This window comes from Electrophorus electricus, chromosome 15, assembly GCF_041902795.1.
Source record: "Electrophorus electricus isolate QZ-2024a chromosome 15, ASM4190279v1, whole genome shotgun sequence".
NCBI lineage: Eukaryota > Metazoa > Chordata > Actinopteri > Gymnotiformes > Gymnotidae > Electrophorus > Electrophorus electricus.
Window position 1 is genome coordinate 4,966,868 of NC_137511.1, and position 139,463 is coordinate 5,106,330.

Here is a 139,463-nt window from a genome sequence, read left to right on the forward strand (position 1 = left end):
GTCTCAAGCAATTTTACATGTACTTGCTTATCCGCAAGGGCTTTCTAGATTCACTTGATCTCTCATTGGTCTGTTTTTTGGCAAATGTATAAAAATGTAATCTGTTTTACATATCTTAGTTAAGGCAGTAATGTATTTAATTAGTCAAATCTATGCAAAATCCAGTAATACATTAAAATGAGCATTTTTGAAAGTGTTGAGAAATGGCCAGCACCGTAATCTACACAGGTTCTAGAACACACTTTGTGAATTAAGCTGCAAAGCATCTGCCCAGAACAAACTCATTTAATTAGCGTCACCTATGTGTAGCCATGATCATGGCATGAAGAGGAAAAAAAAGAAAGAAAAAATAGATAGATAGATAGATAGATAGATAGATAGATAGATAAGATAGATAGAACAGTAGTCTATTGAATATGTTAATCTACAGTAGCAGTGCCATGACTGAAATATACCAGATCTTATGCAAATATATCAGAGCCTATGTAAATTACAGTTACTGATGCTTTGCTGCTTAAGGTGTTGAGAACTTCAGTGGTGTTTCTGCATAATCTTTTACTATACGTACTGCCTTATTATTTCTAAAAAATAAAACTGTGCATTTGAATGACCACCTTTTTATGGTAAGTATTCCCCAATAGCTCTTTGTTTGCTTAGTTTTTCTCATCCTTCTTCTCCTCTTCATCAGTGGGGTAAGAATGCCAGGTGAGGCGCTCCTCATAAAACGAAATGACGACTTGTGGACACTTTACATTCGCCTCCTTGGCTGGTACCAGATCTGCCTCGTCAGAGTTCTTCCTGTGGATAGAGAGAAGAAGAAGAAGAAGAAGAAGAAGAAGAAGAAGAAAAAGAAGAAAAAAAGCCATTAACCACTGAACTGTTGTTTCAAAGTTACCTCTCTTGAGATAACTAGATTTCTGAGTGATACTGCACAGGGACTGGATGCTCTAATCCAGCACCTGAATTAAACCAGTTTAGAAACAGGCATCCAGTTCCATACACACCATTTCATGAGGAACATGAGTTCTCCGCTCGAGTCTGTAGCACCAATAATCCTCTCAGGATCCAACCCGCGAGCAAAGCCTCTGAGTTTCTCTGGCTAAATTAGATGAATGGCAAGTAAAACATGGTTTAGCCCACGAAGGCGACTTAGCCTCTGAGTATGTCAAAAAAACGTCCCTACCGAGGTAAAGGAAACGGGATGAGGGACCTCTCCGTCCTGCAGAATCCTTACCTCATCCTTGCGTTTTTTCGGCTGGCTCTCCTTCCCGTCTCCCTCTGTGTCAGCCCGTCGCTTGCCACTGGACTCGTTAGCTGTCCTCTGTGACTGCAAGTACTCTGCAATGAGATCTGGGCAGTCGAGGTTTTCTTCGGGTTCCCAGGTGTTGTCTTCACTGGGGACACATTTACACAGAATGCATATCAACCATCACTGCAAACCGCTCCAACTGTGTAAAACGCATGAACTAGGAATTGTTTCTTTTTTTTTTTACGCTATTGCAAACACCGAATTCCTGACTCAAGGAAAATCACATTCATGATGAACAACCGTTTGGTACACTTACTCAGAGAAGCCCTTCCACTTGAGAAGATATTCGACTTTTCCCTTCACAACCCGTCGGTCCAGCACTTTCTCCACAACATATTCCTCCTCCTCCTCCTCCACCAGCTCCTCCACTTTCTTTTTATTTTGTTTCTTCCCACCTGTTGACTGCTTGCTTTCATTCTGAGGGGGAGGCGCTGTGAGCCGAGGACAGGGACGGTTAGCGCGATAGTGTACACTGTCAGAACTGTCCTCTGCATGCTGCAATCAAAAATAATAGACTTGTTTAAAACAAAAAAAGTACAAAGTCTGATAGACGAAATAAAATACCAAACCTTCTGTCACTGCAGGAGCATCGACTGGTGTCTCTGATATTTGGCTCATATTCCAAAAATATCTTCACACCTGGAAATAAGGAAGAATTTTCAGTTCAGAAACAATGCAGAGGTACTAATCTCCAGTCCTGGGCCATAATCCTGCAGTTTAGTGTTTTACCACACTAACACATGACTGAGTTCATTGTTGAAATACCAGGCCCTCCTTCAGTTGATTTGGGTACGCTCAAGCAAGGTAAAGCCTAAAATCTGCAGTGGCGTGGCCCTCTAGTTGCATAATTTGACACTCTGGATATAGACAATTATTGATCACTAATCATGGTCCATCATCTGGGGGTCCATCATCTTACATCGCTCAGTTCCAAGGAAAATCTAACAAAACTGATGCCCCTAAAGATCTCATGGACACAATGCCGACTGAGGGGACTAAATAAAATATGGACTACCTCGGACCCTTCGGGGTCACAGAGATTTACCTGTAAACTCAAAACTGTTTTCATTAGCTAACTGAGTGAGCAGCAGACTGTAGAGACAGCCTCACTATAATTCTAAAACGTGCATCTTGAATCTCGCTAACACTGCACATTAATTCAAAACATCATATGCTAAGTACATAGACCATATACTTAAACGGGCTCTACAGAATACTATGTTTGAATAATCGTTGTAGGCCTGTTTCACGTGTTATAAATAAGAAGAATAAGAGGATCGCGAAACGGTACTTTTCGCTGGAATTCTGTGCATCTTCCGCCATGTTGATTTTCTGATACAATGTAACGTTTAATAAATCTCGGACCGGATGAATCCAGTATGCTTCACACGCTGTGGCTGCGCCGAGGGAGGTTACGCCTCAACTCAATTTGAGGTGAAATTGACAGGTAACGTTCAAACCAAGAGCAATAGCCTATGCAAACCGCATCAGTAGGACGCATAAAAAGCATAAAACACTTACTTGTAGCTACTTCGCCTGACAAAAGACTCTGCAGTAAACCCTAAGAACATATACCCAGATCGAAATTAAATGCACACCTGCATTTAAGCGTGAAAGCCCCACTGTACTAAATGCCGACTTTCGGGTTAGAATGGGGATCAATTACAACAACAACATGGTAGGCTCTTCAGCAGCACTGCGTCTTAGCGCAGGCGTTCTGTGCTTCTGCTATCAATCAGTACGGCGAGCTAGCTAATTTAACCAGCTGTCATTGCGCGGCAGTCCGCCATCCCGTGATGTACTATGATAATATATATATATAGATATATAGATATAGATATATATATATATATATAGCTGCATATAAGATCTTCGTCCGCTTGGGGTATCGTTTGCTTTTTCCTAATTCAAGAACGGGACAAATATTTTGTCACTAAACAAACGTGGGTTGCTTTCTCCAGCCTCCATCGGTTGGTGGCAGTAATGAGGTTAAGTGTGAATGCCCACCAATAGTGAAAACTCAGGAAGTAGACGTAGTCCACCAGGTTTGTTTACTCCTCTGGTACCTTGGCTTGCCAGGTGAAGCCGTCAAGTATCAAGCTATTTTTTCAGATGCGTGTCTGATTTTATTGCTGTAACAAATGACACCCATTTTTTTATGATTCAAAGAACTACACGTAAGTAATTTATGGTTTGCAGTGACCGGGAAACGACTGAAATCACCCAGCTAGCAGTTTTTAGCTACATTACTAGCTAACCAAGCTAAGTTCACTAGCTGGGCTAACGTTGGACATCGCCCTGTAAAGAAGCTGGTTAACTAAGATAGCTAGCAAGCACGTATTTTTAGATTAGGAATATAGGTTTAATTGGAATAGTAAATATTGGGTTATTTCGTACGAATATAGCTAGCATGTTGAAAATGAGTATGAGATTTAGCAAGCTAGCTAGCTAAGTGCGTAAGCGTGGTTAACGATGTTTAGCAATCCGTTTCCCCACCGTTTTTCTAGATGAAGTCAGCGTATTTGCGCTAGGTTAACTAGCTATCTCACGTTCTTAGGCTGTCCGTGATGACTCGGGATTTTGTGCTTGGAGATGAACTTCCCAACTGGGTAGGCGCAAAAGAGTTTCATCAAAAGTATGAGCCTAAGGAGGTCATTGGAAGGTGTGTATTCTCGTTGGTGCTATAAAGCTCATTCATTGTTTTATATAGATTCTGCATGTTATACATTAGAATTTTCCAATCACTACATTTAACATTTATTGCTGAAGTACACTGGATCTACTAGCTCGATGCATTTAATTTGATGTCTGTCTTTATGGAGATATTCGATTCGCTCATGTAGAATATTTGTGTAGGGGTGTAAGCAGCGTGGTACGCAGATGCGTACACAAATACACGGGACAGGAATTGGCGGTGAAGGTAATTGAGATTACCGCAGAAAAAATGACTGCCCAACAATTAGAGGAGGTGAAGAGCTCAACACTGAAGGAGATCCATGTTCTCAATATGGTGAAAGAGCATCCGTCAATTAGTGAGTCATGATGCTTTCACATTTAACCTTCTGCCTTGGAAGTGGTGGTGGTGGTCGTGGTATTACTCAAAACAAATCGTTTTTACTCTGCTTTCAGTCACGCTTATTGATTCCTACGAGTCAGCAACCTTCATCTTTTTAGTATTTGACCTGTAAGTAATGCTTAACATCTTTTCATGGGTTCTGTGGTTATGGAACACAATAAGATATCCCATGTAATACTACTACATGGACATTTTCACTATGTTTTCCTTGCTCTGTATGAAAATGTAATATCATAGTTTTATAGTGTTTATTCTTTTGTTCACGCCAGCATGAAAAGAGGTGAGCTGTTTGATTACCTAACAGAAAAGGTCACACTCAGTGAAAAGCAGACCAGGTGAATATGCATATCCAAGTTTGGCCATTAATGTTTTTCAGTAGTTTAAATCTGTTAAATTCTCAAACACAAGTGACTGTAAATCATCTATCCAACACAAGTCGCTGTGTTGTTAGTGTGATACTAAATCTGAATATTGTACTTTGAATTTCTCATTTTCAGGAGTATGATGCGTGCTCTTCTGGAGGCTGTCCAGTATCTCCATTCCCTCAACATTGTACACCGGGACCTCAAACCTGAAAACATTCTTCTGGATGACCAAGGACACATCAAACTATCAGACTTTGGTTTCTCAGTGCAGTTGCAGCCTGGAGAAAAGCTGAGAGGTGAGTGTTCGTTGAGATGTAATGATATAATGTAATGTTCCCTTAAATAAAATTACATGCAAATATATCATCTTTTGTGGTAGAATTGTGCGGAACTCCAGGATATCTTGCACCAGAGATTCTTAAATGTTCAATGGATGAAACACTTGATGGATATGGGAAAGAGGTTGACCTGTAAGTCCCAATTAGAATTTATCAGATAATTTTATTTTTATTAGGTCCTAAAGAGTAACACGCTAGTTAACAAGCAGATGATTAAAAGTGTTATGCTTCCCTTGTAATCAAAATTTTATCAAATAATTTTTAGAAATGTCTTTTGATAGCACTATGTTTTCTTTAAAGTAATGCTCGTTTTCGCATGCTAACTCCAGTTTTCTCCCAGATGGGCTTGTGGTGTAATTCTGTTCACACTTCTTGCGGGGTCCCCGCCCTTCTGGCACCGTAAACAACTACTGATGCTAAGAATGATCATGGAAGGTCGTTATCAGTTCAGCTCACCAGAATGGGATGACCGGTCTCATACTATCAAAGACTTGGTAAAACTCTTTGTTTACAGTGATCACAGACTAGTATACAGTGTTCATGTACCTTCTCATATTAGGTGTTGAATAAAAGCACACATTCTGTTATTAGCACAGTCTTATAATAGTCCTCTGTCATTTGGGGCTTGTATATGTGCACCCTGTATTTGGAATGTGCTACAACTACGGTAGCTCAGACTCTGTTTTATCGGAATTAGCTAGCATTATTTAACTAGGTCTGCAAGTAAATACCTAATACAACAAGTTAACACTACTTCACACTGCAGCCCGAAGGACGTATGAATCGTGTATCTTTGGTCACTCAATTTTAAAGTTCAATATCCATTTTCAATGTGCTACTTTCTTTTCGCTTGGCAACCACTGAGAGTGTGGGGTAAGGGAGCAGTATCAGTTTCAATGGACATGATCCATTCTGGTTAGTTGGTGACTTTTGGCAATGTTGCTGTACAGAAAATCTAAGAATGAAAAGGAAATCCATGTGAGAACATAATTTGAGTGTGCGCACATATTAGGCAAATATAGGAGTCAAACAGCATTATACAAAGTATCACAGATGGAAAGTACAACTCTTGCATTGTATTGTAGTTTTGTGTAACTTGTCAAGGACATAGATTTGGATAGGAAATTGAGTCTGGTGATGGTGGTATGGGTGGAAGAGTTGTACAATTTTGAAGGGTTCTTTTAAGTCTGTGCTTCATAATATGTGGCATTTATACTGGTTTGAACAATAGTCTTATAATGAAAATGGTTGTTGACTACTGTGCAAATTTTTATGTACTTTCTTTCGCATGATCCTAAGTAAAACTTATCCTTTACATCATTTTCCAATTAATAAATAGAAAGTGAAAGTAATAATAGGCTGACAGCCAACTTAGTCCAGTTATTACAACTATACTAGGTTAAAGTGATTTGCTAATGGTTCATATGGATTTGTAAGGCAAGTAACAGCAGTCTAGAAAAAGAAAATGAAGACCTCCACAACAACAAAAGTATCAAATTGTGCTTTGTTTGAACATCTTACAGGATATAAAGCATATTTACTTGCATCACAGTTGGTGATGTACTTATAGACAAGTATGGGTTGCAGAACAAAGTTCCAATTTGCACATCAATGATGATTATGATGTTTAAATAAATGTTAAATCTTTGAGATTTTCAACTAACACATTGTGTATTTTGTAAAAGTTTCTCTTTCCTTTAAGTTTTAGTTATTTTAAATTTGCTGTTGCACTACTAGATCTCAAGGCTTTTAGTGGTGGATCCCTCTGCTCGTCTCACAGCGGAGGAAGCCCTAGCACACCCTTTCTTCCGCCAGTACCAAAAGGAGGACGTGTGCCTCTTCAGCTCCAAGAAGACATTCAGGGTGGGTGCCCAGAAAAAGACACATCACCACACAAAGCTGCAAAACGTATATCTGAGTCAAACTACGCTTTCTCTACATTTACAAACTACATTTGGCAAGCAAAAAAATACTCTTTAGGGCTTATCCAAGCTTTAAGTGGGATTCATTGTATGAAAGGTTCGTGCTCATATAAGGCATTACTGAATTGCATAATACTGACCACTTTACCATGGCTTGTTTTATTCCCCAGGTTTTAATCTTGACTGTGTTGGCCTGTATCCGCATGCAGTGTCGCTACCACCGAGCCAGGCCTCTGACACGAGAGCTGCTGGCGCGAGACCCTTACTCATTACGACCTGTGCGCAAACTGATTGATGGCTGTGCATTCCGCATATATGGACACTGGGTAAAGAAAGGAGAACAGCAGAATCGGGCTGCTCTTTTCCAGAACAGTACCAAAATCATTCTTCTGGATCTTGAGGACCTAGAGAGCTAGAGTCATTTTTGTGTTTGTGTGTGTATGTGTACATGTTTGTGTGTAAAAATATTGCACATTTGTATGTTTTAACAATATAGTTTTTTTTTTTCTTTTTCAAGTTGATACAATTCAGGGACTGCTCATCCATTCAAAAATGCACAAAACAGAATTTAACTATTTATTCAAGATCACTGTGATATTAACTGGTGCCTTGTTCATTGTTACATGCAAATCATCTGACCTCACATTTACCTTTTTATTTTTTCTTGACCAATGTTGTTAAATTTGTGAATTAATCATTACTTCCCTAATACTGTTACATGCATTTTGGTTAATTTTATCACATTAAGTGTCCTTTTGATTTTTACAATGTAGATTTCTAGAGATTTCCTTACAGAAAAATTTGTAAGTAGACAATATGAATATGAAGTTATATTTATAGTGTGAAACTACATCCTACAGTTGATGTAGTTTCTGTTTCTTAAAACAATAACTTTGCAATTAAACTATGCAGTTTGATTTTAATCTGTTTTAATATCTAACTAATTCTTCCTTTTCATCTGTGTTAACCATACAGCATATTTCTATTACCGAGTACTGTAGTGATTTGTTCTGAATTTTAGGAAAAAGTAAATATAGCTTATATTATTGTGTATGTGTACTTTTGTCTGTTATTAGTGTCTGTGTTTTAATTTGGACTTGTTCTTTTCAGTATCCTTTGAGATAACAAAGGCCATTGTTTGAGAGATACCAACATTGTCACGTACTCATGGTTACTACTGAGAAAACTGGTATTGTAGAGCTTTGAGATAATGATCTGGTTCACAGTAACCAAAACATTTCAGAAGACTCATAATGGAGAATAATTGTGTTAGGTAAAACATGGGTGCATTTTTAATACACGATTCTTACAGGTCTTTTATAGCAAAAGGAATAGAATGGATACATTTTATTGTAAAATCAGTTTTAAATTAAGTGTCCTGAGAGTATAGGGTGTGTGTGTTGATATCTCTCTCTCTCTCTCTCTCTTTTATATTTATTGATTTTTTATATATATATATATATATATATTTATATTTATTTATATATATATATATTTATATATTTATTTATATATATTTTTATATATATTTATTTATATATATATATTTATATATATATTTATATATATATATATTTATATATTTATATATATATATATATATATTTATTTTTATATATATATTTTTTATATATATATATTTATTTATATATATATTTTATATATATATATATATATATATATATATATATATATATATATATATATATTTATATATATGACAGAGAAAGATAAAATCTCTCTCTCTCTGTTATGCACAAAGGCCTTTGGTCACTTCTTAGGTTGAATGCTGGTCTGCAGTGCATTAAATGCAGTGGTAAGCTGATCATTACTCCTGCAACTGTTTTTCCAGCTGAGCAGACAAGCACATCACTTCCTCCTTTACTTCTTTTTGTACGATTGATCTGAGCTCTGCCTTTGGTGATGGACCTAATGGAGAAATGGGATCTGTTTATTAGACTTAAATGACCACATTTATGAATAAAACATTACTAAAATAAACATCAAAGAATTGTACATGTATAGGCTAGGATTCTTTTAATAAACTCATGTTTATTAAGATACCTATAACTAAGCCAAAAAAATTTGAATTGGGCAATTTAGGGCTAATAACCATGTAACAAGGTGATTTGAAACAGGTGGACAACTGTGCTGTAGTATAAAAGGAGTCTCCAAGAAAGGCCTAGTTCTTAAAGAGCAAACATGGGCTGAGGCTTGCCAATTTGCCAACAAATAGATCAGTGAATAACCAGCACTTTAATAACAATGCTCCCAAAAAGACAAACTTGCAGGATTTTAGACATATCGCCCTCTGCAGTACACAATACAATTAAAAGGTCCAAGGAGTCTGCTCAAATCTTGTGCATAAAGGTCAAGGCCAAAAACAACATGAATGTTTGTGATTGCAGATCTCAAATGCCTTCACAATCACCTTGCATCTGTAATGGATCTTAGGGCATGGGTTCAAGGATACTTTAGTAAACCATTTGCTGATGAATCCACAGATGAAAGTTAAAGCTGGCGTGAAGTGTGAGATTGGTTATTGCTTGTAGGCATAGGTAAAAATCTACAGGTCTCAGTGTATTACATTAACTACACTGAGGCTGGACATGGTGTTGTACCCTGAAAGTAAACAGATATTATGGCCAGAAAATTAGGAGTAGCTGTGAAGGAGTAATCAGAACAGAGGAGTGGCTGAGGTTGTCATGTCACTGTGTAAAGTGGTAGATCCAGATGTAACAAATGTTGTGGAGCAAGCATAACGCTGCCAGTTTTAGTCACTGGGGAGGCCAGGATGGATCTGTTGTGTTGGAGAATACTTGCTATTGTAACAAGTAAAATCCATGTGGAACTGGTGGCACTGAGCACATTAACAGTGCCACATTAACGGGGCTGGGTATGGCCTTAGTTGCCATGAAGGCCATCATGGATTTTACAGGTTGTGTTTGCTAGTGGCGTTGTGTTTACAGAGATCTGGCTTGGTTTAAAAGTGACCTTTGAGGTGAGTGACGCTGGGATGCCAGACCCCACTGTTGAGCCTTCTGGAGGTGTCGTGGTCTTAAATCAACAAAACACCGACAAAAAGAGATGCCTACCTTATGAGCCCTGAGAGGAGCTCACGATCACTGGATTGAAGAATATGAATCTCTAGTGGTGTTCTAATGGCATAGGATATTTTACATATTATCCTGTGTATATGTACAATGCAAAGAAGAAACCATGAACAAGTGCACTGTACAGTTGCACCACACCAATCTCTGAACCCGTTCTATTCTGAGGTGGACAGTAGCACAGCGGAAGTACATTTTGTGGTCTGACAAATAATTTTTGGAAAATACAGCCATCAGATTTTCTGGGTCAAAGAAGATTTGGACCATGCAAGCTGTTATCAGCCAAGTTTCAAAAAGGGGTGTGCCGTGTCAATGGCATGGGGAACTTGGATAACTGTGAAGACACAATTAATGCAGAGAAACATGTGCTGCCATCCAGACACGGTCTTTTTTTATTTTCCAGCAGGACTTCACCAAACCACATTCTAACTGGATTACCTCGTTTACATGCACCCTCTGTGTCTGTAGTCAACGTTTCTGTGGAAACTACGCCTTGCTCATTTCTTCTCTCTGCATCCTTTTTTGTTCCATTATCTGCATCAAATCCATTCAGTTCCAAATTCAAAGTTCATGTTTAAGGGAATAAAAGGATAATATTGGTGTCTGATGATGTGTTAAATACTGAGTTACTGTACCAGAGCTGGCAAGTTCTTCTGTATCAGTACTCTCAGGCATTCCAGTATAAGTCAAAGATAAGTCCATATACATCTTGACAAAGTAAAAGGAAAAGTAATAAAGACAATTACACAAAAAGAAGTTATTATGTAATTATAATTAATTATGTAGCGCTTCAGCATGTCTTATATAATATACACGCAGCAGAGGAATGTAATCATACCTGAGGTGTAAATATGTACTTGTATAACATATAGTGTCTCATATATGTGTTGATAAAGTATTTTGTAATGTCTGTCACTTGTTCCAAACTGAAAAGACTGATGCTGAAGGGAGGTCTCTGGAGAACAAAACAGCATGTATTTTAGCAACAACAAAAAAACTTTACCTATAAATATACACATAAAAGTGTATAAGTATACACAGACATGGGCTTAAGTTATTTTTTAGATATATGAGTAATTCTGATACATACTCTGACAGAATGACAAAGGAGAAGCTCTGTGAAGTAGGAGAAACACTGGTCCATGTTGTTAAGGGGAGTTTCTGGCATGTTGGAAAGAAATAGTGGTGTCATGGAAACTTGGATCAAGGACTTTAATAAAATTAGGATTTAGCATATTTTTACCAAGAAGTTCTATAATAAAAGTACTGTTATCCAGTAACCACAAAAGATTTATTTAATGCTTTATATTCATTACTTCAGCAATAGAGAATGGTGGATTTTGGATCATATAAAACAGATTTTAAGTTTAAGGTTACTAATTCAAATTAATTTATTAACATTACCTATGTTGACCTGATGCACACTCTTTACAATGGAGAGAAGAACTGAGGTTTGCTCTCTGTTATAATGTCTCTTCCTGCAGAACAGCACTATATTTGTGTATAACTCAAGTAAAATTCCCAGTCGTGGCTCAGGCACATCAATGTTCAGTGCATGAAATAGAATTCTAAAGAGAATAAACAACAAACATTTTTATGAATTGCATTCTTTGGCATCTGTATAGGCCATCTTAAAGGATTTCATCAATGATAACCTTTCAATGTCTGTTATAGACTCTGTTTGGTCAATTTCCTCCATATCACTGTAACTCAAGTTTGCCCTGCAAGTCCATAACAATAAACAACAACAACAATAAACAACAACAATAAAATTATTTGAATTCAGGTGCAAGCTGAAATAAATGAAATTTACATACCACAACAAAATCCTGACTTTCAGGGGATCTGAATCCTACAACAAAACATTTACAATTAATTTTACATCCTAAACACAGGCATGGCTTTTTTTCTTTAAAAAAAAAAAAGAATAAATCTTTTTCCTGTAATCAACCGTATAACTGTCTTTAGGGACTTTAACTGAAACATGTATGCAAGAAACACTCCATTTGAAATCTCACGTTTTACCCGACGTTCAGTATTAGAAATGTGGTTTAAAACGTGGTCAACAGATGGGAACGGCTATAGGATAACAATTGCAACACGTTGCACTGATTAAATCGCACCTTATTTAATTTGTGGCGAACATAAAACAATTGGTACCAGTGCCCCCGATGTCTTTTTGCTATCAAATGTCATACAATGTCATATAATAAACATGAGATTAGAATGTACTCATATATCTTACCTGATTCTCAGTCTTCATTTGTCTAGGCTAGTTGAGTTTACAACGATTTTACTAGAAGCGTTTTATTTTCATATAGCTAGCTAGCTAATTACCTTTGAAATGGTGTAACAGAACTAACCTAAGACTCCTAGCTTTACTTAACTGTTTAGCTAGTTATGTTGGCGTGTGTCCTAGCAACGACGGTGTCTCCTTTGATCTTGTAGAGAACAGCAAACGTATTAATTCCAACTAGCTAGCTAGTAATTGACCACACAGTACGATTTTGTGACGTTTGCAGCATTAATTAAAATAGTTAGGATTTGAAGTTTGAAATAAAAGCACTTATAATGAGAACATTTTTAAATCAAAGGGCATGCGTCCATTTTCATTGGGACCTTTATTGTGAATATAATTAGCTGGCTACCTAGTTATGTTCTTTGTAGCAATTTTCACACTTATTCACGTTTCCTATCTTTGCGGTTAGCAAAGGTTTGTCGCTATATTCAGATATTTTAACGTATATTTTTAGTTTCTCTGTTGAATGAATTCATTTGTTTTTCAAATCAGGCACACGGAGTTAACTGCAATAATTTAAATTTAGCTTTTTTTTTTTTTCATTCAAGTGAAACCATCCGTGTTTACTATTGGGTTGCCTAGCTAGCTAGACAGCTAGCTAGCTAGCTAACCTAGACAGCTAGCTAGCTATATTACCAGCAGACTTCCTATATTTGGAGTTAGCACAGCCCTTTAGCTAACTAGCTAGCATTAGCAATTGCTTGCCAACTGTTGCTTAGAGCTAGCTAGCTACCAGTGTTTAGGATTATGCCAAGGTAACGTACATTGTTGATGTACAGCCAGACATAGATACACTAGTCAATATCATATTTCGACAGCAGTTTTTATGTTGAGATAAGGTAGGCCTTCTGACAAGCTGGCTAGCAACCATAGCATTAGCCCAGTATAAGAAATGAATCTAGTCCTAGCGTTATGTATATCTGTTTAGGTTGACTTTTGCGTGCTTTGCTACGGTTACTCAGAAATCTATAGATTTCCTAGTAATAAATTAAAAACCATATGAATCGCAAATGTATGTAGAAAAGACATTTCACTTATTTGGCTTCTGACTACTGTACCACTGTGAAGTGATGAGATTAAATAACGCAAATGTTCCAGAACACCTTGCAACATACAGTTTTTAAATATATCTGTGTTTGTCTGTACAAATTAAGAGAACCATGTCTGGCATGGGAGGTAAGCGTGCCTCTGGAGGAGACAGTCCTCCTGGCCCACCCGAAAAGAAAGTAAAAAAAGAAGAGAAGACTACGACCACTCTTATTGAACCCATTCGTATAGGAGGAGTTTCTTCCACAGTACGTTCCTGTCATTACCGTTTTAGAGATTGCTTTCCGTGTGATACTGTAGGTGGTGTTCTCAGAATTGACCTAAATGTTTACATTTTGAATTGTGTTGTTTTGCAGGAGGAGATGGACATGAAGGTCCTTCAGTTTAAGAACAAGAAGTTGTTTGAGCGCCTTGAACAGAGGCAAGCAATTGAAGATGAGTTGAGAGAAAAAATTGAGAAGCTGGAAAAAAGGCAGGCGACCGATGACACAACACTTCTCATTGTGAACCGTTACTGGACACAGGTACTGCGCAAAAAAAGAAATGGGGTGAGGAGTGCTATATTACTTTAAGCCATGGTAAAAATATGAAACATCTTCTTTAACACTTTCTTTATACAGCTGGAGGAAAACGTTCAAGAATTACTGCAATCTGTTGAACCTGAGGTCTCACCAGCACCCATGGAGACCCCCCCTAGCCCTCCTACCTCTGGCCATGATCCTCCTGTAGCTCCCTCGCCTGCCCCTGACATTCCTGCCCCTTTGGCAGTTCCAGCAGAAGGAGAGGATGGCCTTCCTCAGCCTCCACCTCCGGCAGATGAGGAGGAGGATGAGCAGCAGCAGCAGCAGGCTGAACACCTCCAGGAGCAGGAGCGCTCACAGGAAGAGCAGCAGGGGCAGGCGGATGCTGCGGTGGGGCCTCCCAACGAGCCGTTACAGGACGGAATCCCTGGTACACAGATTTTCTTTATTGTCCTCGCCTTCCATGAAACTCCACTGAGAACTCAGAAAATACAATGAAAATAGAAGGGTTTGTTTTTTCATTGTAGCCTTTTTTCATATTTATAGCTGTTCCCCCATCACCTGTTTTCTGTTTGTAGCCCCTCCCCCTCCTCCCCCTCTGAGCGAGAGCGCAAAGGCCTTCCTCTCCACTCTGGATAACAGCAGCGAGGAGGAGCTCAGTTTGCAGCTGCAAGACAGGATGCAGTTCAGCAAAGGGGCAGTAGCTTGTATGGTCTGCATTTTCGACCGCCTGCACAGTTCCATTGACAATCTGTGCACTCGAGTACAAGTAGCAGGTACCAGTTCAGTTACTGCAGTATGAGAACTTTTACCTTTGGTTTATGACAATCCAAAGCTAATGTTTGACAGACTCGGTGTCAGCCAAAATACAAACCTTGTTCACTGAGAGAACTTGGTGATCTCCTGAAGTGTTAACATATCCCATTCACTTTGCTAAGATGAGACTGGCTTTATTGCTAAACCCTAGGAGCTCTTGAAAATACAGTTTTTAAGCTTTGTAGCAGGGCTTCAGAAAATATTAGGAATATGGTTCAGTAGCCACATAAAGCCACATAAAAAAAAAAAAGTATTTTATTTTTACTTAGTAGCATTGTTATTTTAATAGTTTATCATTAACTTTTAATTTTGAAACTGAAATACAAGGTGATACGTTAGCTGTCAGTATTATTAATATTATTGATGTTATATAAGACTGAGGATACTAGAGTTCTAGGGGTTCATGTAAATTATGTTCTTATTTGCAGCAATACCAAGCTTACCTTTAAATACCTTTTTGAGACGAAAAAAAAAAGTCTCATTAACCCATTTCGCATAAGAAACTGCAATGTGGTATATGATTAATTTTAGATGAAATGCACAATACAGGTGATTCGTTTATTAATGCTAAAAAGTGTTGTCTTTGCTTCTCTCTTAGTATGTGAGAATGATGGTCAACAAGAAATGATGTCCATGAATCGCACGCTACTAGAGGAGAATAATAGGCTGCAAGACCTTGCCTCCTCCCTGCAAGGAAGACACCACAAAACGTCACTGGAGGTACTCATTATTCGCATCAGTGCTTGGTTCTGTACTGATTGAAATAATGGCTTTTAATGAAGTTTTAAAACGTTTCAAGTGTATTTAAGGCTGCTTCCTCCTGCTGTTGTCACTACAGTATAATGAACTGGTTGACAAAGTGACAAGCTCTGAAACAAAGGTGTCTGAGATGGAGACTGCTGTGGAGGACCTGCAGTGGGACATAGAGAAGCTCCGCAACAGAGAGCAGAAGCTCAATAAGCACCTAGCAGAGGCTCTTGAGCAGGTCAGCTGTTTGACCTCATTTGCACTAAATCAGATACAGCCCTTTGATGTCTTCTGTGTAACTGAATTTTTTAAAAGGGATTGCAAATTTGTACACATTAATTGCTTATAAAACTAAAACCTGCATATTCATGCTGGCTTGTGAGTGATGATGCATGTTATCTGAGATGTGCAAAAATCTTTAATGCATGTGGAAGATATTAACTTTTGAATGGGCCTTTTTGCATATCAGCTGAACTCAGGCTACCACGCTTCTGGTAGCTCTGGTGGCCTGCCTGGTGGTCAGATCACTCTCAACATACAAAAGGTAATGCCAGACTTTGGTATTGTAATGATTTAAAGGTGCCATCAAATTGCTGGAAGTATTCATTTCAGAAACAGGCTTTTTTTAAAAAATGCTTTTTTTGTGCGGTTGACAGTTTGAGTTGCTGAATGCAGAGCTGGAGCAGAACCAGGAGCTGGCCAACAGCCGCATGGCAGAGCTGGAGAAACTGCAACAGGAGCTGCAGGAGGCTGTGCGTGAGGGTGAGAACTTAAAGGTACTGCACTCCACCGAGCGGAGCAAATGTCATCTTCATCCAGTGCTAGTGCTTCGGAAGTGTTAAGTCTGTCATTCCCTCAGCATTGCATTGCTTTAGGTCATGGACACAATATTGATATTTTGCATTAATTTCTCGTCATTGCAACTTACATTTAAATATTTTTAAAATGCATTAAATAGCAAGTGACATTGACATTAAAAAAATTGTAGCATTATTTAGACCAAAATGTTTTACTTTGAAAGCATACACTTTGAAAGTATACACTTAACACTTATCCAGCAGATGTGGAACATTTAAAAAAATAAAATAAAATAAAAATTAAAATTATGATTTGTTGTCATTTTCGTTTGCGTGACATTGTCTTCTGCAATATTAATTTTTCAGAAGTCACTATTTGCAATAGGCAAACAGTATTCACTACAAGAGCTGTATAAAGAAAGTGTTAAATTGCTTACATTTGTGTTTTGTAAGATGAACATTCGGAACATTCCGGAAGAGGTGGTGAAGGAGACCCCAGAGTACAAGTGCCTCCAGTCACAGTTCTCTCTGCTTTACAACGAGTCTCTGGGAGTGAAGACCCAGCTCGACGAGGCCCGTGCCCTGCTGCTCACTGCAAAGAACGCTCACCTGCGCCAAATTGAACACATGGAGGTGAGCACCAAGATGCCATGCAGCACCTGCATATTCCACCAACTTTTGAAAGTCTTGGTGCAGTACAGTTCAATATATGAGCACAAGAGCTTTAAACATCTGTCAGGAGTGTTGTTGCAGTATATAGAAATATTCACTTAATTCAGTAAACAACTCTCTTGATTTATGATGGCAATATTAGCAGTTTTGAAGGCTTGAAATCTTAGTTTTTACATTGTATGTCCCTTAATCTCAGTAAAGGGGAAATGTGATTTTTCTTCTCTTTCATCTGTATTGAAGAGTGACGAGCTGTCTCTTCAGAAGAAATTACGAACTGAGGTCATCCAGTTAGAGGACACATTAGCCCAGGTGCGCAAAGAATATGAGATGCTGCGGATCGAGTTTGAACAGAACCTTGCAGCCAATGAGCAAGCAGGTAACCCTTATCTTACAGTCTTTATTTGTTTTGATCAAGTTTGCATTGTGAGGAATATGTGCATGGGTTGTTGGTACATTTCAAAGCAGTAAATTTCCCCAGGTTTTGCTCCTTTACTGTAACCACTGAGTAAGTGTGTGGGTGATGTACACCGTCATCACTTTTCAGATTGTTCAGTATTTTGGCAGGAGTTCAATGCTTACCAAGCAATCGATAGTGAAACCTGTTTGCCGTTATCAGTCCTAACATCTCACACACTTTTGTCTCTTCTACAGGCCCAATAAACAGAGAAATGAGGCATTTAATTAGCAGCCTTCAGAACCATAACCACCAACTCAAAGGAGATGTGCAGAGATATAAAAGGAAGCTGCGTGAAACTCAGATGGAAATCAACAAGGTTTGGTTTATATCTTTATCCCTTGATGTCTGTGAAGTAATTTGTTTACTAAGGTTTGATTTTTGTAGAATATATTTTTCTTCGTTTTATTTATTTTAAGCATGCAGGAATACAGGTTTGAATTCAAAGAGATTTATTACTTGGTTATACATACTAGAGATCTGGTTTGCATGCAGACACTGTGCTTAGTTGTCTTTTTTTTTCTGTTTTTCAGGTGTGGTTTTGTTTTGTTTTTTTTCCCCTGTCTTATGTGACTGTAGTGTGCTGAACTCACTGTAGTGTGTAAACTATCTGCTGTTAAACAGAGCGTTGCCTTTCAGCTGAAGTGCCAGAGCGGTGATGCTGGCAGTGTGCTGATGCTGGAGGAGAGTGTGAGCGATGGAGGACCGGATGTGAAGAAGGAGGAGGATGACGAACAAGAAGAGGAAGAGGAAAGGAGGCGGGAGTTGGAGAGACAGCGAGCCCGGGAACGCGAGCGGGAGACAGAGAGAGAGAGGGAGAGGGAGCGAGAGCGAGAGAGGCAGCGCAGTGAGGAGCTGAAGAGGAAGGACTCTGACACTCTGAAGATGCTCAGGACAGAGCTCAAGTATGCCTCTGCTTTTACACAGTAGGATTTGAAGTGGCACCCTATAAACTCCATAAACAACCAGTGCATTCATGGCCAAAAGTTTTGAGACTGAGAAATTTTGGTTTTCGCAAAGTTTACTTCCTCAGCTTTTTTTTTTTAGGTCCTTTTGTCAGATGTTTATATGGTATAGTGAAGTACAATTATCAGCATTTCATAAGGGTGTTTTTTACTTTTTGTTGACCAAATACATCCAGTTTAAACAGACTTAATACTTAGTGCTGACCCTTCTTTTTTTAAGACTTCTGCAATTCACCTTGGCATGCTGGATATCAGCTTCTGGGCAAAACCTTGACTGATGGCAACCCATTCTTGCCTAATCACTGCTTGGAGTTGATCACAGTTTCTGTGTTTTTGTTTGTTCACCCTCTTTTTGAGGATTGACCACAAGTTCTCAATGGGATTGAGGTCTGAGGAGTTTCCTGGCCAAAACGTCAATGTTTTGTTCACCAAGCTATTTGGTTATCACTTTTGCCTTGTGACATGGTGCTCTGCGTCATGCTGTAAAAAGCATTGTTCATCACCAAATTGCTCCTGGATCGTTGAGAGAAGTTGCTATTGGAGGAGGTTTTGATACCATTCCTTATTCATGGCAGTGTTCTTAGGCAATATTTTGAGCAAACTCATTCCCTTGGATGAGAAGCAACCCCACACATTAATGGTCTCAGGATGCCTCATTGTTGGCATGACACAGGACTCATGGTAGTGCTCACCTTTTTTTCCCCCTGGGCAATCATTTGTCCAGATGTCCAAAACAGTCTGAAGGGGGAATCATAGGGGAAATAACTTTACCCTATGCCTCTGCAGTCCAGTCCCTATACTTCCTGCCGAATGTCAATCTGTACTTGATGTTTTTCTTGGAGAGAAGTGGCTTTTTTGCTGCCCTTCTTAACCTCAAGCCATCCTCCAAAAGCCTCGACTCACTGTGCGTGCAGATGCATTCACACCTGCCTTCTGCCATTCCTGAGCAAGCTCTGCACTGGTAGTGACCCAATTCTGTAGCTGCATCCTCTTTAGGAGATGGTCCTGGTGCTTTCTTGACTTTTTTGGGCACCCTGAAGCCGCCTTCAAGAACTTCAAGGCGAGAGGTTCAATTGCAGTGATGATTTGATAAATGGCTGAATTAAATCAGCTGCCTTGTCCTCATTAATACTTTCTCCTGAGCTAACGAGAAGATCACTGAAATTATGTTGGCAGGCCATTTTGTGTCAGGGCTGAAATGCAGTAATTTTTGTGATTGTTAATTTTCATGGCAAGGAATAACTTTGCAATTAATTGCAATTCATCTGATCACTCTTTGCAGTCTAGAGTTAATGCAAATTGTCACCATAAAACTGAAGCAGCAAACTTTGTGAAAACCCAAGTTTGTGCTAGTCTCAAAACCTTTAGCCATGACTGTACAGTACATTTTAAATATGAATCAAACTAAGCTTGCTTCACAATAAAAGGAGGAGCATTTTGTCATAACCAAGAAGGTACATATGTGAAGTTTATTACTGGGTCCCCATTAAATGCCATTGAACAAATGCTTTCAATTCTGTAGACTGAAACGAAATGTCTCTATCAATAAGGAAAGCTCAGGAATCTCAGAAGGAGATGAAGTTGCTGCTGGACATGTACAAGTCTGCTCCGAAAGAGCAGAGGGATAAAGTGCAGCTTATGGCAGCTGAGAGGAAGTCCAAAGCCGAGGTCTGTGTGCCTCTCGAAATCTCACGGTCTTCTTTCATTACTGTTTTCATACATGCAAGCAGGTTCTGACGTCTTTGCTGTGCTCTTGCAGGTAGATGAACTTAGGCAGAGGGTGCGTGAGCTGGAGGAGAGAGAAAGGAAGGAGAGCAAGAAACTAGCTGACGAAGATGCACTGAGGAAGCTTCGGGTGGCGGAGGAGACCATTGAACATCTGCAGAAGAAGCTCACTGCCACCAAGCAGGTATGCTAGACTACCATTTATATACTTTGTTAACTGATTTTCTGCCAGTATAAAAGAACCTGGGTAGAATGTGACAGCTGTGTGTGTGTTCAGGAAGAGGAAGCCCTGCTGAGTGAGATGGATGTGACAGGCCAGGCATTTGAGGACATGCAGGAGCAGAACAGCCGACTGATGCAGCAGCTGAGGGAAAAGGACGATGCCAACTTCAAGCTGATGAGCGAGAGGATCAAATCCAACCAGATCTACAAGCTGTTGCGAGAGGAGAAAGAGGAGCTGGCTGACCAGGTGCTGACCTTCAAAACACAGGTACGCCAAGACCCTAGAGGTTCTTCTACAAGGACTTGCAGGCACCCACCAATGAAAGCCAAGTCCAGAGTTTGCGTGATGTGCCTGGAGCGTGCAGCGCTGACGCTTTTGCATTAGCAGTGGGGGCTAACTTTCCAAGCTGCCCATATTCCTTCCTCTCCAGGTTGATGCTCAGCTACTGGTGGTGCAGAAGCTGGAGGAGAAGGAGGGTGTGCTGCAGAGCTCGCTGGCCACCTTGGAGAAAGAGTTAGCACTACGCACACAAGCTCTTGAACTCAACAAGCGCAAAGTAAGGGCAAGGTCATACAGCTCTGAGCTTCTTTTTTTTTTTCCCCCTTGAGGTTTGTTTGTTCGTTTGTTGTTAGAGGGTTATCCTGAACTGTGCAGGACAAAAACAGTGTGAAATACAGCAGGGCCTGCGTTCCCCCTTCTCTTGGGTACAGGCAGTGGAGGCAGCTCAGCTGGCTGAAGACCTGAAGGTGCAGCTGGAACACACACAGACCAAGTTAAGAGAGATCCAGGCCTCTGTGCTGGAAAACCGGACAGCACGTGAAAGGGAGAGTGGCAATCTTAAACGTGCCCAGGTACAGAGCATACATACAGCTAATGCACGTTTTTAAAAAATGTAAAAATTATCTAGTATTTGGGAATCCCTGTAATGCATTGTATGCTGCACACCTTTTAGGAGGACTTGTCTAGGCTACGCCGAAAGCTGGAGAAACAGAAGAAGGTGGAGGTGTATAGTGATGCTGATGAGATCTTGCAAGAAGAAATCAATCAGTATAAGGTACAGGAAATACAAGATATGTAGATGCTGGACTGAATAGTGTTTCCTAAAAATGATTAATCCTTTATTTGCAATTATTTATACTTTTAATAAGAATACACTTGCTTTGTTCCTAACTATATTTTCATCTGCAGGCTAAACTGCGCTGCCCCTGTTGCAATACCCGGGACAAGGAGACTGTGCTAACTAAGTGTTTCCATGTCTTCTGCTACGAGTGCTTGAAGACACGCTATGACACACGCCAGAGGAAGTGTCCTAAGTGCAATGCTGCTTTCGGAGCCAACGACTTCCATCGCATCTATATCACTTGAGCCCAGGATGGGATCATTAACATAATGAGCAGAAAAAAGATAGAGAAAGAACGGGGAAGTGGATTTAAGGCCTAAGAGTACACATGCTGTGGCATGTCATTCTGCCCAAAAAGGATTTTTCTTGTACATCTGTAATCACTTGGTGCTAGTGACCAAATGGACAGTGACGTTGCAAGTTGAAAGTCTGAAGTGAGTGATGATTACAGCCAATAGGACACAACCTGCGCATGTTTATAAATGATGTTTCCAAGCCTATGGGTTGTTTTACAATTTGTCTTTTCAGTGTTCTGTAACTTAAAATGTGATGTTTTTTACCTTGCATTTGCTTTAGAAAATGTTGAAATTTAGAACAGTGCACTTCACCATAGCCCCTTAAATATAATTTCCAGTACCATCAAAAATGTGTTGCAGATGTTCTAACAAGTTAATAGAATATGTGCATCTGCAAAACACTGCAGTGTTTGTTTTTGTTGTGGTAGTGATGGGTCTTATTTCAGTTGAGTAGTGTAGTAACTAGTAGTATGATCCAGCAGAATTCTGCTGTAATGTGCTACTTCTAGGGCTCTTCAAAGTACGTACCAAACATTTTGGACAAATTAAATCAGCATAATTCAGACAACCATCAGTAGAAACTACAAGAAAATTTCAAGAAAATAAAAAAAAAATAGGGATTGCAATGACAGAGGGTATAGAGTTCTCTAGAGGGAGTTGTCTAAAGAGTCATCACAGAGATTCAGCATTTAAATTTCAGCCCACTTGGCTGACATAAAAAGGACATTTATTTTAGTTTTGAGTCCTTTATGACAGAAATCAGGGAATTTGTGATTATCAGTAAATACAGCTGTAATTACTGATCCTGTCTAAACAGGTTTGGAAAATAGACACCATAGCTCTTAACGCTTATGCCTTCGAAATGAAGTAAGTCTCAGCAATGTGTCTTTACTATCAGCCCTTTCAGTGCTAACAACTGAAATTGCATTCTGTTCTCATTTATGTCTTGTAAACATAAATAAGTAAACACATGTTACCAAGTACCGACTCACAAATTTGCCAAGCAGTTCTTAGATGGCATCAGAATATGGGAGGATTGTGGCACTCTGGGCCCAATTGAGAGGAGATGGTCCTTGGTTTGCATTGAATCCTAAACCCACAGATACTGACATTCAGTGTATATAGCTTAATGACTTGCATGAAACAATTATTTTTATCAAGATGAAATACTAAAATAAGTTTTTCCCTCCTTGTTGGAGGCTGGAGTTGAAGTAAATCTGTTCAAATGTTTTTGCGCCATTTATAGACGACAGTTTTGTCTAACGATGTTTTTAAAGGAACAAACTTCGTGACATTGATATTGACCTGAATACAGTAGCGTAACTGTCAGCGTCTATCGTAAAATGGTTATGGTATTGAAACACGTATACCTTTAATGTCACTGTCCGTACTGTAGGGCAACACAGAAAATCCCTGTTGAATTGATGTGATACGTGAAATTGACACACACACTATCCATATTATTAGGTACATCTGTCTCATATGTGAATTTAATAGGTACGACTGTGGGCATTGTGGTGTTGAATATTTCTTTGGCACCTCTGTTTTTTCACGTGGCGACATTACTGCTGGAATAAGAGAGATCTATCCCAAAACGTCTAGCCACACGGCGGTTCTGTGGTCAGAAACTGACCCCCGATAAGGAGAAGAGGATACGACATTGCAAACTGCACATGGTAGTGATGAACTATAAAACCTCCCAGAACACGTAAAAGCGAAGTGTTTCTAATGACAGGTCTGTTAAATGTAGTGTTCATCTTGAACTCAAGTCTTTATTTCAGCACAATGTATTGCGGCATTTTGCTGTAAACAATTTAGAGTTTCTTCTGTAACTTGTTAAGCAAATTTAAAGTCATGTGACTATTTGCAATGCAAATAACCTTAGAGATGAACGGCGGGGGGAGGGGGGGGGATGCTGCTGTTAATGCTAAGATGGTATGCATTTTAGTTCACTGTTGATGAAATTTTAAAGAAAATGTTTTTTATTCAGTTACTGTGTACGTTTTCCTCATCCCGTTGTCGCGTCATTCGAGTTAATAATTGTACCACACTCTCCTCGAAAGGCCGTGTTTGCCAAACACTGGACTTTTGTTTGCGCTCTTGGACAAGCTACAGCGAATTACGTCGTTGGGTGTGGTGACTTTTACGAGCGCTCTTTCCTCAAAGTCGTTTCATGGGATACTGGTCTTTCAGTTTGCTCTCTTAAAGACTCCAGGCTTCTCAAAGTGACTAAAAGTTGCGTTCAGTTCTTCTAAATAAAATAATGTTTGGATATTTCTTTACAACAAACACAACCACGATATAATTCTGAATTACATCAGCAGTGACTGGTTGCACTTTCGCATAAATACAAAGGCCAATACTGACTGCATATGTATCGGATGCCCTGCGAAGAGTTCCTCTCCAGAACACTGTTTCGCAGCATAAAGAGAATCTGTACAGTACATAGGAAATGACTCATGGGCGCTGAACCCAGCGCGTGGGTGTGGACGCAGTTAAAACAGCAGACTTGGGGTGAGTCATTCACATGCTCACTTTGCCATGCTAGAAGCCAGTTACTTTATTTTACCAAACTGGAATTTTACTATAGCCCACTAGGTTAAATGGATGTACACACTCTTTTTCGTGCCCTTTGTTTGGTTCTTGTGGCGGGAACGCATTTACGTGGAATAAAAGCGGAAAAAGGTAAGAATATTCTTTGAATTTTTTCAGAATTTTGCGAATGTAATCAAGGTCGTCCATAATGTAGTTTGCAATTAGTTGTATTTGCAAGATGTAAATATTAAATAACCTTATTACTTAAACCTATACTTAATACACATTTTACAGATTGTACAGAATACACATCGCAATCGTTGAACATGGTTTAACAGTTAATGGGAGTTAACGGTAACTTTGCACGGATTCGCTTCCTTTACTAGTTTGAGTTCCCACCGGTTCCGCATTCCGATGTCCTTATTTCACTCCCTCGCACAGCATGAGTTGCATTGCAATCCCTGGAGCCCCAGAGCTTTCGCCATAGAGAGGGTTTGCTGTTGTGAAGCTCTGGAACATGCTGGGTGAAACAAATGAACGGAGGATGATTAGATGGGATGTTTTCTTGAATATATTTGATGTGTTTCTATGTTTGAAGTGTTTTAGGCAGCGATTTCGTTTGTTTATGCAAAAGCTTTCGTCAGTATAGGAGAATTGCTTCAAGCATTATGATTTGTGAACTCGGGGGAAAAAAGGTGTTTATAGGCTCGTTTATATTTGCTGGTTACAGATTAGAGTTAATACTGGATGACTGTTTCAGAGGCACAATTTCAACAAAACAGGTCTAGTACAGATTATTGCTTTATATTGTCTAATAACAGATCTACACATAAATATAAATCTGGATCTGCTCAATACACATGATATAGCACAAAATATAAATACAGCGCATGCAGACTTAGTATATGTGACAGTGTAACTAAAACCCTGTAGAGATTAGTACCTTCTATTTTACCAATTGCCTCACAAAGAAATAAATCAATGTTAGTCTAAAGGTAAGTTCACTAATGATTGCATCAGTGAAATGGTAGAAATGCATCTTTGCAACGACTGTCACAGTAAATCAATGTAGGCTAGGAAATCACCTGTTTCATTCTTACCTCAAAACTTGCAGGTCAGGTTCAAGGATATGACTTTAAAGTATTAATTTAACTCATTCCTGTCACAGCTGATCTCCCACATAAACAGAATCTTTGAAAGGGCAAACAAATGTACAGGGCCTTATGTTTATATATTTATCTGTCAAATTACAATAGTCAGAAACTATACTTCATGCTGTAGAATATTGTTGTATCGTCTAGCTTCCTCTTCATTTCAGAGAGATAACAGTGAATCTTGTGGTATGTGTTTGACCACAGACTTTCATATTTCTGCAGCTTCTGCGTCAGCTGTGTATGAGTGAGGAAAAATTCAAATACTGTTTCTCACAACTATTGGATTCTCATGAAATCACTTCTCCCAGTGCCTGGTGCCCATGATGGTTTTCTGTAAGCCCTCAGTGGCTACATGACAGTCTGGTTACGCTCAGATGTTCGTTCAGTCGAATCGCTGCTTACGCACTCAGAGCATGAGTAATAGCATTTCCCCACAAGCGCGCCACATCACTTGAACGGAATTTCCCAACTCATTTCATATGAATTAGAGACAAAAGAAGTTCCCTGGCTTGCATTGTTTTTCAACTCAAGTTTGACTGTCAGCAAACACCACCTGTTCCTATCAGGTTGATTTTGCACACCCAAATAATGATAAACCAGGCCACATTAACTCCTGTTTGTTTTACTCTCACAGATCCTGCCTGTAAAAAATTTGAGTTTTTGAACAGCGATATTGATGAATGTATACCTTGCTCTATATGCCTACAGTATCCCAAAACTCCATCATGTGAAACATGTGAGTTACAGATATTTACATAATTAAACCATATGCAGATTAGCAAAATAAGGTTTTAGTCAATTCACATTAACTAATGTGAGAGAATTTTAATACTAAACTGCACATAGTATAGAACACTTGGGTGTATTGCACTTTGTATACAGATTATTGCCCAAGTAGAATAGAATAAGTAGAATATTTCTTCAGATGAATGTTTTATGAATGGATAGTACTGAAATGGCTTAAAGCACATGCAAAGATCAGTAGTGCTTTGACACTTGCAGTAACCAAAAAAACAAAACCGTGGCGTTCCTCCAGTAACACTGTTGTGTGTTCAACAGGTCCACATATTGAACCTCGGGATTCCTGGAGGGTGGCAGCCATTACCAGTTTTTCAGTGCTGGCAGCTGTGGTCGTTTTTGGGGCTTTGCTTATAGGAGTGCTAGTGCATCAGTGCAGATCCAGAAGAACCTTACGTGGTGAGAAACAAAATAACCAGACAAAACTACATATTTTTTTTGTTTGAATTGCAAATGTCACTAAAATATGGCTAAAAGAAGAAAAAAATAAACATTTCTGCTGGTTTTTACTTGTTGATTTTATGCTAACCTTTGTATGGGAAGATCTCAGAACTAATCAAAACTCTGATGCCCATAATTTAGAGCCAATAGAGGAAACTACAGGACCTCTTTATCCAGTATAAGCACATCATTTAAGTAGGTATTCATTCTGTTTAACATGCCATTTACATCTCACTTGGCCCTCATAATAATTTTATTATCCACAATGTCATCAAAATACAAAACATTTTAATTATTAGCAGTATTAATGTTGATTTTATAAACACTACTAAAAACTCTGCCTTTGCCTCTTTTCAGGAAAAGCTTAAGGAATACATCATAAAAAGACAGTACATCAAAGTGAGCTGTTCATTCAGCGAACCAGTGATACACTGGCTATAGTGTTAAGTAGCATGTGACACTCCTAATTTATCATATTGGTAAATTAAACATAGCGGTGATTAATGCACCCCAGAATATGCAGATGTACTGTCACCGTGATCTCAGAAACCACACTGAGACATTGTCATTCACTGTGCAAAAGGTATGAGAAAATTGGAGGTGCCGAGTACAATCCTCTACACCTCTACACAGCAGCTGGATGCCTTATGATGGACAAATGGATTTGTTCTGACCTCTGTGTTGACTTTATATGGTGACCTATATTGATAGGCATTATCTTTTAAAGTGTTAAGGTCCTTGCTTTGGTTTTTATACTGCCTTTTAAAAAAATATTTGTGACACCTATACACTTAAAATGCCCATTTATCCCCAACCTGTTTTTTTTTTTAAATAATGCAGATTTCCAGTAAAAACTTAACTTGCCGGGACTGTAGCGTAGGAGTAAGGGCTGTACCTCACACAGCAGTATATTTTGTACAATACCTATTTACCTCTGCATTAGATTTATTCTGACGTATGGCCTACTGAATGTATTGTATAATCAATGTTTTTTATAGGTCAATGATCTGTTTTATATTTGAAATGTAGTCATTATGTAAATGAATGTTCTGAGACCGACAGGCTATGTAGCCTGTCTGTGGCGTTAGTTGCAGGAAAGGTGGCACCTATGTGGATACCAGTGGGATCCTCAAAAGCTGCTAATAGCCTGTGAAACAGTCGTGTATGTAGCCAGCAAACCACCGTGAATCCACTTGTCTCAGTTATTCTCCATTTCTTGTCTGAAATGTTGCCTCTAAATTATGTGAGAAATTAAAATGGTTTACACAGCTCCAAAATGTAGGCTAGTTCACTGAAATCACATCAGCCTTCACCAGTTAACTTTTTTGTTACAAATGAGACCTACTCATCTTTCTTCTGACATTTAGCAAAGATTAAAAACAAAGTTAACAAATGTGCAATATTACATATGCATAAAGGTTTTATATCCAGTGGTCCCTGTTAAGAGTAATGGGTGAAGTCAATATTATATAACACCATATCTTTGTCCCTTATCAACTATTTGTTTTGGTGTTGGACTGCATTTGTAAGCAATAAACTGAGACGACTGTCATGGAATGATTTTAAGTATATAACTTGCAAAAGAATTTTGTAGGACTCATACACGTTTTAAATTATCATGTACTATAAATAAATTATCTTGAGTACAACACCCATATGGTTAAGATACAATCTGATCAAAAGAAGAAAACACAGTTGACTAATTCTTAATTTACATGTCTAAGAATGCCTGCCTCTACCTCCATGATTAGTAAGTAAAAACAATTGCTGTTCACTGGTACAGAGATATGACAAACTAGGCAGTCAAAAACATTTACACTGTGTTTATTCAGTTCCAGGAAGTGAGGGCATGAACATCTACAAATAAACAGTATCTGCTTAGTCCCCTACTTGAGAAAGAGAAACATCGATTATAAGAACAAAAATAAATATTCTGTATTTTAAGATATATGCAACTGATTACAGAGAATCTCGAAGATTCAGAAGTCAGTGGAGTTTCATGTGAAATGCACTTAATCCATGAAGGTCTGCAACTCCTTAAATAATCAGTAAGCACTGAAATATAGGCATAAATGGAAACTACTACTAAGTTTATTCTAAGTAGGGCAATGATATGAAATGGCACATAAATCCAACCTAGCATCATATCCAAACACTGATGCCTCCCATGATGCTGTGTGTGCATCAGTCAAAAACATATGGTGTAATTATTTATTTCTACTGATTAAGGTGTGAAACCTGAGCAATTATAAAACTACTGAAAAGTATTCCAGGTGTTACTGCCAATGATAGAGCCCGACCGATCATGGATTTCTGGGTCCAGTACCAACACAGTCTCTAAGGTTACACATTCCTGTTCATTAGCTAACCATTGTCTTACTCAGCAGTCATTTTGGGAAGAACATACACACAAGATTAAATAAAAGTAATATACAAGAGAATACATTAATTTAAACACTGAGAAAATAAAAGTCAAACTTATTACTTGGCTACTTCAAATACAACACTTGAAATGCTTTAGGAGGAGGCATTTTTAAATGTATTGTATCTTATCTACAATACCTAGGTAATTTACTGTTAAACATCTAATACCATGCATAAGCTTTACCACATCAGAAGGGTGATAATGAAGACAGTTTTTCAAATATTTTACATGTAAATTTTAGGGTATAAATAGGCTTTTAAATAAATAAATATCTTTTCTATTGATAGGCCTCAGGGAACTGCTATTAACTCCACTATTGCTGTTTAACAGCATTAATAGTGTCATCCATGATGAAAGTGAAGGACTTAACATGTAAAATTTAATCAATGAGACACTGATGACGTGAATATAGAGCAAATATTTATGAGGAGTAGTACAATGACCTTAAAACACGGAAGCACAATTCATGGAAAGACGCAGGAGGTCCTTCTCATCCACTTTCGTTTGGTTTCATCCAAATAATCGGTCGGACTCTACTGTTAGAGGCAGCACTGGAGTAAAATATCTACGTAAATATACTCTCACCCGTCTTCAATTTGAGACCTAACGTAGTACCATACAATTCTTTAGTTTTTGTGCACTCTGTGAGAAGACTAAAAAAAGAAACATTCAAATCTAAAATGGTCTCTGACAGGCACCATCACTTATTCTAAAGTTTCTACAGTATCACTGTCCCTACCAGAGGTAGTATCGCGTCAATGCCAGTCTTAAGTGTCCGTTAAAGAAAAATATTTTAAAATACAACAGTACAGGAGGCAACTCTTGCCAAGATCAGCATCTGGATTCGACACCATCTTGACAAATACAGCAGAAGAACCTGATGTTTTACGATTATTGGCATTGGGCCTTGGGTGGGGGAAGAGTTTCATAACAGAAGTATTATTTGATATCTTCCCTTGGAAAACCAAGATTGGAACATGGGTCTTATGGATCTGGCCTCAGAGAAAAGGGTCCACATCTAGTCCCATGAAGGCATTTGGGTCCATGTTGAAGGACTCAAAGGACTGCTGGGTGTTCTGGTGCATCTTCTGGTGGTGCCGCAGATTGGACTTGCTAGAGAAACGCTTGTCACAGAGAAGGCAGGAGAAGGGCTTCTCTTTGGTGTGGATGCGCCTGTGGCAGATGAGCTGGGTGGATACCCGGAAGGCCTTACCGCATTCCAAACACTGGTAGCGCTTTGGCTCAGTGTGAATACGCCGGTGGTTCTTCAGCGCCATCAGGTTGGTGAACTCTTTCTGGCACACGGAGCAGAAGAAGGAGCCCGTTTTGTGGCTGTTCTTGTGATTCAGCAGGGATCCGGCGTGTCGGTAAGTACGTCCACAGTGCTCGCACACGTGGCTCTTTTCCTCTTTTCCAAATGCCTCACCACTCTCATGCGGTTCAGGGAAGCCACCCTGCATTTGGCTGAAAGCTGGGTCCATCTTGTGAAGATCCTGAAGCCCGATCTGTTGGTCCAGTCCAGAATCCCAATCCAAATCCTGTGGCATCTGCCTACCCTGCTGTTGATGTGACTGTCCCTGCATGTTATGGTGGACCTCCTGGTGCTGCTGAAAGCTGGTCTGGTTGGGGAAGTTCTGCTGACACAGGCTGCAGTAATAAGGGAGTCCCTTGCTGTGCACCTCCATGTGACTCTGCAAATGTGCAAACTCACAAAAGGTCTTCCCACAATCTGGGCAGCAGTGGCGGGCCATCTGGGAATGGCTCTGGAGTTCAAGAGGGTCAGTGAACGTTTTGAGGCAGAGAGTACAATGGAGAAGGTCAGCAGAATGAGTCTTCTTATGGTTGAGAAGAGAGCCAGCATGTCTGTAGGAGCGTCCACACTGATCACACCTGGAAACAAGAGGAGACTGAGAACTACTTGCAAAACAAACAACAAACAGATACAGCCAATTAAATAATGTAGCAAAAGTATTTCATATTCAGATGCAAGAGATTGGCTGATTATCATTCATGGTCATGCAAGATTAGCAGGGTTGTCAGATCATGGCTGATCTTGCATAAAAATAACATTTGTGGATTAAAGCAAAACCTTCACTCTAGCATGAAAACTGATAATTTACTCACGTATAACACTTGTCCCCTCCATCTTGATTGGCAGCAGATGTTGACGTGCCATTTCTGTAACAGCGATGTCTCTTGAGTCCAGATTTTCCCTGGAAGCTCTTACCACATGTTTGACAGCTATAATGGGTGACTCCCCTGGCATGGATCTTCTGGTGGTTGTAAAGGATACTTGAGAGTCGGAAAGCCTTACCGCATGTCGGACAAACATATTTCTTCTTTTGTGTGTGGATACGAGTATGATTACGCAGCGCCATGGGATTAGAAAAAGGCTTGGCACAGAATGAGCAGGTGAAATGGCCAGTTTTGTGTGTGTTCTTATGATTCAGCAGACTGCCTGCATGACGGTAGCTTCGTCCACAAATATTACACTTGAAAGGTCGTTCCTCTTTTACTACACGTGCATTACCACTGCCATTATGATCAGCACCTACCAGAGCAGAGTGAGGACCAGGCTCTTTGCTACAAGGGTGATCTGCAAGTTGGTCTGCCGTCGGAAATACCAAGCAGCAACCCTTGCATGTTAAATCCTTTGCTCGTCTGCGACTCCTACCCTTTCCTCTCACTGCTGCTGCACTCTTGCGGTTGTGTGAACAAGTGTGGTTCAGTAGCTGTTTCTTTCCTCTGAATGCTTTCCCACAGTCCTGGCAGCAGTGCTTTTTCACAGAGAAATGAATACGCAAATGATTCTTCATTGCTAGTTGGTTCGAATAGGTATTGTTGCACACGGCACAATAATATTCGCCCATCTTGTGCGAGTTTTTGTGGTTGACCAGACTTCCAGCATGCCGATAGCTTCGCCCACACTGGTCACAGACAAAAGGCCGTGGGTCATTAGGATCCCCTGCCTGCCCATCCTTTTTCAGCCTGGACTGTTCACTACTAGGAGTTTCTTTTTGCTTGCGGCGTCGGCTGCTTCTTTTTCTATTGCCATTGGTTGTCTGCATTCCACTCACTGAGACACTGCCACTCATCTGCATGAGGGTCTGAATCTGTTTGTTGAGTTCCTCAATCTTGGCCTTGTTTTCCTGATGAACTCTCTGATGGTTCAACAGTTGCTTGTGGATTTTGAAAGCTTTCCCACATTCTGTACAACTGTGCCTAATGGAGAAAAGAGAATATAGGAGAACTGAGTTAGTAAAAGTACTACGGAGAAAATAAATTCTGAATGATAAACAGTAAACAACTGGGCATGCTACAACAGTAAGAGAAATATTTGAAATAATTGAATTGAAGCCTTTGCTAATTTTTCACTTACTTTTTAACATCGAAGTGTGTTCTCTGGTGGTTTTTAAGGGCCAGTAAGTTGTAAAAGCGCTTCTGGCAAACAAAGCAGCGGAACACCCCTGTTTTGTGTGACTTCTTGTGATTTAGAAGCGAGCCAGCATGTCTGTACGAGCGTCCGCATTGGTCGCATCTGTACTGCCTATCTCCACTGTCTGGACACTCCCAGGTTCTCCCATATGCAGGTTCTTGCCCAAGAGCATTGCCAAGATCTGGCTTTATATCACACTGTTCAATCTTTTCAGTGCCTTTTCCAGTGCAGTTGTGGATCTCAAGGTAATGAACACTTGTACAGGCTACACCACACTTCCCACAGATAATGCTCTCAGTTTCTTCTTTTGGTTTGAGCTCATTCTTGTTCTGGGTGACATACTGTTCTGCTTGCTCAACCACTGTACTGCCATGCAGAAGCTGATGGGCAAGTAGGTCCTGTTTCTTTGTGAAACTTTCTCCACAAGTGCTACAGATTATCAGACTACAATCACCTTGCTGGATGTCACCTGGTTCATCATCTTTCTCTGCCTCAAGGGAGGACATAGAGGAGGGTCCAGACGTTGATGGCGTGCCATGGGTTTGTGTGTGTCCACGGAGGTGGCTCCTCAGAGCACGCATACTTGTGTAGTGGTTCCCACACACTGAGCACTGATACATTTCTCCATCGTCCTCCTCATCACCATCTTCACAGTGACCATTATCTTCATCATCACTCATCATCTCACAATGCATAGTGTCATGAAAGTTCTGCTCTGTAAAATACCCCTCAGCTGTACTACCATTGTGTCCCTCAAAACTAATGCCCTCCCCTGGATCTTCCAAAGGTTGTTCATGATTTGAAGCCTTGAATTCCATGTGGTCATCTGAACCATTGGTCATCGACTGATACGGCTGATTCAAGAGAGGACACACATGTGACTTGATCCCTGCAATATCAGTAAATGTCTTTCCACAGTCTGCACACATGTGCCTCTCCATGAGGGCTTCACCCTGAGGTAAGTGCATATGTCTGTCCTCAGAGAAGGAACTGTGAAACTGCTCTTGGCATTCTGTGTCCTCCAGCTCATTGATATTTTCTTCATCGGAATTCATGCATGCAGATTCTCCCAGATCCTGAGGGAGATCTAGAATATCACTTACATCATCATCTTCATGACATGAAAAACCTCTGTGCTGATTTTCATGTGTTAGTGGTTCTGAGGAAAGCCAATCCCCTTCAGCACTGGGGGTTACCAAGGAAGGCCTGCCTTTATGAATGCGAAGGTGGCTGCGCAAGGCAGCCAGATGTGGGTAGTTCTTGCGGCAAATAGAACACTGGAAAATTCCTGTCTGGTGGGAGCGCTTGTGGTTAATGAGACTACCTGCATGTCTGTAGCTCTTACCACAAATCTGGCATTTAAAACGACGGTCAGAGCTTCCTGCTTCATCCTGTTTAATATCATCTGTAGCTTGCTCTGATGGTTCAGGGTTGAGGTTTTCTGATGGCAGGGCTAGATGCTCTCCCTGAGTATCTAAAAGAGTTGGGTCATCACCTATGGGATGAGGTACATATATATGACCATTTTCCATTGGCCCCTGGGTTTGGTCATAAACAGCTTTATCGAGTAATGGAGGCAATGGTGGAGTGTCACTGGAGGATGGATATGGATTAGACTCAGGAGACTGAGTAATATCATGATTATATGAAAAATTATGGTCCTCTGATATGCTAGCAGGGAGCTCAAAGGACACAGAAGATGAGTTATGCAACATAACATGATTCTGAAACTCATCATCATTAGGAAACACTACTTGACAAAGATGACAAAAAAAGACACTTGTGGCCCCGTTCTGCAAAACATCTGATGTCTGTTCTGATTTAGAGTCTGTGTATGAAGCTTTAGGGGTCACTGTGGTAACTGTGCTAGACCGGCCTCGGGTTTTACTGTGAATTCGTTGGTGACTGTTAAGGGCAGCAAGATTGTTAAACTGTTTGAAACAGACTGGACACTCAAATATTCCCATTTGATGAGTTTTCTTATGATTTATCAGGCTTCCATGATGTCTATAGGTCTTCTCACACATATCACATTTAAACGGTCGGTCTCCGTTATCACCACTGGCTGCGGTGTCAGTTTCAGTGATAGAGCCTGGAATAAGCTCTGACATCAGGCCATTGCTAAAACTGTTTTCAGGGGAAACATCCAACTCCATACCCGAGGGCAGATCTGACATCATGCTGAAATCCTGCTCATCTACTTGCGGCACTTGGTCATTTTCACAAATGCTTCCAAGCTGATCTTGTGGAAAGTCACTGCTCCTGGTCCTTCCCCGAAACTCTCTATTTCGATGGACCTTTTGATGAGTAGCCAGCTGAGTTCCCAGGCGAAAGGCTTTGCCACACTCTATACAGGAATATTTCTTTCGTGATGTGTGAATACGCAAATGACTTTTGAGAGCCAATGCATTAGAAAGCTTACGGGTGCATATGTGACACTGAAAGGATCCGACCTCGTGCGTCTTCTTGTGATTAGCCAAACTGCCAGCATGCCTGTATCCCCGTCCACATTCATCACATTTAAATCTCCGATCATCCTCTGACTGATGATAAGTGTCTGTATGCTCCAAAAGACTTGGCATGTTTGAACATACTATACCACAATGCTTGCATAAAAAGCCTTTGGTCCTGCCTGGCTCCTGCATAGCCATAACAGTATAATACAATTATATAAAATATTAATAAGAGCCAGTTCGAGCATGGGAAAGGGGGCACCTTTTTTCAAAGGTGAGGTCCTTGTCCTCACTTTCATCAAAGAGGTGTTGTAAGTAAAGTCCATATACAAAGGCAGCATTTACAAAAAAATAAATGAAAACATTCCCTTCCATGCCATTGAAAATCTGACAAATGAGTTCATAAGAGCACAAGTATTGGTTTGATGCTGTAGGAGAGAAACAGAGAGAGCGCGAGATTAAAAGTTTGTACAGTACCACTTGGTTTGAGGGCATGCAAACAATGTTTCAGACCTATAAAATCAGTCATGGCATTAGGCTGACTAATGGGTTAACAATGGATTACATGCGTTTCCACTTGTGGGCGTGCTCGTTCGATTTTAGGGAAATACTTATTTAACAAATAGTTTAACGTTTTAAAAAAAAATTCTATACCAGAGACCGCTGATGATGTGAGCCACGTGGAAATGAAATTTCGGATGAAAACAAGAACTAATATTAAAGCGAGAAATAAAAGCTCAGCAATGCGACTGAACAAATGGTTCTTACCAAGATTTAACATAGCTTGTTAGCTAGCAAACCTACCATTTTATATAAAACAAAATGTAGCATTCGTGTACATCAACAAACATTTTGTATGATCCCGAGGCATGCTGCTATTTTCCAGTTAGATGTATGATTTAATGATCGAAGGCAAATTAGAGTAAGATGACTAGCTACCAGGCTAACACAATGGACGTCTATTTACACAGTAAACAATCCCCTTGCATGCTAGCTAGTTAGCTAGATAAACATAACCTTGTCAGTAAGACGGCAAACATTATATAATCTACTTTGCATCCAATTGTGATTTAAAAGAATTCATTATATTGCAGAGATAAAAACAAAACTGAACGTGAATATAAACTTAAACCGTTAAGCGGTTAAGGCAGCACCCACACGAATAAGCTAGCTAGCTAAGCGAATTCCGCTAGCTAGTTAGCTATCTGTTTAGCTACCCAGCTAGCTAGCATTTCAAGCCCAGCAAGGGAGGCTTGCAAAATCGCCACAATACTGTCTATAACCGCTGAATAAACAGTAATAAAGAGTACATACTTATGATGTTGCACAATCTTTCCGATATTTTGTTATGTGGAGTTGTGTTATAGCCATTTGATGTTTGATTCAGGGCGGGTATACACGTCCCCGTTCTCACCAATTGTCTTTTTCCATTCCACACCAACATACCATTTCCTGCTGTTGTTACTTAGAAACAGGAAATGTGCAGCAATGAAAAAAGGTCCGATGGTGGGTTTTTTAAATGTTTACAAGAATTTAATCCATCAGTTGCTATACTTACTGGATGTGTAGTTAAAAATCAGAACGAAACTCATTTGCAGTTCAATATCGCGAAGTTGTACACAAATATATTATTGGCAACACTACGGTTTAACGTCCAATACTTTGTTTATACTGCCAACGACAACTGTGTACATAGCCTAGCTAGCATGGCTAGCCGAATTATCTAGCCGTAGTTCTCCTCCCACAACACAATTTCCATAATCTAGCCAACTAAGGTAGCTGGTGAGGTTAGGCTAGATGCCTCCGTCTTCTATGCACTTACCATGAAGCCATTACTGCCGAGTGTTTGTTGGCAGTAAACGGGTATTATCTCGGTGCAGAGATAGCCCGAAATATATAGCGGTGCAGAGATAGCTAGCTTCATGTCGACTCGAACCGGAGAAAAATACTTTCGTCATGGTCCTAAAGCCGTCCGCGCATTAAAACGTCTCTGGCCGGAATTCATTTGAAAAACAGATCGTGCTCTCCAGACAGGAAATACGGCTTCAAGGTCTTAGCATTCCAGTTACTGGTAAGAAGCGAGCACTCAAAGTTGCAACAACTTTAGTCACACAACGGACAGAGACACAGTGAGACTATGTGCCACTAGCTAAATAGCCTCGCTTGTTCAGCGGTCCTAAAGCCAGCCATTTTGTGTTTTGTTGGCTGGTAATGTTGCAGTTGCATGCAGGTTAAAATGGCTATTTATTTAATCGGTTATTAGCCGTTGCATTACCTTGTTAAGACTGATCTACGTAGTCATTTAAGAAGTGTTTAATCGCAATACAACTAAATGTTAAAGTCTATATATTAGCTAGATAACTTCCTTTTTAACGAGTGCTTTGCCTAATTGTCCCTGAGGTCCTAATGCCGGCCATTTTGTGTTGTCTCGTGTTCTTTTTACATTTTCCCGTCACTTTATTCAATTAAGATAACCGGTGTTTTTGGTTTAAAACAAGAATAAGCAGTCTCTGCTAAAAGGAAAAAAAAAAAGGATACAAACTCATCAACCATATGACATTCAAAGACCTGTAACCCACTCTTATTAATTTACAGAAGAATGATGGCTTCTTCACAGCCAGGCAGCCCATCTACAGTAGAGCAGGATGTCCCTCCACCTCCTGAGACTGAGCCCACTGAAGAGAAGGAGGACAAGAATCAGCAGCTGACCACGAGAAGAGGCAAAGGGAGACCAGCAAAATCTCAGCACACTTTTAAGTGCTCAGCCTGTCCGGAAGCGTTTTTCAGCCCCACAAGTCTACGGAGTCATAAGCTCTTAGCTCATGGTAAGGACAAACAGCCATACACTTGTGGCCAGTGTAATAAGGCTTTCTCCAGCCGTGCCCAGCTCTCTAAACATCAACGATCCCATTCTGGTCAACGTCCATTTCAATGCTCACAGTGTCATAAAGCATACAAAACACCAACAGAACTCAGAAACCACAGCCGTTCCCACACCGGAGAGAAACCCTTTGTCTGTACAGAGTGTGGCAAGGCGTTCATGCAGGCCATTTGTCTACGCATTCACATGACCCAGCACAGTGGTGAGAGGCCTCATTCATGCCCTCACTGCTCTAAGAGCTATCCTACTCTGTCAAAACTGAAAGTTCATCAGCGCTCACATACAGGGGAGAAGCCATACTTCTGCACCGAATGCGGGAAGAGTTTTGCGGACCCCTCTGTGTACCGCAAGCATCGGCGGAATCACCAGGGCCACCGTCCTTATTCCTGCGGTCAATGCGGCAAGACATACACAGAGCTCAAAGACCTGAAGAACCATGAGCGCTCGCATACAGGAGAGAAGCCATACCTCTGCTCAGACTGCGGCAAGGCCTTCTCGCGTTCGTCCTCCCTGGCGTGCCACTTGCGCATTCACTCCCAGAGCAAGCCCTACCAATGTGAGCAGTGTGGAAAAGGCTTCACTCAGCTCTCCTCCTACCAGTCCCATCTGCGTACACACTCCGGTGAGAAGCCCTTTCTCTGTCCACAGTGCGGCAAGATGTTCTCAGACCCTTCCAGCTTCCGCCGGCACCAGAGGGCACATCAGGGCTTCAAGCCCTACCCCTGCGACAAGTGCACCAAGAGATTTCGGCAGCCGGCTGACCTGGCCGTGCACCAGCGCGTGCATTCGGGCCAGAGGCCGTACAAGTGCCAGAACTGCGACAAAGCCTTCGTGGCATCGTGGGACTTGCGCCGGCACATGCTGGTGCACACCGGGCTGCGGCCGTTTTCTTGCACGGAATGCGGCAAGTCGTTCGCAGAGCGCTCGAGCCTCAACAAGCACCGGAGGGTGCACTCTGGAGAACGCCCCTTCAAGTGCCAGATGTGCTCCAAGTCGTTTGTTGTGTCGTCCAGCCTGCGCAAGCATGAGAGGACGCACCTGGCAGAGAGGCCCCCGCAGCAGCCAGTGCCTGAGTCTGCGCAGGGCTTCTCTCTCAGCACTGGCCCGCAGTTTAGCACATGGGAGGAGGTGCAGACCCACGCCGGGCTTCACAGCGTCTCTCCCCCACCAAATCCCACTGTCATGCCCCTCCCCTTTGGCCCCTACGTTTGCGTGACCTGCCAGGCCGAGTTTACGCAGCCGTCGGCTCTGCAAGCTCACGAGAAGATGCACCCCAAGCCACGGCCCCATGTCTGCGATGGCTGCGGCAAAGGTTTCCTGAACAAAGCCGGACTGCGGAAACACCAGCGCATCCATTCCACCAGCCGGCCACACTGCTGCACGGTCTGTGGCAAGGCTTTCCTTTTCGCTGCTTACCTTCGGAAGCATTTGCGCACCCACCGTGACGGCGAGGCCTCGTCCCTGCCACAGACGGACACGGCGCACACACAGCCCCTGCCTTCTCCGCCAGGTGCGTCCTCCCCAGCTGACTCGGAGCCTGCTACTATATCCCTGACTGTGCCTGTCACTGTGCCGGTGTCTGCCTTCCAGACCATGGCAGCCCATGTGTACATAGACAAGGAAGAGGAGCTGTGAAATTGTTGCATGTTGGCCTTGATCTTTCGACCACTGTTTACAGTCAGGATCCATTGTTAAGGATGCAGTTCTGTACAAAAATGCAACAGGCAGTTGAAATGATTTCTTTCATTACACAAACTGTATGGAATTTTTTTTTTTTTACTGTTGCTTCTCCTTTGAATTTAAAGCCCAGTGATTTGGTGAAAAAAATAAATAAATCCAAATTTCATATGATTTCTTATGGTTTTTAATCTGAAATCTCATTGTTTTAGAGGTTGCTGCTATCGTCTTCTTTACCCACTGTGCCCACTTCGTATGCTGTGTTACAAGTATTTCACATCAAGTTGATGATCATTTAGTTAATACTGGGTTGTACCCCATCCTGCACATGCCAGTTCACCCTTGCCTGGTCAATCGTCACTATGCTGTGGCCATTCTGTACTCAATAAAGTTACATAATGAATGAGTTCAGCCTTGTTTCCTTTTCCCCATTTCTGAATGTGTAAGGTTTTTAAAGTATTCACTTCAAGCCTAATATGCCTTAAATTAGATTACTTTGCCAAGTAAAAAAAACTTAATAGAGGACCATACGAACATATGAAAATATCTTAATCTTATCTAAAAAGTGGGACAAAAATTGAATGTAGCAGTTTGCGTAACACAAATTTTGATGATGTAGATGTTTAGCATGCTATATAACAAGTGGCTCAGAATAGCAGCATTGTAATAGTTGCTGCAACAGAGAAGACAGCATCCTTGCTCCTGCCTGACATATTCTGTTGGTAAGTTACCTAGTGAATGAGAATGTTATGTATTAATACTTTAAAAGATTTTATTTAAAAAAAAATGTAGTAAACCACATTTTTGAATGTATAAATGCAGCTTTGTATTATACAACAGGAGAGCGTCCATCTAAGAGGAATGGCAGCAATAGTTACTGGGCTTATCCCAATCCTCCGCACTGCAGTGGACACCACCACCACCTACAAAGGGCGCACAGTGTGGTTTGGCTTCCTCTGCATTCGCCTTGTGACCCTTTTTTTGGCTCAAATGCCCTGGTTCAAGCTCGAGTCGGATTTCAGCTGCAATGTCACCACTGACGGCTTGTGTACCAGAGCTTGCTTTAACTGGCACTTTGACAAGCCTTCTGTAATGGCTTGGAACTTCCTCTTTGTCCTGCTCCTCCTCTCTGTTCTCCTAATGGAAATGTTAACGGCCCACTTACGCTCCATTTTTCAGAAGAAGAGTGCCAGGGAGAAAAGTGGGGGGGAGGCAGAATCCCAGGAAGAACCAACAGGTGCGAGTGGGTTTACCACCAACTCAGCAGGGTTGGCCCTAGACATGCACAGAAGCAGAAAAACTGTGATATTTTACCTCTTCAGCGTGGTGCTCCGGATTACTGTGGAGATTTGGTTTGTGTATGTTTTGCTTTATTGGAACCTGCCTAAATTGTCCCCAACCATGTTCCTGTGTAACGTGACTGGGTGTCCAAAGCAGCGATGTGTGGTGAGGGCGGCAGCGGAAAAGTGCATGTCTATCTATGCTCTCTTGTCCATTTCTGCCCTGGTCATCATCATCAGTAGTGCATTCTGTGTCTACTTCATTGCCCACTACTTCTGTAACTTCTGTACCCAGAGCTCTTAGAATGCGCAACTCTGAGGTCTTGCTAGGGTGCCTCTAGAGCACATGAACAAGTTCTGTTCTGTTCTTTTTGCTAGAATAATCATTTCATTTCAGTGTTACCATTGTATAAATGGTGTACTTGAGAAAAGAACATGTTTTTGACATGCCACTTGTCAAAATGTGTAATTGTCATGCATTGTAAAATTTGCAAATATTCTAGTGAAAACCGTTACAGTGTGATAAGTTTTGCCTTGCGCTAACCATGGTGTTTCTGACCCAGGCACTTCTGTGTTTTGTGGTTAAGGTGTAAAGGCTTTCTTTCTCTCTTTCTCTCTCTCTCTCTCTCTCTCTCTCTCTCTCTCTCTCTCTCTCTCTCTCTCTCTCTGTGTGTGTGTCTGTGCATGTAAAATAAACACTACACAGAGCCATTGTTCTTTTCCTGTATATGCATATTATTTAATTTTGTTCCACTTTGCAATTCCATTACACTAAATAATTTTGTTAAATTTGTTAGATCACAAACTATAATGCTATCATTGTACCTAATCCTACATTATAATTATTCATTTGACAAGGCAGACACTGTTAGAAAACAGAAGGGAAGTTGGGCTAGCTAGGAAGGAGAAGTGTCTAGTGCAGTCTTTCTCACAAAGTTAATTTACTGAACCAGTTCATAAGTGATTAAGCTAATATGAATTAATTACTCTTCAAAGAATCCCTTCAGTTGCAGTTGTCTTTTCTGCAACACGTTTGTTGCACCTGGTCAATTGTAGGTGTTTGACATTCATTGTCGTTGGCACATTTGCGCACTTCACCATCTGAAATACAAATTACAAGATTGGAAATCTTACATTTGAAGAATTAGCATTATTCTATTTATATAATGATAGATTTGATCATTTACAACTAAAAAATACTCAAAACTATTATATTTTGGTCAACCTACATGCTGATCCTTGCAGTATGATTTTGATGCAGTTATTGTAGCCCGTAGGGCATTCTTTCTCAAAAATCTCGGTGCAGTTGGGGTGTTCCTTGTTAATGCTTTGGCAGTAGTTACACTTCAAGCCCTGGGCAACTGCCATGACCATAGTTTTAAGAATTATTTTCATAAACATTTCTTCCTGCTGCAAAAACATGACTAACATTTTGAAGGAAATTCTTTCTGATTTAGCTAAATCAAATAATTATATATTTTAGAAAAGTAAAATGTCATATTGTTTCACATGGCAGTTTATTTGAAATAAGTGGTAAAGAATACTTTAAAACATCTGGTATAGAAAAATGCTAAAACCATTGGTGAACTCACCACAGAGGACAGCTGCAAACACAAGGAGTAACACTTGGGGTCCCATCCTTCTGGTATAAAAACAGATATATATTGCAACATATCTAAGTTATTATAATAAGTCTAGCTACCAGGTATAAAATATGTAATGAATAAAATCCTATTTAGAAAATCTTAAACGAGCACCTCACCTCCTCAAACCAGTCAGTTTCATTTGAGTATTTGAAAACACTCTTAGCATGTGTATATATACTAGCCCATGACACCTGATAACTGGTGTGCTGCAAATGTTCTCAACAATCCCTGTCTACTCACAGGGATCACATAACCTCTATGTCCTTTCTGATTTCCACACTGCACATTTCCACACTGGAAAAAAAAAAAAAAAAAAAAAAAAAAAAAAAAATAAATATATATATAATATATAATAAATTAAATACATTGTAGAATTAAACTATATAATTATTATAACAATATATTACATCATTACATTTACATTTATGGCATTTAGCAGACGCTCTTATCCAGAGCGACTTACAAAAGTGCTTTGTCATTTACTCATAGAGTATATCCAAGTACAGTATAGTAGGTTAGAATTAAACATACCAATGAACTAGAATACTGTAGAATACAGGGATGAATGCTGATACCTCATTAAAAGATAACACCTTTATTCAAACATGATAAAACAATAAAAAAAAAATCACTACAGGATTGAGGTCACCCTTTGTGTTCATATAACAATGAAGAGGCATTATGCTGGTGAAATATAATAAATGGGTCACTCTATCTTGTTCCAGCCAGGGGATAAACAGCACAGACATGAAGATATGAAACAGAAGTCTCTGGCATGCATTTTAAAACAGCCAGCCAAAAGAACTTTTGAGAAGATCAAATACTGGGGAATTTCAAACATGATAACAACAGAGAAAACATATTTAAAGATATTATTTATTTACATCAAAAAGAATGTCACCATATGATAATACAAAAATGTGTGTACAGTGATGTACAGAAATTAAAAATGATGATGAATTACAAAATGAGCATTAACTACATTAAAGTCTTTTAGCTGATCTTTTGCACTCCATTGAAGGTTAGCGGTAGAGAGTCATGATGTAATCCCTGGACCCCCGTTTATACAGAAACATCGAAAGGATCGTACCACATATCTATAGAGAAAGGGGACAGTATTAATTTCAGGATGTATTAACAAAACATTTCACTGTTTATATATAGGTAATGTACTCAGATAAACATTCGTGAACACAATGTTTAGCACAAAATGTCTACTACACCACATCATAAGCAATATACCTTGCCAATACTCCACACTGAAATCTCTGTTAAGATTAGGAAAATATCATAATGTAAATTAGAGAAAGCATCCTAATGTATAAACACATTTATGTAATTCAGAGTAAACAAAACACATGCATTGGTAACCAAACCATGGTAACTAATTTTTAATTAAATGTAAAATGAATCAGTCTATAAATAATCACTATTGTCATATAATGATGTTAATGCTACAGTTGCATATTAATTATCACAGCAGTGTATTTATTAATAAGAGGCTGTACAGTTTCCTAAACTTGGAAGTTGCTCTTCCATGCACCATAATATTACTGCTTTAGGATAAATAACACAGCATCACTTCACACCACTAAAGGCAAACAGAGACCTGGAGAGCTGAACCTGGCTGCCATGCGACTTTCTCAGGGGGCAACAGCGGCAGTTGTTATTTAGACAACAGAATGTCACAAGACACACCCACTGAAGAAACTGACACATACAAAGCACATGTGACATTACAAACACAGCATATCTTACAAGAACTAAGTGCACTGATGCTACATATATTTTAATGACGAGACATGGTTTGTGCTATTTGCAATAATTTAATACTTCAAGAGGAAGAAAATGTCTCACCTCCACCACAGCTATGGCAAGAGTCACACCAATAATGATCAAAAAGTGCTCATCCAGCCAATTTGTAATAATGTTTTGACATCCCTGGTGAGGAGAATAAAAACATGAACGAGACCAAAAAAGAAACAAGGCAAAACTGGCTTGTCTTTAGGAAGTAGTTTTATTAGTGATTGCATTTTGCTTGCACCCAGTGTGCCTGCCTGTAGGACTTTGTCACAGCAAGTAGCTTTCAGTGTTGCACAGACCATTGCAGAAAAGAAAAGGCATTTTGACTCCTCAGACACTGCCATTAGCAATTAGGAAATACAATAAAAACGGTTCAAAGATCTGCAAGACATTTTCCTTAGAGCCTTATAATGACCACGGAAGCAGGGCATAACAGTGGTGTTATACTATACCTGATTATAATGGGCACACGTGAAGTTTGATGGGGGATGCGGCCCACAGGGACATGGGTCTGAGAAATGGCTATGATCGGTATTATTAGCTGTGGCATTCGTTTGGTACCAACAGGAGCAGTCGGGTTTAGTATGGCCCCAGTCATCTATTCCATGCCAGCCACAGCACTGAGCCTAAGTATATAAAACATCAGGAGATGTGACTGTTAAACACACATCAAAGGCTCTAAGCAGGAGCTAATATTACGTACATGCTATTCAGGTCATTTAGTTAAAGTTTACTGAACTGCATGGCACGAATGTACAGTGATTTCTTTTGGTTGCCTCATGATTTATTGTAAATATACATTTCTAAGAATTGAGTTGGGTCTCACCTCATGTTGAATGACCTGAAAGCTCCTTTCAAAATCTTGTAGAGATGAATCATTCTTCCCAAACGTCTTAATAAGTTGAACAACATGGTCTTCTAGAACTTCTTTAAACTCAAAGAAATTGAAAATGGACTTTTTTGAATCTTTTATCTAAAGCAGAGGCAACATTTTTATTTTACATTGTAAGTAAAATATTATAATCTTTTACCAAGCAGGGATCAGATATTACATTGAGTGTAAGGGTCCCCCCTCCCCCCCCCCACACACACAAAAAAAGAAGCATCAGTAACTGGGTGTAACCTCTGGTTGTGCTTGACTTACTGAACTCCACTGTGTAAAGAGCAAAACCGCACAGACTATCTGAGCAGTGAAGAGTAGGATAAGCAGGAAGAGGTACTGCAAGTAAACAAGTGGTGGTTCAGCACAGACATCTCTCATCAATATTTAATACCAACATTAAAAGAAGTGAGATTAACATTTTATATGATTTCATTTCAAGTAAAAAGTAACAGTTTTTTTTATAACTCACAAATCCCAGCATGCATTTGACCCCCTTCAGAGCACCCATACTTCCAAAGAAGCCCAATAACACAACGACAGAACCACCGGTGATCAGCATATAAGAGAAGAGCGGCAGGGATATGTAGTGTGGGTCAGGTACTGTGGAAACGGTCATTGCATTATTGCATTGTATTTAGCACATGAATAAGGTTATGTTAATTATGTAAATCATATTCACAAGGGTACACAAGGTTGCATGCCACTCTGACAGCAAATGACATATAAAACAGAATAATCCTAGTTCGGGTTTTAAAAGAACTGTCAGTGGAAATTAAATAAATGCATATGAAGAAAAAATGCATCTGATGTATATTGACAGATTTCATCTAAATAACATGACCTAAAAAATGTATTCATCTCATTTATCATTTAAGAGAGAAGTTAGAATTCTAATACTTACATAGAAAATTTGTCTTAGACAATTTTATCCATAATCCAAGGGACAACAAGGTGGACCCTAAAAACTACGATCAGATGTTTAAAATGTTATATTTATTATGTTTATTGTCTCATTTCAGATAAACTCTGTGGCATATTTTTTTCCATAGACAACTTACAAGAAAGATTATGTTGAAGAGAAACAGGAAGTATTTGGTGATGCTGAGACAGAATTCAGATGCCATATCTGCAATAAAAAATGTTATTAGTCATTAGTGATGCACTGATCAACAACCTATTACCTTCTTAATCAAAATGTAAATAATTTTGTAATTGCTGAACATGTGGCAAATGTGTTTTTCAAATGTGTTAAAATAACAGGAAGTTGGTTTCAGAGTCAAGATGATGGTAAGGCTCACTGCTTTCTAGAATGTTCATCATTCATTTGCATTCTTGTGAGTCTGTTTTTGGCTGATGTAATGTATGTTAGAAGAACTTCAAAATGGCCCACACCCAACTTTGGCCTGAAAACAACAAAGAACAAAGAATATCTATTCCCTCACCTGGAGCTGTCTCACATTACACTGGCCAGGCTGAGGAAATGGAGACTATTACAGTCATACCATTAACTATTGATATTCCTGACACCATGTGAGCCATTAAGCTTGTGGTGTATTGCACTATATTACATTTGACACATTCAGTTCTGAATACACCCCGCATGCTTTGCTATAGCTAGATCACCCATTTACTCTCTATCTCTTTCTTTCTCCTTGTCTTTCTCTGTATTTCATTTTGTGGCAAATCAACCATGTAGATCATAGATGTAGTAAGTTATTAGTCACTAATTTTAATCTGATGGGTTCATATCCTTACTAATAGAATTTTCAAGATTCATTTTAAGAGCTTGATTCTGATCACTTGCCAAACAGAGGCTCCACAGCTTTTTACTATAAAATAAATATCTAGGACTTACCTTCTGTGTAAAATTTCTGAGTCACAACGATAACACGACGTCTGTGTGAAATGTGTCAACCTTGCCTGAAAGCCTTTGCATAAAATTCTACATCTTAGAGCTGCCTCCTAGTTCCATGCTGCATGCAAAACACCAGTGCTGTACTGTGCAGCGGGCGAAGCGCTTACTTTAAACACCTTCCATAAATAATATATCACCTTATGCCATTTTGGAAGACAGACTGTATAGAATGTAACCAACTGTCACCTATTCAAGTGTATTGTTGTTAAATGAAGAAGAAAAAAAAGTCAAAATCACCACCCCCCACCAAAAACCCCCAAACAAGCAAGCAAATAAAGAAACAAACAGATTATCTAATAAAGCAACACTTTATTAGCTCAGCAAAGATTAGCTCTAGTTGAAAGTGCTCTGTTAGTTCTGGCAGTGTTACACACTCTGCAACTACATTTTTCCTCCTTCAGCTTTACATGTGTCCTGAAACCTGGCTGTAAGTGGCCTAGTTCAAACATGGGTTTGTATGGTGTGGAAAAACATCCGTCTATCTGTCCTAATCAAACATTAGTATCATTGTTCATCAAACATCCGCTTGTCATGATGTAGAGAAAACACGGTTTGTAATGCAGGATCAGTGCCATTTGACGTCAAACATCAAAATTATGTGTCATCAGACCATGATGTGGGAAAACACATTATGATTATGTGGGAAAAGCTCACTTGTTACACACACCCCTCTCTTTACTATTTGTAATTTATTTTTTCTTTTACTCATGAATAAATGTTTATTACTCATCATGTAACTATCGTTACATATGAGAACATTTTGCACAGTACCGTTAACATGAGAGCAACCTTGAAGCACACGCCATGTTTAGAAAATGAATTAGCATTGATATTTGTAAAGAGTTATCCACTATATCTGGTTTCTCCGATGGGTACTTGAGCTCCATTTCAAACTTATAATAAAAGCATAATAATAGCAAAGTGAGGAGGATCAGAAAAATATGAGTACACAAAAAGGTAAAAATAGTGGATGAAAAAAATGAAAGGATATGAAGGAATATGAGTTAGAGGTGATCTCCTAAGAGGTCAAACTACTCTGCTGTCATAAGCAGAGAAATTTGGTAGAGATTGAAGATGTCATTCTGTCAGCAGTGAAAAAAGGCCTGACAAGCTCCCTACTGCAGCTCCTTTCCTGTCCTGCCGTATCTCAGTGCTGTGTAATTAGTGGTCAGTAATTAGGTGGAGTGTTTTAGGGCCTCTCTGTTAATGGACTGTAGGAGGTAGTAGGTACATTAATTATACCTGGGGCAAGGTGCAGCCATTAGGTAGAGGGGAGCATCATGGAATGAAATGGATCTCAGTTAGGCCGCATGGGAACAACTGAGAGAAAGTGAGCTGTAAGTTATTTAACAATGGGTGGGTGGGAACAAAGTCTGCACTGTCTAAATACTCCTGCTTCTATGAAATACACAGGAAGTTCCTATATCAAATGTATCCATCCATCCATCCATCCATCCATCCATCCATCCATCATCACTGATTTCTTGAAGGGCACTACTGACTAAAATATCATGAGATTTGTATTTTAATGTGCTTTTGAATTTATTTATTTTTTCATAGAATTCACAGATGGGTTTTACTATATGTTAACTGTAAGACCAGTCCCATTGTGTATTCTTCTGTCTACCTTATCTTGCTCCCCCCCCACCTCTCTCTCCCCCCCTCTCTCTCTCTTCCCCCCCTCTCTCCCCCCTCTCTCCCCCCCTCTCTCCCCCCTTCTCTCTCTCTCTCCCCCTCTCTCTCCCTCTCTCTCTCTCCCCCCTCTCTCCCTCCCACTCTCTCCCCCCTCTCTCCCTCTCTCTCTCTCCCCCCTCTCTCCCCCTTCTCTCTCTCTCTCTCCCCCCTTCTCTCTCTCTCCCCCTCTCTCTCCCTCTCTCTCTCTCTCCCCCCCCCCTCTCTCTCTCTCCCCCCTCTCTCCCTCCCACTCTCTCCCCCCCTCTCCCCCCCTCTCTCCCCCCCCCCTCTCTCTCTCTGTGTATGTATGATTAATTTTGTTGCATCACTCCCCTGCCACCCTCACTCCCCTGTCTCTGTAATAACACCATCAATTATGATAAACGAAATTCATGCTAATGGAGTTTCATTATGTTAATACGGCGCATATCCCTGGGTATATAAAAGACAGTCATCCACTCCCCCAGATTCATACATGCAAAAACACAAACACATCACATGTTCTGCCAAGATTTGTTTACTTCATTCTAAATGACATATTAAGAGGAATAAATTATACAGTACCAAGAATAGGTTAAGTCTTACGTGCCCTAAGGATTGTTTTGTTCTGATATTTTTGCTGATTGGAAATAGAGCTCTCTCTTGTACGGTAGGCATTGTATCTTTTTTTTTTTTTAAACTTTACTTTTTTAAAGATTTACTTATTTTGATAGGTATTGTGATTACTTATTTTGATTTCTGTACAAATGAATGATGTCCATGTTGGTGTCATTGCTGGCAGTGCAGGGTAATACATGTCTGTTGAATTATAACAGGACAACAGCTGTTGTAAATTATGTAGTAAAGACCTTAATGTGTTTTGAGATTTCAGGTCTTCTACATCTTTCTAAAGTGCTTATACTTGAATTATGATGGTAATTCTGATTCATTTTCTTACTTTACTCATAGACCTGAATATTAAAGTTTCATGTCATGACTTCATTGTTTAAAAGCCTAATGCTAGCTTCTATTTTATCTTGGGATCATCCTTGTAATTCATGATGTTTATCTGAGTGAATTTATCTGTACTGTGTTTCATTAGATTGGAGTTGGATCACTCAGTAATGAAATAATGAAATCATATCAATAAAGAAAATGTTCAGAGAAGTAAAATGAGCTGAATTCAGTCCGATAAAAGACCTCCTCTTACTCATCTCATCTTACTGCAGCATTCAGTCCTATATTTCTCTCCGGCAGATGTCGATGAGCTGTATCCTACTTTGTGTCTGTCTGTGTGTCCTGTCCGCTCAGCTAAGGACGCATGGCATGGCCCTTACGGTAGAATTTAACCTCCTTAAACCTTTTTTCTTTAAGAACCACTACAGATTAAACATACTGTACAAATATTGATCCGACATAGGTGTATGCCTACTGCTTTATTATTTTTAGGGTCCAGAGAAAAGAGGATGGACACTGAACAGTGCAGGATACCTACTGGGTCCCTGTAAGTGATCTCAGAATGTGTTATGCAGATATGTGCTGTGCAAACTAGTGCCTCATTGATCTGTATCACCATTTCTAGATGCACACAGAACTCTCATGGTAAGACATGGAGCTGCACAGGACAAGCGGAGCAGCTGGGAAGAGCAGGATATGCACTCCAGCCTCTCCACACATCAGCCTTCACACAGTGAGTGTCTGTCATTCTATAAACTCTCCTTACTACAAGCTTTCTGTCAAACATTTTTAAGTTTAATTTTTTTTTACATTTTTTTGGCTATTGACATGTTTAAAAGAAAATTTGTTAATATTTGGTTCAATGATTGCTAAATACAACAAGCAATTATGCAGTTAAATATGATTAGTTGTTTCACTAAGATCTTTTGACTCTCACAGATGAATCGTATCTTCAGTCACTGCTGGAACTACTCATGTACCTACGCATAAAAGGTTAACTGCATAGCCTTTCAAAATCTTCTGTTGTAAACCTTTATGTCATAAAAGGGTTGTCCCATTACATGTATTTATTTATTTATTTATTTATTTGTCTGCTTGTCTGTCTGTCTGTTTCAGAGAATGGAATGACTGAAGACTTTAACAGTTCTATATTCAATGATGACATAACACAGTAATGGAAATGACTACCATTAACTTTTTGCACCAAACCAGAACTTCAGTCGTTATGTCACAAAGTTTGATTCCTACTTCATGTTATACAGAAATGCACAAAAGGGATTTATTACATGTTTTGGACATTATTGTACTGCTCATGTTTTTCAGACAGTTCAAACTGTATGCAAATGTGAACCGTTGGTTTTCTGCTAAATTATTTCCCCACACTGGTGGCAAATAAATCTCCGGAGAGAGAGAGTCACTGATTGTTTCTTTATCAAAATGAAATGATAAGAGTAGCAGCTGGAAGTTGTTAATGGACTCTCATTACTGATAATCACTTCGTGTCTTAAGTTTCCCTTAGAGCATTAGAATGATTGAAGTGTATCAGAAGCCGTTGCATTGAATCAAAATAAATTCCCACTTCTATTCTGACACTACATGGTGCATTCTGACATGTGAATAAAAAGAAAAAACAATGAAGATCAGATGATTTACAATTGACCTGCATTCAGTAGATAATATATGAGGAAAGTTAAGATTGTATGATCATAAATCTTTTAATATTCTTTTGATTTGTAAAGAGGAAGTGTAAAAGTTGTTTCTTACTAAAAAGAGGAAGAATGTCTGCATACTTCACCGTTCAAGCATTACATTTTAGACTTAGTAAATCATAATGACTTAAACATCTGCATAAATAATTGTTCCACTGGCAAGTATGGAATTGTTAGCTAGGTTTAATAGATGTTAAAACATATACATGGTTTATAAATATAGATAAAGCCTAAACTAACTGGACCCTCCCCTTTTCATGAAAGACAAGGTTTTGTAAGTGATACGCTTGTTCTAAGATTTGAGTCTATGAGCAGTTTAAGTGGAAACATTTAGTTAGAATATTTATTTATTTGATCTTTATAAACCAGATGTTTTACATTCCATGCTTTTGTCTTACATAATATATATTTTTGTACAAATGCACACACACACACACACACACACACACACACACACACACACACACACACACACACACATATATATATATATATTCACAAATGAAATATCCAGAGAGTACATAAGGAAAGAGATCACTGAAAACAAAACTATCCACAGTACAACACAAATTAATATGACTTAACACTAACCTCAGAGGACAACAGTAATACAACTGTACAAATTCACAGATTACAGTATACAATCCACAATGCATAACTATAGACAGATTATACATATTAGTGCACAGATCAGGTAAAACACTAAACTGCATCTTCAGAACTCTGACTTCTGAAGAATCTTACGAGCGCCTTTGGCCACTTGGTGTCAGTATGTTCCCAGATGAACTACAATGAAGAGAACTCAAAAAACACTGGCTTCTTCTTCTTTGTTGTTGTTGAAGCCTGCCTTATGATATATGTGGGCAATATCATTGACAGCCTTTTATATAAAGGTCTGAATGATATACTTTGCAGTTTTCACATACTTTTTCCTCACCACCAAACTTGCCTGTTGTTATCCTTTAATAATCATAGAAGTAAGAAGCATCATGCTAGATCCTATATATTCATAGTCCCTTCTTGTATTTTCACTAACATATCCATATGAAATGAGAGTTGTGAAATGATCTGTCACACATCTGTCCACTGTAGAAGTTCTCTAATGCCAAGAGGGATAACTTCAAGGATCTCTCTGACTTTTGTATTATTTATTATGTCTGCTCTCTCTGTTAGAATTTTGTATCATTTATTGTGTCCACTCTCTCTGTTAGAATTTTGTATTATTTATTGTATGTGCTTTCTTTTCAAAGTCCCGCACAGTATTTTCTGTAAGATGGATGTGATATATTTCATTTTGCATATATCAAGGATACATACTGGCCTGAAAAAAACAAAAAACAAAAACACACTCCTGCAGATTACAGACTGCAAAAAACAATGATTGCCTAAACATCAGTTTGCTGACCATGGCCAACAACTTTGCATTTTTACATAATATGTGTCTGCAAGGGACTGTATCTTAAAGCAATCTATACATAGTTTTCCGTATCTTCTATACACTAACAAATATTGTGAAAAGAGTAAATCATTGTCAAATGCAAAACCAGACATTAATTGTTCAACACATACATTGGGAAAATGCATGGAATTCGAAGGTGCCAAATATTGTTTTTATCAGCTTTTAATACTGCAGATTTAACTGTATATATTTAATTGATTATGGATTTTGATGCTGATAGCTATAACTACTTTTGCCTGGTGCCTAGGTCATGTGGAGACACTGTTACTGCAAATTATCCTAAAGTTCTCCAAAAAGTGTACATATTTTTGCGTATGTCCTTACGTATGCCTTATATACTTCAGTACAATCTCAGCTTTAAAGTTGATGGAACCTGGAAGAGTCTTTTTTGCTTCTGTCATTACTCAATAGTCATAGTTAAAATGCCCATTTTATGTAATGTTTTCTCCTGCCTATTTGAATGTTTTAAATGAGTTGCACTGTTTTATACTTTACCTAGCTGCTCCGAGAAATATGCTCTGTTTGAGATTATCTTTAATGCCATATGTTTTGTTTCAGTCATATACTGTGGAAAACATGTCTAAAAGAGTCTCATTGGATTCCTTGCCGTGTGTCAAATGTCTGCTTTAAAGCTTTTTAGTTTTGCCAATTTGATTTATAACTGAGCCGTTCCTTTAAACAGCCCTAAACTCTTTTATGTTTTTTGTCCAGGATTTTGGACCATGAGATTTTGATCAATTATTTCTAAGGAATGACAAATGACATTTTTTGACATTTTTTTTTCAAGGTGTTCAGTATTCATGAATTTTGTGTGGTTGTGTGGTGAAAAAGCTGGTCTGACATTTACATCCACAGACTGATCCCCTTCAAAAGATTCTGCAGACAACTGTGAAAGAAATCATGTGATAGACTTATGTTGTAAAGCTACACAGTGATGTTATGAAGTAGCACACTAATATGACTGCAAATGTCTGTAAAATACCAAATAGTATCCTCATACCTGCAAAAATAAATAAATAAAAACAAACATAGCCAAATTAATAAGATAATAAATACAGTACAAGCAATATTCCAGGATAATTCTTTTTATCTAATGCAATTACGTCTTACATGTTCCCCACATGTCATAATTATGACTGTGGGCTATTGATCGTGGTCATATGTAAGCATGATATAATGAATAAAGTGAGAACATTAATGGCTTGGTACTGCAACAGAGGCCAGTTAGATGACACACAGCTGACCATCTGTGGCACTACTCAGCAGGAATTGTGTCACTTTAATGCCACAGCCACAGAGCATATGAAAGAGTCTCGTTCACTGCTGAAATCAGATGACTTTTCTGACATACACTGTGATTCTTTAGAAGGTGCCAATAGGCACACTGTGACTCATCTGCTCATGTCACTAACAGATGCATGTACAAAGGAGATTAGAATTAATATTATTGGTTTTTACACAAGCAGAAAAAGCCCAAAGGTGATCTGTGTGGTGAGTATGCACACACACGCACGCATGCAGGCACACACACACACACACACACACATGCAAACAGAAAATGTGAGTCACATCTGCCTTAAACCCAGAGATCCATTTCTCAGAATCATCCTGGTAGGATTAACTCAATTAAAACTATTCAGATTAATTAATCTCTACTTTACAACTAATTTAACAGTTAGTCTAGCATGAAGTAGAAAAAAAGGCAACCATTATTTATCATTATGGAAAACAATTTCATATATGGACTTGCAAATAAAGCAGAGAAAGGAAGAACGATAACAGACACCTGATCATGAATGCATGCACACACCCACACATTGTCATGACAGACAACTGGATGTCACACATTGTAAGTACTTTTGAAGCCTTATCCTAGAGATAGCCCTAACTTTGACCCGTGTAATAAAAAATAAAAGTATTTAATTGGCCATGAAAACGTACCCAGCCTAACACAGTTAGACACTAATTAAATGGTTTAGGTACCATGTGAAAGTGTATGCATCAGAAATGAAATATGCCTGATATAGACTGGAATGCCACAGGAAGATGGCATCACTCAAGTGCGAGATAAGATCTGTTTTCTGTGGTAGCTATGGCAACGGGCTATTTCTTTCCAGTAGTTATTTTTGCCAAAGGGAATTTGTAGAAGCAGTCGATTGGAAGAATTTAATGTTGTGGATGAATCACTGTTTTCAGTCATGCCTTTCTCTTTGTTTCCTTTTTCAAAAGTTAGTTCTTTCAAAGTTAGGTTTTTTTTTTTCAAAGATTAGACATAGACGCATATGCACTGTTCTGGGTTAATCTCTGTCTGTTCACTGAATCATGGCATTTTTTCTGCATCAAATTTACATGAGATTACCACTTGCGGTTATGCTTTAAGTAGGATCACTGAGTACTGGGCATTTAATGTACATGATGAATGTACAATGAATGTACAATAAGTATTCCTCATCTGAGACTGAATAACGTTTATGCCTATTAATTCTATATAATTATGTATAATTTAATTTATTCAAGTAGATCACATTTATATAACTTTCATTTTAAAGTAAAGAATCTACCATTCCACTTGATTGACTGATTTACAGCATTAAGCAAATGTTCATCTCTAACGTGACTTACCAAAGTGTTGTGTGTCCTTAGAAAATTTACCCTTACACTCAAATTATTGTTTTGGACCTTGAAAAAACATGTAATCCTGTGGATTATTTCAAAACAATTGACACTTAGGAACCTAAAGAGCACCACAACTCAACAGACTCTACTCTCTGACCTTCTGTAGCTCACAACTGGTGGTCTGTGTTTTTGTAAGTACATTTGTACTAACTCTATGATATTTCACAGTATTAGCAATTTCCTTATTGGTCAATTTGGACAATTAAGCAAACTCTTTACTTACTCCACTGTGTTTTAAACAGAGGCATTATTTAATGTGGGATTGAAATTTTCTGAATATTATGAATTTATCTGAAGTGAAACTTTTAAAACAGAAATACAAAAAGCTGTGCTTCAAGTTATTTAAAAACTTTTAAACTCATTTTTAATACAGATCTCTGTGCATTCATGAATCCAGAAATTACATTTTCACTTTGTATATGTGCTGAGGCCACAACAAAAGTTATTTCTCAGTTTTCTGCTGTTGTGCAATACAGGCCACTGAACGTTGTAACAGGATATACTAGGTAACACATCACGTGTAATCTGTTATTATAATCTGATGATATATTGGAAGATAGATCATAACTAAAAACTGGCGCTGTTTGAATGCCTTGCTGAAGTGGTGTTGCGATAGAGTTTTGAAGGACTATAGAACGCTGCTGCTCTGAATATTCCTAAAAAACGGCTGTCCAAGGATAAATGACCTTATCACACACACACGAGGGCTCAAGGTGGCCGGGCTAACCGATCGTATAAAAAGGACCCCTCGGTTGCTATGCACGTGCGAGTAGACGCTATGAACTCTGTTTAGAAGCTTTATGAAGACTTTGATATTTTCTTTTCTCTTTAGCTTTGTCTTTTTTTCTACTTAACGAATTATGTAAAGGTTACCAGAACTAGACCTTCCTACTAGAATCTGAGGACCTGTAGATATATGCACCTGGAGACGCGAATGTACATTTGAGTCATTTAAACTTAGCAACAATCGACGTCTCCTCAGTATTGATTTTGCGATTTGTATCCTTTCTTTATCAAATGCTGCAGACATGGAGTTGTATACATCTTCAGTTAACGGAGTGTTATACGCCGAAGATACTGAAATAATCGCAACTAGGGATCCCTTTTCCGCTCCCCTAGAGTCTATAGCGCCGTGGAGCTTCACATTTCTTGCTTGTTTGATGTTCGTAGTGACTTCTCTATCACTGGCAGAAAACTTCATCGTCATGCTAGTAACTTACAAATTTAAACAGTTAAGGCAGCCATTAAATTACATTATAGTTAATTTATCTGTTGCTGATTTTCTAGTATCGTTAATCGGAGGTACCATAAGTTTTATAACTAACTCACGTGGCTACTTCTTCTTGGGTAAATGGGCTTGCGTACTGGAAGGATTTGCTGTTACTTTTTTCGGTGAGTTTTTAGTACACCGTTATGTTATTAAAATAACATCTGCACTTACAGCACTTTAACTGAATTCAAAGAGAAAAAGAAAAGCAAGAGAAAATGCAGATCAGAGAAAACTGCCCTACTTTGAGGTCTGAAAAAACAGGGAAGGTTGTTGCAAGATTTATTAGTATAGTCATTGGTCAGTATGGACAACATTTTTGCAAACTCACTTGCTTTTTGTAACAACGAATTTTGTTGTGCAGTATAACATGTCGATTCTTGCCTTTTAGGAATTGTCGCTCTTTGGTCTTTGGCAATCCTGGCATTTGAGCGTTTCTTTGTGATCTGTCGCCCACTGAAAAATGTCCGTTTGGGAGGGAAGCAAGCAGCGCTGGGTCTTCTATTCGTCTGGGCGTTCTCCTTCATCTGGACCGTCCCTCCAGTGTTTGGCTGGAGCAGCTACACTGTCAGCAAGATCGGTACCACCTGTGAACCAAACTGGTGAGTTCAAAGCTGTCAGCTTTTCAGGTCACTTTTTAATTCTCTCACTCTCCCTTTCTTTTTTATTGTTCTTTTATTATTCTCTTATTACACTGAAGACATTATTTGGTAACCTCTGTGAATAGTTTACTGACTACGTTAATACTGATATAAAAGATTTGTAGTATTAAGAGTGAGGAATGGGAACTTCAATGCTTCTCAGAATGTAAGATGATAATAGATATGAGTCAACACAAGCGTTTTCTTCTTTCTACTTAAGGATGCCAACCAGAGCCAGTTTACCTGGCTCAGAGCTCAAGGTGCCCACCAGGTGATGAAGTAGTACTAAGGAGAGCAACAGACTCATATACAAATGTTTTTATCTGTGCTGCTTTTAAAAAAAAATGAAATAAATATCAGTGCTGCATGTCCTTGGTGAGCAGGTACAAACTGAGCATGTAATTTTGAAATATTCTGCGCTATAATGAAGGTTAGGTATGCAGGAGCCCATTGCTCAGGCGTCTCATCTGGACCATGAGGAACATGAAGCTCAGTGGAAAAGCTGTCACTGCTAATCAATATCATAGGTCCTGATGACTAATCATTACTGTTGTGACATGTTGATAATCTCTTTAGGTCTTTAGAATGCAGGGACTTTCCCTTAGGGCCTTGAAAAAGGCAAGTCATTGGTTGGCACACAGAATTTGGATACGATTTTCTGAACCTTTGTACAACAGTTGACTTTAACATGCTGTACCTAAGGGCCTAGTTGTAAGTCTTTGTTGTTTCTCTTAAGGTACTCAACAGCCTACAGGGACCATACTTACATCATCACCTTCTTTGTCACCTGCTTCATCCTTCCTCTTGGAATAATTATTGTATCTTATGGTAAACTCATGAAGAAACTGAGAAAGGTGGGTTCTTTTCAGCGTACTAGATGTTCAGTTTTTGGCAACATTAGTAAGAGTATACACTTGCCATGCATACATAATCACGTGTTATCCTCTCCCAGGTGTCCAACGCTCATGGGAGATTGGGTAACGCTCGGAAGCCCGACCGAACAGTGGCTCGGATGGTCATTGTGATGATCATTGCGTATATGGTTGGCTGGACGCCTTACGCTGCGTTCTCCATCACCGTTACAGCCTGTCCCACCATCCACATTGACCCTTGCCTTGCAGCTGCTCCAGCCTTCTTCTCCAAGACTGCAGCTGTGTACAACCCTATCATTTACGTGTTCATGAACAAACAGGTATACCTGTGCTGTCAGGTTTACTGTCTGGCATTTCTAATTGCCCTCTTTTTATGTTTGCCTTTCTTTCTTAAAGCCTACGTTTAAAGGTCACATATTTGTATTGTCACAGTTAGGGCTGCACATGTTATTTTTATTGCAATACTGGCTGCTACAGTAGGCTGCAATATACAATTGTGTGATCTGAGTAATCACTAAATGTTTTAAAGGTGTGCTTTCCTGATCTTGGATGTTCCCATTGAATACTCTTTGGGTCATTTAAGAAAGACAGTAGCATGATGTGACAAACATCAGTTATTTTGATCAAAATAATTTAGGCCAATGTTTCACCAACTGAATCTTATTAATATGTCTTTTAGCTACACAAACTACTTATATCTGGCAAACTAGCAGCTGGCAGCCATAATTGAGGGTGTTCAGCTTTTGTGTAGCTCAACAAGGGACCAAACATGGTATGGTGCATTCTAGAAACTTTGTGTAGTTGAAGGTCTGATGAAGATGAAGAATCCCTCTGTAGCTCTTCCCAGACATGGTTTATGCTCAGGTAAACTGTGTGGCTTTTGTTGTCTTACGCTGTCCTAATATTTATTGCATTCAAGTTCTTGAACGACTTACAAAAATGCTTTGTCTCCATGGAAGTAAACTTTATGGTAATACATTAGGATATCAATAGGATAGAACTCTGTTAAAAAAAAAAAAAAACACACCAGGAAAAAAATAATTCTCAGTGATTAATCCAACGGACACTAGTGTACAAAAGAGTCTTAAGGCATGTCTTCATGTGACAATGCCCCTATGACAGTATCCCTCATAGACTGCAGTGGCTTTGCATGTGGCTTTTGTTTGCATTGTTTTCTGTTACACGTGTTTCTGTTTTGGTTCGTTGCCATGCCTCACTCAGGCATGTGGCCTCACATGCAGCACTGCCTATGTGTCATTATGATATTATGTTGTCTACAGGCCCTTTTTGTTTGTATGACCATTGTCAGCCATTATCAATGTTACATTGGCTTTCTTTTGTTCCAGTTAGTGCACTTTTATATTTGATTTCATTTTCATTCATTTCATTTAGCTCTTCAGTTGGAGATTCACATTTGCTTCCTTATTTTTTCTGCTGTTCTGTGCCCATGACACTTCTCCATATCTGTCCTTGTTTTGTCTTGTTCTGCTTAATTATGGATGTCCTCTTTGAGTATATTCATGCTTTTAATATCACTTTTTTATGTGTGGGTAGAAGCCTTAGCAGAAGCATAATACTGTACATAGCAGCAGCTTTGACTATAGATATGGATCTGCACTTGATTTATCTTTTAAAAATGCATTCTGTTCCCAATGACCCTCATTTTAGAAGGTGCAGTCTGTATGTGATGTGGAGGAAGTATTGGAGACCCTGTCTGAGGATGGAGTCCTAAGTACCCTCAGCGACTATGTCCCGGGGGGCCAAAGCTGTGCCTCTGGATTTGCTGGGCCTTGGAAACTGTGATTCTCCTCAGAAGTGGCCTGGTTAATGCTCAGCTCTTCCAACAGCTTAGTTCAGGCCACAGTGTCACTAGAATTTCCAGAGTTGTTAACACAAGCACAATGGTCACTGGAAGGGCCCACCACAGGGATTTTATAACGAGGGCCTATTGAGAAAAGTCTGAACTTTTGACTGTCCTAAAAAAAATGAAGAGGCATGAGACTTGAGAAGAGGCATATGGCTACTTGTAAGTTATTATATTATTTATAACAGAATGGTTTTAAAAGGATTGGTATGCATAAGAAACCATGTTATGTGTCAAGCAATCTGTTTGAAGAAGGAAAAAATGAAAATGACTAAACAAGCACTGAAAATATAGACTTATACTAAATGTATTTTTTATGCTTCCTTATCAAATTTAGTTGGTTGATACTACAATACATATACAAACCACGTTTTAAACCACGTTTTATATATTTGAAGGTATATTTTACTCATGAACTCTTTCCTTTTTAATTAGAGTCTTATAGCACACATAGCCTGCCTCATGGCCTTTCCTTAGTGAGCTTCAATGCCAGACTTGTGGAAATGTACAATATTTTCCTAAGACGACTTTGCTACTTACATACGTGTCGATGAAATCTTTGAATAAAACGATCAAAGAGGGTTGTTTTGATTGACATTTGCTGTGAGTGCATACATGTGCGTGTGTCCCATGGTGGCTTCACAGCAAAGGAGCGTTTTCCGAATGAAGTCTTAGCAGTGTTTGGCTCATCATGCACTCTCTGTCTCATCTTTTTCCTCAGTTCAGGAAGTGCCTGATTCAGATGTTCAAAGGCGGCAGTACCACCATGGACATGACCCACTTAAACCAGACATCAGGCAAAGGGGTCCTCACAGGCACAGCGGAGAGCCACTTCGGAGAGATGTCCTGCATCGCTGCCCATGTCCCCATGGCCCTGTGCAGCCTGGAGAAGACTAAAGAGGATGATGAGGAAGAAGAGCTGGACCAGAAAGAGAATGGAGGCAAAATGCAACTGCCTCTGTCAGAGACCCGAGTGTGTCCCCTGTAGAGCACCACAGCCGTCAGAGAAATGGCTCTTTCATGGAGCGCCCCAAAATATCCTTAGCTATGCTCTGTGGCCTTCAAGTGTGGATCATCCAGTACGGAACCTTAATGCAGGCTTGATTCTTAAAGGAGGAGTGCATTTGTGCCATACTGCGATATAAGTTACATACTACTATGTTTCTCTTTACTGTTCCACATTCCCACCTGCTGTATATTTCTGCTGAATATGGGAATAAGTGTTTGTCTTACTCTCAAGCATTTTCCTGCACAACTGCACTGTGATATTTTGAGGGGAAGATAAAGAATCTTGCTGCATACTGTAAATGTTATATTGCTAGTCTGGTTTTTGGCATTGTGAAACAGTGTCCATGAATGTAATTAACTGCACTTGTGTGGTTTTTCCTAACGTGAGGTATGAGAGGCTTCACTGTACCCAACTTTCCCTTTGTACACTGGTGATATTTTTGATGTCTTATTGCGCGAGATCTGCCGCATGCATTTTAATCACATATATGTTTCCATGTAAGTGCAATCAAGCAGTACTATCATGTGAAGATTCAACGCGACTGTTTATTTCCCTTGTACATAAAGCATATTGAAAAGTGGCCAGACATTTTAAAGAGATTTCAAATTACCACGCACATCTGCAATATGTTATAATATAAGAGAAAGCATATGTCAGGGATTCATTCTTGATATTCTCATTGTTATTTTTTTTTTAATTCTAAAATGTGGATAATACATTTTGGAAATTAAAATTTAAATGTAGTCTTCTATAAAACTGGATTTACCTTATAAATATGATTATGCAGGTGAGATTTACTATAGCAACCAGTCTTGGAAATGAGCTGGTTATGGATATATAATAAATATGGATTTATTGCATGACAGTAAGTGTTCTTCAGATTATTTTTACTTTTACATTGGTATAATTTGAATGAAATGTTCATAGTAAAATTTTAAAATACATTTGCCTGGATTTCAAAATGATTTTAGGGCTGACTGGACTACTTATCTTATTAGTACTAGTACTTCTATTAAATAACATACTTTCCACCACTGACAACAGAAATGTTTCATGTTATGTGCAAAGCCACACTATCTAACTGGCTCATAAATGTCTCATGTGTTGTCTATGTTAAATAATGACAGGATTACCATGTGCGTCCTTAGTGCACTGTACAGCTCATTATAAATACGTAAGTCATAATGGTGTCATAAATTATTAATAAAGTATTATTTTCCATATTGTGGTTTCATCTAGAGTTATTGTGTTTACTCACCTTGGGTTTAGAATAAAAATTGTTCAGCTATTCTTAGTTATTTTTTTTAAAAAGTGGTCTCATTTGTTTTGATTGTTTTGGGATCAAATTATCATAAAAATCATAAAAAGATCAGTTTTTGATTATCTTATGCTGACAAGCACACACACACACACACACACACACACACACACACACACTTAATTACTAAACACGAGCACCTGTGCCTTGTTTGTTATCTCCCTTATTTAAAGCCCACAGGTACTCTCCTCCAGCCCAGTAAAGCGCCTAGAAGACGTGCTGATTCTCGTCTACTCATTCTCGTCACTGCGCCACGAGACTTTAATGCCAGTGTTGATTTGCTTTTTCCTGAACCAAACACCCAGCCCAAGGGACACACCCACTGTTATTCACACACACACACACACACAAACAGACCACATCTATCATGTTCCTAATCACCCAATCCATTATTGATCATAAGAAGCTTTGATTTGTTTATCATTTGCTTTTCTCATCGCCCGTGTTGACACACCTGGAGTGTTCTCTTGGCTAGCTCATCCGCTGTGTTTGCTGCCTCGCCTACAGTGTCTACACTCCATGAGCCTTTTTCTGCCAGCTCTTTTTCTTTGCTTTTTTGCTTCTCATTTACTTTTTGCCAGCTTCGCTGCTGTGCTTATTTTGTTCTGTTATGGAGAATAAAGAACCTCCCTTTTCACACTTGCGTCTCGCTACCTCCAAGTCTCGCTACCGCCATCAAACATTTCTATCTTTGGGTAGAAGCCAACAAGCAGAAAGGAAGAACTTGAGATGAGACAAATGGGGGCAAATACATTGAAAACATTCAATCTAATGTAAAGCAGTGTGAGGTTTTGGATTTGGATTTTGTATTTAAAAACATAGCTCCAAGAAAAGCATAAACAATGTGACATGAACATATCAAACTACTTACATATTACATGAAACAACAAATGCCTTACAAATTCAAAGTCCACGAACTGCCCTGGAGACTTTAGAGCTGTCCTGGTCCTGCTTGCTTTAGGTACTCCTGTGTCATGTGACCACTCCACTCTGTCATGTCAGATGTCTTAGATGTCTTCATGTCCTTCACAACCATCAAACATCACTGCTAGGGGTGGAGCAGCAGGCAAAATGGGCTTGGTGATGGGAGATATTGTGTGAAAATGTATATGTATAAGATATTGTATAAGACCTCAGTCTATAGTACTGAACAACCTGCTCTCACGTATCACAGCACCATGGATTGAAGCAGTGCCATGGATTGATACAAACAGTTCTGGATGACCACATGAATTCATGATTTGCACAACCTGTGAACTGGGAAATCAGTTTATTGTGGTTCTCAGCAGGAGCCACACTAAGCACCTATGCCAGTGTGTTCCAAACCAGTCCACAGGGCCTCCAAACAGTCCACATTTATTCTCCCCGGGCTCCCAATACCATGTTCCAGGTATTCCCTGTTCTTGTATGCTTGGTCCAGTTGTGTTGGGAGCTGGGATAGAGCAAAAGAAAAGGACTTTCTGGAACCACAGGAGCATATAAACATATATTACATTTAGCAACTCTACAGCTAGCTCATACAGACCATGCTTTAAGATGCACAGGCTGTGACCTGTCCATAGGTGATGGTTCTATGTCACAGGAGACCCCTTGTCTGGCAAGCTTTGCACTGCTCACACAATTGTTCCTGAACATTGCAGGCCAGTAGGAGCTTTGTCTCACTCACTCCTCACACACTCAGATGAGAAATGCGCTGAGGCTGGATCAGTGTGTGCCTACAGCAGAACTTCTGAGATAAGAGGGGACAAAAATTGATCTAGTTGGTGTCAAATGAGGGAAGGGGCAACCGACACAACAGTCTGTCAACCAGCATTTATGAGAGTGAGCAATGTTTCTTTTCACTGATGTAAAAAGTGCCTGACAAGAATATATTACTACATATATAAATTCCTCTTTATTCTGTGGTATAAAGGCACCAACAACCTGTGTAAATTTTTGATTAGTTTGTTTAAGGCTAGAACAGGATCAGAGGACAGAATATTCTCCAGATCAGTAGGGCCTCACCACCATCCATCTGTTCAGAAGGCATATTTCCCCCTGAGCTGATTGGTACAGCATGTTTTGAAAGGCTGTTACGAAAATGCCTCTGATTGGAGCATAAACCAACAAAGGCAGAGGGAACTGAGGGATTTGACAAGTTGTGACGTTTTCTGTGCTCCTTGGACCAGACTGTAGATCCTGAAGATCCTGTGCGACCACACGGCCCAAAGATACCACACGTTCGCGTGTAAGGTAACACTTTTTGTGGGTTTAGTTACAGCCCTGCTGACTAGATCCTTGAGAACACCTTTCCTACGTTCCAAATTTATGCTCAAATATTCCAATTAAACTCAACATATTGTCAAGGCACACTCTACAAATGGACCAGTGAAGACCCCTGGGAACCATTTACTTCATTCTGTGAAATGTAGCTGGAGACTTCTGCGTGGCTCACTAGCATAGAACACCACTGAGTGAAACAATTAGCCATAGTGAAGACAATTTTCTCTCTGTCCTCCTCAGCCATTTCCTCCTGTCAGTAACCTTTTCAAACATCTACACTTTTGTTTTTCACTAGTGTGTAAATTATGAAGTCAAAGTTTGTTGTGATCACAATGGTGAAAGGGTGATTCATAGCTGGACCTGAATGGACACTATGAGGCTGAGTAGTCATTCAGCTGTATCTTATTCAATACTTAATCGCTATTCTTGTTAAAAAGTGCTCAAACTATTGATATTATAGGGGTTCAGGTTTAATTCAATCCAACAAGTAGCATCGTATGTTTTCATTACATATTTAAAGTTTGCCTAGATTAATCAAAGAGTTGTCACATCCTTATATGTACATTATGCAAAGCTTTAAAGCTTCAAATTCAAAGATAAAATGCAAAATGAAAAAGAGCAAAAATGAAATTTCAGAATACAGTTACAAATTTTAAGAAATATTTTGTTTACTTTGCCATATATCACAAAAAGCATCAGTGGGCCTATATAAATAGTGCTTTGTTGGTGTAATCATTCCACAAACGTGAATAGTTTCTGACCAGGGGCAAAAATGCTTGTGTTAATGCTATATGAAATATTGAAACCCTTATGCAATAAGCTACTGTTTGTAGAGCTTTGTGTGAATCAGCATCCCTAAAGGGCCTGAAAATGTATAGTATTAGTAAACTGTGCAATTACTGTAAATCATTTTCTCCTTGTGATTTAACAGAATAAGGACTGTGAAAAAATGAGAGATGGGATTTCAGCACCTCGGTCGGGGACAGCGACTGTCATGCTATGACACCGCTAGGTTGGTTTAAAGCTGCTGTGATCAGTTTTCTAGTTCTTGCTACCCTCCACCAGACTCCGAGGACTCCACCTACTCCATCCAATCACAAGCCCTCAATCAAAAGCTTTCTACAAAGCCCCTTTGTTTAGCCTCTCTGTGCTGCGTGCACAAGCAAAATAATTGACAGAGAGAGATGACCACCTCCTTGATTAATGCAGACAGACCGTATGAAATTTGTAGTTACTTGTTACAGAGCCAAACACAGAGTCACAGAGACATGTTTTACCCAGAGCAAGTGTAGTAATAATAGCTATCTGCAGTAGAGAGAATTTAACTGAAGTGTTCTTTAAGAAACACAGCATGTCACGGTAGCTTTAAGGACTTCAAGGTTGAAGGCCATGATAAGCCATGCCCATTCCAAGCCCCTGACGAAGTGAGTTTTAGGGAGACTGGGGAGAGGCTCCAGAGAGACCTCTGGAGATGTGTACCTTTCAGTTCTATTTCACACATTCCTGGGATGACCTCGCTGCTGCACACTTGGCCTGACTCCCTTGGGCACTGCAGGCCATTTCAGGCAGCTTCCATGCATGCACATCTTTCCTTCTCCAGCCCCACTGCCTCCTCACTCCTCTCACTTCCACACACTGGTCTTCTCACATTTGCTAAGTGCAAGTATGAAAAAAGAAAAGAAAAACATCAAAAACAGCCTCAAAGGCCTACAGGTTATTACATTTCTGTTTAACTGCTTTTTGTTAAACTTGATGTTTGTATATAACACCTACAATGGGGGGTTTTAAGTAAACATCTAATTTAAAACACTCTCTTCTTACATTGTATCAGATTTTCAAAAAAATATCAAACACACCAAACTCTTTATTCACTTCAACACCTCTACATTTTCTAGTCTTGCATTTTCCTCAGCGGTCAACCTTTGCAGAACACTATGTTGTACACAGGAGGGATCCAGAAAACAAGTGACCTTTATTTTGGAAAAGATCAGAACTTATTGTAAGACATATGAGTCCTTTCTCTTTATCTGTTTGTTCAAATTACTTTAATTCACCATTTAATTTTATTTTAAATAGTTCAGTAGGTACCTCTGGATGCTCCCTTGCCTATAGTTTTGAATTGTGTTCATTTTATGTTTCTTGGAACATTAAACACCTTTTTGCTTTTCTTTTGTTTTTCAAGGTGTTGCAGTAGCAATAGTGATACCACCTGACCCATGATGGAAGTATCATTGTGTTACTGGCAGTTCCGATCCAAAAACATGATGGTTCAACAAAGACATAAAGTTGAATGACCTGAAGATTAACTGTGCTCTGTGTTTGTGACAGGATTAGGCACCTGGCAAACCACCTCTGATGTAAAGTCATTTTCAGCACAAACATAACTCAAAATCTTCACTGAAACACTGCCACGACAAAACTATAATCTACTGTATCAGTGATATTGCTTCGATAGGGTTCATTTTGGACAGAGAGCGCAGTCCAATCCCGCACGTTGGAGCCCATTAGACCTCTGGTATCCAGTCTGCTCCACATGACCTTCTATCTGTGTGCACTGAGTAATGGTTGGAGAATGATGGTTGTCAGGAAGAAAAGGAATGTTGGTGTAGCTTGGAAAAACCATCGACACTGTAGCCACACTGTGGGCCCGCTGAAGGCAGGAGCATTCTGCACACCAGAGATCTGTGGTTTGTATTCTGAAACTGACTAGGCTAATGACTGTCCATTGTGTAGAGCTACACATTAAATTATTCGAAAATATAAAATTGTATACGTATATATTTCTATTCTTAATTTTCTAATATTAATTCAAGATGATATATTGTTTTATTCATTGTACTAGTAAATGGCAAATGTTCTGGATGAGTGAGTGAATGAAGCATAAACTTAGCAATGAGCCCAGACATGCAAACTGTTACAGGCATACATCTCAAAGCGATTATCAGTCATTTGTGGGCTCCAGATGAAATCAGCACATAAATCATTTTTTGCTGTTTTAAATTGTGCAGCACAGTAGTTATGTAGGCTCTCTGGAGTACTAATATAAACTTCACCAAACATATAAACAAACAAACAAACACACATGTAGGGAGGTGGTGCGTACGTAGGGGTCATGCAAATCAAATATCTGATGATAGTCTTCCAGTTTACTGTATGCTTTGGATGTTTCAGCAGACCTAAAGTAATGAAATGCACTAGTACTGAGCTATCAACTTCCACCAGACTAATGAAGTGACTTTGAGGTGTTAACTTTGATCGTCTCTCTGTTTGTTCTCTTTCATCTCTGCTGTTTGTATTAACTTTCAAATACCTCAAACACATCACCATATTACAGATGGCATGGCATGTCAGGGTGTTTGCTGAAATGTTAACCTTTCTTATAGATGGCCACATTTTGAGACTTCATTTGGTTTTATTTACCTATTTATTCATCCCTGGGGGGTAGAAGATCTCTAGAAGACTAAAATGTCATAGAATTGCATAAAATAATCAGGAATAAAATTTGTTTATTTTTAATCAGAAAGTAATAGATTTTAAAATAGAGTATCCAGATAAGATCCGCATAGAAATAAAACAAATTATTGCACAAGCTGGGAATAAAAACAAACAAAAATAAAAATGCATATCTGTGATATTTAGATTTAACACATCCATTGTTTTGCAACTTCAAGCACATTCAGCTTGCACCATGTCATGGAGCATTTCAGTTTTATGACATTTTGCTTTTTCCTTTCCATTCGCCTGACAGAGATCTGATTCGGCAGACTTCAGAAGTGAGTGGTGCCGCAAACAAAAGTTGTTATAGGGTGAGCACACGGCCCATTCTGGGATCATTTAAGTACTGAGCAATATCTTGGCTGTTTGCATCACACCCATGAGACTGTGGATAACACTTCCTTTCCTAGTGGGCACAGATTGATAAAGCAGCAGCACTAACTCTGCTCAAAAACATTTCTAGGTCTCTCCTTCACCTCTCTAGGGCTCTAGAGAAAAATGTCCCAAACAGCACTTCTACACCATACTGCTCTGACACTGCTGTCTTATTCATGCTGATGACACCCTCAATGCCTCAGACGTGTGTGCCGCCAAACTTTGACAAAGCTCATAAAATGTAATAATATTTTCAGTAGACAGTTATGCATTTTTTTTTTAAAATAAAGGAGCATAGAGAATGGCAACACAGTTTGTCTTCTAAACAGATATAAGCACAGTCAATTTTGTAGAAGATTTAACATGCACCTGTCTCTCAGCTTTTATCTGATTCGGCTGAGAAAAAAGCCACCATAATATTGGCTTGAGATACACATTCAGTGGAAGATCTCCATCAATTATTTCTCATCCTTTCCATTCCTTAATGTCCACGCTTCACAACAGTCGAGTGCACTAAAGTTAGCTTAATTTGACAATGTTCAGAACTCTTTGAGATGAAGGTTCTCAGATGCTGCCCAGTGCTGTCCCCTGCTGTACCTGGATGTGGGCGGAGCAGTGGTGCGCCCTGAAGCCATCATTTTCTCATTACTGCATGTAAGCATATTGAATGTTAATAAGATGTTTCTTAGACACATCTTGCTTTCAAGAGGTCAGTAGTAAAGTATTTACAACATGATCCTCTGAAAGAATGATCAAGTTCTTAAAACTATATTCCTTTATATGCTTATTTTTACTATTCCCCTCTCTACAGAAAGTAGCCAACAGACTTTTTACATATATATGTATCTACAAGCCTTTCTCTCGCTCTCGTTTTTATATATATACATATATATAAAACACACACACACACACACACATATATATATATATATATATATATATATATATATATATATATATACCACAAGAGGGCAGTGTTTCACCACATTGCCTGTTTTGTCACAATAGGTGACTCTGTTTGGTGGGCATGACATGTAGCTATACAGGTTCTATGATTCTCCCCCCCCCCCAGAAAAGTGCTTCCATTGTGTCCTTGGAAAATTCTGCATGTAGAACTCCCAGGGGACAGCCCTTCTCACCAAACCCCCCTAGTAAGATTAGAACCCTTGATCATTATGACTCTAACCAGAGTTGATGACTGTGTTCCACATTATCCACCAGCTCTGCTCCCAGAACATGAGGTGCTGATGTAACCGATATCTCTCCTTGTGATGCTTCTACGTTCATCCATTACACTGAACATTCTGACTCTTGTATCCATGTGACTCCTCTGGTGTAATGAGACATGAAATCAAAGCAGTGCCTTCCCACAGAGAATACGCCTGCTCGATACCTAACCATCTAAAGAGTCAGCACCAGTTAAGACTCTTGCACTTTTTCTGCTGAAAATGCAGGATACATAATGAGGCCACTGCTAAGTATTTTTATCTCTGGCAAAAAAATGAATTACCCAGCTGCAGCTATAATTAATAATGTAGTGATTAGAAGGCTCTTGCGTGGAGTCAGGAGTGAATTTTACAAACTCCTCGAATAAACCGGATTTCATTCTAAGAGAGTTTCATCTGTATAAATGGAGAGAAAAAGTATGGCGTGGCTGTATAAATGTTAATGTGTGACAGAGAGGTAAAGAGCGTGGGTGAGAAGCGGAGGTGTGAGAGAATGTTCTAGAGTTGGAAGTTATAAAGCCTTAGGGATAGAAATGCCTCCCTAGCTCCTTAGGGGATCCTTGCTCCTGCTCTCTGAATCCATAGCTGTCTAGCTTAGCTCAAAACTAATAAAAGGAATTGGTCTTTACATAGCTAGATCCTGTTAGTTTGGTGTTTCAACAAAACAACAACAATAACACCAGGAACAGCAGGAATAGTTCATATGAGGAACCCTATTCTCAGGCACTGTGCAGTGTAGAGTTATAGCATGACAATCATACAAAACCAGGAAACTTACTGAAAGATGGATGAAGTCATGATGTTCCAAGAGAAAGGCTTGTACTGGGTCCAGCTATGTTCATAAAAAATCTGCCTTGGCTACAAGTGTGATCTTTTCTGTTTGTTTGATTGTTTGTTTGAATTGTTTAGAATTCATACTGCAGGATCACTTTTTTTTTTCCCGAAACAGATTGGTTCCTTTTAACATGAATCGAAGTATAAAGCAAAGTTGCAGCATGAATTTTTAAAACATTGCTAAAAATAGTCAGTTCTTTAAGCTTTGTTGCAGACCACTGTGGAGGTTAATAGGATTTACAGGACGTAGAGGATTGTAAGAGGACAGGGGCATTGTACCAGTGATGAATAGCATCAGCACACCAGGCTCCTGCTTATCCAGCTGCTAGCCAACTTCCACAAGGGAAAAAACACTGGTCAGCACCTCAGTAACGCATGTGAATTCCACTGTGTTCCGATGGTTTAAGCATTAATACCTTGACAAAGCTGTTTTCAAGGGTAGTGTGGAATCATTCAGGCACAGATGGGATCACTAGGGAAGCCCATCTAGGCCCAGAGGCCCTTTCCCACCAATCTCATTTATTTGCCTCCTTTTTATGAACCAGGCTGCCAAAATATGAATGTTTATTGCTCACTAAATCACAGCAAAACTTTTGGTCCCAGGAACATTGAAACAGATTTAAACAAATCACATTTCCATTTACTGTACAACATACTGGAAAAAAGACAACTAGTTCGTTCCATTTTGAATTTATCTCACATGGACATTTTCTGTGGAATTGCAGTGCGTAAAGAAAAACTAGGACAGCAAACTTTCAGTCAAACAATACCCTGCATCTCTGTGAACCACTGCAAGATCAAAACGTGTAGCAAACTAGAAAAAAGATGATCCTTAGAGAATAAGACTGAAAATGAGAAGTGCCCGTGTCCTTGGGCGTGTGCATGTCTGCTACCCTGCACCAAGCACACAGAGAGATCTAAGAAATGTAATCATTGCCAAGTGTGCCTGGTGTACAGAAGAACCCCTCTCGGGGAGATGAGGCCCTCCCCTGCCTCTCTGCATTTGGCAGTTAAAAGCAAGCAGGCTCATAGACAAAAGGTAGTGATGTGTGGTCATGCTATGAACAATTGTATTAAGCTAGCTATTCATTGTTGCATGATAAAATACACAATTCCCTGCTCTATTGCCTTTTTGCTGTACTTGTGTGTGCACGTGTCTGTGTATTTGTGTGTGTGTGTGTGTGTCTGTGTCTGTGTGTGTGTGTGTGTGTGTGTGTGTGTGTGTGTGTGTGACTGAGAGCTTCAGATCAGAATTGCACATAGTAACAAGGGCAAGATGTCACAAAGACACATCCAAAAGCTGGAACGCACATAAATACTAGGAATACTCTGGTGACAGAAACACATCATAGAACCCCGACCTCCACCACCCCTCGTCTCTGCTCTTGGAGACTCTGGGGATGGCTAGATGCAAGCAGAAGAAATGCACCTTCTGTAAAGAGTGTGAGACCCCACAGTGCTGGTGATAGTGAATCCAGGGGCTGGGAGCCATAGGTCTAAGCAAAAGACATGACTCAATGGGTGGAACAAAAAACGGTGTGAGAAGCCAAAAAACGGTGTGTTTTCCACTTAACGATTTTGATTAATGAGGATTGCATTTGGGCCAAAGCCTCCCTCTTCTGCCAGACTGAGGCTCTTGGTGGAGACAGCTGGCCTTTGGTCTCCCTGTTGACCCTCTCCAGGGGATGAGAGCCAAAGCCCAAACACCCTTGCTGCATTGGAAACACTCGTCAGCTGAGAGTTCTTTTTTTTATATAATATTATGTATCCATTTACCTTCACTGACTGACAAAACTTACAAACATTTTCTGAATTCCTAATATACCAAGCTGATATAATGGAACCTTATTTTTAGTCACATATTTTTAGATAAATAAATCTGTTTACGGAATGAAATCAGGCAGATCAGATGAGTGTCAAAGCATGTAATTGTGTTAATGCCCTAATTAGACATTTCTTTATGGGGAGGATCGTTTCATTAACAAGCCTTTACTCTCAGGAGCGCCAGCTTGTCTGCAGCAGTAAGAGGTGGAGAACATGACTGCTTGTGTACGCCCTATGGATATTTTCACCTTGGGGGCAAAACACAGGAAGCTTGAGCTCTTCATCTGACAGCAGTGTGCTGCAAAATCGTCACTCCAGAACAGAAGTGCACAAGTGCACAAGACTCCAGCATGGCTGAAGAAAACCTTAACCTGCAGCAGGCACGCACATGAGGAGGGACTGGAGACTCTACAGGTGAGGCACATTCAGGGCCTAACTACCTAATAGAATGTGTACTTAATACAATTTTGAGTGTGTACTGTATGGCCCCGACACCATTGCATCTGCGGATCCGTTCAGTAAATGGAAAGACACAATACATAACTGTGTACGAACCATTTCATAAACATCTGAATGTCACTCATATTTTTGAGCAAGCCAGTGGCCAGTTTGTCAGGCAGTGACAGATTTATGTAAACTCCTGCTCAGCGTTGAGTTTCCATTATTGACAGGGCAGCACATTTAGAGATTAGTTCAGAAAGCTGGGAGTATTAAGTCTTTGATATCCTTAATGCTTTAATATGTCTATACATGCCATAAGGGCCTAGACTGAATGGCAGAATATCCCTCGTGCTATTTAAGCTTGTCTTAAAATCACGTCATCTTGCAGAGCAGGAGCCATGTCAGCATGAGGTGGACATGAGTTAGATGAAAGATGCTGTATATGACACTGAAAACAGAGAACAAGACACCATTGGACCAGATCAAATGTCTGCAATTTAGTAAATGTTCATTAAATTGAACATAACCACAAATGAGAGAATCTATTGCCATTTTCCCCACTATCGGTTCTGTACATACTGTTGGCCTATGTTTCAGGACAGTTATGTGGTTTAGTTAAGGGTTTTAGGCACAAGCTGAGAGACTTCACTCTAAACTTTGCCACTAATGAGGCCTGCAAGTATAATTTGTCCCTATAGTGACAGTATGACATGCTATATTGCCCATCTGATTCATGGAACTCTTATTTAGACTAATATGAGGCAGTGCACAGAGGGAAAATAAAATCAAATACAGAGAAAATTGGAGAGTGCTTTTTCACCAAGTGAACCAATCATGTGATTTATGTTATTGCATTTATCATGTAATTTTCCTGCATAGGAGTGAAAATAGTTTCTTGAATTAGGGGCAATTAGGAACTCACTGAAGCAGGACATGTGACTCTGTAGTAACTCGATTACTACATTAGTATTAGTATTAGTAATTAATAACTCTTACTACTGTAGTAACTCTAAAGGCACAGGCTTTTCCTCTGACTTCATAGTTTATAAACAATGATGCATAGAGTCTGATGGAAAAATCCATTCATGAAAGATAACTCACAGTATGAGAAGTCTAGCAGATTTTAAAAGGAAAACTGTCAGAGGTTATTGAATAACTCCTTATTGAACATGTGAACTATCGAGGTGCACTGTACAACTATCACAGTGTTAGTTGTAAGGATCACTATACAGATTAAATCAAACTGAAATCAGATGTTGTACACACATTCTACCTATATTTTAAAATACTCTACCTCAAAAAAAAAAAAAAAAGCCTGCAGAAACCTGGTTTGTGGGCTGGTGCAGGGATTGGAATATGGTTTGATAAATGCAGTATAAGGCAGCTCACTGGGAACTGGTGTGTGGGAGAGCCTCTCCGTGGTGTTTGTTTACTAAATAATATTTAGTAGGAATGTCTGTGTCTATTTGACTCTCTTGTACTAAGTGCTGCTTACATGTGGAGCGGGATACATTTCTCCTTGTTAATTTGTTCCACTTTCATCCCAGAATGACCAAATGAGGAGAAACACTATTAAATGTCTCTCCTGACAGGATATCACATCTATATCACTTTGTTTCAGATTGTAAATGCCAGTGTGCGTGGTACTTTTTGTCAACAGCTGACAGGTTGCATTGTTCTATATGATTTGCTATACAGTATATGGCTAATTGTGGCAGGCTACAGTAATGCATGCTGTCCTCATCTGGCACTGCAGAAGCAGAGGACAGTGCAAAGAGCACAGAGAGCTAAGGGCTCTTCTGCCAGTACGTAGTAATGTACCAGACTCCCATAAACAACCCCACCCAAGCCCAGTAATGTACCAGACTCCCATAAACAACCCCACCCAAGCCCAGTAATGTACCAGACTCCCATAAACAACCCCACCCAAGCCCAGTAATGTACCAGACTCCCATAAACAACCCCACCCAAGCCCAGTAATGTACCAGACTCCCATAAACAACCCCACCCAAGCCCAGTAATGTACCAGACTCCCATAAACAACCCCACCCAAGCCCAGTAATGTACCAGACTCCCATAAACAACCCCACCCAAGCCCAGTAATGTACCAGACTCCCATAAACAACCCCACCCAAGCCCAGTAATGTACCAGACTCCCATAAACAACCCCACCCAAGCCCAGTAATGTACCAGACTCCCATAAACAACCCCACCCAAGCCCAGTAATGTACCAGACTCCCATAAACAACCCCACCCAAGCCCAGTAATGTACCAGACTCCCATAAACAACCCCACCCAAGCCCAGTAATGTACCAGACTCCCATAAACAACCCCACCCAAGCCCAGTAATGTACCAGACTCCCATAAACAACCCCACCCAAGCCCAGTAATGTACCAGACTCCCATAAACAACCCCACCCAAGCCCACGCTCATGCTGGCTCGGGGGTCTCCTTGGGAGCGCTTGCCTGTCACATGCTTACGTAAGTGTGGATCTTGTTTTCCTGTAAGCATGGCTATGGGTGACTGGAAGCGGGATCATGTGGTGATCTGCCTCTCTGGCCGCTCCACACAGCAGCCTTCAGCCACAAATGTCCCGCTTCTGTTCTGCCGCCGATCCCCCCCCTCCGCTTTCATTTTCTGGCCCAGCAAATGTGAACTCGTAGAAATCAGACATAGCTGATTTTTTCCCCTAACATCTCAATGTGTGGGACCTTTCATCAATCCCAAGACTTCATAATTCAGTGATGCTGATGCAAGGACACTGATGGAAAAATCCGCTCACAGATGACAGCTCTCAGTTAGAGCATTCTAGCGGATTTTAATAGGAAACGTGTCAGTGGGTAGCAATAAACTCTGCCCAGTGTAGTGGGGGAACAGCTACAGAGACACGGCTAATGCCTTCCCCAGCCTACAGCGCATGTTCCACATTCTCCCTATGGTGGAGAGTGTGAGTGGGTGTCACTGGAGTGCAGAGCTTATGACAGATTGCTTTGGAAACGTTGTGCGCGCCTACACTGTGAGAGACTGGCCTTACCTGGTTGATATGATGGCAGTGTAGGAGAGAGCTGTAGGTGTTGATTCAGAAGTGCTCATCTACCTGGGATGAGTTTTGAATCCTCTCTCTCTCTCCCCCTCTCGATCTCTGTCTGTCTGTCTGTCTGTCTGTCTCTCTCTCTCTCTCTCTCTCTCTCTCTCTCTCTCTCTCTCTCTCTCTCTCTCTGACAGGTCTCAGCTTGGGCTGGTTAATAATTCATAGAGTCGTTGCCTCATTTTCTGTTTGTTACAGTACAATAACGCTGTTGAAAAGATTTTTAAACTTCACCTGGTTCGCCATGCCTCATCTACTTTCCTGTTTAAAGTGCTAGTCCTTAAGTTCTCCTTAAGCCAGAAAGTTTGTCTCCAGTGTCTTTGTTCTTTTCATAACAACAGTGAAAACTATTTTTTTTCACATTAAACATATCATAATTGACTTAACTTCGTGCAGTAGCATTTAAATTTAGAAACTGGTCTTCGCACCATTGTAAATTATTCAAAGAAACTCTGCAATCCAAGTGCAATCAGTAACTTCTACTCACACAAAATGTCTGGGATTTGGGATTTGCTATAATTAAATTCAGTCACTGAAGTACAAAGTCTCACCAGGATGTATCCTTTCCCATCTGATCAGAGGTAGAATTGGGAGGATTTAAAATGACCAAGAGCGACTGAATTGGCTTTCATATGAACAAAGTCACAATAAAAACAAACCCATCCCTTATCTGAACCTTAATCATTCCTGAATTTTCATACAAATTGGCCAGTGCAAATTTGTACATAACTCCATATTATCTCTGCTCCACATTCAAATTCTTTTCATTAAATTGCCAATTATCCTAATGAATATACCCGATAATTACAGCTAAAATAGGCTGCAGTTCGATAGCAGACTTCATGGGAAGGAGGCACCTAAATGAAACATTTAAATGCATGCTTCATTATGTTAATTGTGCAGTATTCTCTTCCTTCTTTCCTCCTTTAGAACCAGGGACTGTGCTGTTCATTTCTAGGAGATAAGGGATCTGCTAGAAAATGGGCACTTCTGACTTCAGCTTATTATATACAACATATTTTCATATCAAAGACCAGTGGTGGTTTGAATATTCTCATCATGACACTTCAAAAAATAAATAAATACATAAAATCCAGAAATAAAGAAATCTTACTGTTGCATTTATATCAGTTACATCAGTATGTATAACATACCACAACTGCACATTCAGACAAATTAGAAGAGTGAATGTAATTGAATCACCTTTTCTGTAGAGAGCTACACAAAACATAATGAGAAAACAAGCTTCTACTTCTCGAAAACAAACACAAAGTACAGTCCAATTAAATTCTTAATTTTGGTTTTCCTATAAAGTAAAATTTTTACTATAAAGTCAATATAAATTAGATTCTAAATTCTGTTTGGTGCCAAATGGTGTCTTAATTTGCAATATGACGATATGTCAATAAAAAGCAAGCAACTGTGAACTAATTAAAGGAATGCGTGCAGTGCTTATTATGCTTCACTGGGTTAAATCTTCCATTGCTTTATTTGCTTGTCTCTTGTGTCTCATGTTCAATGATGAACTGACCCCCCGATGGGTTCCTTTTGTCTGAACAACCTCTGATTGGAGGCTGAGCTGGTGCACTGAAGGATCTGGGCCAAATGTTAACAGTTTGAGGGGGATCACTGCAGTAAAGCTTAGCTGCTTGTGTTTGCGTGAGCAGGAAGAGAGTATTTGGAAAGTGAAATATGAGGAATATGACTGCACATGCATTTTTTTTTTTTGTCATCTTTAAGCTGGTGCAGGAAACTCCTTTTTGAGTAAATGTTCGGTCTGGTTGATGCTTTGCTGCTGAGCTACCTAACCTAGACTGCATTTGTGATCAGATGAATGTTAATTGTTTGCATGCATTTGTTCTGATTATCTGATGACATCTGTATTTGGTCTGATATCTGATATATTTGTATTTACCAGATATTTGTGATCAAAGTGACATATCTTAAACAACTGCAGGAACTGCTCCGGTGGAGGAAACTGAATCTACATCCCTTGTGTAGGAGCACAACTGACCTAATGCCCAACTATGTTGTTAGCAAGTCACAGGCTTGTTCTCTTGACCAAACCAATATCCTCTGTTCAAGATCAAGAACTTCATATGTTACATGTTTACCAAGTCGCAAAGGCTACACCTATAACCAGTTTTATGGTTTGGTTCTTCTTTTAGCATTAAATCCCTAGATATGGTTCTTTTGTGTAAAATCAATTACATTTATTTTTAGATGAAAATGCGCCCCAGTTCCCCATTATGCGTTATTCACACGGTCTGTACTGTGGAAAGCAGTCTTAATAATGTATGTTTTACTGAAACACTTGTATATCTTTTGCCTGTTAAATTTCAGACTAATATTTTACACGAAAAGGAAAATTGCAAGACGTGCTACACCATACATAAGAGCGAAGCCATATCCAGATCTGTCGTGCAGCCCCTACGCTGAATGTGTAGGATTAATGTTTTCTTCTGATGACCTAAAACAGCTCTCAGATGCATCATCTCCAATTTTCTTTACCAAGTCAACATACTGGTAGTTCCCGAGAGAGAAAACACGAAGCGTTTCTGTTTGAAAGCACTTTAAATGCTTGGTAAACTCGCATTTATTTCATTGTACTGGAATAAAGATCGTTCTCGCCCTACGTCAGTCAGCAGCTGTTTGAGGCTTGTCTAGGACTGATGCGTTCTCAATCCGTGCGCAAAGCTCACGAATTCTTCACCGAGTTTACGAGACACGCAACCAGTAGTTACTGGCTGTGCATCTGTACAACAGAGTTTTTTTCAAGGAAAACAACGGAAATTGTTGTTGTAATTAATACTAGATACTGAACCAACAACGCAGTCATTATATTTAGATGAATGATTCCGTCTTCTCGGCAGCTGGGTTCAGTATAGACATGCAAACGGGTAAACGGCTGTAAAATGTAAGTAGTAATTATGTTTTGCACTTGATAATATTGATAATATGATGTATGTAGCCCATGGCATGTAAGTTTCCCGCTTCTATAAACACTTCGCTACAACGAACGGACGACAGGCTATTCTGCAGACGCCCGCTGGATTCTTTTTAAAATCGATTGATTTATTTTTATCCGGTCTTGCATTGGCCGATACTGTGTGCGTCTGAGGTGTAATAAAATGTTTACGCAATTGATCTGTGGATACTAAAGGGAATGCGTAATATTTTTGGTTTACTGTAGCGCAGCCCGTAGCCTGTACATATCTCGTACTTTATGTAACACATAAAACCGCAGAGACGAGAGCGCCTTTACTTTTATTTCTTTTTCATGCATGCATATTTCATGTTTACGCCGTATATAGGCATAAGTTGTTAGAATGAAAGCTATTTTGATGTCCTCGAGTGATTCGCCAAAAGGCGGGAAAGACAACAGGTGTAGGAGCGAGAGCTTCAGTAAACCGTACAAAGTGCTGCCGATGACGGGGTGTGGAAGGCGTCATTTAGATGATAGGCTTAATGTGTTCTTGTGTCTTACTCTGGGTGTTTGCTGTCACTATGACTCAAATGCTAACGATGAACGCTTTTAATGTTTATGGAAAATTGCAAGCAAACACAAACAAAAATATTTTAATCATTTTTGCGCTTGCCCTATAGGCCATCCCGTTTTTCTATAGAAGCACGTGTTCTGTCTTCCTGTCAACAATATGGGGAAACTTTTAAGACAAATTTCTATCTTCTAGTATGAATTTAAGATGTGAGTGTACTGTGGAGTTTTCAAATGTAAATAATTAAGATGCGCTATTCAGTTTGTTTAAAATAGAGTTTTGAAGGTAAGCTTACATAGTACAGAGAGGCTCCCACCTGAGTGATAGCGTCAGGCGGTAACGTGGGTGACAATGTGATATTTGCCTTTCTTTTCTTCGCATGTTTAAATGGAGAGGTGACCCCAAACCTTCATGTTGACCTTCCTACAGCCTTTCTCTCATTCTTTCTTAACTGCCTCATACAGTTGTTGCTGTTTACCTTGCAAAAAGTTATTTTTTGAGCCACTGGAACTTAAAAATCCAGACATAAGGGCCAATAGATCATATACCAATGCTTTAGGTATGCATTATTCCCCCTTTTCTCTCAGAGTTGAGGCCATTGATGTTGCATCAAAGAGATATATGAGTAGTGTGGTTTAAAAAGCTCTTTGCAGCATTTGCTCAAGTGGTAGTAGATGGTTTGTAGATCATGTTTTGAATTGTATAAGGCAAAGAGAAGCCATTTCAATTTAAAGAGTTCAAATCTGATAAGCATTTTACTGGAATGATTAATTTAATAAATTCTGAGGGCATGAGGAACATATTTTGATGCTTGCCATAGGATGTAACCTTAAGGTAATTGGATACAGTGCTAGAGAGAGACTTATGAACCTTAGGCATTCATTCTAACCTAGATTCTCAGTGTCTGTATTGCCAGTCTTGTGAAGGCAACTGTATGCTGCAAAGAGGAAACCTCCACTAAACAAAACACAAAGGCTAATTTATTTAGAGACAAACGATGCAATGTTGAAACAGGTTGACTAACTGAATATGAAAGCTGGAGACAATGAACAAGGTAGTTTAAATGTGTGTGTGTGGCCAGTGCCAGGTGGCTGAGCTGTGTAACTCAGCAAGTCAGGGAGGCCTGCGATGGTTCATGAGAGTAGCAATGTGCTCTGCCCTGCCCTCGGGTCAGCTCCTCTGTCTGCTGCCTTGCAGATGTCAAACGTCACTGTTAATGAGAGACACCTCTGTTTCTGGTCCAGAGGATGCTGGCCTGTCATTACGTCATGTTAGTGGGACCTTGGAACGGGGCAAACAGTAGACGTTTGGACCAGGGCAGATGATGCTTGTTCCAGCACAAGGAGAACAAATCAGGGAAGACAATCACACAGCTGTGTTTATTTTAAGATAAGCATAATCACTCTCTCCAGGGATGTGTCAGCCTTAAAGGAATTACCCTTCAGCATAATTATTGGATTTGTAGGTTTTATTTAACATCAGAGGCTTCTATATGCACAGTAGTACGCATTTTTGTAGGTCAGAATTATATTCCCATGGTGCTTGATGTCACTGAAATCTCTATCTGCACATGCACAGATGCACACAAATGTGATGTGCAATGGCAAGGTTTGCTCTGCCCATTTGTTATGTGTTTGGTGATTCTTGATCAGACCACTGCTGTCTCCTGCAAACTCCATGATGTACAAAGCCTGGTGGGTACACAGAGCCTGTAGCCTAAAATAATAAATAATGAAATAATCAAATCAAAAGCTCCAAACTTGGAGATGAGACAGTCATTGTGGGATGACTCAGTGAGCAGGCAGCTTTGACAATGCTCTTAGGCATTTGGGAAAAGCATCCTGGCTTCATGGAGCTTGTGTGTGCCAGTGTGTGTGTGCACAAAGAAAGCCAAGTGTGGCTGACTTGGGAAGGTGTACAACAGAAAGAAACATTTGTTATCCATGTGTCCATGAGTTTCAGATAGTGGTAGATGGTCTTGTCCCCAAAGTATGTGAAGTTTAGGGCAGCACTGTTGCTTGGTGGTTAACACGTTTGCTTCTCAGCACTACGGTCTTGGATTGGAGCCCCTATCTGGGTGGAGTTTGCATGTTCTCCCTGTGTCTCTGAGGGTTACCCATGGGGGTCTCCGGTTTCCTCCTGCATTCCAAAAACATGGAGGATAGGTTGATTGGATATTCTAAATTGTTCTGTATGAATGTGACCTGTGAATGTGTGCATGTATGTCCAGTGTTGGTTGGTGCTCTGTCCTGGTCTTAACCTCCTCCCTCTGCACCTGGTGCAGTCCCCCAGGGGGCTGTGTGGTTTCGTCTGAGAATGTAAATAATACATACATACATATATATATATATATATATATATATATATATATATATATATATATATATATATATATAAAATGTGTATATAAATGTAAATAATAATAATAATTTGGAGCGTCTTAGACACCATGACTTATGGTGCAGGTCTTTTCACTTTGTCATTTAATCCAGATCCAACTTGAGCAATGCCCATCACTGGATGCGAAGATGCCAATAAAGTGATTTTGGTGCATAGTCTAGCCCTATGTGGGCTGTCTGTTGTCTGGCACACAGCTGCACATATATTATCCTGGTGCTGTGGACTGAGCAGAGAATTGAAGAAAAAACCCGGCACCTTAGTTTAAAATAGCAACCGTGGACATGTAGGGAAATGTCTATGTGAGGAAATTCAGGGTTCATCAAGGTTTATATTGTTCACTGCCATGTTATTTTTGTTGGTGTCAGGTACCAGTCATAAGTCTTCCCCCCTTTTCTGTCTTAGTCAAAGCAGTGAGTTGAAAATCCTACAGGTACATCTTCATTCAGCTGAGACAAAGAAGAAATGCTTCACTGAGATGCTCACCAGAGGCTGTGCCTTGGGAGTCCGATATCCAATATAAACGGTCCCCCTTCCCCTACACCATGTCCAATGAAAGACATGCTAGAACTATGGCTGTCAGCAGTAGCCCATTAAAGAAATCCACTTAAATACATACATGTCGCCGTAACAGGTCATGTGACATGTTATATTTTACATTTTGTATGAAGTATCTCTATTTCGTATGTAAGTATCTCTGTTGTATGAAGTTCCTCTCAGTATACTCATTCTCTTATGCGTTGCTCTTGCAGATTATGTATGGGCAATAGACATGAGGCATAGCTATATCGATTGGGTTACACTCAGTATTAAATAATGGGTTGCAATTAGAAATAATGGGTTGCAATTAAAAAATAATGCTGTATAAAATAAATACATCGGGAAAATAAATCAGCACTCTGTAAATTTTGCTTTCAGGGACAATGTTCATTTTTACAAGTGACTCATTAAGTTTTCAGATTAAACTGGTTAAACAGGCAGCTACAGGAAGGTCATTATTGGTATGTTTCTATAAGGTTATTCAAATGTTATTTGATAAAAAAATAAAATAAGATATGTACTTCCGCAGTCTTAGTGCTTAGATGATTTATGATAACAATTTCCCCTGCTACGCTGTTTCCTAGGACCAGTCATTAGGCAATATGATGTATAAAACACAGCCTCTAGTGGCACTAAGATCAACTGGTTAAATGCCTTTCTATAAGAGTCCTACTAAATGCCCCCTGCCTCCTTATCACTGCACATTATGAGTCACTGCCCAACCTGAAGAGCCATTTCTTTTGCCTTTTCTTTCTGCCCCTAGATAGACGCCCGAGACTCCAGCAGCCATGTCTTCATGCAGCCCCCCAAGTGCCCTGGTCTTCATTCTCATCATTAGTAGGTAAGTGGCTCTGAAAGCCCTTTCGGACCACCACTGTTTCATCGTGCACTTATCTCACAAAGAACATAGCTTATGACAATTTAATTAACATAAGTTGTTAATCAGTTTATTTTTGCATTGTCTTTATCGGCTAAAAGGTATTTTCTAAGCCTCCTTGGGTTCATGTGTCTCTCTTACATGTATGTGTGTTTTTTTTTTAAATTATTTTTAACACAATGGGTTAGCAGATTTAAACACTGCACTTGACTGTGCTAACAGAAAACCTGAAACTGAAACGAAACCCATGGTGACATATTGCCAAGGAGAGGGTGTAATTTAGTTTTTCCTGCCTTGTCAGTAAGTGAAAGCACAGCTGCCTTAAATCTCCATTCACAAAGGATTATGTGGGCCTGATAAACGGTGTCGTGATGGTTGGATGGAATTACAGCTAATCCGTGAGTACTTTTTTGGGGAGCGTGAAGGGCTGTGCCACAGTGCAAACATGTGCGTGGGCACAGTTGAAAAACTGCCCTCATATAGAGTCCCTTCTTATCTCTGCCTGGTCAGTCTTATCCTCCCATGTAAAGCTACATTAACCAACGCCCCAACACTAGTATAGATACCCCGGCATTGCTAGGTACACTGATTTATTGGTTGGCCTTGCGATTTGTGTGACTTATCAGGGCTTCTTGAGGTGGCTTTTTGATGGTAGACTAAACACAAGTGGACCTGGACCTTCTACTTTGACCAGGGAAGCTCTGTAGCTTGCTCTGTGCTCCGTGTGTTTTATGGATTACCAGTCTTCTCTTGAAATCAAAGATCAAAGCAGGTTCGAGGGGGAAACAGCGGTTCCAGTCTGCCTCGCCATCTGTGGACCTGTGTTCCCTTCCCTCGTCTCCTGCAAGTCGGAGAGTCAAGACGACCAGAACGCTCCAGTGAACATGCACAGAGAACCTGCCGCCCTTTACTCACAGACATGGCCAGTCTAGCCCAGGGTAAAAGACTTCATTTATACCAGGGAAGGAGGGACCTTTTAAAAAGGTGAACATTTATTGAGTAAAGAGGCATGTACAGTTCAGTGTGCACTAGTGTTTCTCAAGGGCCATGCATTAGTACTTTGGTATGTAGTGACATCAAATAGGTTTCTTGTTACTGGATCGATATTCTAAGCAATAGTTGATAGATTCTGCCCTCTTATTATTTGACTCCAAGTGTTTCAGATTCATTTCAGCAGCTGTCTGATGTAATTCACGTGTTTCATGTGGTTTCCTTTGGGAGTCAAAAAGCTGCATAAGCCCAAGAAACAGTTTGTGTGATGAATATTTTTCCAAATCTCAGGAGATGTTAAATAGTACATTGTGCTTTATTTTTAAAAATTATATTTAATTTTTAAACAGCAGTAGAGTGTGGAGGCACATTTTTGTAACAAAAAGTCTTGTATGTATGAGATCATCTGAGGGTTTTTCAAAAGCAACTGGAGACTGCACAAATCACCTCGCAGACTAACCGAAGTCTGAAGGTCACTGTTCTTATTAAAGATCATATGTGCATGCTTAGACATGCCACAGAAAATGTTTGCATTGTTTTGATAAATCAGCAGGAATTATCACAGTAAATGAAGTTTCCTCTGAGCAAAATCCTCAAAATGTCTGATAAGTCAGAGAGCAGAACTTTTATAGTGCAGGATAGGGAGTGGGTGCAGTAGAACCAAGCTTTTCCCAGAACATTTTATTTATTCATCATAAGCAGTTTTCCATCTTTAAATTATAGAGAGAAAACGCCATAGCAAGCTTACATCATATTGTCACAAAACTTGCCATTTATAAGGATTTAGGGTTTAGTCTCGGCCATTGCTGGCTGTACTTTTAAGTGCCATGTTCTAACCTACCATTCTTGGTCAGGATGTCTGATAAGTGATATATTCTGCATTCATATCTGTGCAGGACAGAGTTGGCTACCATTTTGAGACTCAAAGACAGCAGTATATTGAGAGACATGTTTCTTTGGTCTCAGTGGGGTTTGGCTGAGAGGAGGCTGTCTCAGATGGAAAGACGGGAAATGGGGGAGAGAGGGGATTGGGGGTGGTGGTGAATAATTTGAGCTGGAAATGTAGCTGGTCTGGTTTAGAGTTGAGCTGCCTGTAGGCAACCAGAGGACTTAGCCCACAAAGACAGCTCACACACATACACACACACACACACACACACACACACACACACACACACACCACACACACACGTCAGTTAGTCTAAACACCAGAGACATAGAGTTATGCTGTCTGAAAGTCAAGGAGTATGGGATAAGGAATGAGAGATGTGTGAGCCTTGAATTCTCAAAGCTTACTGTCTGAATGATTCTCGGTATGTTGGAACCTTGAGTTCTGTTCAGTTTGACTCTGGAGATTATGAGCTGGAAAAAAGTCCCACCCCTTTCACTCGTTTACATACTTTCTGCCTAATGAGTCTCCGATGAGATCCATACACTGTAACTCCCTGCAGATGTAACTTTTTTTTAAGTCCACAAAATTATTTTGCAATTATCACGGATAGATGCTGATCCATCAGGGGAAGACATGGGCAATGAATAAGAAACACATAACTTAGTTTGTCATTTCCATTCAAATAGATGAACTGTTAGTATGGCCAAGAGCAAGATGGCGCTGACTCAGAGTGTGTGAATGGGTGACACTGCTCATGCAGATGTTTGTCAGGTAGCAGGTAGCAACCACCACCTTTAACTAGCATTCTTGTCAGCTCAGATCATAAACAAATTATCCAAGATTCACTCACTCATACAACAGGTCAGGTTTTTTGTATGCCTTTTTCAGCCTATATAATAAACTGAATAATTAAAAAAGAAAATTGTAAAGAATTGTAAAAATGTTTTGATTAAAAGGCAAATATGCAACTTGTGGTTATGTCCATCAACTATTCGCATGTATCTGAGCTTAGACAGGAGAGCCACTGCTCTGTGAGACGGATTATTGAACCCCATTATCATCTGGGGTAAAGGCACTGGGCTTTTTCTTTTTCAACACAGGTTTGGTGAGAAAACACTAAAATAGAATTAAAACTGTAAATCTCATAATACATCCAAATGAAGTCAGCACTAACCTCCATAATCATATTGTAATTATTAAATAATATATTTTTAGATTGCAGTTGTAGAATTACCCCTGAAAACAAGGTTAATGCATAATTTATACAGCACATCTCTACCCAGAAGTTTTGCTAAATATAACAATTGTAAAATAATGTTGAAAACTTTAAGTGATGAAGAAAGGTAACAATGTGCATTGCAGAACGTCTGTATGGACTATGTCCCATGGCAGTATCATAATAATAATAAAGACAATCATGCAATAAGTGGGGGTGAATCATATACGTGGGATAGAGATCACAAATACCTGGAAACAGGTAACATAATAAGAAGGGAAAGCAGCACCAATTAACTGATTATGTTTTTAGAACCCATGGTGCCTAGATTTCTCTGTAAAGAAGCAATAGAAGAAAGAACTTTGTTGGCAGATCTTGTGAAATAGTGAAATGGACTCTTTAATCCACAGACACTGATGCACAGAAGTTTGGCGCACCTACAGTTTAAAAAGTAAATGAGAAAATAATTGCAATATTCTACAAAGTTAAGAGAATACTTGTGATCAGTGTTGCTTTTGTCCATACTTGTGGCTGTGGCCAAAACTTATGTTGCGAAGGAGTAATTTTGTAGTGGCTGCAGAGTTCATTATTAATCTTATTGTCTTTACTCAACTAATTACAATATTTTATCATAAGAATAATTGTGTGGCTCTGGAGCATGGTTGTTTATTTTGTCTCATTCAAAGAGAGAGAAAGAATGACAGAGAGAGAGAGAGAGAGAGAGAGAGAGAGAGAGAGAGAGAGAGAGAGAGAGAAACATTCTAGGCCAGAGGAGATACAGCAGAGCTGTTGGGGAGAGCCAGAGCTGAATAGTGGATGCTGCAGTTGATTGGCCATTGTGATATTTCCCATGCAAAAGAGGCCATCAGAAGGCCCCTACAGACAAGTGAATGCCTTGTTCTTTTCTTTTTAAGGCAAAGTCATTTCTTGTGTAAGTGCTTTTTGCATGTAGTGTTATTCTCTGGAGCACCAGTCGCTTTAAAGTGGAATCGCATCCAAAGCTAGCAGACTGACTACACTGAACTCCACTGGAAAGAGTTCAGCCCCAGACACACAGAACTAAAGCACGCATGGTTCAAAATACACTTACATAAAGAAGAAATATTTTTTGGAAATAATACAATATGTGTCAGTTCAAGGCAGACTTATGACCACTCGCATGTTCATGTCTAATTGCTCAGCAAGGAGAGAAAATGCAGTAATGAGTATGTTCTATATTCTGTTTATAGGATCTTGGAGAGCCCAGTCTCCTGTGCTGAAGAGGTCCTTCCTCCTACAATTCAGAACCTGATGAAGGGATACAACAAGTACCTGAGGCCTTTATTCGGCAGTATGCAAGCCAGCCTCTTACATTTATACCTCATGATCAAGTAACAAGTTCATCTATAAATTCCAAGGCTGTTAAAGTGTGTTTCAGCAATAACTGCTGAAGCAGACAGAATTTGGTTTGCTCTGTAGATGTTTTGCAGGCAGGGGACAATGTAGTACCTTCTAGTAAAGCATGTACACTAGAGCACACATGCACACTTCAGCCTGATGCTATTTCTGCTTCTCTGGGTCTGTCTCTCCTGCAGATGGGCCTGTTACGGTCGGCATGAGTTTGGACATCGCCAGCATAGACACTATATCAGAGATCAACATGGTGAGATATGAACAATTTGACAACTTATAAAAGATGCCACTCACCTTAAGAGTAAATATTATATTTACTGTAGAGCTGTATGTGCCTCAGTGTATGTTACTGCTTTAAGAAAGGACATTCATTTAGGTACATCTACCCAGCAGCATGTTTACTTCGCTTGGCCATCACAACAGTTTAAACTCACCCTGGATTGAACAAGATGTGCTGTGCTGGAATGCTGTAATATACAGAAATGATTACATTGCACTGTATCTGCAAAATAGATTGCTGCAAACTGCCCTTTTCAACTCAACCTAAACATGTTCTGTGGGCTGAGATCTGGTGGCTGTGCAGACTGCTGCAGCAGTGGAAACTCACTATTGTGTTCCTACAGTTGTTTCACGAGGACACGTAACCTTTGACATGATGCATCATCATGCTGGTGGCGTCTATCCCAGTGGCTGCATTATAAGGCATTAACCTGGTCAGCAACAATATGCCATGCTCAGTTATACTATGATTCTAGCACAACACATCCGGCATCTGTATATTCTTCAGTGGATATCACGGGACCTAATTTGTGGCAGGGAGACATTCCCCACACCATCAAGCTACTTTTTCCATTCCCCAGTAGTCCACATTTTACACTCCTGTGCACAATAAAAATGTCCTTTGATCTTGGTCAGTGACAACAGCTGCACCTGACATGGTTTTCAGTGGTTAAGTGATACATTAAATGGTGAAATTTGATTTGCCTGTTTGTTGCTCAACTTAATTTATATTAATTTGCAGGACAACCAGTCACTAGCAGGTCTTGGTTTTCACATTGTTTCACAAATTGTTCACATTGTTTCACAAATTCAGAAAGATGGCCATTTTGGAGATGCTAGAACTGACGCACCTAGCCCTGACTATCATGCCACACTAATAGGCACTAATGTCACTCATTCTCCCCATTCCATTCTTCAGCTAACCGATGGTAGAGAAGTGGTTTTGAGCATGTTTATTTGTGTGTGTGTGTGTGTGTGTGCGGTCCTCTAGGACTACACGGCCACTATCTTCCTGCGTCAGCGCTGGACAGATGAGCGCCTGTGCTTTGAAGGCAACAAGAGTCTGAGTTTGGACGGCAGGCTGGTCGAGCTGCTCTGGGTCCCTGACACGTTCATCGTGGACTCCAAGAAGTCCTTTCTGCATGACATCACTGTGGAAAACAGACTAATCAGGATCTTCCCCAATGGGACCGTGCTCTATGCCCTGAGGTTCTTAAATGTCTCTCACCATGTCTAAGCGAGGCTGTCGCCCTCTTGTTGGGAAAAAATGTGAGCTGAGGCCTGGAGTAAGGAAGCAAGGAAGCGGGTAGCAGGGATAAGAAAGGAAGAGAAGGATTTACTGAAAGGAATTGAAGGATAGAGTGCCAGTGGAAGTGAGAAGTGGGAATAAAAGCAGTGAGGCAGGTGAGGCAGGGCCAGTGAGGCAGGATGAGAAGGACAGGGATGAGGACAGGGCAGGGTGTGCTACACAGAGATTGTTTACGCAGCCAGCACATGGCATGCAGGATTAAGCTGGAAAATCCCATTAAACAGGACGGAATTTCATTATCTGATTGCCAGAGTAGCAGAAATTGTGTGTTTGTCTGTCGCTCGCTCTCATTGTCTCACTTTTTCTGCATTTCTCAGTGTATCTTTTCTTTTTGTCCTCTTCTGACCTATCCTCTATGCAGAATCACCACCACTGTGGCCTGCAGTATGGACCTGACCAAGTACCCCATGGACAAACAAACTTGTACACTTCAGCTGGAGAGCTGTAAGCCCCAAAAACGGAATGTTCACTGAAACACACTGGCCCAACTGGTTTTGGGAAGAATAAAAAGAAAATATTTGCTTAGCTTTATTTAACATTTTTGATGGAGAACCTCATATATTCTTGAGACCAGGATTTCACTTACTCTCTGCAGGAAATTCTTTTATCAGTTCAGAGCTTATTCACTACCAGTATGATAGAGTGGTGATATTATATGGCCCTGGGCTTCTCATAGACTTCCTTTGAACTGGGACTAGCAGAACAGATTGCAGTTGTGTGTATGGGCTCCAGATTGGAATGGACTCTCTGCTTTCCCTCCGACTGCCACTGAGAACCAATGATGGCACGATACTGCGTTGCCTTGCATTAAGCATACAGGCTTGATAAGGCTAATTTCCCTAAACTGGTGACATTTAATTCGTGTCACTATTTATAAGCATAGCCCCATTAACATCACATAAACTGAAAGAATTTCATCACGATGCAGAATTTTACCCATATGCACGCAGTCACACGTACACACATACACACACACACACACACACACACACACACACACACATACAGGCAAGCAGTTACTGTAATCACATTAACACACTAGCATGCATTCATTTTCAACAGGGGCTTATTCTCCATCCTCCGCCTCTGTGCTCTGGAGGCATGTGCTTAACACTTGTCAGAATTCTGCAGATTCGATACAAAGCAATACCACTGACCACGCACTGAACACAAACACACACATCACCACAGGCTCCAAAACTCCCAACCCCAATTCGACACCGGCCATGCTACGCTGTTTCATGCTACCCCTATGCGACTCTGCTCACCTTTTAGAGGGCTCAGTGGTTTAACAGCAGCCAGTGCAACATGATATATGCTAAAGAGATAAATACAGAGCAGCACTCCAAAAACATCAAGCATGCCAACATTGCTTCCCTCTTCACGCGTCAATTATGTATGCGTTTCTTCCTGTACAATATGCTCTGGCCTGGGGGGTTTTCACATGTTTTATAGGCAGAATTCAGGAAAAAGCATTTCTTTACTGCCAGACCATTAGTGTTAGGAGAGTCCATGCGATTAGGAGACATACCTGCAGTGCCATGCATGAGTGTACAGTGCCCTCTTGCGGTGGACCAACGTGACGGGCATGCCGACTGTGTCTTACTGCTGTCAGTGAAGTTAGTGTTTATACAATAATATTGAGTTATGGGTGTGTCTAACCTATAAAAGGTGCATCAATGTTGACTGATTTCATTCAGTGGTAAATTCACAATGCCATTATCCATAGCAGGGCGCACGGAGTCTCTCAGCACAGGAATGATGAGTTGATAATGACTTTCTAATTGATGCTGTGCTTCTTTTTCCCCATAGGGGGTTATAATGTGAAGGATGTGGTGTTTTATTGGACTCGTGGGAACCAGTCCGTTAGCGGACTTGATACTCTACAGTTGGCCCAGTACACCCTAGAGGATTACTACACCTCAGAGTCAGAAGCCGTCTACGAGACTGGTATGTCTCCACACACATGCGTCCCTATCCCATAGAGTGCACGTGTGTACGCACAGGTACGTGCACACACCAACTAACTGATTGTGCCACGTGTTTGTAGGTAACTACCCAAAGCTGATCTTCCATTTCCAGCTGAGGCGTAGTATCCTTTACTTCATTTTGGAGACATACGTGCCATCCAGTGCCCTGGTGGTTCTGTCCTGGGTCTCTTTTTGGATCAGCCAGTCCTCAGTCCCTGCTCGCATCTGCATAGGTATATACAGAAAAACCCACCATGTGCTTTTTACTAAACCAGTCCGGCTATTTCCACGTCTGTGTTACTACGCATGCTTTGCTCGGTCATTCCATTCAGGTTTACAAGTTTGTGCTACATTTCTTTTTGTACACTAAAGGGATTTGTCTGGGGCTGCTTTGTTCCTGAAAGATCCTCTATGTTCTGGCCATGTGTGTCTTTCTGAAGGGGTGACCACAGTGCTGACTATGACCACTCTGATGATGGGGGCACGCACCTCTCTGCCCAATGCTAATTGCTTCATCAAAGCCATCGACGTCTACCTGGGCATCTGTTTCAGCTTCATCTTCGGTGCTCTCATAGAGTATGCTGTGGCCCATTTCTGCACCCTGCACCAGCCAAATGCTGCCAACGCATACATGGTAAGCCCTAATCTTTATCAACAACAAATCCAATGCTACTCCCTTTCATCTGTGTACATACTTTTTTTTTCTGTGCAATGCAAAGCATTTTTTGTACTTGCAGCATTATCATCTTGGCCATCATTACAAAAGCTGACATTTCTGGTAACAGTTTCACTGCCATCATCTTGATCACCATCTTCCTCTTCATCATCATCATCACCATCATTCCAGAGGATGATGCACAGTAGTGGCCTCTGTAAGTGCAGCCTTAACTCTGCTGATAAAGCCACTTTTCTTTCTGTTTGAAAAACGTCCTCGACTCAAGTGCACTGAGCTCTCTTCTGTCTCTCTCTTGCCATGCTGTCCAGTACGGACAGGAGATGCAGGACCGCGAGGACGAAATGAACGGTATCGTCACGTCTATCGGCAGCCAGGCCCTGCGGGTGCGAAGGCGGGAGGAGATGCTGTCCCGTGCCGGCAGCACCGGCAGCTCCGCCCCCAGAAAAGAGGAGAAGCCGTCGTCCCCGCCCCGGAGCACCTGCGGCAGATCTCTGTTGGTGGCGCGGCGCGTTGCCTGCATGCTGAACTGCTGCCATGTGGAGAACCCACACTACATCGATAACTATGCACGCCTCAGCTTTCCCCTCTCCTTCATCTTCATCAACCTGCTCTACTGGACCTACTATCTGTACTTCTAGCACAGCGGCTCAGTGTGTGTGTGTTTGTGTGTGCGCGTGTGTTTTTGTGGTTGATGGAGACGGGTGTATATGCGCAATCTTCCACGTGTTCCAGCTCTGTTTTGGGTTGGGGGCTGTCTGTGCACTTTCATCTCACCATGGGGTTATGTGGACACTACATGTGTCTGCATGTAGTGTGGCTCTCCTGCTCATGTTACTGTGCAGGGTATTTGGACTGTTCGTAGCTAAAATGGTACAATTTTATGTCGGAAATATGTGGCCTTTGTTTTCCAGTAGAGCTTTACATACTTCAGTCAAAGTCTCAATCTCCGAATTGCAATAAGATATGCAGTTTGTATAGTTTCTATAGAAATATTTAAGTTCCTTCTTTTACATGTTTATTGCCAACTAATTGGTCAGAATCAAAAATTGCTTGGTTGTTCATCTATCTCAGTTGAATTGCCTGCCAGCAGAAAGCATATTAAAATATTTCAAATTTAGATTAACAAAAGTCAAGCAATCCAACTAATATAATTTATAAGATGTAGTTTGAAAAAGTTCCCCTTAAAGTCTAAACAAATGCAATGCAATAAATGCAAACATATATGTGCATGTTAGCACATGCTAAACAGATTGCATTATATAAAAGATTTTCATTGAAATTTGCGCAGTGAAGCAGCATAATCTCATGTTTTGTGGTTTTAAGATGCTGCCAATTTAAAGTGATTTTGTACTTGCTCTGAGTACTAATTTAAAAGCTGGAAAATGTCTTTCTGAAACTATACTGTTTAATTATGCATGATAATGAATCTATAACTGCCGTACTGTATATTGTTGATATGCTTTCACCAGTGTGTCTCAACTCAGTCCTCATGGCTTACGCGACGGTGCACAGTTCTTTCCCAGTGCCCAGCACACCTGAACCAAACCATTACGCATGCTGAACACCTGCTATATATTAGGAGCCATGTTAGAGAAAAATGTAGCCCTTCTGTTAGGTCCTGGAGACTGACAAACGCTGAATTACACCATTGTTTGGCTCTTTATAAAACACAGGCCACTTTTTTTCACCTGAAACATATTGCAATATCTTATTTAATGATAATTAGACATTATATGGCAGGTAAATTGAAACATATTTATAGATAAAAGATGAACAGTGTTATGGCAATTAGCATTATTCTGCATTCATACTGTAATATTGAATATGAAATGGAACAGAATACATTTTCTCAAAATACAATGTGTGCATATCTTATGATGGTTCTTATTTTTGTACATATGTAGCTATACGTACTATCTCTCCAGCACTGTGTATATTCTCTAGAGGGTTGTGCTGGATTCTTCATTTTGTTTTCTTAATTTCATGAACCTCTGTATTGAAACCCTTTCGTTACCTGTCACATTTCTTATATATGGATATTACTGTATTTAATCTAAGATGTAAAGAAACAATGTCTTCCTACTGCACTGAACTTTGAATTACAAAGGCGTTATTTATTAGCAACTATTTCTTTTATCTCATTTAGTATCACTGCGATACTAAATGATCATAACGGACTCAAGACATTTGCAGGCTAAATATTTCAGTAATCACGCATGAAGGCTATGTACTGCAAAAAAGATGTCAGCTACACTCTGTTTTTCATGCATGGGACATTTTGATGCATCAATTCGCACAGCAACTTATATGAAAGGGTACATATTCTCAACCTACAATTAACTTGAATTATGCAGTTTCATAAGAAACTGAATTGTAGATCAGCAGCTGTATTTGCAATGGTATTGTTTCATGTCCTTTTGAATAATAACCTTAATCTGAAACATTGTTTTTTTTTAAATCAGTGACTTATTCAGGTGATATTATATTACGCAGAATCTTAATACTTCAAGGCCTCTCTTCGACTTCAGTTTCTACAACAGATTGATTATTTTTTCATGTTCATTAATGATACAGTCCCCTTCCCGACAGAACTAACTGGTTAATTCTTATTTAAACCAGTTATCATACTTTCTTTTATTGTGTGCTTGTCATATTTCCACAGTAGCAGTCCTGCTTTTGGCTTAGGACATGTACAGTACCAAATCCTAGGACCAAGAGCTAGTGCCTCATTATACCTCGCCTGTCGGTAGTTCCCCTTGAACATATTTCATCCGGTTGTAAAGAGAGGTGATTTTGGAAGTCTTGAAGTAGGAAAAGTTTTAAATGGTCAATGGTATATGACTGCTTTATATCTGCATACCATGACTGGCAGCTCATTTGTTTCAAATCTAGTGCTGGTTTGTGTAGCCTTGCTTCCTTCACACTGACCTGCCTGGTGTGTCAGACAGCAGTACCTGTAGTTCCAGTGGATTCCAAATTTAAATGTGCAGTGGGTGAAATCCTCTGAAACTCATAAGCATGGCCTGATATTATAGAAATCACAATCTGAGTTCTTGCAGATATGATAAGGCAAAGCAAAGTCCAGGTCACATTATAAACAAAACCAGAACACTATGTTAATCAGCTTTAAATGAATGCAAATGATAAGTTATATCGTCATACTGATTAAATCATACTGAATAACAACGATTCAAATTTAACCAAATCATACTTTTTGCACGTTTAATATTTAATATTTTGGCTGTTCTCAATAAGTGTAATACATCCTCTGACCCTCTATGCATGTAAAGTTGGTGTTGCAGGGAAATAAAATCTTTTTTACTAAAAACTGAAAATTTGTATGCATTTGTATCAGATCGCTCCTTCAAAGTAAACTCATTAGGCAACTCAACCCCATAATAAAACAATTGGGCCACATAGTGGCGCTCGTGAGTTACACTCGCAGCTATGTTAGCCGTGACTCTCCACTCAGGTCTAAACTGTAACCTGGACCTAACCCGTTGTCTTCGGCATGAAAAACCAGCTGTGCCAGTTCCTGAATTGTAAAAGGGGAGACTATGGTTGTAACGACGTTCCGTTAGGCTGAACGCTCTAGATTGTTCGTTAGGTGGTACTGGCTCATCAAGACTTTGGGAATATAGAAGAGGTAAGGTTGCCACGGCAATAATCTGCTCACCTCATCAGAAGTGCCCCACCCATGATCTGCCACTCATGGGAAAAGTGCCTGCAGACACACAAGGTGCATAGTCCGCGTGTACTAACTCTGACTGCTAATTGCACATCCACGTCAATGACTAATCCCACAGCATGAGCGGTGAGGTCTGAACAACATAATGGCAATAAATTGATGATACTTTTCATTTATTTCATTATTACTGTGGGATACATTGCAAACCCGTGTGACTCATAAAACAGAAGCAATAAGCAAAAGATCACGCAGTGTTTCTTTGTTTACTTGCTGCAGTGCAACGGAGACAGGAGCGCATTAATTCACTAAGTCACTATATTTTCTGATCAGATGAAACCTCCAAATTTTCCATGCTGAGAGTCAAAGGAGGGGAGCATCGGGTAAAAAACCGGAGAGTCGATGAGCACCCGGTCGTGTGGGGCGTGCGACTCAAACGCTATGAATGCGTCTCCCCGTTTCATCTCACGCAAGGAGAGTTAAAGATGCGGCGCGCAGAGGCTGCTGAATGTAAACGAAACCGCCTCGAGCGCAACTCCTTTCACATTCTCCTTTCATCCGTCTAACAGCTGCAGAGAGACGAATGTGCGTTAGGCGCACTGTCCAGCGCCGTAAGCGTTAAGAGCATGTGGGGGGGGGGGGGGGGGTTGGGGGGGTTGCTGTTTGTGTTTAGGTGAGTGAGTGAGCGAGCATGTGCGTGTGAGCATGTGGGCGTGCTGTTGAGTATGATATTTGAACAGTACAACAGAGAGCTGAAATATTGATGGGGTCACTCTCTTGCAGTGTTTATACATACAGAGTGATGTATTATCGATTTTTCTGCTACAAACCTGCACTCTAATAGCTGATGTCTGTAAGTGGATTGATGGGGGATGAACAGCCCATTGCTCTTTCCACACACAGCACCAGCAGTGTACATTTATGCACTTCCTCAACAGATCAAATCATGCTCTTGCAGAAAATGCAAACACTCTCAGTGCACTTCTTCACTGCTTCGCATAGTCTCATGGCAGCCACTGACACACGCTTTACACACAGTTACAAGACCCTACGCTCAAACTTGGTGTCTCTTTTTGCTCTGTCTTTTGGCCCTGATTAACATTGCACATTGTCTTCTCTGAGTAATGCAAGTGATGTAGCAAAAAAGGCATTGCTGATTCTCTGTGATTCTCAGTAGTGTGTTCAGATCCGATTGGAGCGTGACAATTTGCCCTGCCTGACTGCAGCCTCTCTGATGCTCAGCTACACGTTGAAGAATATGCATGTGGGGATGAGCACAGCAGTACGTTCACACCGTGTTAACGAGGTTCACACAGGATGGAGGATGCAGACCTCACACAATTGGTATCTTTTCAAAAAAATTTGTATTTGTTTTATCTTGTTTTATTTGCCCTTTATTTTTAGGTGTGAGAAAAGAAGAGAGGCAGAGATCTATCCCTAAGGGCCCTCATGATTATTCATCTCCTGCCTTTCGTGGGAGCAGATTCTCAAAACCAAAAGAATAGCTATTTTTCTTTCAGCGTGGGAGCACAGAGACGTAGCAACAATGCATTAGAAGGGGCTTTTCTCCAGTATATAAGACCTCAACAGTAAATGTCTCTCAACAGAGTTCTAAGCACAAAACACATCTTCTAACCTTGTCATGTTGCCTCTAATGCAATGCATCCTCATCACTGCCAGGATGAAAGTGAGAGAGAAGGTAAAGACGAACACGGTGAAGAGAGTGAAACAGTCAAATGAAAAGGAGGGATGGATGTGGGATGAAGGAAGTTCTGAGAGCTCAAAACACAATGTTCTCACACTGAGAGTGGCATCCTTTGGCAATCTATAATCTAGGGCATCTTGTCTCCATGCCCAGCTGTCCAACTGCATGTACACACACAAATGCTCATTCCCCCCAATTAACCCTCATCCTCCTGACCCCACAGCAGGGAAGTGAGTATATGAAAAACTAGAGACCTCAATCTCCACAGGTACCACAAACACAGAGGGCCTTATTTCTACAGTAGTGTTCCATTAAGGCTGAAACACTCTAGACCGGATAATCTCAGACCAGAAAATCCCAAACACCATCCAAGGAAATGAAGTTGAACTGCTCCGAAGAGAGAGGACCAAAAAAAGTGAGACTATGAAGAAGAGGCTAGAGATGAGGTCATGCTAGCCCGAATAGGTCCCCTCAGATATATAGAGCACAGCATAGATTTGTCCTCTATCGGATGTACACAATGCTTAGTGTGCTTCACATGTTTATTAATCTGGAACTGAGCATGAAAGAATCAGGTCTTTCTTTATAAAGATAGTAATTGTCTCATTGGCATTCTGAACATTTTTCCTGTGGTGATGCAATACTGTTCATCACACAGATGTTCTGTTTTTTTCTCTCTAAGCAGTCAACACAGTTTAGGGGCCAGACACTTTCCATACTGAGCTACATCCTCAGGGAATAGATTATAGTGCCCGAACATGTCCTCATGTATAAAGAAAGTGTCAGCAAAAATGCCTTTGAACTGAGCTGAGTTAAAGTGAGCTGTGAATGATTCTTATTATGCTTGATAGGAGAACACAGGGTCCACTCTCACCTCAGTAAGAAGAAGGATGGTGAGGCTTTTCTCTTTAGTGTATCTTTCATACTGTTTCTCTTTCTCTCCTCCCCCCACCCTCTCTCTCTCACACTCACACACACACACACACACACACACACACACACACACACACACACACACACACACAAATCTGACCTTTTTTAAGGCAGTTTAAAATGTTTGTTTTTCTTTAATGTGACCCGTGTAATTACCCATTAGTCTAAACAGATCGGGCCCCGAAACTGACCTGTGCACTGAACAGAGCTTCACAGAGCCCTCTCATCTAGAGGTAAACAATCAAAATGGAGTCAACAGTAATAGCCACTAGCCTAAAGTTAATGCTCATATTAATCTGCAGTGGAGGCCAGAAATTAGGAAACAAATTAAAAAATTAGGAAACAAATTAAATATTCCACAAATAATGAACACCAACAAATGAACAAAAAGAGGTTAATTAATTTGCTAATCTCCTTGCACCAGTAATTCCTTGTAACGCCATAAGCTTGTCCCTATAGTTACGATTGGATGCCTGCTGCTATAGACAACAGGGATAAAAATGGAGTGCGACAGGTTTGTTGTCTGGCTACCCTGCCTGGAAATTTCCTGTCTGGAAATCCTCCCTCGTTGTTATCTTTCCTCCCCGTCAGCGTGAGAGTATGTCCAGTTGGACCGACGTAAAAGTCTCCTGAATTCCGATCTGGCTATTCAGACTAAGTCGCATTGCGGCGTATAAGAAGAAAGTGGCCCACATTGGAATTAGAAATGACAGGTTCAGTGTGGCTTTTGCAGGTCACTCTACCGTCCAAATGACTACTTTGTTACATATGGAGGAAGAGATCGGATTTCGGCAACATTTATCTCCTGTGTGAGCGCAGCCATAAGCTTACACCGTCAACAAATGACTCGCCATTGTTATTTTTGGAGAAGCACAGGCAACATCTTGCTAATGCGGATGTTAATTTGTGACAGCTTGCAGGGTTGCGTTATTCTTTTCTTTTTTTCCCCAATAGCAAGAGCATCAAATGCAGGGAGGGCCGGTGGATGCAGCCCGAGGGTTGTGGGGGAACATGTGCTCGCCAATCTCTTTGGCACGACTGTTGATCGATGTTGACCGTGGGTTCCCTTTAACTGCGTGCTGGGCCCGCGGAGGGAACTTGTCATGGCAGTTTTCATGCGCAGCATACAGTGAACAGGGATGTCCAGCTCGCTGTTTGCAGCTGACCATCAGCGTGTGCTTGCAGCATTCAGTGCAGCCCTGCAGCTGGCTCAGTAGGATGCCGTGAATGCGGTGTGAGGTTGGTAATGCAGCGTGCCCTCCATGCTTCGCTGTGTGACCTAACGGAGGGGGAGCTGGGCCATTTCCCAGCTGAAGAGGATGTTTGTGGTGATTGCACCCACTGTATATGGTAGTGCCGGTCCCTCCTGCTACGAGCTCGAGAGCTGTGCTACAAATCATAATGTTCTCCCAGTTCTCCCCCCCACTTTCTCCCTTTTCCAATTAAAAGAGCTGAGACGGAGGTGGAGGGAAACATCGAGATATAATAACTAATGCTCCATCTCTGCCTCGGTGCATGCTCCGAGGTTGAGACTAATTTAATTAGCAGATCTGAGCTGCAGGCTCCCAACACAGCCTCTGAACTGCTTGCATTCCCGTTTGGGTTCTAGTGATTGCTCTTGACCAACAAGATCCCCATCAGAAGACGGACAGGAAATCTATCCAGAGTTCTCAGTTTGTGTGTGTGTGAGAGAGAGAGAGAGAGAGAGAGAGAGAGAGAGAGAGAGAGAGAGAGAGAGAGAGAGAGAGAGAAAGAGAGTGAGTGAGTGAGTGTGTGTGTGTGAGAGTGAGTGTGAGCATGAGCATATGCATATGTGTATTCTGGTGCTCACACATGCACAAGCTCACTGTTTGCTTATGTGGAAGTGTAAATTCATTCTGGTTCAGCCATCATTCCAGCACTGCTAATCTGAGCCCTGCATTACAGTTTATAAAATAAAGAGCTATAAAACAAGGGGGAAAATGTAAATCATTACAGACTTAATTTTGATAATCAGTCAAGCATGCAGTTTTAACTGATAAAATCTTACTATGATAACAGAATATGCTGCATTCCTGAAACCATCTTTACATATAGTGATTCTCACTGGTATCTTCATGAACAAATGCATTTATATACAGATTTTTTAAAATTGCAATATAAACTGCATATCAAACTACCATCTGAAAACACATACACTATGAAATTGCCAGCTAAATATACATGTCCTGTGGCATTATTATGAACTTGTCACTGGATCCCAAACTGGCAAATATGGCCATATTAACTGTAAAAGCCTAAGACCTCAAGAGCATAAGGGGCCTTGAATAAAAAATCATACAGAATCACTCTTTGGCATTTACTTCAACCATAATCATGCCATCTCATGAGGTAACGTGTGATAAAATTTTATGTTTGTTTAATATTAGGTTTTTTGTTTAGCTTTTCATCAGAAAAGGTATCAATATGTATTAAATGATGATAGGAAATTTAAGAGCGAGGTGCACAAAGGAAAGCTATAGTAAGAGAAACAAGCCCTTATGAGATAATATATAAAACTCCTAAATTAACCATGCATTTCAGAAGAGGTCCTGCAACTGTCATTTTGAGCAACCATTTGCAAGCTTCTGGTCCTGTTCAGCCTGTGTACCTATTAATTTTGTTTGTTTATTTGTTTTCCTGTTGCATCACCGTAGGCTTCCTATTTTATTGCTTCATCCATTATGCTGTAATTGTTTTTATAATGTCTATATAAAGTCTTCATTGTAAGGGGGCCCCAAGTTTTCCATAGTCTAGGGCTTCAAAAGATCTTAGTCCAGCGCTGCTGGAGGACAAGAATCTGCTAGCAACAGCAACAGCTGCTCAATAATTATGCAACTATTGTCTGTCTAGCGCTACCATTAAAAAAACAACAAATAACTCAAAGCTCATAAATATACAGGAACTAATAAAGCAAGCTGTTATGCTCTCCCACACATAACTAAATAGACTCCTCACTAATACAAACACATGTTGGGACTACACTATGCAAATACCAGCAGTTCCTAAATATATTGCTCATGATGAAAGCAATTATGTTTTATGTTTGGTTAATATCTGTCCAATGGCTTGCCCGTTTTACCCTCAGTGATATTGCGGTTTGAAGGACGGGAGCGGCATCACTGGTGCAGCTAACGCCCACCCCACAGTAACTCAGGTTAATTGGTTAACAAGCTTCAGTGCAAATCGATAGATTGAATTTGATACTGTTGGTTGGTGAAGTGTAGACAGCGTTCTAAAAGACGTTAATGACCAGTGCAATGTTCACCTCTCTCACAGAGGATTTTCTAAGCACACCACAGTCTACACGTTTGTCTCATTCACGAATACTTCTAATCTGAGTTAGCAGCAGTTACTGAACTGACCACAGCTAAAGGTTATAACACACACAGAGAGAAAGAAATTCTATTTGAGATCAGGGCGGACGTCAGCGTGCGTGTTAGGGTAGCGAGGACAGTGCAGGCGCGTCGCTTATATTAGTGGTGGCATTTCTCCGTTACTCTTCATTCTTGTCAGTTTTATGATTTCCTCTGCTGCCGTTTCTCTCACTCACCATCAGTCCCACTACACGATTAGATGAAACCATGCATAGCTATCAGTGCATTTAGCTGCCAATACCAATACATGCATTGAGGTGTATGGCTTCTGTTGCTCTCTCTCACACACACACACACACACATCTTTCTCTCTCTCTCTCTCTCTCTCTCTCTCTCTCTCTCTCTCTCTCTCTCTCTCTCACACACACACACACACACTCACACATATCTCTTTCTCTCTCTCTCTCTCTCTCTCTCACACACACACACACCTTTCTTTCTCTCTCTCCCTCTCTCTCTCTCTCTCTCTCTCTCTCTCTCTCTCTCACACACATACACAATCTTTCTCTCTCTCACACTCTCTCTCTCTCACACACACATCTTTCTCTCTCACTCTCTCTCTCTCACACACACATCTTTCTCTCTCTCTCTCTCTCTCTCTCTCACACACATACACAATCTTTCTCTCTCTCTCACTCTCTCTCATACACACACAATCTTTCTCTCTCTCTCTCTCTCTCTCGCACACACACACACCTTTCTCTCTCTCTCTCTCTCTCTCTCTCTCACACACACAATCTTTCTCTCTCTCACTCTCTTTCTGACCAAGACCAAATTTTGAGAATGAATTCTGAGAGTGAATATTTACACAGTCCACATGCTGCTATGTTGAATGTGCCACACTAAACTGCCACAACTACACTCTTCATTTTTCATTTTTTCCTTTGTTTATTCATTTTAATATGAAGCTGCACTCATAATACACTTAAGATGAATTTCAGGAACCCTTATTATTCATTGTTTAATTTTATATATATATATATATATTAGAATTGTATATGTAATATGTACAATTTAAAAATGTAATAAGCTTGAAAGCACATATTTACTTACAAAATGTACAAATCTGTTCCCATTGTAAAGGGCCTGTTTGAAATGGACTCATCTTGTGATTTGCCATGGAGACTAATATTGAAAAGCGAAACCATTATCTGTATTTCTGAAGAAAAAAGCTTTAAGCAAGGTGGTGTGCAAAACTACAGTCTGGGTGAAATAGGGAAAAAGGGTTAGGTCTACATTTAAACAAGACTGCTGCTGGCTTTCAATGGATGTTTTGTTGTGATCCTCGTTATAGATATGGTCAACTGCGTTAGAGCTAATCAGAGATTACCAATTTATCCATTTGTGCATTTAGGGCTAGACATTAACTAGAAACATGTTTTTTTCTGATTTTGTTAGTTGTTAGTGAACTGTAATATTAATGGTATTTGTGTAATGGTGAATGTGCTTGTGTTGGTGTGTTGCTGCATCTCCATGTTACTCATACACAGTTAATGCCCATAATCCAGATATGAGCCTTCCATACACAGAAAATTCCTTCCAAAGATCTGTCTGATCTCCTGCATTTGATGTCGCTCCTTTACGCATGTCGTAACCTCTGTACCAGCTGAAACTCGTGTTGACCTGTTGTTTGAACTTGTGGTGGTGAGGTGGCTTGTTACTATGGTAACAGAGCTATAGAACTGGCAGGCAAAACCTGGGTGCCACAACGACTCAGCAGAGAGAGCATGATCATAGCTATGACTCACTCCCCTAAGTGACATCATCCTGCTCCTCCGTGTGACATCACTGTTTCGCTCTGCCACTGTGACAGCATATGCTCCCTTGCTGGTAGGTTTGCTGGTTTGGCGTGTGTGCTTTTCCCTTTATTGTTTAGAATCGTCTTTTGTGCCCTTTGAGCTGGATGACCGGCATCACACCTCCATTAAGTCTGAAAGCACTATTTATCCCAGAGAGTCACTGAACCAAATTTCCATGGCAAATCTTCATGTAGTCCCACAGTGCTGGAGCCAGCAATCACAGGCAACCTGTTATGCTGCTTCAGCAAACTTTTTGCCAAATATAGTTTCATTGTCCAATGGCACCATGAGCTGATCCCTGCTGTCACTGGCTGCCAACTGCGTTAGCAGCTCTGGCAAGCACTTCAGCACTGAACATTTTTTCCTAATCCATAACCCTGTTACAGCAACCTGTCCAAAACATGCATATGCTCCAGATAAACAGTGCAGGTGCACCCATTCATGGCTAGATAAAATTAATTTAGCATTTTATAAACTGATTTAATAAGCCTGTAATGCTCATAAGGCAGACCATGCTTATACATACATGTAACTTTACAGAGACTTTAGACAGCATGTTAAATTTGAAATCAATCCATGGAATCAAAGTGCAAGTTACCGTTTTACATAACAGTAAAAAAGCCATTTTTATATATGATATATATAAAATTATAAGGAATGACTGGAGTTAATATTAAATAGAAGTGTCATGTTTGCTACTTGGATGCAAATGCTTTGCAGTTGATGGCTGCCTAAAATCTGCAGCCCAGAGACATCAGCAGATGCTAGGTCCCATCCCTGGTGAAGCTCTGCCAGCTCTGTAATGCAGCCATTTTCCATTCCTGCTTATTTCCGGATTATTTTGCCTTTAGTTTGTCTTTAGGAAGTAAACCGTTTAGTTGATTAAGCTGCTTCTGTAGGTTTCTGACTGTCAGACACCACCTCCGTGTTCCAGACAATGGCACCATGGCTCATAGATGAGATGAGATGGGATGCTTGGGATCATGAGCACTATGTTTTCTTCCACATTTCTCTCATTTTGTCTTTTGTCTGTTGATAATAATGCCATTTCTGACCTTACGAGTCCACGATCAACCTATTCATTTCTTTTCTCTTTCTTTTTGGAATCTGGCCATTTTGTTCTTGGCAATTACCAGTATCCTGTTGTAAAGCAACAGAGGTCATGCTGTTGTGCTATTTTTATGATCGCCCACGGCATGTGTATGACTACACCCTGGATAGTGTTATTGATAGTGTTTATCATTTGTTTTCCTGGCTGGAATCATGATTCGGTCATCCTCTATTTTGACTAGTCAGTTAGCTATTGCTAAGCTCTCTACACCCTTTAAACAAAAAACACACACATTTTGCTGTGGCTACCTCTCTGATTAGCGATGATGACAATTTGTCACATTTGATGGCCTGCTTTATTGCCACTGACACTTCAGTCCTCATGAGGCTCAGTGGATACTCAGTGGAGTATGTAGTCCAGCAAGCTGAGGCGGCCTTAGTCTTTTGGCTCTAACCTAGCACATCCATTAGAGGGTAGCCCCTGCACAGCAGTGAGAGACACACACATTTTTATCCTGATCCAATTATTTTGATCCCTTTCATAGGCCTTTCTGAAGCTATTTAGTGTCATCAGCCTTTTAGAGCTTGCACCCCACATTATGTCAAACTGAGCCAGAGAGCTGCTATGATTAGCACATCTGAATAATAATGGGCATGCCCGGCAGTCTGAGCGCTCCGCGGTGCTCTAGAACAGCACCAGACCAGCACTTACCCATTCAGCTCCAGGAGGTAACGTAGCCGCTGACATGCTTAGCTTGCATTCTGTGGTGGATATCTGCTTTTGCAGATGCTGCACAGAGAAGCAGACCCAAGATTCCAACTTTTTCCTGCTTTCCTGGGTCAATTAGGCCCCTGCTAAGCCTTGTTAAGCCTTTAGGCTGTAAGTTACTTCCTCAGAAGCTTTGTTTGTGAGGCTCCATACCAGCCAAGAATACACAACAAAATCTCCCAGTGCTGTATTAACTCCTATTAATTTTTGACTGTGTCCAGTTGGACTTAACTGAGCACAGTAGTTGGTAACACTGGAGATTTTGCTGTGTAATTTTCAAGATAAGCCATATCCTGAGACTGATGCAGGTGTTCAGTAAACCTGCAGCTAGGCACACTAGAAGAAAATTGTCACTTAAATGTTCCTTTTCTCAGAATCATTCACTGTTTTCATTTCTAATTCTTTCAATTGTGCATTGTAAGATTTGTCTTTGTTCAGTTCAAGCAATTATTGAGGTAGTTTGATAAATCATCTCTCACATTGCTTATGTCATATGCCTACATTATTGCCAGATATGGAACACCTGAAATCAGGATGCTCTAGTCAGGAAAATCTGAAACAGTCACACAGTCACCCTAGCATTTGCGGAGTGTTACTAAAAGTGTGATAAACATACTGTTCGATAAAAAGATTGTGTGAGTTCTTTGGAATTACCTGTTTCTGAATGAAAAGCACCTAAAATGTGATTTTGTAAACTTTTAAATTAATATTATAAATAAATGACTATTTATCAGTGGCATTTACAATGGTATGTCTTTATTGAGTAAATTGTTCAAATAAAAAGCGTGGGAACCCTTTTATTTAGTAACCAGTATTTATCTGCTTTATTGGCAATGACATCAGCAAAGTATAAAGTACTAACAACACCTATTTTCCACCTAGAATGCCAGATTGGCATGAAGGAATCTTGTTGCAACATCTCTTCAGGAGCTGTCAATTCATGCCTTTGGTCAGTTTCTTAGTAAGGGTATGATCTGTTTTGCGATGCTCGGCTCTGTGTCCTGGCTGTAGTCTTTTAATCCAATATTTGCCTGTACTGTATCCCTCTTGGCATGTATCCAATAAGTGATAATTTTACCAAATGTAAGCAATTTGTTGTAAGTTGCCCCTTAGAAACTGAGTGATCAGTTAATTTAATCTTTACCTAATGTAATGAAATGCATTTTTGATTTAATTTTCAAGGAATCCTCTCATCTAGCCTCACTTTGAAACAAGGAAGTGGTAGATCAGTTGGCATGGAAACCAAGTTGCAGGGTTTAATTATGCTTGACTAGCTTACAACAACTGGATCAGGGACCTTTCCCCATTCTCCAGGGCAATCACATTTTTAAAATTTCAATTTGCATGCTAATATATCCATACTGAATGGAATTGTACTTTCACTCAATATAAAGAGTCATATCAAATAAATAAACAGACAAACAAATAAATAAATAGTAAAAGTGCCTCCAAAAATGTGGACTAAAACCACAGCTGTATTACACCTGATAAAACATGTAAGTAAATAAGTGAGTATTCATGCAACACACACTGCACCACAAAATGTTTTCAAACTTGCCACAGTGGAGAAAAAAGCAGGTACAAGAAAAGACCATGTACTTGCATGCTTTCATACAGCATGTATGAGGCCAGGAGGCTAGCATGCCCAGTCCATAGCCCTCTATTATTAGTTAAGCACTAATATTAAGAGATCATGGGAAATGGGAAATGCCGATTATTCTGCAGGCATATGGCGATTTTATCCTTTTAATTCCTTGGGCACCTGCATGGTTTATTGAAGAAGTGGAGGCGCCTAATGCTTTTAATACAAATATATGACCTCCTTGTTGGATAATTAAGTGATATCACCCTCTGTGTGAGCATGCTGTGAGAATGTAAACTACTTTGTCTCCTGTGGTTGGTATGTTTACAGAATTTTTGTGATTCGTACCCTACATTTCTATTGAAATTTGTAAGCAATTTGTTCTGATTCGCTCACATACACTCACTCACTCTCTCTCTCTCTCTCTCTCTCTCTCACACACACACACACACACACACACACACACACACACACACACACACACACACATCGAAGAGTGAATCTGGGGGAGGCTGTGAAATAAGACCTATTTTAACCACAGCCTTTAAACAATAGTAGTGTGGAGAGAAAACTCCTGATTCGGCTGTCTCTTTAAATCAGCGCTGCAGCGATGATATGCCCTGGAGCACAGACGGTAAGAACCATTTCCACCTCTGCAGTAGGGAGCCTTTACCCAGTGCGCTCCACAGCCCTTCAGACACGTCGAACTGCTCTCAGTTCGCACACACTCTCTCGCCGTTTGGTAGAGCCCACGCTGAAGTGGAAACTTATCAATCGCCTTCTGAAGGAGACAGCATATCTCCCAGGAATTTGGCCCTGGATGTTTTGTGGTTTGTCTACCAAACGACCTGGAGCGCGTCCCTAATGATAAATGTCATGAGCCTTCTTTTTCGTCTTCCAGAGGGACGGAGTTATTTTACTTGTGTCTATTCTCATCAAATATCATCGATGATGGAGCGTAAAGAAACCTTTCCACACCAGTTGCTTTCGACAAATTAGGTAAGATTACGTAGAATGAACGTTTTGCGGTCCTTGCTGGCACACGGATGTCCATCATATGAGGAAGCACTGGCATTTTAGAAAGCTAAATAAAAACACTTTTCAGTTGGCAGCGCAAGCGGTTGTTGTGTAGCCTATGTAGTGTAAGCTTTGGGGTGTTGCCTTCGTTTCGACAGACTCACCGCTACAACAACTAAAAATGAAGGCGCTGTAAATGATTTTATAGTATTTTAATTTTCGGCACCATACGTTTAATCCACCGATTTTACGCCTCTTTGCGTCATGAGAACGTCACTTCTGTCTTTCCCCCTATACCTACTCTTCCTTTAAAATTGCTCCTACAGGGTTACCAGTTTTTAGACTATGTTACGGCCATCGCGTGAATCCGCTCTTTTAGACTGTAACTAAAATGACTATCTTCACTGATTGTTGATTGGCTTAGAAACCTTCCTCGAACCGTTCACTTGAATGGATTCTATTTTCTTTCTATACATGCACAGATGCACCGGGCCCTGGGTGTAGTGCGCAGCCCATCGTAGCGCCCTCGCGCGCGCTTTGCACTAGGGAATGACTCCTGCAAAGCCTGCTGGAATGCTATTGCTCCACGTGTGCACGAGGGCCATTGGTCATACGGATGCTTCCTAAATGCCTGTGGTACGTCGCTGACAACATTGCACTAAAACTGGACCGAACTTTGCAGGACTGATGGTGAGTGAACGGCGATGCCTTGTTGTTCCTGATTCTAACGTGAAAGGTGGTGAGCCTTTTAATCGAGAAAGTTTTGTAGCTTTTGCTATTTCATTGCAATAAAATTAAAAGTGCAGAGGAAACAAATGAACGTCCTAGTATTTAGCAGTTAAAACTTTGAACGCGAGACTACTCTTAATTAAATATCGATTTGTGAATTTTCAGTAAAATAATTTTTTACACTAGACACCGACATTGATCTTTGGCTATAGAAAAAATGAAACACAAGTTGATCTCTCACCATGGCGTTCCACCATGGGCTATCGCTGTATTCCCGAGCGTCGGAGGGGAATCCATTTGTTGCGGCGCGGGACGCTTATTCAATATTCCACTGATGTATTGTTGAAGTAATTCAGTTCACGACATAATAAGCAGTCCACGGGAAGGGTTTTGTGTTTTTCATCCCATCTTGAAGATGGGAATCCATGAAACAGAGAAGCGTTTTACGTGGAGGGCAACCGCACCGGTGACTCTGGAAGCAAGAGAAAGCGTGCGCTGAATATCAATAGTCGCTGTCAGATAATGTGCGTGTGCGTGGCCTTGATTATCCTTTCAGCTGTTTCCTAGTGTGAAACGTGAGTCAGACACGGGGAGTTTACGCGGGAATTAGAAAAATAAGGTAATGACCTTCGGTGGCCTCATTAATCATTATTTATAGTCTGGTGCTTATGAATTATTCTGATAGTGTAGAGTAAAGGGTTTTAAAAAGCTTTGGGAATTTCGAAAAGTTAAACGGTCCACTACTTTTGCGGTTAGCTTCAGCCTGTTTTCTTTCCGGCAAATTAAGTTTATATCAACTGTTATCACGGACCTGCTACACCTTCAGTATTTTCGCTTTAGTCACCGACGCCTGTGCCTTGGTCCGCGGGCTCATCGCTCTTGATGTGGCCATCATCGTGCCTCATGTGCAACTTGCCATTACTTGCAGTATGCCGTAGCCCCTGCTCGAGCAGTTTCCTGTGGTTCGGCATTCTGCCTAACCGCTCGCTCCTGTTCTTCAGTCGGGCACGACGAAGACACGAGATTACAGCTACTGATACAGAGCCCCGTCAGCACCATGGAGAGGGCCATTAAGGCCGTGCATGTTTAAGCACCATGGACAGAGATGAGAATATAACTGACTATCCGTTTGGCGGACCGCAATACACTGTGTGCGCAATTATTAGGCAAGAGAGCATTTTGATCATATCATTTTTATGCATGTTTTCCAACTCCAAGCTGTATGAACTTGAATTCCTATTGGATTTAAGTATATCGTGTGATGTGTGTTTGTGTAATGAGGGAGGGTGTGGCCTAAGGAGATCAACACCCTATATCAAGCTGTGCATAATTATTAGGCAGCTTCTTTTCCTCAGGCAAAATGGGCCAAAAAAAGAGATTTAACTAACTCTGAAAAGTCAAAGATTTTAAAAAGTCTTTCAGAAGGATGCAGCACTCTTAAAATTGCTAAGACATTGGGGTGTGATCACAGAACCATCAAACGTTTTGTTGCAAATAGTCAAGAGGGTCACAAGAAAAAAAAGAAGATGCTAATTAACTACCAAAGATTTGAGAAGAATCAAACGTGACCAGGGAACCAATTATCCTCCACTGCTGTCATATTCCAGAGCTGCCACCTACCTGGAGTGCGCAAGGTGTTCAGTACTCAAAGACATGGCCAAGGTAAGGGAGGCTGAAACCCAGCCATCACTGAACAAGACACATAAGATAAAATGTCAAGAATGGGCCAAGAAATATCTGAAGACAGAGTTTTTCAATAGCTTTATGGACTGATGAGACCAGAGTGACTCTCGACGGACCAGATGGATGGGCCTGTGGCTGAATCAGTAACAGGCACAGAGCTCCACTTCGACTGAGATGCCAGCAAGGTGGAGGTGGGGTACTGCTATGGACTGGTATTATTAAAGATGAGCTAGTTGGACCTTTTGGGGTTGAAGATGGACTCAAAATCAACTCCCAAACCTACTGCTAGTTTTTAGAAGACACTTTCTTCAAGCAGAGGTACAGGAAAAAGTCTGCATCGTTCAAGAAGACCGTGATTTTCATGCAGGACGATGCTCCATCTTATGCATTGAAGTACTTTAAAGGCCTTAAAGATGAAAGAATAATGACATGGCCCCCTTCCTCACCTGACCTAAACCCTACTGAGAACTTGTGGACCCTTAAACAGGAGATTTACAGTTAAGGAAACCGTACAGCTCTGAACAGTGGGCAGGCTGTGTTTGCTGCTGCACAAAAAGTTGATCCTTAACAGATTAAGAAAGTGACAGACTCCATGAATGGAAGACTTATGAAAAGAAGGGAGGCTATTTTGGTCACTGATTTTATTTATTTTTTTAATGTCAGAAATGTTTATTTGTAAATATTGAGTAGTTTGTTTATTATTCTCACTTTAACAGATGAAAACAAGTGTTTGACTGGAAAATTTCTGTTTTTCATATAGTTGGATAATAATTCTGCACACTAATAGTTGCCCAATAATTCTGCACACATAGATATTCTCCTAAGAAAGCCAAAACCTCACGTTTACTTTCTTAAATATTCATGTTTGAGCATTTATTAACATTTTGGATTGACAGAGAGCACAGTAGTTGTTCAATAATAAAATTCTTACCATTGGTTACTTTTAAGAAACTGAAAATTATTTAACTGACTTATATCCAAAGCTACTTACAAGTATGAATGAATGCAACTTGAATAATTGAGGGTTAAGAGCCTTGCTTGGAGGCCCAAGAGAGACAGTAGTGGGTCTTGAACTTGCAACCTTCCAATTACAAGTCAAGCACCTTAACCACTGACCCTATCAATGTAAGTTATGGGAAATCTTTAAAATTTAAGTAGCTATCCATTTAAGCAGTTTCAAGTAGTATTATTTAAGTAGCTGTAGTAAGCATACACAGTTCCTATGAGAGATGTGGAGCATTGTGATTACAGTACTGTACCTAGTGGAAGGAGTGTTTTAGAGTATCAGCATGAATAATATTAGAAAACCACCACAAAGTCTACATAACGATAATCATTATTTAACTACTCATATTCTGTAACTAAATTGCTTTTCATTATACAATATTTAGCACCTTCAGCATATAATGGAGATATTTATTTTAATCATATACACCAGTGCATTTCTCTGTGCTTTGTATTAAACACTGTAGGTTCAAGAATAATTATTACAGATTCTGACCATGAAGGTTCATAATCAGCATCTTTCAGCTCTGAAAGAATATGCATATTTTACAGTATGCATATATTAAAGGATTTTACGAATCACTATCCATGTATGTATTTGGGCAAATGCAAATGTGACTGTGCACTGCAATCAACAATTGTATGCCAAACGGTAAGCTTCATTAGCAATTTTTGGTGCAAGATGATGATAAGGAAGCATTTGTGGTAAAAATCAGAGGTTGGTTGTTATATAGGATGAACCTTAAAAGTGCATAAAAGACAAGAACCTGATTGTAATAACCAGTCCCTTTATGGATGTGTGCATGTGTGTGAGAGAGGGAAAATGTTTACACGTGTGTTTCTATCTTTATCAGTATTGCTTGAAACAAATATAGGTCATCATTTTCTGTTTGCAAATGACCTTCGCTCACTGGAGCACACTAATTGACCAAGATTCATCTCTGAATTCAGCATTCTCACTGACGCTCACGGAAGGGCATGATAAGAACATTTGCTGCCTAATACGCGTGAGAGTTGGTGCGTGTTATTACACATGGAAGCTCACCACTATATTACCAGATTAAGCTAAGGTGGTTGATGAGACTGGATGTGATTCATGTCCCTGCGTTTGGCATCCTCTCATTTTGGATCTGCTGCAAATATGATAAAGCCAAGTTACGTTCACAGCATTAGATATGTTCTAAATCAATATTTGGTTCAGATTCACCATGCATTGCTTGCCATATTACACTTCATCAGAGGGTGACTGTATTGGCTAGAAGAGCTTCTTATTTTACTTACCTTATGCGATTTATATGATGCTTTCAGCTTCATCGTAAATTATTCTTTTAGACTTACATCTATTCATCATATTCTTCTATAGACATTATGTCATCTTACTTAAGAACAATTCAAATGAGGCTTCTAATCTAATATTAAAATATTTTATGGGTTAAAAGTTTCAGAATTTGCTGTATGGGGAGAGGTCAATCCAGCAACTTCTTAGTTTTTTTTTTGTTTTTTTTTCCCCTATGCAGTTGATTTTAGTGCCTACTGCAACCTTATCAGTGACCTAAAAACAGATCAGCTGCATTTCGGCTCGTTTACCTGTCCCATACTCATCTGTAGCTCTAGCTGCTCTGCAGTTTTACTTGGAGAAGTAGACTCCTGGAACAGAAAGAGGGTTACTGCCCAGAATGCTAACTGACTTTCCTGAGTGCTGACCTTCTTTCTCCATGTGTGTCCGTGGCCTGAGCCCCACACAGCATCATCTCTGCCTTCACCCTTTGTGCATTGAACTTTTCTGCTGCTTGTGTGCTGATTGGCTGGGAGTGCAGACTGAGCCAGAGGAAGCACATCTGAGCAGCCAGGCAGGCCGATTTCCACCGCAGAGCCAGTACGGCTGTCTCTCCCCCAGTGCTAATGCATCTTTGAGCACTCGGCACTGAGCAGGCAATACTTTGACCTGATTTCGCAAGGGCTTTTACGCTGGCCTAATTCATTTCCCTAAGCTTTACTCTACCCAGCACTACATTAAATGATATAAATCTGTATTCTGCACAACTGCGGGTTTATGTTGATACTTCGCCAGAAGATTTGCACGTATATAGTTAAACAAATCAGTTACTCCAGTTACAAATAGTGGGTCATTCCGTAATGTGGAATGTCCGCACTGTATGTCGACACCGGTCAGTGTCCACGTTGACTCCAGGTGAGTAGATCTTTCAGAGTGGGATCTAAAAATGCAAATCTTATCAAGACCTGAATCAATGAGGTTTGATAGATTTCTAATGCCTCTGAAAATGGAGAAATGAACCTGCATGTGCTGTGAAACAGTGGCAGTGAAGAAAGAAATCAAATTGCTTTTTGTAGAAACAATTCTTAGCAATCTTTGGAAGGTAGCATATCTTTGTTTTTTGAAATCACCTAGACCAATGACTTATTCACTTTAAATTTATACACACAGTGATATAAAGAATATTGCAGTCACATAGTAAAAATCCTGTTTTGAGGCCTTTTTTTATGGTCTGGACTGGTATTGGACTAAGAGCAGCAGACCTGACTGTTTTCCTTCATGACCAAGTTCCCAGCTGAAACAAAGTTTCAATTTTGCCTCACTTGCATGGACTTGACCCAGTGACTTTCCCCAGTGACTGGTCACATGCATTATGAATCAGCATTGTTATAAAAAAGACAAAATCTCAAAGTCAACATAAATGTGTTTGAGATTGCTTATAAACTTGTAACTGCAATTAAAATCTATACCAGATAATGGCAGACCGCATTCATATTTGGTTTCAAGGCTCAAACATGTAAACCGTGAAATCTTTTTTTAGATTGGGTTTTTTTTTCACATAAATATTGTCTCCAAATAAATATTTCCTGCAGCAAATTACCCTGCCATTCTATTTTTAGTATATAATCAAAATGAATTATCTAATGAGTAAAATATTGCTGAGTTGAGCATGATGATTCTTTTCACACCACTGCAAAAAACTACAATACTAGACCAGTAGATAGAACTTCAAATAATATTTAGGACATGTCCCACTATAAGTAGTTGAAGTATTTTTTAGTGTTGCAGTTATGATGAGCAGTTCTTCAAAGGCCTTTCTTTCACAACCTCATTTCCCATGCTTTGATATTTTAACTCTACACAGCAATTCTCTGCCACTCTTCACACACACACACACACACACACACACACACACACACACACACACACACACACACATTTGCTATAATCATGATGGGAAAGAAAACTGTATTTCATGCATATTATATACCTACAGTACTTTCCCCATTAATGAACACATGAGTCATTACTGTGTTCAGCTACGAGGATCATACCTGAGCAACTCAGTCATGGGCTAATCGTTCATTAGTTTATGTCCTCTTAGTTTATGTCTGCTCATGTACCCCATATATATTTTTTCCCAATGTGTTATGAGCAAATAATATTCTAACTAAATAAAGTGGTGAGAACCTGTTAATAAGGTATTGCAGCTTTGGTAGATGGTGGACATAATAAGGCGGCACGTTGCTCTGACCTCCTCTGAGGTTTAAAGCATGTGACTAGTTCTGCTGTTAACTCCAGTCTGTGGGTTTGCTGTAAGCTACCTTGCTGTTTGCACTCAGCTTGCCTTCTCTTGACAATCCCTGCACATCATTCATGCCAGAACATCCTAATCCATCCTAGTCCTTGAAAAGGCTTATACACCGACCACTGCACCTTTCAGCTGAGGTGAGCTGTGATTCCCCACAAACAACCCACCCTCCAGAGGTACATGCCTCCCGTCCCGTTGAGTCCCTGTGATTTATTTGGACATTCGGGTAGTTAAAAGTGTAATTAAGGCCCAGTAATGTAGTTCCTTCTCAAAAACTGCTCCAGTAATTTTGACATGGGTAATCCCTGTCCGGTAGCCCTGCTTTCTGGGTGCCTCTCCTTTGCATGTGGATGAGTCACCATGTGCACAGAATCCACCGTGCAAGGGTAAGAGGTGTGGCCTGTGGGCTGGAGGTTTATTACTGAGACACTCCGAAGAGACTGTCAAGATTTCACAACACTGTTGTTGTGCTGTTTGGAGAGTGTATATGGAGTGAGAGAAAAAAGAGAGGGTGAGATGTAGAGAGAGATGCAGGATGTGAGAGGGCTTTGAGTTTCCTAGTTACACAATGAAGCTGGTTCTTCAGGCTGGGCGATAAAACAGACACACAAGGGAGAGGATGATATGCGTGGGGGTAAAGTCTTTGTCTTGTGCGGACAAAAAACACTCTCTCTACTGCTCTGTTTCTCCTTCCCTCTCTCGCTCTCTCTCTGAACATCTCTCACTCTACCACCTGCTTTCTCTCTGTCACTACAGATCTATCACAGTGCGACATACTTCTTTTCTGTAAATATATATAGTTTTCTATTTTTAAAAGACTTAAGATTCCTCCACCACTTTTGTGTTGTTTTGCAGGATTTAAGGAGGGCCCTATCCTTCCCTCCATATCCAGGGGACTACCTGCACCCGGTTGTGTATGCGTGCACAGCCGTTATGTTGCTCTGCCTGCTGATATCAATTTTGACATACATTATACACCACAGGTATGCATTGCTGTACGTTGATGTATCTCATAACCCTTTAATTGTAAGGTCAGCCCTAAACTATACTTTAAAAAAATTGAGATTAACTACCCCCCCCCCCCCCCCCCATGGTCATTTCAAGTTTTTCTTTCTTTTGTTTAGACTCTAGTCTTTGTTTTTCAAATGGCTGCACATTTTCTTAACGTCTGCTTGACATGAGCACAGCCTTTCCCTCATAGGCCCCTACTGATGACAGCCTCAGTGGGGACATTGTTTTCCAATCACACTGTCACGGTGCAGCATCCTCTTGAGTCAGAGTGCTAATGCTTATAGTTTCATTGCCTTGGCTGTCACAGCTGAGCCCAGTGAGCAACATGTGCTGCATGGAGAGGGGTCCTACTTCCACACTGAAAAGAGCAGGGCCACGTCTGCCATGCCAGAGCCCAGCGGCCCCGTCTGAGAGACTCTTTTCCTCCAGGGCTATGAACCCGCTTTGGTCATGGCATTGTTCCTGGAAAGCTGGAAGGTGGCAGTAAAACGTTTTGTTTACTCTTCCATGTCTGTCTCCGGGTGAAGCGTAATCCGAATCAGCAAGAAAGGATGGCACGTGCTCCTGAACTTCCTCTTCCACACAGCCATGACGTTCGGGGTGTTTGCGGGAGGCATCAACCAGATCGAGTACCCCGTTGTCTGTCAAGTGGTGAGTCCCCGCCCAGGGTATCCGGCTCTACGCTTCCCCCCTGAAGTGCACTTACCGTGCCGTGTCTCAAGATTGGAGTCGCTAACATATAGCCTCTTTGACTCTGGTATTGACTTAGGAGCTGTTTATCAAACAAAGAGCCCCAAACTGGCTGAGCTGCTTGTGCTGAGATTAGGCTCATGCATTAGGGATGCCGTTTCTGCATTGCAAGTGTGTGTACTTTAACATGGGCTGTTGGCCACGCAGTGCAGTGAATCCAACTAATCGAATCAGTCGTGTTTGTTAGCTGTGCGCTAATTATGTACATTTGTCTCGTTAACAACAGCAAGTCCCTCAGCTCATTTTGACCTTTTTGTTTAAAACTGTTTTTAAATCAGGCCTCAGTGGCCCTATTAAAGCATGTGACATACCCGAGCTTGTGTGTGCACGGCCACCTGAGCGGTCTGCAGTGCTGCGCCTTTAGAGGACCTCTCCTGCGCGGCCCGGCAGTCTGAGGAAGGCTACCCAGCCACTGCAGTGCACTGCCCTCTCAGCTAAGCTGCCTGACGCTCACAGACTGGCCCGTGGTGCAGTTCACCGATTACGTGTTCTGCTTTCAGGTTGGCATCGTCTTGCACTACTCATCTCTTTCCACCCTGCTTTGGCTGATGTTCACTGCCAGGAATATTTATAAGGAAGTCTCCAAGGCTCCACCCCCGCCTCAGGTCAGGGATCCTCCCACACGGCCCCACTCCAAAGCTACCATATTCAGGTAAATGTAGAACTCACGGTGGTGCCTCATGAGTGACAGCTGACCTATTCACCATTAATAGTAATAATGTAGTCTGTTGAATAAAAAAGAAAGGTTGCTATACCACATTACAAATAATCACTGTGAAATATTTCTAAGTTTCAGTTGCACTGTATAATTTCTCAGGGCTGATCATTTAGCCAGTAAAAGTGGTTGCCCTGATGAATGAATAATAATGGAGAAAGGGTGACTTTAAACAGAGTACTGGAAGATATTAAAGGAACAAAAGAAGACAAAGCTGGTGTGACAGGCAGTTACCAGGGCAACAGCAGTAGGTGTCATAGTGATGCTGGGTTCTGTGGGCTGTCACTCATTGTAGCAGGCCAGTTTTCAGTGACAAATCAATTTTAGTGATGATAAGAAAAAAAACAACAACTTCCTGCCCCTGTCCACCCATATCTGGGAAATGTCTGTATTGTTAACATATGGTCTCAGATCCTATGCTTTGTGTCCTGTTTTTCAGATTTTATCTGGTCAGTGTTGGGGTCCCCCTCATCATAGTGGGTGTCACAGCTGCTATTAGCTTGGAGAACTATGGCAGCAGAGATGATGCCCCTTAGTAAGCACTGCCAACAGATCGCAACCTTAGGCTTTCTCATGCCCTCAGTTTCTGCCTCTCTGTCTCCATTGGTCATTTGAGTGTTTTGGTCAAAATAACTAACATGACTGGCATGCTAAAATAGTGGGAACTGCTGCTTGCAGATAATGCGCCACCCAAAACCTGCGGTTTTAGTGTTCTTTGAAATCAGCAGCCATGTTCGCTTGTCTTGCATTCATCAGTGATAATGGGTTACTTGGAGTTCGTAGTGAGGCAGCAAATGAGTTCACGCAAGCATCATTGATTCCAAAAGACAACTCTAAATTAATAATACAAATTACCATGTGGCCTGTGATTTATTGAAGTAGAGCAGTAATGACACTGTTGACTGAGATGTTCACTCTCTCTCTCTCTCTCTCTCTGCCACAGTTGCTGGATGGCATGGGAGCCCAGTCTGGGAGGCTTCTATGGCCCCGTTGCCTTCTTAGTCCTGGTCCTGTGCGTCTATCTGCTGTGCACGTTTGTGCAGCTGAAGCAGCATCCAGAGCGCAAGTATGAGCTGAAGGCCATGACGGAGGAGCAGCGGCGGCTGGCCGTGGCCGAGACAGGCCCCTGCAGCGCGGCGAGCCGTGAGTCCCGCGAGCCCAGCGAGCACGTCTGCTGCCCGGCCCTCGCTGCTTCCATGCTGGCCAACGAGCACTCGTTCAAGGCCCAGCTGCGGGCCACCACTTTCACTCTCTTCCTCTTCCTTGCCACATGGGCCTTCGGGGCACTGGCTGTGTCACTGGGCCACTTCTTGGATATGATTTTCAGCTGCCTGTACGGGGCGTTCTCCGTCACGCTGGGGCTCTTCCTGCTCATCCAGCACTGTGCCAAACGGGACGACGTATGGCACCGCTGGTGGGCCTGCTGTCCGGCCAAACCTAAATTGGACGTGAACGGAGAGGCAGCAGGCGGTGCTGCTCCACCTGCCGATATCCAGAGCCGCTCCCCCTCCCACAGCAGGACTCAGATCCATTGTCAGGCAAAGCCACCCTGCCAACCCCTGCTATCCTCCCACCTCCATGCCCCCGTGCCCCACTGTAAGCTGGGTTGCTTGCCCTCCGCGCAGAACCACACCAACACCTGCTGTGCCGCCCTGCGCAGCTCTTCCCCCATGCTGGGCTGCCCCTCCTGCCCACAGTCCCTCCCCGATGAGCTGCCCCGCCCCACACTGCCTCTGCAGAGCTGCCTGAAGAACAGAACTAAGTCGCGCTCCTTCAACCGGCCGCGCCCCTGCCTCAGGGACTATACCTACCACGTGGCCTCGACCAGCGTGGATGGCAGTGTGCACAGCTCACACCTGGACAGCCCTCACAGTGTGCCCTTGGAGAACCCCCTCGCCTGCCAGGCCTCGCACCGGGACAGCCAACTGTCATGCCACAGCCTCCACCCAGACAACCAGCTGCACGGCCCCAGTCCCAGCCCCCTGGCCTCGCACAGCTTGCACGACTCCATCTCCTGCCACAGCGTGAACCTGGACGGCCAGCCCGCTTGCCGCGATGTGCACACCTGCCACAGGCACATGTTGTGCACCAAGGCAGACCCTTTCTCTAGCTTCTGCTGCACCACAACGGATCCCTTTACCAGCGCTTGCCAGGTGGAGAGCCCCGCCAAAACGTCCAAGAAGGAGGAGGATGCGCTGCTGCACTTGGACATTCCCCCTCCGCGGGGTGCCCTGCCTAGCTCACAGTCCACACTCTGCAGGAAAGGCAACCTCAGCCGTAGAGGGACCCTCAGCCGCAGCGGCAGTGTGCATGAGGACTATGCCCTCAGCCCTGACGCGACAGGTAACATTCGAACTGGGCCATGGAAGAATGAAACCACTGTGTAGCCCTGTGAGTGAGCAACCTGCTTCTTCCCCAAGCTAAACTACTGTGTAGTCCCAGGGATGGTACCTGAAGGCCCTCTGATCTCTGACCTCTGAACTAAACTACTGTGTAGTCGTTCGGCTGTGACTCTCATCTGTGCTCTCTCCAAATCTTCACTTTCCCACTAAATAGAACTTCATAGTATTATAAAGCTCATTTCACTATAATTTGCTTAGTACACCCTTACTTGCACTCTACCTAAATGTAGTCTTTCTGTTAAGCTCATTTCTTCTTATACTGCCATTTTAAATTATCCCAAGATGCACACAGATAAAAATTGTGTGAACCTTATCTGAATTTTTTTTTTTTAATTAATATTGAAAGCCAGATGATTTTTGTACATGTAGATGTTCTTGGCTATGGTTACATAATGTGCAATTAATTCAGTGTGAGTGGAGTTTTGTGTGAGTGCATGTGTTTATATACATACTTACATATGTGCATGTGTTAACATACATGCGTGATCTTGTGTATATACCCCACTGATGATTTCTGAAGAATTTATTTTTGTGCCCACATCGATCACACCAGCACAAAAAAAAAAAATTTGTATTCTCACAAATGAAAAGAAACTGTGATTCCTCACTGAGAAAATGCAGAGCTGATAAAAATGAAATCCCCATAGCTGTCATAGGTCACATCATGATTTAGATTTGCCAGAACTTACCATAAATAATCTGCACTGTAGTTTGATCCCTGGCTATATTTGACTATGAAGATGATACATCACCATTAAATTGCTTTTTTCATCGTTAGCCAAAAAAGCCAGATAAACAACAAATGTCTTCTGTCTTTACAATGGTGATATATAATGAACACAGCTATCCCAACCAGCATGCATTATGAGCTGCATATGATATGCACATCTAGTGTTTTCCTGTTTCGGGCAAGGTGCACATCAACCCAAATCAATGGCCTTATTGAGTCTGTCAGTTATGCATCTAGATCTAGAGTTTCATGCTGCACTGAATCCTTCAAGCGATTATACAATAAACGTGTATATGTAGAGGGAAGTAATGCTCAACAAACTGTAAACAGTCACTAAGAAGCAGAAGCTGAAAGGTAATGTTTTCACATCCTTATTTTAGAACATCTACTCTCCAAAAAGGTTTGGTAGTCTCTGCTAACCACTTTTAACATAACAGCTGTCCACAGGCACTACATTATCAATGACTTAGTTTCCAACATTTCTGACATTTTCTACTGTAGCATTTACCCGTGTCAGCTCCCAACTCTCCTGAGCTGTCAGAATAATGCCGGATGCTTCGGGACCTAATGTGTTGCCTGAAATTAAAGTGTGATACCTGCAGTGAACAAAAAAAAAAGAAAAGAAAAGAAAAAAAGATCAGCCACGTGGTTGGAGGGAATATGCCAATAGATACACATTCGTGAGCTCATGTCTGGTGTATAATTGCAATCTGTCACCCAAGAAACAGCACATTAATCCCGAGGGATAGCATCTGTTTTAGCATTCTTTTTAAAGAGACTGTGCCACATAATTGATATGGATGACAATGGTGACATGTCAGCCTTGGGTTCCTGCTGCAGATTTGGAATATCCCTCGTTTCTGTTTTAGACCTGTTGTGTCTCTTTGTGAGCTCAGGGATCATGTTGCATTTTCTTTTTCCATGTGAAGCCACGCAAAAAAATTAAAAATAAATTTAAAAAATACAAAAACAAAACATAAATGCATGCAGTTAAGACTTATTTATCTTATATCACACTGTGTCACTAAAAAGAAAACAGGAATGGCTCAGAGTTGTCTTATGCACACATGCCCCACATTTAAAATGCCCGAGCCCTGCCTTTTAAGGCTACAGCTGAATTTCATCTTCATCTTGACTTTTGTTTATGGAAAGGAAATGAAATCTGTCTGCCCTTATTTGGTTCATGTGACGTGCTGTATGTATACCCACCTCTTTTTGATAGCACTGCATTGATCTTTGTACAGTACATGTGATTTGTGCTGTGACCTAATCCAAAGCCAGTCAGTCATCGTTTCTTTTATACATTTGCCGTTTTAAATAAATGTATTTTATCACCACGTTCATCTCTTTCTGTTCCCTTTTTCCTCTTCGTACATCTGTAGCACTGGACTGGAGCTGACTATACTTGCTACTATACTTACTCCCCGGGATGCGGGGATTCAACCCCTGACGTGATGGGCTTTCTTTAAACAACACCTTTTTTTTCATATCAGACCGCTTGTTCACCTGCGCTTTCCTTTGATCGGCGCTGTCCTTTGGACAGTCGCATCAAGGCCGTCGCAGCCTTGGCTGTAGCGCCGAGCTGAGACTGAGCGTCGTGTTCAGCCGTGTGCTAGTGGCGCCTGGTAGAGTCCCAGCCGTCAGTGTACGGGGACCGCGGCTCTCGGGCGCTTGTTTATACAATCAGTGCCCACCATGCGGCAGCTGATCCCTCTTATGCATTCTGTTGTCGAGGACCCGGCCTGGCACAGCAGGAATCAAGAGGATGAAGAACGGATGAAGAACAGCTCTTACGAGCTGGGATTCCACTCCAAGCCCCCGCCATCTATTTATTTATTTTAGCTCAGGGAACCCTATGGATGAAGGCTCTCAGATCAGTAATAAATAATAAATCAATGCACCAACACTTGCGGGGTCGCAAAAAAAGTAGTTTTTAAATAAGCTTATGATGGAAAGAGTTAGCGCAAATCAGTGGGAAAAAGGCAGGTACAGGAGGGCTTTTTCCACTTGTCACTCTGATAACCAAAACACAGAAATCTACTTACCCACATGATTAATTCACGTGCCTTTTGTAAAGCAAAAGTAGATCGCCTTCACTGAGCCAGCACTGGGTGCTGTCGCTGAAATGCTCCATGGAGATGAGAGCTTTCACTTTGTATCACGTCAGGGGCTGCTAAGGCTCCTGGCTGCCATCTGCTGGTCCATGCCAGCAGCCTCTCTGACCAAACAGCTTCCCACTGAACCGGTCAACAGCTTATTTAGGCATTGGTGTCACAGGGTGAATTGCAGGCATAAATTGCTGGGAATAGACAGTCTCTGCCTTAATGGGTCATAGACAGCAGTTTTACCACAAGTGTTATTACTCCTCCACCAGTGTTGTAAAGTGTCCATTTAAATACATAAACAAATAATACCTGTAATAAGCAATAAATGTAGACCTTAGATACTGAACCTCCTGAAAGTTAAAGACGAACTCAGTTTAATATATTGTGGCAGTTTCCAGTTTTTTTTTTTAAATCCACCACACCTCCAGAAATGGTGTAACCCCATCCAAATGAGCTATTACTAATTTAAAGATTCAAAGGACTATTTATGAGAATGCTTTGCATAGGCACATGGGGGCTTGGACTTGGACAGTTGTAAAAAGCTCTATATAAATAAAGTTTGATTTTGACATTATTGGCGAGCAAAGAAAGAAAAGCGTGAATGCCAACAATCACCATTTCTCAGATAAAACAGGTCGGTAATGTCATAAGTGGGACATTCCAAAGACCTATCTGTTCAGCATGCAATTAATAATTTATTAGTCCCACATTAGTCTCATTTTTAAAAATCCTATTTTATATTTTTACAGCAATCTGTAAAGCACTTTGTGAACCTTGTGCCATACAAATAAAGTTCACTATAATCCTTTCTGATTGAATAAGCTCCCTCACCCCTTCTCGCACACCATAGGCTGATCAGCTGATAGGGCAGAAGTAGTCCACAGCCAGCTCTACTGCAAGCTCAACCTATTTCAGTTCCATAAAAGCCTGTACAATTTCCTTTCCCTTTGTGGTAGGCACACGTTGGCTCTCAGTGGTTTGGCACTGACTGCATAAAATCAATCACCTAATAAATCAGTCAGTTCTTCTGCTGTCCGTTAGTCTTTTCTTTGCTGACATCTTGTAATTAAGAGTTACACTGAGTGATGGAGGATAACACTCAGCTTGGACCGTCCTTTCTAGTAGTATGGCCCAGACAACATGTTGTGAGAGATACAGAATTTCAATAGCATATACATAGTATAAAGTACTATGTATGTGAATATTTAAAGTTGCTGCAGAATGGAGACTGTATATCTTTACCATTTTTCAGTAATACTTCAATGATCATGTGTTAATACTTAACATATGAAATATTTTAATTAGTCATACATGGAAAAGCTGGGCACCCATGTCACAGAAAGTTCTTTCGGACAGTACTGTAGTTCTGGGCTCTGCTAGGTGCAAAGTTAGTGTACATTCTTAGTTTCTCAGTTCTCAAGGTCTCATGTTCCCTTTTACTTAAAGCTAAATACCGTGCTCATTTGAGCAAGAAAAACATGAAACAAAATAGTGGAAGCATTATAGGGGCTTCAAACTGAATCACAGTGTTTCACCATGCAGCGTAGAGGTTCATGGTGTAATAATATTACATTTGTGTACACCTTTTCTAACTCTTTATACGCAGTTGCCCCCTAAAGCCCAAAAAGCATTATTGCAGGGCTTCACAAATTAAAGATCACAGTTAGAAGGTAAACTAGCTTTAAAAAAATAAAAGAAGTCATATTAATAAGTCAACTCAAATATGTGATGAGACAACCTCTTTCAAAGTATTTACATTTATTCAAGAGGAACTGCAAAGAGGTAAATACAGTACAATATAGTGTCAACCTGGTGCATCACATTTTAGGCACTTGGCATAAAAAAATAAAATTCTCACATCCTAATAAACCAACAATCTGTGTGACATGAGCATTAAACATCAAACAGTGAATTTTTATTTTTTGCCTCAGAATAAAAATTATTTGGTTACTGTCATATTGGCATGTGAAAGTGAAGGTCATGCTTTTTGCTTGCTGATGGCATAGTACACTGGTAGTGTTAGGTAGGGTCACTTGAGGTCAGCAAAAGGAGAGCATTAAAATAGACAGTAAGGTTTTAAATTATGCACAGAAATAAAAAATAAAAAAATCAAAAGTTAACCAACTATGGTTTAAAAGCAGTGATAAATTGACTTTGTTCACTGCTTTGATCTGTAACAGTGATTGTCCTGTCACAAAACTGAAGGGCAGACGTTCCATGATTTGTGCAGTGAAGTACAATAAGTCAGATAAGAATGGTCTATGACTCAGTATGCTTTAAAAAAAATCAATGAAGTTGATACACCAAGTTACAAATAAAGCAAGTGTAACAAGCTTAAGAAAATAATCAGAATCCACCATTGTGGTCATGAGATTGAAATATTACACTTATCCTAACAAAATCATGGTTTTGTGTAACTTCTCAAAGTGCTAGCTTTTAATGCACTTGATATCATAAATGCTGGCAGCTGTGAGGTAAAGCTGAACCTGTTGTTCAGAAGTTGACCATTGTACTGTGAATGGCTGGAAGGAAGATTTGCATAAGTCATTAACCCCATAGACAGGCTGACAGTTTAGAGTGGAGATTCTCACTAGTGGTGATACTAAGCCAGGTGTAGATTAATCATTTACATTTAACTATTCCGCAGGTTTGAGTCTAGGAGTGGAGTACACAAAAATCAAACGTGGTGATCCATGAAAATACCCTGCATTATTGACATCTGCCAATAAACAACCTCAGATTTAAAGACTACCTAATACCTCCATTTCGATTTCCGGGATGAAGTACTTTAAAATACTCAAAACAATATAAAATCTCACTGATTTTAAACACAGAGAACAACTGCTTGGTAGAAACTTTGAGGCAGATCTAGGCACTCAAGTATCAGAGAGTATGAGAACAACAGTTAGTGTTTGGTTGGGCTTTTGAGGTTTGGTAGCTTGCATCTCAACATGCTCCATTTCGTTTCCTCTTCTATAATGCACATAATTGCTTTGCAGCTTCCCCACCTTCACTCAAAGGAAAACAGTGGAAGAAAAGTACAAATGCTAAAACCAGATAATATGCTGAATCCAGTCTGTACAACTTTATGGAAATGTTTCAAACTAAGGTGAAATTTATTATTGCTACTAAAATGACACTGGGTCAATTCTGGTATGTTCAGAGGAAATACAAATGCACCAGTAAAACAACATGAAAAATGCCTAAATTAAAAATACAGTGCATGGGTGAACTCACTGCTCTAAAGACATAGTTTCCACAGGAACCCAATATCAGTTTCTATATCAGTTTGTACAATTCTTCATACAATACCAAATACCTACAGGTATGCTTGCACACTGAACATTTACTGGATACAACACTAAAAAGGGACATGTTTACAATTAAGGTAAAATTAGAACAACTGAAAGGTAAATTAAAAGTTATATGACCTCTAGAAAGGGGTGATGTTTGCAGCCAACTTAAACAAATTAAACTGTAAATGACACATCTTCAAACATAGTTGCTGAGCTAATATAAAGGACCTCTTTATAAACTGGACTGTTCATTTAAAGATTATGAAATTACCTGAGAAATTTGTTAAATGACTGCATTGAAATAGGTCTATCACAGACAGCACCTTCTTTTTATACCAGTGATCTTTTTGCGTGCACCATAAACATACAGTGTGTCCAGTTTTCACAGTTCCATTCTGTACATACACAAGGATTTAGACTTAAATATACATGGGTTAAAACTATTTACATATAAATTGGTTTCAGGTACCAAACTCTATTACACTATAGCCGTTAAACTCTTCTGGAGGAATATCTATGGAAAAATAATAGACAGCTTAATTGTATCTAATTGGACTATTCATAAAAAGAAAAAGAAATGATCCTTTATCGGTCTCATTTCTCTTTTAGAGGACGGCTTTTAACCCAATCCAAGGGTTATGTGGGTACATTAAAACAGCTTATTCCAGTCTCTTGTTGCCTCCATGAGATGCCGTTGTCCATGGCCAATCCACTCCTCTTGATTGTTAAATACCCGGCCACAAAACCAACAATTAAACGTAGGCATGTGCTCTGAACCTGTGGTGGAGGATAACCTCACTACCTCATATTTGTTCCTGCTTGTCTTCTTTAACTTCAGTTTTAAGATGAATCTTTCTCTGACATTGCACCCCAAGGGCTGGACTCTTGAATCCACGCTGATAGAGGAACTATTCTGCTTTGACAACATACCCTCTGGACCAAGAAGGCTCCACTCAGAGAGGGCCTTGACCGTGTTCTGAGACAATGAAACTTTGACAACTTCATTTTTGTACCTGTTCACCGACTTCATTATGTTTGCCACTTGAGGAATGTCAGCATCTGGATGGTTCAGCACCACCACTGGCTGGTTTCGACGGGGGCACTTGATCTGCTGGAGTGGACTAAAGGGAGAGAGCCTAAGAGTCTTCTCAACATGCTTTGCCACAGGCTCCCACAGTGAGGCAACCTCTTTGTCAGCAGCTGCCTTACTTGAGTTTCTCCTTGTCTTTGGAGAGGTCTCAAAAGATTCTTCAAACAGAGACCTTCTCCTTCTCTTCCGTTGGCTTCTGGGACGAGTGTGCATGGGGATCTGCAGTGACTTTTGTATCACTAAGCTATCACTACCCCTGTTTTTAATGTCAGTGCTTGATTGAGGCAAAATATTCTTAAGCTTTGTTGGGATGATTTTATGAGAGGTGTCATGAGGAGTATTGGAGGTTTTCAGTCCTGCAGACAGACTGGTGAAAGATCTACTTGGAGACATAAGAAAGTAAGGTGACTGCAGAGAACCTGCGGCTACGTAAATCGGTTTTTTGGCTGAAGGATATGGAGCAGTGGAGAGGAACCGGGTGCCATTGGGACTTCTAACAATCTTGAGGAAAACCCTGCTTTTGCCTCCTTCATTTGGCTGGCTGCCCTGGCTTGCTCCCTTCTCATCTGAGCCATTTAACAGTATCCCTGACTTAGCTGGAGAGATATATCTAACCAAGTATGCTTGCCGCCCTGTTTGCAATGGAGCTGCCTTATCAGCCGAGTTTACAGGCATAGCCAATAGTGGGCGGGTGGTGAGCACAGTCTTGGAGTTCAAACCAGTTGATTCGTTACTTACTGGTGCAACAGGAAGTGGTCTTTGAACTAAATAGCATGTTGGTTGTGCATTTGTCTGTTCTCCAGTGGGTGACTTTACAGCACTTGATAAGAGAAGAGGCCCTTTCAGGGAAGAGGCATTGACAAAGTATCTGCCTCCACTGCTGCTCACTGCTTGCAGAAAAGATGAATGGCCTTTGCCTTCTCCACTTGAACCTTGTGTCGACATTCCTATTCTGCCTCCATTTAGTGTAAGAGATAACCCTGTACCTTTGCTGGGTCTTTCAATTCCTGGCTTCACATATGACACATTAACTTTTGAAGCACAGGACTTTGTAATTAGCTTGAACCCTGGAGCACTTTTTATTTGGACTGGCATAGCATATGGAGTCTCTGTAGTCTGAAGGAACATCTGCTGCTTTCCCTCTGGTGTCTGTAGGATCCTAAGTGTTGTTTTAGTAGGTCTGACAGTGTCCTGCATTGAAGCTGTGGATACCAGTCTGTCTTTCTCAAGCTGCTGGCTGATGATGGCATCCGAGTGCTTTTCAAGTATTTTGCCTAAAACAGCTGCATTACTCAAAGCTGCAGTGCCCTTCTCAGCCACAGGAGACAAACCTTGCTCTCCATTTCCCCCTGACTCTGACAAACATGCTTCTCCTTTCTCAGTTTCTTGCAACACTGGAATGGACAGGGCATCATCCACAGTAGCTATGCACTCATCAACCTCTATATCACTATCTGACACTCTTTCTAGTGCTTTCTTTCCACTTGCAAAAACTAGATCATCACCACTTCCACTACCATCTCCTCCACTTCCTACATATTCTTCAGACTCTGCAGCCACAAGTGGGGGCGAAGCAGGCAGCGTTAAGCTCCAGTCTGGAGCCAGCTTGAGCTCACCAAAATCTTCACACTCATCTTCCTCCAAGTCCTCTGGAGAGCCTTCATCAGCTTCCAGTGAATCAGGGGAACTGCCAAAAGACTCTTTAGAATAATTGTGAAAACTAAAGACCTCCTGACTTGGGGAATTTTGCAAAAGTGTCTCAACTTCTGTGCTACAATCTTTGGCATTAGGGGACTCGCCTGAACATATTTTATGATGCGAGCTTGTATCTGACAGAGCTTCTCCATTTGGTGATATATTACAGAACTCATTATTCACAGCTATATTATCCAAAGCCAGGTCCTTGCTTGGAGGGGTATCACTGGGCAGTATAGGGCCCTTGATTGAATTGGACAGAGAACTCTTTCCATCTGATAAGTTAGACAAAGGGGTCATAATTTCAGTATTCTTAGACAATGAAGTCTTACTTACATCAACACTAGGGGACTGCTTCTCATCATCTACTAAAATGGAAGGTGCACTGATTTTTACAGGAGATCTAGGTGAAGCCTGCTCTATAATTCTCTCATATGCGCTACAAAATTCAATGGACTTAACACTACATCGTTCATTATCCTCTGAATGATCCATCTGGCTAAGGAACTCAGATGAGACAGTGGGGATTGTGCCCTCATCTGCAATGCAATTAGAGGCCAATGCAGATGGCAGGGCATGGCATTCTGATATTGAAACTGATGCTATGTTAGAAACTACCTCAGGGGATGTGGGCTCATCATCTTTTGATTCTGATGGTGATGCATCTTCCACATCCAAATCTACTGCTGTAGTGGATTTAGCAAATGATTTTGAAAAAGCTGGTTTTGCCATGGGAACGTCTGTGTGAGAGATCTCCGTTTCAGTTACATCTGGGTCTCTGGGAGCTGAATGAGTTGATTTGGACTTTGTGGCAGTTGGAGGAGAGGGAGAAAGCTCCTCATCTGGTTTTGATGATATCCTACATAGAGTGTTGTTGTTATTGGAAAACATATACTCTCCAGTCATATTGGACTCCAAGTCTACACAAGGTGGTGAGGCTGATGGAGGGGTAACCAATGTGCTAGACTTCATAAGAGCTTCGTCGCCAACCTGGTTTGTGTCTATATTAGCTCTGTCCATGTTTGTTTCATGCTCATCTAACAAAGGTGACTGGTCTCTAGTGAAATTATCATTATCCTGACCCTCTACTTTTATTGAGGCAGTGAAACCTTTCTTTATCCCAGAATCAAGACTAAGGAGGGACTTTGATTTCTGGGATAGTGTGGAGCAGGGAGAGCTAGATGTTTTTTCATCCTCCCCTGTGACATCAGCGGTTGACATTTCATTTTTTGTAGAGTGATCCTGTTTTGTTGGTATGACTTTTAAAACTAAATGTTTTTTACCATCTACCATCTTAAAGCCCATTACTTTGGTGGTACAGTTTGGGGGAATTGAGATTTTATTTTTGACCATGAGAACTGTCAATCCATTGCTGTTGCTTGGGTGTAGAATTCCAGACCCTGGGCTGAGTTCATTCTCTTGTATCTTTGCCTGTGTTGGTGTAACTGGCAAAGAACACTGTGGTTCACTCTTGAGTGAACCTTTACTCCACTTGTTACTTTCTTTTTTCACACCAACAGCTCGTTCAAGATACTGCTGTGTTTCCTCCAGTGTTTTTTCTGGATTAAACAAACTACCATTTTGGTCAAGCAGACCTACTCCAGGAAGAGAGTTCAGCTTCGTCATCCACTGTGATTCCCTGGATCCTCCAGCAGGAGGGCTCTTTTTAAGCAGCAGTTTCAGTCCAGGAGAATTAGCTCCAGTGTTGTCCTCTATTGCCCTCCATCTGCTTGTTCTTTCCATTTCATCTCCATGAGCAACAGCCAGGTGCTTATTTAGATACTCCCTTCGTGCAGCACCATAGCCACAAAATTGACAAGTGAAAGGAAAAGTCCCAGAATGGACTTTCCCGTGTGTGGGACTGAGTGGTGGACACTTTATGCATTTATGGCTGCCCTCATTGTGGTGATGAATGTGCTGAACAAATGTACCTGCATCTCTTGTGGAAAAGTCACACTTCTTACAGCGAAACAGTCCATTACAGCTGTGGCACATAATAAAATGCCTGGTGAGGAACAGTAAGGAGTATTGGACTCCATCATTGCAGATCTCACACGTGACCAATGTGTCGCGATGTCCAATGCGATGTCGCTGGAGAGACGAGAACTCATTGGTGACAAACGTGCAAAGATCACAAGGATACGTTGGAAGTGTTCCCTTGTGAGCTCCTTGAAAATGTTTTAGCAAGTCATTGGGGCTGTAAGTGGTATCACCTTTGCATTCAGAACAGCAAAAACTCAGTATTTTTCCAGAAAAAATAGCACCCTGTTGCATTTTACATGGTGATTTTTCAGATGACTTGCTTTCTGTGTGAGAATTATCAGTACCTGACTCCCCAGACAGTGTGTCATCTTGGTCACAATGGTCATTATATGCTGTCTCTGTTGTCTGATTTGCAAGCTCTTTTGAAAGAGGGCATGTATGGACCATGGAGACATCTTTCTCAGCATCCTTGTTCTGGTCATGGCTTTCTGGTGGGTCATCTAGATTGGCCTCCATATTTTATTATAAAGGTTCCTGTAAAATAGAGGAAACCTATAAGACCATTAAGCCTTATCTGTAATAACACAAATAAAAACTGGGAAAAATTTAGACAAAGCCACACACTGCCAACTGACCAACAGTTCTATAGAATGTTGTTTTTTGTTTTTTTTTTGTTGTTTTTAACATGCAAATTTAAAAAAAAAAACATCCAAATAAAAATAAAACCAAACATTTAAAAACCAAAAACTGTAATCGTGTTTGACTTCAATATAAGCATACTGCATTCCAATAAAAAGATGCATTCAATTTATTACACTTTAATATCAAATGATACATGATTCTAATTACATCACCATAGCTCATGCTGTTTTTTTTTCCATTATCCTGGTGAGTCACTCCAACCCCAAGCAATAACATTTTTTTTTTTTTACATTTAGCTTCCCATGCCCTGGGTCTGAGAAAATGTGTGTGTGTGTGTGTGTGTGTGTGTACTTAAGTCTATACAATCAGGATTCCAATGTAATACACGATTAATGTAACTGTATTCAGATTTATAAACATGTTAATCAAAACAATCATACAGGCTCATGTTTTTCTATTCCCCACTACCATATGAATGTACACACCACCTACTTTATTAGAAATATTTATTTAGTGGAAACACCTTGTGTAAAGTCAGAAACTATAGCATATTTGTTTCTTTGCAGAGACATCCTTTAGGCTAACTTCATCAATAGTCAATTTCTAAATCACAGCACTACTGCTGGTTGGATATTTTTAGGTGACAGACCACTTTTGTTCAAACAGTGACACTAACATGTTTAAAAACTCCAGAAACACTGCTATGTCTGATACACTCATACAGTGTAACACAGACTGCCATATCAGTGCCAATGTGTTAAGAATGGTCCACCACCAACATAAAACTTTGTAACTATGATGTACCTATAAGATTGTAGCCAGATGCTGGTGTAAGTGTTTCTAATAAAGGAATACAGATATATTGTGATGATTGCAGTTGAGCTCATACTGTGATAAATGCCATTATTTTTTTTTTTGAGGGTGGGGGTATTTTTTTATTGTCCTAATTAAAATAATAGTTTACATTTCCAAATGGCCTTAGTAATACATATCGATTTTTTACTTTATAGTGTGTTTTCACAAACAGTGCACAACATTATATACATAAATTATAATTATAGGCATGGTTCAGTACAAGGCATTTTAAAACAAAACTCTCTGCAAATTGTTCATGTCTTCAATTATGACTACAGATTATAGATGAAATTTTACAGAAAGTGCCTTAAACATTGTGCAAAATGTACAGAAACAAGGTCACAAACTACTAACAATACCTAATCTTAAAACAATGCTATTTTAGACATAAAAATATATTTGGGAACAGAATTGGTTCTCTTTGTACATACAGTATGATTGATCTAAAGATTTAAAAGAAAAACCACCCAGACATGGGGACAAAACTCAGTCACTCTAACACAGCGACTGAAATGTTTAGCAACTTTAAGCAGGTATATATGCAAAGTGAAAATTAACTGCCTTGGAAGGAGTAAAGATGATTTATTGCATAGCCTATTTAACTGACAACATGCAAAAGTAAATTTTCCCTGCATGTATATATCTCTAACCTAAATAAATGAACATGCATCACAAAACAGATGTCAGAACATATTGATAAATTTACCCCACCCCTTCATACACACCAAGTAAAAGCAGACTTGGTGCTGATGCAAATTCATCAACCTTTAAAGACATCCAAACAGATTATCAGTAGCAAAGAGCATAATATATCTGAGAAGGTATTCCACCTGACTAAACTATTCATGTGAAAACTTTCCTAACGCCTGCTGCCGATAACCTTTGGATCTGCTATTATTTGAGAGCAAACCTCGGAAGTGCATGGTCTACATGAGTCTATGTAGGCAAATTTGAACTAACCCGCGATGCCTAACCGAATGTTAGCTCATGCATGTCCCTGGAAATCAAGTTTTGGCGACTCTTCGTCCATAGTGGGCATGATGCGCTTGCTGCTGACTCCTTTCTACTAAGAGAAGCATAGGCAGCTTGTATTTATGGAAACGATTAATGGACATGGTTTCTAATAAGCAACACCTAAGGCATCTGCTTTCACTACAGTACTGGCTATCCGACTCCATCTGACTTGACAATCATCAACTTTGAGCAGCGCGGACATAGGAACAAACATCGCGGACAGAGGAAGTGCCGTGACTATAGTCCAAACAGCTTGGCTAGCTTCTCGTCCACGTATGCACGGCGACTACAACGCCTGGCACGGCCTGCGGACATGTTGCACGGAGTGATTTTTCCACAACCCAGTTATTTAGCTAAAATCAACAAAACATACAGCGAGTCGCCCCCACCCACGCAAGACCCACCAAACGACTAGAATAGCACGCAAACCGCCGAGAGCGTGGATACCTTTAAACAAGTGTCGTACGCTACCGCAAGACATCGCAAAACCCATAGTTTCGCACAAGCGTTTCAAATGTGCTCAGTTGAGATAAATTTACCTTTCTTTTCTGTTTAGACTGGCAAGGCAGTGACGGCGGCCATGACAGCTCCATCCGGGTAACGCTCCGTCCCCTCTGTGCGTGTGAATAGTGAAGCAGGAACTCTGGGCGGATGAATATGGCGCCGCACCTGAGAGCCTCATTAGCTCCTCTTCCACAAACTCTTTATCTTTCCACCCGCACCCAAGTAAAGCAGCTAAAAACGCACTCCGGTTGAGTAGTGAAGGATTCCCGGGGCGGGGAGGGCCTTTAAATGGACTCTGTGCAGTTTATTGAATGAATAAATAAATAAATAAATAAATAAATAAATAAATAGCAGGCTTGTGGCGCTTATAACGACAGTATAAGGCAGCCGACAAAAACGCTGAACGGCAGAGTTTAGAGCCGCCATGTCTGTCTCTTGACCAGAGCGCCATTTTATATGGCCATTCACCAACTCATGCAGCGTTATTTCACTTTAGGACACAACATTAATCCCTCAAAGCTTGCAGATGTTCATGTGTGATCAGCCGAGTTCCACCATCTAGCTGATTTAGTGACTCTACAAAAAAACATGGAAAACAGTAAATACACAAATACCATTATATAGATAATTAACACATTTACAACAAATATTCTGAATATGCAAGCTAATGTATTCTATTAAACAAAAACTATAATAATGAATTATTTTTAGCTTCTTTGCCAGAAGTCTTCATAAAGAGTATGGTAAAAGATTTAGATTATGTGATTTTCTCCTTATTTAGACCTATTTATGTGTTTGTTTATTTACTGTGTCTTTGTGTGTTTGCATTCAAAACATGACATTTATCTACCCAACAAATTCCAACAAAGGTTATTTGTTAAGGTTATTTGTTAAGGATGCTTTTCTGAGACAACTCAATCATTTTTGTAAATCTCTTGGGTAAGAGTGTAAAACCGACATAAATGTAGATTAAATGTAAATGTAGGGGGTTTCTTTCTTCCTTTTTATTTTTTACTAGTGACTGATCTTTTTCAAGACTGCTATTGTGTTATGTTCTCTGGTATATAGGAAATTGTCAAAAGTAGGTCACAATACTGAATTTCACAAAATGATTAATAAATCTTCTATGCATTATTTAAGAGGTTGTAATTAACTTTGCTATTGTCCTAACAATCTTGACTAGAATTCAGCCTAACATTTGATGTGGGGGTAGATATATCAAACTCATTGCATATGAATGTTGTTTAACTGTATGGCCATTAACAGCTTCTCAGCTGACTGTGATAGACTATTAATCATCCATCAAGAGACCTCATTAATCAAAGCTATTTGCACAAGTTAAGATGATGGCATTTATAACAATTTATTTATGTCATCTCTGTTTGAAGAAACAAATCCTCATATTGGCCTATATATTTACATGTTTTCTGTACATCTTTAATCCTAAGTATTTAATGAGTACATTTACATTAAAACTACATAAAATGTATCATGAATTAGGCTGTTTTCTTTGTAAATAATATCTGAATCTAAATGTTGCAAATAACCAATGGTTGTGTCAATCTATATATACCGATTATTGTTATTACAATTGTTACTGTATAATCTACAATAACAAATATTTAGATACTTCACTTTTGAGTTACTTGTATTTCTGCCTGAATGATTCCTACAATAATAATAAAGACTTCGTTACATTTATTTTGTTTAAACAACCAAGATGATTGATAAAAAAATGTGACCCTCTCAAATTATCCTACCTCTTTAAAAGGTGTTCCAAATCTGTTAAAATAAGGTTTTCACTTACAATTCAGTAGATGCTGTTCACAACATATCACAACAAAATTCTGTTTTGACAGAAATATTATAGTGTGCATTATCATGCTGCTGCTATTTGCTTTAGATCTTATATTTATATATGTAATAATTATTACTGTTATCGGTATTGTTATTGTTGTAATTAGCATTATTTTATATTAGAGAATTTATTTTATGTATAATAAGGGATCTTATTTTATTCTTGGTTGAGCTTAGGGCATGTAATTGTACTATGCACCTTTGCATATGACTTAATGACAATAAAGTGAATCTTGAATCTTGACTCTAATAATACCACTGAACATAAGTGGTATGTGCTATTTTTCTTCCATAGGGCCTGGATGGCTTGCAGTCACTGAAAGAGCAATGAATTCTATGCAGTGCATTCCACAGCAGACTGGTCAGGGCATCTCTTTGTATGTGATCTAAAACTCAAGGAGATTGGGTCATGCGACATGACAATTATCCAAAATATAGGAGGAAATTAGCAGGAACAAGAGTAAATCAAGAAGTAAAACGTGTAAATCACCAAGAAATGCTGTATTTTCAATTAACTAAGTCCCAACCCACTGAAACACTGTTGTTTGATCTGAAGCAATATAACTACATGCTATATCAATTAGAAAAGGTTTAGGAGGGATAGCAGACCTGTATGCTGTACATGCTGTATGACTGATCAGCATGCACTTAAATAAATTTTGTTTTGTTAAAAGTTATACAGGCGGTAACACCAGTTACTGGATGTATGTTTACATACCTTTTCTAACAATATCCTTGATTATTTAAACATTAAACTGTACATATGTGGTACTATAACATTTCCTGTTGTATTTTTAGTTTTATAGGACATAACTAACAATGCAACATTAGAACGTAAATATTAATAATATCACATTGCAGGTACCATTCATACAGAAATCCAGAAAGGGTTCATAATTTTTTTCTTGAAACTGTTTAATAACACAGCAGTCTATGTGAGAATTTTGTTAGAAAACAGGCTTCTGCTCATGCACAGTGATTAAAATTGTTGACTTTTCAATTTGCCAGTTTTAATGTAATAATGGGGAACATGCTGTAGTTAACTGTTTATAAAACAGAAAATTGGCTTTTATATATGTTTTAAAATGTTGAGGATAAATATTATAGTCCTTATTATGAAAACTTGCTGTTTCCAAGTTGTTTTGATAATTGTCTCAACATGTTGAGTCCTCAGTGTGTTTGAAGTACAGAACAAAGGAGTTTGTTGATGTCAGTTATGAATATAAATTAGGTGTGAATTGGGGCGTGGTAGTGTAAAATGCTTAGCTGATGTGCATCATTTGAGATTACAGAACTAAAACCTTGAGAAGTGGATAACTCCACCCACCTTTGGACTAAGGGATTCTAGAATAAATACTGCCAGCTTTTAGTCCTGAGACAGAATCCCAAGGGGCAGAGTTCCTCTTCCCTGGCTAATCAAGGCCAATCAAAAATCACTTTATACCTGTAAGCTGATCTGATATTCAGGTCACTTTCATTCAAGAATGTGGACTAACAGCACTGGTGGTAAGTATATATATATATATATATATATATATATATATATATATATATATATATATATATGTGTGTGTGTGTGTGTGTGTGTGTGTGTGTGTGTGTGTGTGTGTGTGTGTGTGTGTGTGTGTGTGTGTGTGTGTCCTAAAATGCAACATATGTACATATTCATATACATTTTATATACATACATACATACACATATATTCATGCAAATAAGATTGATATGGAGGTAATGTTTAGCAGTAATCAACTTACACATACCTTTACATTTTGCATGTCTGTCACTGTATTTATACTTGCAACAAAGAATTATATTTCTTACATTCTATTAAAATTTTATTTCTTTCCCCACAGCTCAAGATGGAGTATCACAGGCCAGTAAAATTCCAGGTCGGAGGAAGAGAACGAGCTTCACTAAGGAGCACTTGGAACTCCTCCGAGTGGCTTTTAGTGTAGATCCATATCCTGGTATTAATGTCAGAGAAAGTTTATCTCAAGCCACTGGCCTCCCAGAGTCACGCATCCAGGTATGTGACCAAACAAATGTTGAAATGCCTAGACATCTTTATTGGTTGTGTTTTTTCATGTAATGTTATTTTACAACTTAATTTAACTTTTTTTTTTTGTCTTTTGTGCCAAATAGGTGTGGTTCCAGAATAAGAGGGCAAGAACCCTGAAGAACAGGACCATTCGAGCCTCACCTCAACCAGAAGGGGCTTCTTCTTTGGCCAGTCCCTTCTTGCTCCCTGACATGGTCATTATGAAGGAGAGTGGGCCATTTAACATCACCCAACCTGAGATGAAAGACGTCGCTGAACAAGATTGCTTCTTCACTGACGCGTCTCCTCCAAGTTTCAGCTTCAGTGTTTACTGCAGCACTCCATCTGCAAGGCCCCGAGTAGACAGACTGATGGGCACCAGCTCTAGCCCTTCCCCACTTCCGTCTGATTCGGATGCCACTCCAGTTGGCTGGGGCTCTGTGAGAATCAAAGCCCAGCCATCGCCGGAGCCTCTGTGGAGTTCGCAGCTACAGGGCAGTGGAAACACCAGTAGGAATGGCAGCCAAGTTTTCCTGTACCCACCACCCCCTTACCCTCATGGCAGTGTTAGGTATGTTAGTTGCCTGAATTCAGCATCCACCTCCCCTGGCTCTCCTGATTCTGCATTTTGGGACATGGGTATGGAGAACTCCTCTCTGTGTACGTTCTATTCTCAGCATAGTAGTCTGTGGGATGAACCATCCCAAGAGGAGTCTTCAGCCCCACTGCCTAATCTGTCTTCCCAGTGCCTGAAGGAAGTCCTTGGAGAGATAGAGCCAGGCTGGTGGAACATCAATGGACAGATGGACCTTTAATAGTTTGTAATTACTCACAAACCTTTGAGCGCCATTATGTTGCATTGAGTAATTTATATTATTTATCTTACTTATTTGGTTATGTTATGATACAGGCATGGTGCATGTTGCACAGCAATATCAAGAATCAATATTGCAAGTTATTTCCTTTAGCCTATTTATTTAATTTGAAGAATCGTTCATAATTTACTTCATGCTGCAAGATTCTGTTGATTCTTGTATCAGTATTTAAGACTATTCAGCCTTTATTTATAATTTATTTATTTATTTAATTATACTGTAGAAGTACAGGATGGGAAATTTAAATATGATCTTATTTTGTAAATTAATTTATTTCAAATAAAGTATTAATCAGATGAATTTGTCTGTATCGTTTTTAACGTAACTATTACAGTTACAGTTAGCGTAACTATTAATGCCCGGAACGTTTGGTTAAACAAACTTTGTTTGCACGACAAAAATGAACAATGTGAGCAGTTCCGTGCGTAGCCGGAAGTGTTGCACACGTGAAAAACCCTACTGAAGATCACGCTTTGGGACTATGATAACACGCACTGTTGCGTTGTGTTGAAACCTAAATTGTATTCCATCAACAGTTTATTTATAAGGCTCACCACCGATAAGGTAAGCCTTTTCCCTTTGTGCGTTTATGTTAATTTAGAAACTGCGGTCCTGGGCGTCTCATGATCGTAGCTATACCTGCATACACTGGGCTGTGTGGCTGCTCTGGGCTGTCCGGCTAGCTCGCTTCCAAACATTTCACTATATGGCTCGATATCTGGATAGTGAATATCTACCGTTTATGTCAAGAATGTCTTAAAAAGGCAGCAGTAAGATCTGAACCTAACTAAGTACCTGTAAGTAATTGGGTTGCCTTAGTTTTTGT

The 139,463-nt window shown here is 40.3% G+C and overlaps 15 protein-coding genes and 1 long non-coding RNA gene across 34 annotated transcripts in view; 10 read left to right on the forward strand and 6 right to left on the reverse strand.

Moving 5' to 3' along the window:
- Positions 1-267: 267 nt before the first annotated feature.
- Positions 268-3,224, reverse strand: cbx1b (chromobox homolog 1b (HP1 beta homolog Drosophila)). Of its 2 annotated transcripts, none has more exons than XM_027020636.3 (6): positions 2,908-3,224; positions 1,879-1,948; positions 1,566-1,740; positions 1,235-1,394; positions 1,005-1,099; positions 268-798 (listed from the first exon to the last, which is right to left on the reverse strand). In XM_027020636.3, exons 2-6 carry the CDS (start codon positions 1,925-1,927, stop codon positions 654-656), a joined length of 624 nt encoding a protein of 207 aa, XP_026876437.1. In that variant the 5' UTR covers positions 1,928-1,948; positions 2,908-3,224; the 3' UTR covers positions 268-653. The 2 variants fall into 2 exon arrangements, with proteins under 2 accessions (XP_026876437.1, XP_026876436.1); XM_027020635.3 differs by having other exon boundaries at positions 2,831-3,224.
- A 113-nt stretch (positions 3,225-3,337) lies between these two features.
- phkg2 (phosphorylase kinase, gamma 2 (testis)) lies at positions 3,338-8,059 on the forward strand. The gene is made up of 10 exons (XM_027020620.3): positions 3,338-3,486; positions 3,867-3,971; positions 4,166-4,341; positions 4,439-4,493; positions 4,655-4,720; positions 4,883-5,046; positions 5,130-5,220; positions 5,429-5,582; positions 6,826-6,951; positions 7,181-8,059. The coding sequence occupies exons 2-10, from the start codon at positions 3,877-3,879 to the stop codon at positions 7,424-7,426; spliced, it is 1,173 nt and encodes a 390-aa protein (XP_026876421.2). The 5' UTR covers positions 3,338-3,486; positions 3,867-3,876; the 3' UTR covers positions 7,427-8,059.
- A 687-nt stretch (positions 8,060-8,746) lies between these two features.
- Positions 8,747-12,657, reverse strand: cfap119 (cilia and flagella associated protein 119). The gene is made up of 9 exons (XM_027020645.3): positions 12,366-12,657; positions 11,938-11,972; positions 11,776-11,841; positions 11,525-11,688; positions 11,211-11,281; positions 10,959-11,075; positions 10,756-10,828; positions 10,559-10,654; positions 8,747-8,939 (listed from the first exon to the last, which is right to left on the reverse strand). The coding sequence occupies exons 1-9, from the start codon at positions 12,381-12,383 to the stop codon at positions 8,839-8,841; spliced, it is 741 nt and encodes a 246-aa protein (XP_026876446.1). The 5' UTR covers positions 12,384-12,657; the 3' UTR covers positions 8,747-8,838.
- Positions 12,658-12,779: 122 nt separating this feature from the next.
- On the forward strand, positions 12,780-28,287 carry rnf40 (ring finger protein 40). 6 transcript variants are annotated; one of them, XM_081697103.1, is made up of 25 exons: positions 12,780-12,833; positions 13,574-13,714; positions 13,823-13,990; positions 14,087-14,417; positions 14,566-14,763; positions 15,402-15,523; positions 15,642-15,788; positions 16,020-16,094; positions 16,207-16,326; positions 16,801-16,980; positions 17,260-17,395; positions 17,671-17,792; positions 18,098-18,378; positions 19,989-20,106; positions 20,198-20,347; positions 20,441-20,653; positions 20,817-20,942; positions 21,097-21,237; positions 21,339-21,440; positions 21,575-24,487; positions 26,126-26,227; positions 26,551-26,688; positions 26,872-26,925; positions 27,088-27,129; positions 27,314-28,287. In XM_081697103.1, the coding sequence occupies exons 2-20, from the start codon at positions 13,580-13,582 to the stop codon at positions 21,749-21,751; spliced, it is 3,042 nt and encodes a 1,013-aa protein (XP_081553229.1). In that variant the 5' UTR covers positions 12,780-12,833; positions 13,574-13,579; the 3' UTR covers positions 21,752-24,487; positions 26,126-26,227; positions 26,551-26,688; positions 26,872-26,925; positions 27,088-27,129; positions 27,314-28,287. The 6 variants fall into 6 exon arrangements, with proteins under 6 accessions (XP_081553229.1, XP_081553227.1, XP_081553230.1 ...); XM_081697101.1 differs by having other exon boundaries at positions 27,088-28,287; XM_081697104.1 differs by having other exon boundaries at positions 26,200-26,227; positions 27,088-28,287.
- A 251-nt stretch (positions 28,288-28,538) lies between these two features.
- On the reverse strand, positions 28,539-37,007 carry znf646 (zinc finger protein 646). Of its 3 annotated transcripts, none has more exons than XM_035533420.2 (5): positions 36,867-37,005; positions 36,359-36,508; positions 32,535-35,472; positions 31,280-32,377; positions 28,539-31,045 (listed from the first exon to the last, which is right to left on the reverse strand). In XM_035533420.2, exons 3-5 carry the CDS (start codon positions 35,240-35,242, stop codon positions 30,154-30,156), a joined length of 4,698 nt encoding a protein of 1,565 aa, XP_035389313.2. In that variant the 5' UTR covers positions 35,243-35,472; positions 36,359-36,508; positions 36,867-37,005; the 3' UTR covers positions 28,539-30,153. The 3 variants fall into 3 exon arrangements, with proteins under 3 accessions (XP_035389313.2, XP_081553225.1, XP_081553226.1); XM_081697099.1 differs by lacking the exon at positions 36,867-37,005 and adding an exon at positions 36,603-36,738; XM_081697100.1 differs by lacking the exon at positions 36,359-36,508 and having other exon boundaries at positions 36,867-37,007.
- znf668 (zinc finger protein 668) lies at positions 36,978-39,771 on the forward strand. The gene is made up of 2 exons (XM_027020623.3): positions 36,978-37,115; positions 37,640-39,771. The coding sequence occupies exon 2, from the start codon at positions 37,644-37,646 to the stop codon at positions 39,558-39,560; it is 1,917 nt and encodes a 638-aa protein (XP_026876424.3). The 5' UTR covers positions 36,978-37,115; positions 37,640-37,643; the 3' UTR covers positions 39,561-39,771.
- A 511-nt stretch (positions 39,772-40,282) lies between these two features.
- gjz1 (gap junction protein zeta 1) lies at positions 40,283-41,533 on the forward strand. 2 transcript variants are annotated; one of them, XM_027020655.3, is made up of 2 exons: positions 40,283-40,324; positions 40,443-41,532. In XM_027020655.3, the coding sequence occupies exon 2, from the start codon at positions 40,464-40,466 to the stop codon at positions 41,184-41,186; it is 723 nt and encodes a 240-aa protein (XP_026876456.2). In that variant the 5' UTR covers positions 40,283-40,324; positions 40,443-40,463; the 3' UTR covers positions 41,187-41,532. The 2 variants fall into 2 exon arrangements, with proteins under 2 accessions (XP_026876456.2, XP_081553233.1); XM_081697107.1 differs by having other exon boundaries at positions 40,284-40,324; positions 40,425-41,533.
- A 1,567-nt stretch (positions 41,534-43,100) lies between these two features.
- Positions 43,101-47,199, reverse strand: cd37 (CD37 molecule). 5 transcript variants are annotated; one of them, XM_027020642.3, is made up of 12 exons: positions 47,070-47,191; positions 46,513-46,617; positions 46,273-46,340; positions 46,116-46,179; positions 45,684-45,814; positions 45,476-45,550; positions 45,158-45,265; positions 44,784-44,957; positions 44,386-44,469; positions 44,138-44,238; positions 43,771-43,796; positions 43,101-43,625 (listed from the first exon to the last, which is right to left on the reverse strand). In XM_027020642.3, the coding sequence occupies exons 2-12, from the start codon at positions 46,532-46,534 to the stop codon at positions 43,591-43,593; spliced, it is 888 nt and encodes a 295-aa protein (XP_026876443.2). In that variant the 5' UTR covers positions 46,535-46,617; positions 47,070-47,191; the 3' UTR covers positions 43,101-43,590. The 5 variants fall into 5 exon arrangements, with proteins under 5 accessions (XP_026876443.2, XP_026876444.2, XP_081553231.1 ...); XM_027020643.3 differs by lacking the exon at positions 46,513-46,617 and having other exon boundaries at positions 47,070-47,199; XM_081697105.1 differs by lacking the exon at positions 44,138-44,238.
- Positions 47,200-50,039: 2,840 nt separating this feature from the next.
- gall (galanin-like) lies at positions 50,040-51,323 on the forward strand. Its single transcript, XM_027020618.3, has 5 exons — positions 50,040-50,120; positions 50,232-50,286; positions 50,365-50,472; positions 50,679-50,732; positions 50,856-51,323. Exons 1-5 carry the CDS (start codon positions 50,040-50,042, stop codon positions 50,912-50,914), a joined length of 357 nt encoding a protein of 118 aa, XP_026876419.2. The 3' UTR covers positions 50,915-51,323.
- A 5,044-nt stretch (positions 51,324-56,367) lies between these two features.
- valopb (vertebrate ancient long opsin b) lies at positions 56,368-62,420 on the forward strand. The gene is made up of 5 exons (XM_027020652.3): positions 56,368-56,975; positions 57,242-57,452; positions 58,228-58,345; positions 58,444-58,683; positions 60,949-62,420. Exons 1-5 carry the CDS (start codon positions 56,612-56,614, stop codon positions 61,213-61,215), a joined length of 1,200 nt encoding a protein of 399 aa, XP_026876453.2. The 5' UTR covers positions 56,368-56,611; the 3' UTR covers positions 61,216-62,420.
- Positions 62,421-78,714: 16,294 nt separating this feature from the next.
- Positions 78,715-95,447, forward strand: gabrz (gamma-aminobutyric acid type A receptor subunit zeta). Of its 3 annotated transcripts, none has more exons than XM_027020658.3 (10): positions 78,715-79,017; positions 83,298-83,375; positions 87,739-87,839; positions 88,084-88,151; positions 89,172-89,389; positions 89,851-89,933; positions 91,302-91,439; positions 91,540-91,692; positions 91,900-92,093; positions 92,444-95,447. In XM_027020658.3, exons 2-10 carry the CDS (start codon positions 83,323-83,325, stop codon positions 92,771-92,773), a joined length of 1,338 nt encoding a protein of 445 aa, XP_026876459.3. In that variant the 5' UTR covers positions 78,715-79,017; positions 83,298-83,322; the 3' UTR covers positions 92,774-95,447. The 3 variants fall into 3 exon arrangements, 2 of the variants coding, with proteins under 2 accessions (XP_026876459.3, XP_081554250.1); XR_014117291.1 differs by lacking the exons at positions 78,715-79,017; positions 83,298-83,375 and adding exons at positions 83,635-84,395; positions 92,197-92,331 and having other exon boundaries at positions 92,444-92,584; XM_081698124.1 differs by lacking the exons at positions 78,715-79,017; positions 83,298-83,375 and adding an exon at positions 83,636-84,395.
- A 12,298-nt stretch (positions 95,448-107,745) lies between these two features.
- Positions 107,746-122,019, forward strand: adgra1a (adhesion G protein-coupled receptor A1a). 2 transcript variants are annotated; one of them, XM_035533247.2, is made up of 7 exons: positions 107,746-108,052; positions 108,553-108,760; positions 115,930-116,057; positions 116,613-116,736; positions 117,336-117,487; positions 117,990-118,085; positions 118,494-122,019. In XM_035533247.2, exons 2-7 carry the CDS (start codon positions 108,758-108,760, stop codon positions 119,935-119,937), a joined length of 1,947 nt encoding a protein of 648 aa, XP_035389140.1. In that variant the 5' UTR covers positions 107,746-108,052; positions 108,553-108,757; the 3' UTR covers positions 119,938-122,019. The 2 variants fall into 2 exon arrangements, with proteins under 2 accessions (XP_035389140.1, XP_081554394.1); XM_081698268.1 differs by lacking the exons at positions 115,930-116,057; positions 116,613-116,736.
- On the reverse strand, positions 121,144-122,804 carry LOC145651401 (uncharacterized). The gene is made up of 3 exons (XR_014117344.1): positions 122,728-122,804; positions 122,189-122,424; positions 121,144-121,278 (listed from the first exon to the last, which is right to left on the reverse strand). It is a non-coding gene; the product is annotated as an uncharacterized LOC145651401 (long non-coding RNA).
- A 1,724-nt stretch (positions 122,805-124,528) lies between these two features.
- On the reverse strand, positions 124,529-135,367 carry si:ch211-214e3.5 (zinc finger protein 518A). Its single transcript, XM_027020649.3, has 2 exons — positions 133,902-135,367; positions 124,529-131,385 (listed from the first exon to the last, which is right to left on the reverse strand). Exon 2 carries the CDS (start codon positions 131,365-131,367, stop codon positions 126,733-126,735), a length of 4,635 nt encoding a protein of 1,544 aa, XP_026876450.2. The 5' UTR covers positions 131,368-131,385; positions 133,902-135,367; the 3' UTR covers positions 124,529-126,732.
- A 1,840-nt stretch (positions 135,368-137,207) lies between these two features.
- mxtx2 (mix-type homeobox gene 2) lies at positions 137,208-138,577 on the forward strand. The gene is made up of 3 exons (XM_027020626.2): positions 137,208-137,229; positions 137,578-137,750; positions 137,867-138,577. The coding sequence occupies exons 1-3, from the start codon at positions 137,208-137,210 to the stop codon at positions 138,575-138,577; spliced, it is 906 nt and encodes a 301-aa protein (XP_026876427.2).
- Positions 138,578-139,071: 494 nt separating this feature from the next.
- Positions 139,072-139,463, forward strand: part of bms1 (BMS1 ribosome biogenesis factor) — a 13,309-nt gene continuing 12,917 nt past the window's right edge. For all 3 annotated transcript variants that reach the window (XM_081698016.1, XM_081698017.1, XM_027020647.3), the window contains exon 1: positions 139,072-139,201. The gene's annotated coding sequence lies outside the window, so the exon portion shown is untranslated. The remainder of the gene's footprint in view (positions 139,202-139,463) is intronic.

Excerpts from the sequence above, each read along its gene's own strand:
- cbx1b (XM_027020636.3), bottom strand. The coding sequence starts at position 1,927 with ATGAGCCAAATATCAGAGACACCAGTCGATGCTCCTGCAGTGACAGAA. Across the intron at positions 1,741-1,878 it reads TGCTCCTGCAGTGACAGAAG|CGCCTCCCCCTCAGAATGAA; the intron begins GTTTGGTATTTT and ends CTCGGCTCACAG. Across the intron at positions 799-1,004 it reads CTCATGTTCCTCATGAAATG|GAAGAACTCTGACGAGGCAG; the intron begins GTGTGTATGGAA and ends CTCTATCCACAG.
- phkg2 (XM_027020620.3), top strand. The coding sequence starts at position 3,877 with ATGACTCGGGATTTTGTGCTTGGAGATGAACTTCCCAACTGGGTAGGC. Across the intron at positions 4,494-4,654 it reads ATCTTTTTAGTATTTGACCT|CATGAAAAGAGGTGAGCTGT; the intron begins GTAAGTAATGCT and ends TGTTCACGCCAG. Across the intron at positions 5,047-5,129 it reads GCCTGGAGAAAAGCTGAGAG|AATTGTGCGGAACTCCAGGA; the intron begins GTGAGTGTTCGT and ends CTTTTGTGGTAG.
- cfap119 (XM_027020645.3), bottom strand. Across the intron at positions 11,689-11,775 it reads TCTATAACAGACATTGAAAG|AATTCTATTTCATGCACTGA; the intron begins GTTATCATTGAT and ends TATTCTCTTTAG. Across the intron at positions 11,282-11,524 it reads TGTGCATCAGGTCAACATAG|AAACTCCCCTTAACAACATG; the intron begins GTAATGTTAATA and ends CCAACATGCCAG.
- rnf40 (XM_081697101.1), top strand. The coding sequence starts at position 13,580 with ATGTCTGGCATGGGAGGTAAGCGTGCCTCTGGAGGAGACAGTCCTCCT. Across the intron at positions 14,764-15,401 it reads CACTCGAGTACAAGTAGCAG|TATGTGAGAATGATGGTCAA; the intron begins GTACCAGTTCAG and ends CTTCTCTCTTAG. Across the intron at positions 20,943-21,096 it reads TTGAACTCAACAAGCGCAAA|GCAGTGGAGGCAGCTCAGCT; the intron begins GTAAGGGCAAGG and ends TCTTGGGTACAG.
- znf646 (XM_081697100.1), bottom strand. The coding sequence starts at position 35,242 with ATGGCTATGCAGGAGCCAGGCAGGACCAAAGGCTTTTTATGCAAGCAT. Across the intron at positions 32,378-32,534 it reads ACACACTTCGATGTTAAAAA|GCACAGTTGTACAGAATGTG; the intron begins GTAAGTGAAAAA and ends TTTCTCCATTAG. Across the intron at positions 31,046-31,279 it reads GGAGGGGACAAGTGTTATAC|GTGTGATCAGTGTGGACGCT; the intron begins GTGAGTAAATTA and ends TCTTGTTTCCAG.
- znf668 (XM_027020623.3), top strand. The coding sequence starts at position 37,644 with ATGATGGCTTCTTCACAGCCAGGCAGCCCATCTACAGTAGAGCAGGAT.
- gjz1 (XM_027020655.3), top strand. The coding sequence starts at position 40,464 with ATGGCAGCAATAGTTACTGGGCTTATCCCAATCCTCCGCACTGCAGTG.
- cd37 (XM_035533687.2), bottom strand. The coding sequence starts at position 46,534 with ATGATGAACATTCTAGAAAGCA. Across the intron at positions 44,958-45,157 it reads TTCAGGTCATTCAACATGAG|GCTCAGTGCTGTGGCTGGCA; the intron begins GTGAGACCCAAC and ends TTATATACTTAG. Across the intron at positions 44,239-44,385 it reads TTGCCATAGCTGTGGTGGAG|TTTCTTCAGTGGGTGTGTCT; the intron begins GTGAGACATTTT and ends TGTATGTGTCAG.
- gall (XM_027020618.3), top strand. The coding sequence starts at position 50,040 with ATGTCGATGAGCTGTATCCTACTTTGTGTCTGTCTGTGTGTCCTGTCC. Across the intron at positions 50,121-50,231 it reads CGCATGGCATGGCCCTTACG|GGTCCAGAGAAAAGAGGATG; the intron begins GTAGAATTTAAC and ends TATTATTTTTAG. Across the intron at positions 50,733-50,855 it reads CATGTACCTACGCATAAAAG|AGAATGGAATGACTGAAGAC; the intron begins GTTAACTGCATA and ends TGTCTGTTTCAG.
- valopb (XM_027020652.3), top strand. The coding sequence starts at position 56,612 with ATGGAGTTGTATACATCTTCAGTTAACGGAGTGTTATACGCCGAAGAT. Across the intron at positions 57,453-58,227 it reads ACCACCTGTGAACCAAACTG|GTACTCAACAGCCTACAGGG; the intron begins GTGAGTTCAAAG and ends GTTTCTCTTAAG. Across the intron at positions 58,684-60,948 it reads ACGTGTTCATGAACAAACAG|TTCAGGAAGTGCCTGATTCA; the intron begins GTATACCTGTGC and ends CTTTTTCCTCAG.
- gabrz (XM_081698124.1), top strand. The coding sequence starts at position 84,331 with ATGGCCAGTCTAGCCCAGGGTAAAAGACTTCATTTATACCAGGGAAGG. Across the intron at positions 88,152-89,171 it reads CTATATCAGAGATCAACATG|GACTACACGGCCACTATCTT; the intron begins GTGAGATATGAA and ends GCGGTCCTCTAG. Across the intron at positions 89,934-91,301 it reads TACACTTCAGCTGGAGAGCT|GGGGTTATAATGTGAAGGAT; the intron begins GTAAGCCCCAAA and ends TTTTCCCCATAG.
- adgra1a (XM_035533247.2), top strand. Across the intron at positions 117,488-117,989 it reads TCCAAAGCTACCATATTCAG|ATTTTATCTGGTCAGTGTTG; the intron begins GTAAATGTAGAA and ends CCTGTTTTTCAG. Across the intron at positions 118,086-118,493 it reads AGCAGAGATGATGCCCCTTA|TTGCTGGATGGCATGGGAGC; the intron begins GTAAGCACTGCC and ends TCTCTGCCACAG.
- si:ch211-214e3.5 (XM_027020649.3), bottom strand. The coding sequence starts at position 131,367 with ATGGAGGCCAATCTAGATGACCCACCAGAAAGCCATGACCAGAACAAG.
- mxtx2 (XM_027020626.2), top strand. The coding sequence starts at position 137,208 with ATGTGGACTAACAGCACTGGTG. Across the intron at positions 137,230-137,577 it reads GTGGACTAACAGCACTGGTG|CTCAAGATGGAGTATCACAG; the intron begins GTAAGTATATAT and ends CTTTCCCCACAG. Across the intron at positions 137,751-137,866 it reads TCCCAGAGTCACGCATCCAG|GTGTGGTTCCAGAATAAGAG; the intron begins GTATGTGACCAA and ends TGTGCCAAATAG.